At 43.4% G+C, this 144,179-nt stretch overlaps 5 protein-coding genes across 5 annotated transcripts in view; 2 read left to right on the forward strand and 3 right to left on the reverse strand.

Moving 5' to 3' along the window:
- Window positions 1-350: 350 nt before the first annotated feature.
- On the reverse strand, window positions 351-15,009 carry LOC120794024 (elongation of very long chain fatty acids protein 6-like). The gene is made up of 4 exons (XM_040134564.1): window positions 14,894-15,009; window positions 7,831-7,962; window positions 3,361-3,512; window positions 351-1,445 (listed from the first exon to the last, which is right to left on the reverse strand). Exons 1-4 carry the CDS (start codon window positions 14,992-14,994, stop codon window positions 1,015-1,017), a joined length of 816 nt encoding a protein of 271 aa, XP_039990498.1. The 5' UTR covers window positions 14,995-15,009; the 3' UTR covers window positions 351-1,014.
- A 28,824-nt stretch (window positions 15,010-43,833) lies between these two features.
- LOC120794021 (PH and SEC7 domain-containing protein 1-like) lies at window positions 43,834-92,414 on the forward strand. Its single transcript, XM_040134560.1, has 14 exons — window positions 43,834-43,931; window positions 44,299-44,766; window positions 50,949-51,143; window positions 53,123-53,203; window positions 54,628-54,740; window positions 55,478-55,536; window positions 56,888-56,977; window positions 75,924-75,967; window positions 82,156-82,349; window positions 83,950-84,020; window positions 85,514-85,671; window positions 87,954-88,098; window positions 89,046-89,189; window positions 89,327-92,414. The coding sequence occupies exons 1-14, from the start codon at window positions 43,834-43,836 to the stop codon at window positions 89,597-89,599; spliced, it is 2,133 nt and encodes a 710-aa protein (XP_039990494.1). The 3' UTR covers window positions 89,600-92,414.
- Window positions 92,415-96,432: 4,018 nt separating this feature from the next.
- On the forward strand, window positions 96,433-115,005 carry LOC120794257 (inhibitor of nuclear factor kappa-B kinase subunit alpha-like). Its single transcript, XM_040135142.1, has 22 exons — window positions 96,433-96,612; window positions 97,317-97,435; window positions 98,473-98,567; window positions 98,821-98,938; window positions 99,841-99,910; window positions 100,007-100,095; window positions 100,183-100,272; window positions 100,592-100,716; window positions 102,578-102,685; window positions 102,975-103,110; window positions 103,943-104,137; window positions 105,154-105,256; window positions 105,554-105,677; window positions 107,407-107,558; window positions 107,690-107,751; window positions 107,864-107,973; window positions 109,322-109,371; window positions 109,523-109,628; window positions 109,825-109,972; window positions 110,991-111,127; window positions 111,657-111,756; window positions 112,667-115,005. Exons 2-22 carry the CDS (start codon window positions 97,331-97,333, stop codon window positions 112,730-112,732), a joined length of 2,289 nt encoding a protein of 762 aa, XP_039991076.1. The 5' UTR covers window positions 96,433-96,612; window positions 97,317-97,330; the 3' UTR covers window positions 112,733-115,005.
- Window positions 115,006-119,849: 4,844 nt separating this feature from the next.
- On the reverse strand, window positions 119,850-140,029 carry adam8b (ADAM metallopeptidase domain 8b). The gene is made up of 24 exons (XM_040135563.1): window positions 139,861-140,029; window positions 138,838-138,993; window positions 137,830-137,936; window positions 137,020-137,093; window positions 136,804-136,879; window positions 135,453-135,529; window positions 134,667-134,871; window positions 132,822-132,887; window positions 132,675-132,737; window positions 132,374-132,543; window positions 132,205-132,286; window positions 131,941-132,083; window positions 131,111-131,297; window positions 130,632-130,721; window positions 129,696-129,894; window positions 127,708-127,810; window positions 127,325-127,490; window positions 127,159-127,239; window positions 126,959-127,043; window positions 124,742-124,862; window positions 124,491-124,650; window positions 124,290-124,337; window positions 123,273-123,323; window positions 119,850-121,100 (listed from the first exon to the last, which is right to left on the reverse strand). The coding sequence occupies exons 2-24, from the start codon at window positions 138,878-138,880 to the stop codon at window positions 120,972-120,974; spliced, it is 2,526 nt and encodes an 841-aa protein (XP_039991497.1). The 5' UTR covers window positions 138,881-138,993; window positions 139,861-140,029; the 3' UTR covers window positions 119,850-120,971.
- A 585-nt stretch (window positions 140,030-140,614) lies between these two features.
- Window positions 140,615-144,179, reverse strand: part of tubgcp2 (tubulin, gamma complex associated protein 2) — a 13,251-nt gene continuing 9,686 nt past the window's right edge. Inside the window, 5 exon segments of the mRNA XM_040136194.1 lie at window positions 140,615-141,065; window positions 143,013-143,176; window positions 143,436-143,552; window positions 143,767-143,910; window positions 144,115-144,179. The exon segment at window positions 144,115-144,179 is cut by the window's right edge and continues 56 nt beyond it. Of these exon segments, the coding sequence (XP_039992128.1) occupies window positions 140,990-141,065; window positions 143,013-143,176; window positions 143,436-143,552; window positions 143,767-143,910; window positions 144,115-144,179 (566 nt within the window). The 3' untranslated portion in view covers window positions 140,615-140,989.

The raw sequence follows: 144,179 nt of genomic DNA on the forward strand, positions 1-144,179 counted from the left end.
GCTGGGGGAAACAGCTGGACTGGCTCTGTGCGAAGAGAAAAAAATACAGCATCTCACTAATTAACATGCTGTATCACTTTTTTTTTTTTTTTTTTTTAAATCTGCCCACCAACAATGATTCCAAGATAAAATGTAAACATGAACTATTTCTTATCTATACTATCAAGCACTACACCCAGAGGTACTGCAAAGACGTAGTTGCCAGATGGATAAAACTGCCATTTGTCAAAAAATAGTTCCAGTACGTAACTCTCCCTAAAATATCAAAATTGTTGTTTTTACATTACAGTAAATGTACGAGTGAAACAAATGAGATCAAAGTCAGCGTTAGAGGTGTTGGTAGGTGTTGGTTTTTTTTTTTTTTGTGCTTTGGACAGAGCCAGGCCAGCTGTTTCCCCCCTGCTTTCAGTCTTTTTGCTAAGCTAGGCTAACCCCCTCCTGAATCCAGACGTAAGACCGACGTGGGCCAACAAGCGTATTTCGCAAAACGTCGAACAAATCCTTCAATACATTTTTAAATTTTTAAGTACTTTTTTCTAGTTCAGAGCTTTTAAGGAGACATCAAGGACTCACTTTTTCATTACAACATACAGACACAAACATTTCTTAACCACCTCTGACAAATATTTGGCCCTCGTAGGGCTGTTTTGTTTTTTTGATACTGGTCAAGAGTGTGAGTTGCCAAGGCAAAAATTTAGTTAGTCAAACACAAACATGGTGCTCCCCGTATGATTCTATAACCATTTTAAATTGTGTACTCACAACTAATCACGAGATCATATTAAACTGTGCTGAGTCCGAACCGGTCTCCTCTTTCCTACTGCTCTAAATCCACGCATGTATCATTGTTTTCAGCTACAGATGCCTACGAAAAGTCAGGCGAGGATGTCATAACGAGAGGAGGACCGAACAACCAATCGAATAGTTGCGACTCACACATTCACGGCCCCTCACTGTCGGTCATTTCCGCTTATGGCACACTTTAACACGACCGCCGAGCAAAGCACAGACATGCTACTCCGCCTTGGATCCTTTGACCCCGGAGGAGCCTCTGAGGTAGGTGTTGTAGAAGAACAAGGCAAACAGGATCAAGTAGCTGAGGTACATGAGGGAGCCCCACTTGATGTTGTCCACGTTGGACGGACAGCGCACCTCGTGCATCCAGTGGTAAACCAGGCCCAGCACGGCCAGCCCCATCGCCATCTGCAGGATCTGGGTGGCCGTGATGACCATGGCGCAGGGGCGGGGAACCCGCAGGCCGGCCGCCCGGGCTGCGTAGTAAGTGTACATTAAAGAGTGAACCACGTAGTTCATGGTCATGAACCAGCCGCCGCCCGCCACCTGGTCCTTGTAGGAGTACCAGGAGTAGAGCAGCACGGTGATGTGGTGGTACCAGTGCAGAAAGATGAGGCGCTGCTTCCGGAGGACGATGAACACCGTGTCACCTGAGAGTACAGTGGAGGAGATGAAGTCATCCACAAATACCACAACTTTGAACCTTAACACTTTTTTTGCGTCCATAGCACAGAGCGTTGAAACTCGCAAAGGACTGAGAACTGTCATCGAACGTCTGGTCAGATTTTCAAACTTGGTTTCCTCTGACCAGATCGCTCTTGATGGAAAGCACAACTTTGTCAACTTTAGACCATTTCATTTGGGCAAAGTGTACAACTGCTTGAGTTTAGACAACATTTAAAATGGAAGAACTTTGGCTTATTTTTTGTTTAACGACAAATAAGGAAGATCGTTTCTATATTTCTCAAAGGAAGATATTGAAAAACTATTGTTTAGACTAGGGATGCGCTGATCTGATAGTCTTTACTGAACGTATTGGGTTCTGGCCGTGATGTGATCGATCAGTTTCTGTGTCGCTGCCATTGTAAAATTTGGTGTTTCTGCCGTCAGTCACATTCATTCAGTCACCGCGAGCTGCCGACAGCAATCCGCGGCCTCATGTTACACCAGATGAAAATGATTCCAATCATTTCCGCTAAGTGAGGTTTAGTGTTTACATTTGGGAAAGATCACTGGTCGGTACCTTTTTATCCAAAATCTAGTATCAGTACTCTGTATCAGCTGCTAACCTGAGTTCAGGTGCCAGGATCTCTATCAGGAAAGAAAAAGCTGAATCGGTCCAGTGCTGAAACTCGTATTGTACCAGCGCTAGTATCACAACATTTGAAACATTACTCAGCCCTTACAAGGACAAGTTTATAGTGCATCAGCAGCATCCATAATCTGACCCTTCTACCTCAACGCAAAGACAGAGTTTAAGGACAATTCTGGTTTCATAACACCTGGGTCTTATATTTGTAGACTTCATTGTCGCGTTTAAACCAACAGAAACGTAGGACAAGCCTATAAAATTAAAAAATGCAAGTTGTCCTAAACCAGAATTATCCTTCCACTCTGATATATATGGATTATTTGCACAGATATATACATTCTGTATCCCGCAGTAAAGCAAATGGCCTGACCAGCAGGAGGACTTCCTGTCTGCAGCTGAGGAAACATTGTCTGTATCCATCATGCGCTAATCGAACTTTCTTGCCACCTCAGCATCTGCCTCCATTTCCCAGAGCAATGGGCTCATTCTGTGGGACAGGGAGCACGGAGAGACCTGATCACCCAGCAGAGACGCGGACGCCATCCTTATCCAGAGAGGCAGCTCTTAAGGTAATTGCTGATAAATTCACCGAAGAGTTGAAATGCTCCGAGGAACACACCTCAAGAGCAACATGATTTGGTCGTTCAAGGTCAATGTTTATGTCCTGCAGCTCCGGTGTAAAAAGCCTGTAAAAAATTCCAGGACATCGCTCCTGCTCCCTCTGTTTCAGGAAATCTGATCTTTTAATGGATTTCAATTTAAATCATTTTGGATAAGGGATTCAAGAGACATTCCTAATTTCTTTACTCTTTCCCTGGAAAGAAGTATAACATTTCATCTTAAACTGTTCCCAGTAATGGCTGATTTGGTGATTTGCAGATCAACATGTCTGTAAACTTTTAGTTTAAAATCAGGTTAAATTTGGTTACATAAAACCACTGTTTCAACAGCACTTAAATGCCTCTATTTCAATGTGTAATTAGGACCTTTTTTCACAGTGCAATGGAGTAATTTAAATTATGTTAAAGCAATAGTTAAATGTAACCTAGGCATCTAAAAAACATTAACTTTTCAATTAAATTCAGCCCAATTTCATCGTAGACATCAGCACGTTTTTTGACTTACAAATCAACCGGTCAGTCTTTTTTCAGGAGGTACTGCAAGTGTGTGTGATGCTGCGTTAATGATGGCATGTGTACACTTACTCAGTGAGCATAAGGGACTGTATCAGGAGAGGTGTCAGGAAGCCTTACCCAGCTCGGGGGCCTTGCTGAGAACAAAGGCATAGGCCCAGAATTTGGTGACGGGGGCGCTGTAGAAACTGGTGTCACACACCGACTGTCTGAAGCCGCTGGTGGTGAGGACGTGCAGCATGTAGAGTCCAGTCCTGAAAGCTCCTATGATACTGCAGAGTGACCACACAACATGCACATACACGTTAGCAAACAGTTGAACCCAAACTCGTGTCTAGTGTTACCTGAGAGACTGTTTTCGAGGGGAAATGACACACTTCTTGTGAAAATACAGGGATCTAGACCATGGGAAAACACTGTGTTTATCATCGTTCACATCAGGCCATGGGAATTTTCAGTTGAATGACCCAAGATCAGCCCTTAAAAAGTCAGTTATGGATAGGGTGTGTTTCCTTCTTATAAATGGTACAATTTTCTTTTTCCAAAATTTTATAACAGCGAAAGCTATTTACATATAATTTAAAAGTCCCAAGAGGTTTATTTGTCGCATGTATTAGAAAGATGTGGAGGGAAAAGACAAGTAGAATTCTCCTGTGGTTGTTGAGTGAGAAGGGAAAAATAAATATAAAAGGATACAAATTCAAGATAAAAAAAAAATTTGAAATGTCCACATGTCACAAGAGCAAATATGCAGTGCAGACAACTTGCTAGAAAAGGGTGAGGATTCACAGAGGACAGAGTTCACCATCCTGATGGACTGAGGAAAGAAGCTTTTTCTGGGTCTCTGTTTTTAATTAATTTGTACTTAAGGCTATCTTATATTAAACAGAAAACATGGAATACTACTACTGGAATCAAATCTTCAAGAATCAAACTGAATCGAATCAAAACGAATCAAATCTGCAAACAAAAATCAATCAAATAGGGACAGAAGTGTCAATATTCAGTCCTTGACAATACCAGTAAAAACTCTGCGTGTGCTTCATCAGCTTCCACTCACCCGACGTTCACCTGTGAAAAATGAAACTAAAAATAAGCCCCCGCTCAACAGTAGCCACCTTTTAACCAGATAGGCTACGGCGCATTTTTATTGAAAAAGTCTCACCTTCCCTCTTATCGTTGCTGTTTAACAGCCGTTTTCAGCCTTGACCATGTTGTACAGTTTACAGATAATACACACTAAGTTGAAGCACACAATTCTATCATTCCTAATGCATCTTAAAACAGTTTTTGTCACCCAATACGCTATTTTCTCGTCGTCCTTGGAAAGTAGTTAATGCACTACAAATCCAGAAGTGCAAGAAACAAAAAAACACACACAAATGGGGAAAACACAGGGACAAAACACAACCAAACCCTTGATTAAGTTTTGTTATTTTTTCAGGTGAGAAAGTTTAGATTTCAAACAAGCCATGAACTTCAGCCTTAGAGTCAGTATTTTTACAACCCATGGCACTGTTTCTCATAAAAACATCGCTAGACCAGACTCCACGTTCATTGTTCCAGCTCCGACTCAGGCTCAACGTTACTCATCCCTGTAATGTCAATAAAACCCTCTGAGGGTCCTGCAAATCCAGTACAGCGCAATCAGACACCGATCCAGAGATTTTCCAGACATCGCTTCTGCAGAAAAACATTAAAGTATGAACAAAATGAGTGGGTGGAGCCTCAAAAGAACGCCTCGCTCTTCCTTTTTCCACTGTCCCCACACAAATCTTTACGAGCTGATTCATGAAGCTGCTGGGTTTCCCCGCTCTGTGAACTCCGCTGTGGGCGATTCTCCTCATCATCCTCCTCATTATGTTTTTCTAATTCACAAGGCTGCGTAAAGATTGTTGTGTCAAAGGAAGAGGCCGATGATATTCTACATTTTTCTTTTTGTCAACAAATCCCGTGATCCCAAAAGACTGGCACTCAACCCCAAGCCCACTGGTTCCTACTTAAGACTTGAATCTTTAGAAACAGCTCACAGATATGTAGTTTTGTTTTTGAAAAAGGATGGCTAACTGCTAAAACAGCTGCTCACTGTAGCTTTTTAGCAATCGTTACTCCACCAGGGGGACAACTCAAACATTTACTAGGGACTATTTTCCGCGGCGGATGAATAAACCTTTAGTGCTATAGGGAATGTCTGCAGCAGCAGGATGGTGTGTGTGGGATTTGGTCAAAATAAACTAAATAAACTTACTCAAAAGAGGGCACGTCATGCCCACTGCTCGGGGATTAAGAGCAGAGCGAGGGCTCAACGCACCGCGGATCCACCGGCGATGGAGCTCAGCGCTCGGGGCAGAGCTCAGGACAGCAGCCCCCCGCTGCAATCTCCACAAACTCCGCTGGCAGCGATGACAAAGACGGCTCCAGGTTTGGTTTTGTGGACTTTGTTTTTTTTGTTCAGAATGAGTAAAGTGCTCAGGACTGTAACTCTTTCAGATACATATAATAGCAGTGGCTTTAAATATGAAAGTGTGGTTTTCATGTGGTAATTGGATTTCACATAAATTACATAATTCTCCAGGTAATCACTATAATCTACAGTCTCTCATTTAATGGCATGGAAATAAAATGTGGCCTTCTAATTCGAAAGGGCTTCAGATAATTCAGTGAAAATGGGGAATTCATGCAACACACCACTGATGATTTTTTTTTCATTATCGATTAATCTCCCGATTATTTTCTCCGTTACCCAATCAACCGTTCAGTCTACGGAGCGTCGGAAAAATAGTCAAAAATGTCGCCACAATTCACCACAGCCCGAGGTGACGTCTTCAAAAGTCTTTTTCTGTCCGACCAACAGTCCAAAACCAAGAGATATTCACTGTACTATCTTGTTTGACAAAGAACAACAAATTGATGCGGCCGCCAGAGGCAAGATGTGTGTTGCGTTCAGCCCCATCACATTTAAGCAACACTAATGCAATATACTGTACACTGAGTCTCGACACAGGATAAAGATCATGTCTAAAGATTATTTTCATTCTGTGAAAGGTTTGGCCTGTCCTTTGAGTACACAGCACGTAGCTTTCAATCCCGTGAGGAATGTGTCGGTGACAGTTGTGTCGTCCGACTGGTTTCGCCATTTTCTGATGTGAACGTACTCGGTGAGCAAATTCCCTCCCAGCACTCGTTCAGCAGCGGTGGCCTCCTGCAGTCTGACTCTGGCTGCTTCTCATTAACTTAAAATGTCTCCATTTTTCGCCCCACTCACGCCTGATCCTTGCATCTTGGTCCCCCGCTACGTCGGACATGAGGAAGGGATGCGAGGAAGAGATGTGAGGAGGGAGGACTCGAGGAAACTCTTCTGACATCTCTTACACCAATCAACTCAGGTGTCGGTCTGCAGGTGTTAAGAGCTTCGTGTGCCTCGGGGCAGGTATTTGCACAGATAATGTGATGTACTGTCAGAAAAATTCGCGCAGCGACGTAGTGATGCCCTAAACACCCAACATGACAAAAGTGAATGTGACATCTCTCCGCATGATTCTCCGTCAATGAACAGTTTCACAATCATCTGCACATTCATTTATGCCTGTTTTATAGTTATAGTGTGAACAGATCCAACCACAATTTGTGACGCTGCAGCTCAGACACTGAGATCACAAAAGAAAAAGGATCACATAACAGGTGTTAAGAGCTTGGGTGTTAAGGATGTACTTACTTTCTTATTATTATTTGCGACTCCATTTATTGATATTCTGTTTGTAAATTCACTATGTAATTAAACAGGTAATAATGACAATGTCTCTTAATTTGTAGAAATTATTTAGTAGCATATGTGTTTGAGGGAAAGCGGAACTTGTGTAAATATCTCAAGTCAAAATATTCTTTCTACCTGACTCAAGGGGATTGAAACCTGATGGAAACAAATATTTAATTAAAATGTTTTTACTGCCGGGAGACAATGGACTCCTCCTCTCTCTGACTGTGAGATTATCCGTGACACAGTAGGGCTGTCAACTAGCATTCTAAATTTGCAGTATATAATCGAATTGTTAAAAACAAAACAAAACAGATGATCGATTGTGAAAATTAATATTCAATTGCTGAATATGAAATCAACTGAAAAGCAAATGAAGGTTGAGCGGAAACCCAGGAATAATTCAACGACAACATTGAGGTGATGATGGCAGAGAGTTCACAACCCGACTCGGCCGCAGAGAGAGTGATCTGCACTACGATCAATCTAAAAAGCCCCCGTTTGGAAATACTTCAGATTTTGGTCAGTGGACGGCAAAAATGTGGAACCTCCAGATAGAGTTGTAGGCAAACTACGTAAGCCCCGGTCAGCCCGGCATTCCGGCACCAGCAACCTGAGGACACGTCTCACAAATATGCACCCAAGTAGTTGTGTCTCTCGTTGTATTGGTTTGCCCTCTTAGGGACATAATGCAGAAAAACAAATATTAGAATGTGTTTGTAGGAAGGAATAACTGAACGTCATTTTTGGCCGATTTTGACAGAACAGCGATAAGGGAAGTGAGACGTTCTTAATGACGGCAGTCCGGGACAGTCCACCCCCCCCCCGTGACTCACCTGAAGACGGCCAGGCTGAGTGACCACAGCACCAACGGGCGCCGCAGGTTCAGCTTGGGCCTCTCCCTCATGAAGTGCTGACCGCCGAACACGAGCGCAGCATACAGGCCACAGAACATGAACGACTTGCTCCTGTGGAGGACAAAACACGATAATGCGCTCATTAGCGACACTGAGTAGAGCAGAGTGGTCGGCATTAGCCGACTGGGAAACTGCCTTCCTGATAGTTAACACAACTCTTCACGCTGAACCACCTTCATACCTTCAAAAAAAAATGTGTACTATGTACAGCCTACAGGGCATGGACAAAATAACTGGAACACTTTGATTCACTCTTACGCAATATCTCCACAACAAACACCTTTATGAGGATTTTAATGCTCGGTGTGCAGGGGCACAGTGATGTTGTTCCAACTGCGGCAAATTTGAGAATTTAGCTGGTGCCACTGTTGTATTAGATTGCATCGCATTTTAAGGTGTTCCTATTGATTTGCTCCGGGGGTGATAGCGTCTGTCTGTTCTGTCATCTAAAGGCATCAGACGTTTTCTTTCGTGAGACTTTCACTTTTATGACATTTTAAATTGAACTGATGCACATAACATACAAAGCAGGAGCAGAAGGGCTGGACAAAGGCTGTCAGTCAGACGTGCGATCACACCGGGGTTTAGGCGCATTCACTCCTAATTATTCCAACAAAAAAGGGAGAATTAATGTAAAGAGAGGATTAAAAAGGGTATATTAGAGTAACAATCCCATTTTATCCAGTATTTTCAGCCTTGTGTCACCTTAGTTGAGGAGTACAGTGTATATAAAAAGGCCAGTGCTAGAGAGGGTTTCTCTTCTTCATGATGTAAATATGCTTTTTAGATAATCCTCAGGGCGGAGAAATGAAACATCAACACGCATATGCAGCATCGTCAACATCGTACATCCCACTTTCTACCAAAGATATGTGGAGACCAAAATATGTGGCCACGATCCACCAGCACTGACCCAAACTCCCTCCAGCAGGACTACGGGGACCCTAAATAATCTAGATTTCTCCTCCAGAGTTTAGGAAAAAAAACATTTCACACAGAAATGATTCCGAGAGGTGATGGAAGTTATGCAGAGGTTTTCAGGCCTGCGAGGCATCAAACATCTTCAGATTTTGGAACCCAACACCTGCCTTGCTAATTAGGAGACGATGGCGTTGCATCTCTGCCCAAATTGTAGAGTGTACGGGGGGTGCTCACACTCCCGCCTTTTCCCGAAGAGGAACATCTGTAGTCAAAACGCGATCAATTACGTCTGCGTGGAATAAAAAAAAGAAGAATTTTGGGGGAAAAAAGCAGTGTGCGGGTTTTTGTTCATCTTTCAGTGTATCTGATTGCTACCCAGCACCTTTAAAGAAGGGAAGGATGTGCTCGTGTGTCTCATAAACTGACTTTTAACACCTGCTACCTCGGGGACATTTCCGTGTTAGATGCTTTACTTGTTTGATTCCACTTATGAAGATCAAATGATAGAGAGAAGAAAAAAATCTTTAATATTATAAGAGCCAATATTTTAGAATCAGTGTTGAATTACCAGCCCTTACATGTTCTTTGAGCTCTATCAGATTAAAAAAAGAGGAAGGAGATGACCTCCCCTGACAAACAGCTCAGCCAAACTCTAGATCACCTCATCAGACCATCAGATCAAAGATGTAGCGCTATTGAGTAAAGACATTTCACAATTAGGGTGAACTCAAAAACAAATATGGCATGATTTAACTGTCTGCTCCGTGTCGCTGTTTCGTCAGGTCAACGCGTGACATGTACGTTTTTTTACTAGAAGTTAAAAAATGTCAGTTTTATAACTCCCTCTCCTTCACTCCTGACACCAGCTTAGACTTGTCCTCGTGTATAATCATAGCAAAGGATTAACGGAGATTAGTTTCTGACGCAGCAGCCATTGAGACTGCTAGGTCTGGGTGATGAGGCAATTTTCACCGGGCTCTGCTCCACCTGGGTTACCAACAACCACCCCTGCCGTTACAGCCGGCAGCATCAAATGACGACAGAACAGGAAAGGTCGCTCCCGAGTTCAAGCAAACACAGCTCAGCTGAATACTAAATGACGGAGAAAAAGGTTATGTTTGCACCATGAAGCCGCTGCTTCAAAAAAAAAAACAAACAAAAACCACTGCCTCCTCCCTGATTTTTTTTAAAATCCTGTCTGGCTTTACACATATAAAGCGTCTGTGAGAGCGTGGCATCTGTGGGGCTGTGCGTGCTTCTGAGGTGGTTTGGGTATAGGCCAGATGACAAATCCAGATTGCCACAATACACATTAGGCTGAGTAGATGCTGCCGCCTGACCCAGTTAATGCTGCAGGGGTTTGTGATAATCATTCCCAGTCCATCCCACAGAGATGCGTGAAACCAAAGCCCTGTTATTTTCATTATCATTTGATCAGTCAGGTATTTCCTCGATTAATCGATTGGTGTACAAGATGTCAGAAAACAAAAACCATGTCTTCATATGAAAACAAAAAGATGTTCAGGAACATAAAATAGAGAAAAGCAGAAAATCATCACATTTGAGAATCTGGAACCTGCATTTTTACTTGATAAATGCCTTGAATGATTAATAACTTATAAAAAATTTTGACAATTAATTGTCTGTCAATCGTTTAATCCGACATCTCCCGCACTGCAGCGGCACTTTTTTTTTCTTTTGTGGCATTACGTCTATAGGGCCACAACTTACAGGTGTTTCCATTTGCGATTAATCTGCCAATTATTCTCTCGATTAATCGATGAATTGTTTCGTCACCAAAATGCCAGTAAAAAGTGAAAACGCCCGTCATAATTTCCCAGAGGCCAAAGTGATATCTTCGAGCGTCTTGTTGTTACAATGCAGTATTCCCCGCGACACCCGAGGCAGGATGTACAGCTCAGTGTTCATTAGTCAGGTTGAGGTGGTTTTGAAACAGTTGAAGCAGGCCCCCCCACCTCACATGAAGGCTGCAGTATACCTTTTATTTTACCAATCTGCATTAAATACAGATTTCTTTGACGATGTCGTAAAATGCTGTGTTTTGCCTGTCAGTCGCATCCAGTTTTAGTTTTTTAGCTTCGCTGTGATGCCGATGTTTACCAGGCAGCATGGCTTAAATTTGGGGGGGGGGGGGAACTGGGATCTGGTCTCAGATCAGTAGTCGGTATCCACAGATACTCTGAGTCGAAGTATCGGTACCAGGCGGGAAAAAGCAGGACTGGTGCATCCCCAATAAAGACCGCCCATGCTACGAAATGTGAAGGTAAAATATCAACCATCGGGGAAATGACACCATTGCCACATTTTTTAACGACTGTGATTTTGACCCTAATGCTGAGAGATTAAATGAATGTTCTCCGGTGTTCAGTAGCGCTCTATACATACAACACATCCGTGAGGCAGATGAGGGAGGAGAGCTACTGTTGCAGGCTAAAGGTGTGTGACTCATTAATACTGGAGCTGAGACGCTGAGACACCGTTCGAATTACACTCCTGAACTGCGTGTGCGTCTGTGTGTGTGTACGCGAGCGTTTGAGGGCAGAGACGGGTGATAGTCAGGGCCTGGTATCATTCCTCATCTGAACGTCCGATCAGAATCATGTTTACTTACAATCTGATCAGAAAGTTCCTGATCTAAATAAAAGATTCTGCCTTTTTTTCCCCTTGTACGGCAGGCTGCATTTAGACAATTTAGACAACAAGGATTGTGTATACAGAGCCGTGACAGTTACTCGTTTGACCCATCAGTCGAACAACAGAAAATTTTATCTCATTAATCAACGGTTTTGACAACTGGCTGATCATTGAAGTCGTCTATAAAGCAAGAATGCCAAACATTCACTGAGTTCCAGCTTCTCAACAACGCGAGGACGTCATCTCGAGCTGCCAGGGCGTGTGATGGGTATTTTCACAGATTAAATGACACTTCATAGACAGGCCCGCTACCAGAGGGACACCTGAGCTTGAGGGGGACAAGCTCCCTGTAGGGAACCCGGGAAATTTGCCTTAGCCTAATTTTTATTCCAACTGTTGCCCAGAAACCAAACGTAACAAAATAGAAATTCATTCAAAACTACAAATAACTGTAGCATTTCGTGTGAAACCCCAAGTGAAAGTGTTGGTCCCTTTTTTTTTTTTTTTTCTTTATAATCGGTTGTTGAAAACCTGCCAGAGGGAGAGGACTCGGCTGTATTAGCTAAGTTTGGGCGTGTTACCTAAGTGATAGCAGATACTTTTAAGGTCATCAGAAAGATTAGTGCTCAGCCTGTGGTGCGTCTAAAAAGACGGACACATCATCGACCCTCCGTTTTACGATACTACATGTCGGATTCTAGTCTAATACTATTATCATTAGCTTTAGTTCAACTTTTCGGTGGGAGCGCAACTCACGATTATTTGCATTCTCAATGAAATAGTTGATTCTTTTCCTGAGTGATTGTATTGTCTATGAAGTGTCAGAAAAATGATGATAATTGTCCATTATGGCTTCCACGCGCCCAATGCGACAAGTTCAGATTGCTGGTTTTATCTGACCAACTGTCCAGAACCCAAAGGTACTAAGTTCACTCTCATGTATGACGAGGAAAAACATCAAATCCTCACATTCGAACCACATTTTTTATTTAAAAATGACTTTAAAAAATAGAAAAAAGCCAAACACCCACTCTTACTATTAAGCTTCCCATTAACCACCACTGCTGTTTACAGACTAAAAGATTCATCAAAAAATAATCCATAGATTAATTGATAATGAAAATAAGTTGCTGCAGCAACCTCATTATCACAGCCCGACGGATTTTGACGGTTTATAACAATATTTTTGTTTTAGAGTTTAAAAAATCCGATGATAGTAAATCGGCCAATATCAATTTTGTTTAAAAAAATTAAATAAACATTTTTCCTTAAATAAGTTGTTTTTTAATTTAAAAACAAAAAACAAAAAACAGTTGGGGGCAACAAATGTACAGGGCAGAGCATTTCAAAGTTTCGACCAGCTAATATCAACCAACATCAGCCTGACTGATGTATCCGTCGGACCCGGGCCACCACTGCTGTCAGTGCCAAACGACTGATCGAAAACAATCCGCCGATTCATCGATAACCACAATAAGCAGGGCTGCGGCTGACGATTATTTTTCATTAATGATCAATCAGCCGATTATTTTCTCGATTTCATCGGTCGGTCCATGAAATGTTAAAAAGTAGTGATGTCAGTGGTTTGATGTGCCAGTTTCGCCTGAACACCAGGCCGACGCCTTAAGATGTTAACTTTACCATCATAAAGTTGTATTACGTCATATATACTTTACCACATATGACAAAGAAGTGATGGTGAAGCAGATCTGGACATTTACTCAATAACCAGCCAAGTCCCCCTGCTATTATTCACCTCTTACCCTCTCAGGTGTCTACTTTTTTTCCATGCTTGTGTGCACAGCATGGAGCTGCCGGATGGACTGGAGGGGGGGAAATGGGCAGCGTTCGGCCGCTGCCGCAACTTTTCCCCGAGCCCTGGGAGTCCACATCTTCACTGCTCACTTGCTTCTGTAGCGGCGACGCCGCCGCATTAAGTTTCAGTCTCGCAGAGCTACATCGGAGTGAGGCTAAAAAAATGTGGTCCTACCAGGTTCCCCTGGCGCAGTTGCACAATGACCCCTCCCTCTCTGCGAGACTTTTTATTGGACAATGAGGAAGGCATTCGCACGAGCTGCAGGGGTGGATCAATTTGAAATGCTTCCATTTGAGGCTTTTTTCCATTCTCATGCTACTTTACTCTTCCACTTCACAGCGATTCACTGGCAAACACTGCACTTTTCAGTCCATCACATGTTTTTAATAAACTTCAGTTGCTAGTTCATTTGCAGGCTCAGATCGATAACACAAAATATAGCCAACAGATAAATGAGGAAGTATTATTGAGGGTTAAGAATTCACAAGCTTCCAAGTAGCATAGAAAGTAGGGCTGCGACCAACAAAAAATAACCACCACGGGTTCGCAGAGCTGAACGTAACATCTTCAAGTGGCTTGTTTTGTTCGAGCCAAAGTCCACGCGAACATATTTAGTCTGTGATGGTACATGACACAGAAAAGCAGGAAACCTGCTCATTTGAGAGGCCGGATGTCGGAGAATGCTTGGCTTTCGCTCGGCATTTTTTTTTTTTTCTCCTTGAAAAGCGACTGAAAACGATCCATCGCTTATCGAAACAGCTGCCAGCTACTCGCCTGTCAATCAACCAATCGATTAATCGGCTCTGACACAAAAGTCCCTGAAATGATCCCCGCCTACCAGCCGCAGCATTGAAGCGATGGACACGTCAATGCATCAATAATCGTGAGCTGATAACACACATTATTCTGAAATGAACTTTTCTGTCCTTTCACTCCCGGTGCTTTAAATAGATTTTGACGCCAATACTTTTGCACCTTTACCCGGGCGAGATTTTCGAGTGCTTGTGACCGACTATTCCCACACTGTGGACCTGTCACTGTCAGTTAAGTAAAAGATCTGCGTGCTTCCCTCAGGACCTCAGGGCGGCGATTCAACACGTTTTGCTCCGTGTGCATTTGTGTGACGGCGTATTTTTTTATGTTTATGGCGTATGTTTATGTTGCCCTGGGATTATTTCAACTGCTGTTGAGGGAGAAGGAGCACGTTCCATCCAAGCCCGCGTCCGGCCCCGAGGCAGCGCGGATGATCGATGTCGCTGCATCCTCAAGGACGTTTGAATTGAAGCGGGTAAAGCTGGATCCTTCGGCCTCCGGAGACGAGTCGGGGTCATTGTAACGAGCTTCGGGACAAGGTGCGATACGCGTTGATGCAGCGAGACGCGACCAGTGTCGAGGAAACGTGAGACACCGGGTCCGCATGTCCAGCAGCTCTCACGGGACCTGAAGTACAGACAGAAGCCCACCACCCACCGCAGTCTGCCGGGGTAGGGCAGGAGGAAGGAGGACCGTGCCGACATTTTCGGGTTTCTTTTTTTTCTTTTTTTCTTTTCTGGCATTACTTGTGTGGGTGAAATTTTCTCCTCAACTCACCAGTTTTCCTGCATCCATTCCAGGGCTCGTCGCTCGTCGAAACGCCGCTCGAAGTCGTACTCCGCCAGCGCGGAGCCGAGCTCGCTCTCGTTCATTTTCATCAGCCTTTTCCTCCGCTGCCAATCCCGGGGCCCTGGGAGTCTCTGGGGGGCGGCGAGAAGTCGAGTCGACCCGCGCCGAACCGGCCAAGTGACAGGGTGCAGTCTGCCCGCCGCTCGTCTCTGGCTGAGAGTGGGTGGATTATCGCCGTTTAGGGTCCGGGAGGGGACGCGGCGGCACCAGACGCACTTCGCCACTGTCACCCGCGTTCGTCAGGGCGTCAAGATGGCGTCGATGAAACAACGGGCTTCCGATTTGGACTTTCAAAATAAAACCTATCGCCCCAGCAACATTGCAGCAGAATTTTGTCTCCATTTCGAGCAATTTCCTATTATTTCATCCTTATTTATAGATTACGAATATATTCAATTGCTCTAAATTTCACATTTAAATTATTAAACATGAGAAATTTAGGTGATTTGAATATTTCACACAAATAAAATGAGCCTTCCCACCCAGTCCTTCATGGCTGTCCATCATGTGAAGGAGTGATTAACAGATGACTCTTCTAGAGGATTTAATATTCAGCCAGTTGTCGTTTGGTTGTTGTTTTTTTTTTTTTTCTGAAGAACAATTACGTCCCAGATTTTTTTTTAAAAACCCACCAAACAACCAATCCAATTATCTTGGAATATGCTGCTAGCGAGGTTAATTTAATGAAGTAATTTATAAAATAAAACCATCAAACACATGCTCAAATGTGAGGATTCTTGCTTATCTCTAATCCATTATGTGGTTTCCGGGTTGATGGTTAAAGACATGACTCTGTTGAAATTTCGTAGATCAAACGACCCATAGTGAGCTCAGTAAATTAATTTATAAATGGAAATGATAGTCATTTCCGGTCCCGCTCGCGCTCTCCCCGCGCGGCTTGACGTAGCCAGAGCACGCTCACGGTCTCGCGCGTGCGGCGCCGGAGGCTGAGGCGGAGAGGGCGGGGCTTGTCTGTGACGCCTTGTCATCCGGCGGGATTGTGACCGCCGGACCCATGGGGGGACCACTGCGACCAGCGGGAGACCAGTCTGAGGCCAGTATGAGGCCAGGGTCTGCGTCCGGGGCGCCGAGAACTGGATTCTACGCCCTAGTTCGTTCATAAAACCTCGTCCGTGTCACATGCTATCGATAGTTTGCTTTATTTCTAGTGTTGGAAAGTAACTAAGTACATTTACTCAAATACTGTACTAAACTACAGTTTTGAGGTACTTGGACTTTATTTTCATTTATATTACTTTATACTTGCACATTTTTACTCCACTACATTTATTTGACAACTCTAGTTACTAGTTACTTTGCAAATTCAGATGAATAAAATCAACTAATAAACTGTGATGTATCATTATAGGCTAAGCTGCCAGGCAGTAGATGAGCTAGTTGCAGCACCAGCTGCAACACTGATAAGCATCAGTGCGTTAATAATTAGAAAATCCAATATTATACTTTATGAAGATTTTAGGAACTAAAAGTAAAGTGAGGATGCTTTTAAAAATGACGGCATGAAGAGTTTTTATCCTTCATAAAAAGTGCAGTAAACAGAAAAACCTAAATCAAACCAGCATTTTCACTGATGAAGCGAGACACCAGCGAAACTGGGATGAAAGCTTTTAAAATATTTTCTGACATTTTATGGACAGCCCCGGTTTAAATCTCTCTAAATTTGATAAAGCATTTATTCCAGAACCATAAGATCCGGGTGTTGCCCTCACACACCTGCTCGACGAGAGGCTCTTTGCCTTTACTGGCCAACCGTGTGTGCGCTCGCGGCGTCTGTACTTGCTCAACAACGGCTGAATCTGCCCACTGATGTCCCGTTGGAACCCGTGCAAAAGGGCAGGTGAGTCACCGACGGTGCACCTGGAGCAGCTATGTGTGCAGTTGTGTAAGACCCCACTTTTACCAAAAGGGCAAAGGTAAGCGGGCCCGCGGTGTTGCAACTGATATCTGTAACTTTGACGAGAATGTGGGATTTTGCACAACGAAAAGCACGGTATCATCCCACATGATAAGGGTCCTAGGGCGGCTCCCGCTCTACCAGTTGATCTTTAAGTCCCGCGTGGAAATGATTTACTGTAAATTGATTTACGGCAGTGTTTGGGACAAGATAGCAACAGCACACTGAGAATGGCGCTTGCAAAGCAGATAAGACCGATTTTTAATGAAAGACGAAATAAGAAACGGTAAACGCGGTGGGTATAATAGTTCAATAGTTTAATTCCTGCGTCTCTGAGTGTGACTGCTTCATGCGACTGAATTGTCTCCTTGTGATACCGTACATGTGTCAAAGAGCTCTCGATCACAGTGGCTCTTCATGAATAGACAAAGCTTAGCCACAATACCCCAAACGGGGGCAGAAACTGGGGGTGCTGGGAGGCCCAGCCGCTCATATTCTGCCCCGGGGCCCCCAGGCAGGTTGATCCAGCCGTGGACACAGTGTCCACATCCGAAATTCTTCTCGTTTGGGAACGATGGTAAATTTTGCTGGTGCAGAGACAAGGAAAAGACTCCACAGTCACAGCTCGGTTCGATCCGCTTATAAAGCAGCTGTGCCAACTGTGAGATGTAATATTTCCAGCAACCTCGTCATCATATCTGTGGGAGTCGGTGATTACCAGAGCAAAAGATTTAACACTAATAAATTCTACTTTTTATTTACAGGTTTGTTCATGAATTCACCTTAACACAGTGAAAACAATGATTGAGTTAGAAATCTCCTGCAGGGTTAAAAAGCAAAGGATGAACACAAAGCATGAAGGAGCTTCTCGGCTTTGAAGTGTCTCTTATTTTACAACTGTAGAGAAAAAGAGCGGGCGTCAAACAACGAACTGGTTTCCAGCCAAACGCAGCGGCCTCCGCACTGATCGAGACGCTTTCGCAGGGAAGACTCGATTACTGGGCTTTCAGTGTCGAAGTGGAGCAGCCGTTCGGGGAGCGGGGGAGCTACTGAGGAGTCCGTGGAGGAGACAGGAACAGCGAAAGGCCGAGAGTCTCTCAGCAGCCCTCCGGACACAGCCGCTGCCCTTTGGTCCACTTCCACCAAAGTGCACAGCGCTCCTCTCTGCCAGCAGGCGGCAGGCTAGAGCAGGGGATTTCTGCTCTATGGGCAGTGCAGCAGCCATTGGGGCCTCGAACCGAAGGAAAACTCTTGTTAAAAAGGTCCTTATACAGTTATTTACGCAGAGTTCTGTCTGTGGAGAGGAGGGGTAAGAATGTGCAGATTGCTGCGTTTCATGTGATCCTGTACCTTGTGGTTTATGGCGTGGACGTGAACATTTTTTTTTGTCACTTCACTGGACCTTTCCAATGGGAAATCCTACACAAAAAAATGCAATCTGCAGTGTGAAACGACATAGTTCACAGCCCACGATTGCAAGAAACAGGAGACGCGAGATGAAAAATCTTACGTTATTACCTATGTGCTGACTCAAACGCAAACACACAAAATATAAAACAACTTTGAGTGATCAGATAACTTTGGGTCTAAACAGCGTCTTATATTGGCACAATAAAAAACAACAACAACGATAATAATAATGATAATAATAATAAATAGCCAGCATTTTCAGGCAAATATGCAGCATACCTTTCTTGTCTCTGACTATAAATAATCAAACAAGATCATTTGATTTATGGTCAAATTTTAGAGAAATATCAGGAGTTGGAGGACGTGGTAGTATATGACATTCAGAATTTAGTTGCTGATAATTGCAGGTACACTTCACATCCACAAATCTAAATGGATTAGCTCTAAACCCTGCTTCGTTATCAAACTCCGGCAGTGTGGCAACTCACTTAAAGACACAGAAAAGCTTCAGTACTTTAGACGAATTTGGTCTCTTGTGAACCTTAAATTTGACTCTAACGTCTAGAATTTCTCGACTTGTGCAAAGTCAGCGCTGTGTTGTACCTCTTTGCTGTACATAAAGACAGGGGGGAGAAAATCACATGACTCAAATGTCAGATTCATATTAGGCTCTTGTAAAGCCGCAGCATGCAGTTATTCCAAGAAAAAAAAAAACTTCATCTGAAAGGTTAATTCTGAATTCTGCAACTTTTTGCTCCGTAGGTGAGGACACGATGGCACGAAACACCCATCTTGAGGCAGCTCCTCTCTGTCTTGACTGCAATGCAGCAAGTGAAATCTAAGATTGTGTGATTTTGCTGGGGAGTCCCTGCTGGCCTGTGTTCCCTACTACGGTAACCTGCTGCCACTGGCCGCTGAGGTCAAGCGGATTTACGCAAACCGCTCTGACAACATTCAAGGCGCATCCTCAGACGCACACTTAGGGTAGGCAGGCTGCTGCACACCTGGCTGTTGACTCGACACGAGCCAGTGTGCCCGTTGTGTAGCCGTTCCGACATGTTTACTCACACACCGTGTGTGACACGATACCGTAGCCAGGTGAGGACTACAACCTGAGAACTACATTATCAAAATGCATCTCTGCGCATGCCTGGAAATGACCACGTTTTACCACGTCTCAATATACTGACAACAGCCCGTATATATCCTATCCTAAGGTCATGGATTTGGTAAAGGGGAAAAATAAACATTAATGGGAGAACGTGACAAATCTCAGGAAGAGCATCAGAGGAGGGATTGACGGAACAACGGAGGATAATCAGATAAGTGTACAGAATGTATTAAAAAAATATATAAAATCCAATTATTTAGATTTGCCTGTAATCTAATAAAAATGGTGAGCAAATGATGTCAAAACCTTTTGCATATAGGGGAACGAGTAATTACATTTGCTGAGGCGAGTTTCTGTTAAATGTAATAACTCAGCATATATTGTAATGACAAATCAAAATCTAAGGCTTCTCTGCTTCAGTGACTCACATTTCAATTGTGTCCCATGTATCGACATGTATTGGGCTGCCATTCAAATGCAAACCCCTTACAGTCACTGCAGATGGTTCCTTTCTGTGCATTTCAAGTGTTTTGTACGCTGAAGTAAAGCCCACCCACCTCAGAGTCCACCTCAGAGACAGGCCAAGGCCAAAATCCAAAAAAGACCAGTTCAGCGCAGACACCGGCGAATGAGTGAGATAAACAGGACGTGGAGAACGGTTTGTCGGAGAATGAAAATGCAATAGGCGTCACACGAGGAAGTAGCGGTAGAATTACAATATGGGTTAACAGCATGACAATATGAAGTGTGATAGGTTGCAGAGTGCAGCGATTCAGAACTCCGTGGATGCAACGGCGGTGGTTCGGCCACGTGTAAAACAACTCCGGGGAGGTATTTCAGCAGAGAAACCCACCTCAAAGTGAGGGTTCACTTGAGGCCAAGACATGGTCTCTGTCAAGCTGAGAGCTGACACGTCTTTACAGCGGCAGTGACCCTCACAGCAGCTACAACCTGTGGGGGTCGTTGCTTGCCCGAATCCTGACAGTCACGGTAGATGCCTGGTACACAATGCTACTGAACCACCACTGTCCCATTTGTAGATACTGTATCTCTAAATTATTCATTCACTCGTCAGCGCAGCAGCGGGACTCCATTTAGAGTAGAACGAGAACCAAAGGGATTACGGCAGGAATCATAAGGAACACAATCTTAATGCATTTGAGCAAACTGACATTAATGCCTCCGGAAGGAAATGAGGTGGGCCGGTTAGACGAGCGGACACCAGCGTCACTGTGGTCTAAAAGGAAACAAATTACATCGGGAAAACACCGTTTCGAGCGCACTTCACATCTGCAGGGCCTCGGACGTCGCCAGCTACAGAAACGATGAAGCTGAGATAAAGGGGTTGGAGGTTTGAAGGCTCTTAGCTAAACTGTGTAACGGGCATATAAGAAAAATCATTTAGAAACTGCAAACAAAACATGCTCTTGCTTCTTCTGCATCTTCGTCCATTCGAACTGACAAGTTGGTTTAATAAATGAATCCGTAGTTAAGCCTGACTAGTTTACCTGGCGTCACTTCTTCTCTCCTCTGTGGTTAGTTTTTAGCCCAAAAATTACACATTTCTATCTCCTTATTGTTTTTTATCTAGTAAAGGAGATGTCTGTTTTGGGTCCTAACTCAGTTTGAATCAAATATGCTGCGACTGTGCAGTGTATTCCCTCAAAGTGGTTCATTTGGCTTCATTAACATTCAGCACAAAGTGACTTGAAGATGAGTTCATTATCCGACATAAAGGACAGCGGGATTGTTGCTCTCGTGAGTACAATGTGAGGAAACTCATGGGCGTCTCAAGGTGTCTCAGCGCCGCTTTAATCATACAGGGGTGTATTCATTTCCCCGTGGAAATTATTGATCTGGTTATTGCCGGGAAACACCTGAACAGATTTGGTGCTTGGTGTTGTGCGTGCCAAAGAAATTCAGAGCGCCCCACCAGCTTCAAACTAAATCTCCGTTGCATCTGGGGCAGGCACTTTAAAAATGTACGGTATGAAAGAAACTGTGGATCTAACACAAAACAGTTTTGTCACAAAAATTCAACTTTACAAGATGAACCCTGTTTACAGGTCATAAATTGTTTAGACTTCCTTTATTGAGGACAAACAGTGTGAAAGCGCCACAGCGTTTTATTAGATTAGATTTCTGGTTATTTAGTCATATCTCCCACCGTGGTGTAACTTTCTTTTTATGGGAGATTTTAAATGTCTAAATTAAAACAGCTTGAGCAAAGAAATAAAGTGAAATACAACGGACATTTTTATGCATGCGTTTACAGTGTCATCATCAAATGAAAGATATATGTTAAAACAATAACTTTAAGCTGTTTTAATGTGAAAGGCTGTCTGTCATGGCTGCCATGGCCGGATAGGGCGCCGCCACTCTGCCTTACCGCCAATGTGCCCCAGTGACCACTCACGGTACTGCACCCAAAAAGAAATCCCATGCGGCCCAAAAGGCCTTTTGCCCCTGAGACCACCATTACAAAACTGTTGACGGGACACCTCCACCTGCAAACAGGGTCAGTTTCTACTCTTTCTAGTCCATCCATTCACCATCCATCCATTTTCTGCCGCTTATCAAAAGCGAGGCAGCCCCTCGACGTCCCCCTCCACAGCATCACTTTCCAGCTCCTCGTGGGGCATCCCGAGGCGTCCCCAGGCCGGATGAGATATGTAATCCCTCCAGCGTGCTCTGGGTCTGCCCCGGGGTCTCCTACCAGCTGGACGTGCCCAGAAGACCTCCAACGGAAGATGCCCGGGAGGCATCCTGGTCAGATGCCTGAACCACCTCAGCTAGCGCCACTTGAGGCGAAGGGCCAGCGGCTGTGCTCCGAGCTCCCTGCGGACGAAACCCTTTTCAGCCGCTTCTTTCCGCGCTCTCTCACTAACCAAAGCTCGCGACCACAACCCCAGGCTGTTTCTATTGTGAACTTTTAATCCTAAAACGAATGACAGCGCTGCGCATGTCCGCTGGACAACACTGAAACGTGTGCAATGGAAAGACTCATGTCACGACGCAGAACAATCCATTCGCTTATTGAAGACAAAAAGCTAAACAATTGTCCTTTTAGCATATGATATGTTTTTTCATTTCATTATGACACAGTAAATGCATACACAAAAAGGAAATACTTATAAAAAGTGTCAAATCTGTATTTCAATTTATTTATATGTTGAAGTTATTTTAATTTTGGCATTTTAAATCCTCCATAAAAGGTTTTAACTTGTGTATTTTCGTCTATTTCTACATTATTGCCTTGTGTTTCTTGTCTCGGCCTTTTATGTCCCGTGTAAAGTACCGCGAATTGCATTGTAGCTGAAAGTTGCCTCACGGATAAACTTGCTCGATGACACAACTCTGAGCAACTCATACCTGCAACCAATAAACCGGCGCCCGTGAAGGAGGCAGGGACTGGGCATGCCCAACCCGGTGGGGAGGGAGAGGAGAGGAGGCTGCATGGGAGGGAGAGAGAGATAGAGAGAGAGAGAGAGAGAGTGGAGGAGTTGAGATGTCTGTGTCGGCTGAGGCGGACTGCGAAAACCCAACGAGGATCTGTCCGTCTCGCCGCATCACGTCTGCGTCCGCCTGATGTGAAACAGACCGTCCCTCTCCCTCCCATACCCTTCACACTCACACACACGCACACACACGCACGCACAGCAGGAGCTGGGGAAGCGGCTAAATGTGGACCGCAGTGGCACCATCGGCGCGTTGCCTGCAGCAGACGGCGATGCAACAGCGTCTCATCGTCTCCGGCACCGGGGAGACAAACGCCGCCGCCGCCGCCGCCGCCGCTGCTCCAGTGACAACATCACATTTTCTGGTGAGTAGAGCCCTTTGCTGCATCCGACGCCTGCGTGCTTGTGAGGGGATGGTGCGTTTTTCCAGCGTGCCGTGCTGCTGCCTCAGATGCGTGCGGCAGGCGCATCACAACTTGATCCACGCACGGCGAGTGCACTGCATCACCGACACGTCCGGCCGGACCCGTAGGACACGGGAGCCGCCGGAGAAAGGTCAAACCCCGCACAAACACCGCTGTCACCGACGCACCTGGTCGCGCCGCTCACAGCCCAAGTTTTGCCCTTGGCAGGAAAAGTTGGCACCGGGGTGTTTTTAATCTGTAAGGTGAGCGTGTACGTGAGAGGATTTTTGATAACTTAGCCTGTGCCAGCGCACAGGAGGCACAGGTGAATGCAGAGGGTTTCCTCACATCCGTAGCATTTGGCCTTTTTTGCTCCGTCTGCATGCAAAATAATGAGATTTACCATTGAACGAAGGCAGAAAATGGAGATGACTTGCCGCAGTTGTTTTCACTTATTTCATCATTTAAATTGGTGTATCAGGCCAAAGCAGTCAACCAAACACACAAACTTTTCTATCCATCCATTCACATCCATCCTGCTGTAGTCATCAGTCGATAAACCGATCAGTTGATCCACAAACACTTGACCTGCAAAAGTTTCTCTAGGCCAAAATTTGCACAAATGTACAGGTCCCGGCTTCTCGAATGGTAATGTTTTCTGGTTATCCTCCTCTTCTGTGATAGTAAACTTAGTGTCTCTGGGTTCTGGACTGTTGCTCCGACACGACGGAACATTTCACAACATTTGAGGTGAGCATTTTTCACAATTTCCCGACAACTTACAGACCAAGCAAACAAGCAATTGATAAAATATTCAGTAGATTGATAAATAATGGAAGTGATCGTCAGTTGCAGCCCCAATGAAGTCAAATCCTTCGCCAAGTTTGGCTGTGTGCTAATAATGCATGCTCCTGAAGATGAATTGCACTGCAGAAGACCTCTCGTCTCCTCTGCAGCTCAGACAGGACAGAGCGGCACGACTGGTTGAAGACCCAGTCAAATGTCCCCCTATATCAGCACGGGAGCACATCCATTCCCCCGCCGCCAAGGGCGGCTGGAAGCATTTTGTCTTCATTTGTTGCAGTTTGTGAATCCCCCATCTGGGGCTCAGTCTAGACTCATGGACCGGTGGGGGTGGAGAAAGACCTCATTCTTCCCACCTTTCCTGGACAGGGAGACAAGCAAAACTCACAGAAGCACACATCTACTCCATCACATTCGAAGGGCTGCTTGTCAGAGCGGTCTCTGCGGAACCAGATGCCCTACAAGTCAACTGCACTCTGTGCTTGTTACACTGCAGATGTAGAACTCCATATTACCTTCATTCTTACATGCTCTGTGGCGATTAAGAATCAATTTCAGGATCTTGGGTAGTTGATCACAAGTTGCTATATATCTTCTGAGTATGACAGGAGTTAAGAATTTAAAGGATAATTATTTATCCTTTAAATAATTATCCTTATTTAAAGGATAATTCCATAAAATGACCAAAACGAAGAAATGCGTTAGCCTCCGGCTGTCAGACTCAAACCCATTGGTTCATACCACAAATAAAGTTTCATTTAAAAAAAAGGCTCAGACATATCCTAAAAAGGCTGGGTGCTATATATATATAGCAAACATCACTCAAACAGGGACTATTTTCAGCTGCGGATTAATACACATTTGTTGCGCAGAGAGTATTAATGGCAGCCAGATGGTGTTCTAGCCTGATATCAACACTTTATCAGATGAGAGTGATAGTCACGTGTAGTGAAGACCCAACAAAGATGAGAATTATCGCCTGAATCTGCAGCTCCGCTCATCTATACGGATCTTTAGATGGAGTCCCAGCCCATTCTTTATCTGTCCGGACCGCAGCTTAACTGTTTCGGTGCATTCTCTCCGCAGGCAGAGAAAAAGGCCACTAAGGCCAGACAGACGCAGTCAGAGAGCAGCCGGTGAAGATGTTGGAGCTTTTAGCAGCTAAAGAGCCGGATGTTTCCCTCAGGAGCTGGTGGAGACCAAAAACAGAGCTAAAAGCAGAGGGAATACTGGAATCTGTCAGGTGGACACAAGCACGACCCCAAATGAATGATAATGTTCCTGATAAAAGTTCCCCAAGGGCTTTATTATCACAATCTACCGGTTAAAAGCTTATTAAAAACAGCAAAAGCCACTGAAACAATCATGAAGTAAGTATTTTATAAACAGGCAGCTGTTGGCTTACCAACTACCTTATAAAAGATGTGCTTCTATGGGTCTAGTTTTGTACTGGACTGAATTTAATAGTTTGAAAACAGCAAAAAAAAACTGAAGGCGCTGCTGAACTGAAGACAGTGTGAATCAGGTTCAATGTTTTTTTTTTATAGTTTTTGGACAACAGTGGAGCATCTGTGGCACAGAGGAATAAGATAATAAGACATCAGGCTCTGGATACACACACAACACTTGTTAGCAGGAGACATTCGTCGATGGTTTTGGACGTTCGTTGACGGCAAGAAAAACACAGAACATCAGCAGCCTTATCCTTTAGCTAGAGGATAAAAGCTTGTGTTGTAGGAAGCAGGACACAGGCGCCTTGATGGCCTGCGTGAGAGCTGCAGTAACAAAGTGGTTAGCGGTAACAATGTTTGGGTCTCTGTCAGTTCTCATTGGAAGATTGAGATGATCAGCGCTCTCTCTATTCTCATGTTACTAACGCTGCTAAGAAAAACAGCATTAGTGACCAGAATGGTCTTGAATTGCCGTGGGGTTTTTTTTTCTCCATCCCACGTCTGTTTATTTCTTCCTACACTCTCCCACTCTTTGCTCTCTCTCTCTCTCTCTCTCTCACTAGCCCATGGTCACAGCCTCTGTCTTCTTTTTTTTTTTAAATCATTTTCTCTCAGTTTTTGATGCCTCGTCTTGTTTCAAACAACCACCGGATTTTGCGTGTTTAAAGTCGCCGTAGCTGTAATGAAGATCTGTATGCGGTGTATTTTCGGCTCACGATATCCGGCACTGAAAGCCAAAGAATACGTTTTGGAGGTGTGGTAGTGGGCGTCTTTGGGAGGGGGCCTTTTAGCATTTGGATAGGAGTGAGCTTGTGTGATGGTAGCGAGCATTAGCATTTTACAATCATGCTGTGTTTCCTTGCAGTGAGTGGTCGCCTGCTGTCAGCTGCTCCAATCTGTGAGGCTTTTTCTGCACGTTGGCTGCAGTGCAAATGGAGCGCTTTGCAGTGGCCCGGGTCCTGTGTGATTAATGAAACGCAAATCTGTTGTACAGGCACTTTCTCCTTGTTACATGCTGAAATTCCTTCTCCTTCCACCCAGCAACGGTGCGGTACGAGCGTGGGGATGCAGGGCTCGATCCCCCGGCCGTTTGGTAACATTTCAGTGCCAGTAATTGATTTTCCCCGATGCTTGATAGCCCTCAGTGCCCCGCCAAAGTGTCCAGCGGCAGGTGGTACTGCAGTTTATCTGATTTCAAGGGCTTTAATTGAGGAGTAGAGTTCCATAAATCACATGCTCCGTAATGGACTTATAAATATTTTGACTGTCTTGATTTGGTTGAGAAAAAAAATCTCCTGCTTTAAAAGGAAGAACTACGGTATTTTTCAACCTAATAAATCATGGGATAACCCAAAAAATTGCACTTAGTTTTCTTACATCTCATTAGAGGAGAATGACATAACCACACTGTATTTTTTCTGATGTTTGCTACTACTTCATGCTACTATAATTCAGTTTGTGAGTCCGTTAAAAGTCGGGCTGCAGCCAAGAAAAACGTCACAAAAAGTACCCATCGCAGTTTGGCAGAGCACAAGGTGACGTCATTAAATGTCCTGTTTTTTTGGAACCAGTGCATTTTTTTGGCCATTTTTTTCTTTGATAAACCACTTCGAAATTGTCGTTGATTCATTTTCTGTCTGTTGACTAATCAATGAATCAACTAATCATTTTATCACTAATCAAAAGACAGCCGGGGGTGAATGACTGAAAAGAGGAGATCCAGTCTTCAGCCTCCTCTTGTCAAGGAGTTTATTTTTAAAACCCCATCGATCAATGAGTGCCATTGTTTGTCTGTGTAGGACTCTCAAGTTCATCCGCAAAGAACGCTCAACATAATCTTTTAATTTGATTGCCCCTAACGTTATTTGTCTGAAATAGAACAGCAGTCAGGATGAGAGAGTTGCTCTTTTCACACGGGCCACTGAAAGCCTCCCCGCTTTCTGAAACTCTCGTCCGCATCTGCCTCGGGAGTGCTGACACTGCTAGAAGGCAAAAGCTGGCTTGGCGGCGCTTGATGCGGTCCGCAGTCTGCAGACGGGCTGGTGCTGACGGCCGCGTGTCACTTTCACCTGCTTCCCCGGCAGGCACGTACGCGCACGGAGGGGAAGGCCGCCAAACTGTTGACTGTGGTGTGCCCTGGCGAGCCAGACGGTGACTTTGAGGAGCAGATTTTGAATTTTCTCAGGAGAAAATACAAAACGGTGATGAATCCCCTGTCAGAGGTACGTCAAAGTCGGACATCTCCAAACTCTTCAAGGTATTAACATGAGTAAATATAAGCCGCTTTGGCTGATTCGTTTTCTGTCCTCTTAGAGGACCGGATTAGCTGAAACCGTTACCCAGCCAGACGGGATCCTTGTGTTCAACACCGGAGGATGCCGGATGTTTCAGCCGCGGCGCTACATAGATAAATGAGCTGCCTGGAGACCGACTCAAGGATGAACTGATTAGGTCAAAGGTCAAGGTCACTCTGACCTCACGTCCGTCCCATGCTCGTGAACGCGATATCTCAGTTTCTTCAGATTGGGCACGAGCGCTCACCTGGACTCAAGGACGAACTGATGTCGAAGGTCAAAGGTCAAGGTCAATGTGTACTCACTTTTTGGCCATAACTCGAGAATTCATACGCTAATTGTGACAAAACACATTTAATACCTTTTATTAAATTCCTCCCCGACATGTTTTCAGGTTGTCTGTACGTCCGTCCTTCAGACCTTCAATAACTCAGGGATTAGCAGTAGTTTCATATGTTTGAAGCTGTTTGGGTACCGGCGTCTTGGCGTTTAGTCAGAATGTCTGCTCATATGGAGAGAAAATGAGAGTGAAAAACTTGTTTGTTTGTTTTTGTTGGGTCTATTTTTTGTTCTTCCGAGGCTTCCGTTCTTCTCTTTAATATTTCAGCCGAGTGAGAGCGAGCGTTTACCTGCTTCTCCCCCCTCTGATGTGTTCAGGTTCTATGAGAGGGTTTTGATAAATCATTGCCGGATCTCACGCTTCTCGCTCAATTTTTCTTTATATCCCTGAAAAAACTTTTTTTTTGTTTTTCAACTGGACATCTGTCATAAAGAGTCGTTGTCTAATCCATCTGCTCCGGCAGCATCAAGGGGAACCATCCTGATGTTAATACGGGCTGTTGAATTATTTAAAAACCGGCGCAAAATAACATGGACTAAAACAAACACTGACATGGCTGTGTGTACCAAAGAGAGATGTTACACTACATGACCAAAAGTATGTGGACACCCGAACACTGAACTTACACTACACTTTTCTTCTTCGTTCCACTTCTACTTTACGCCATTTCGGAGGGAAATATGGTACTTTTTACTTCACTATGCGTCTTTTGTAGCCATAGTTCCGAGTTACTCTACAGATTAAGTTACATATTCGCTGCGTCTAACTTCTAAAATATGATGATTTAGTGCTTTTCTTTGTCACACATGATAGTAAACTGGATATCTTTCAATTTTGGACTGTTCCTCAAACAAAACAAAGGCAGCTGTATAAACCAGTGACAGGTAATATAGTAGAACACAGCTGTAATAATATAAAATATATCTTGATAAAGAAAAAGAAGCTGTAATTGTTGGAAAATACTGTACATTAATAAACATTTAAAATGTCCTTAAAACTGCTTACATTATAGTGTGATATTAACCTTATATTAAATGTTTAAATGTTGCTAATAAATGCAGAAAAGATTGGGACTTAAAGTAAAGTGTTAGCAATTTATGATGCGAAATTTATGTTTTCACGTGATATCTGATTTTTTTAAAAATCAGAAACATTCATATCCTTATGTCAGATGAATTCATCAGATGTGAAATTCCTGAAAACCACGTTTATCTGTGAATGAGTCATGTCAAATCGCCTGGACATGTGATAAATTCACATGTGCTTTTTTTGGTAGGGCCAATTACGATCTGTATTTTTATAGTTAGTATTTTCGATGTTTGTTTCTGATGTACTGACCAGCTGGGGTTCTTCACGTCCCCGTCTTTTTATTAACACCTGAGCTGTTTGGGAGGAGGGGTTCGCACGTGCTCGAGATCAGACCACCGTCGTCCAGTTTTCAGCCTCTCACATCTGCCACTTTTATTTTGAACGGCATCCCACAGGGAGAGGGGGTCCAGATTGTACCGCTGCCTTTAAACACTTCACGCCCCCCCTCTCCCCTCCCAGTCTTGCACTTTCCCGCCTTACAGCACCTCCCATGCCCATACTAAATTCTCCACACTGACTCAGCATGTATGTGAGAGGCAGAGCGGAGGGAAGGGGGCAGGGCTAGGTGATGGGAGTTTGCTAATTGGCCGAGCGCGAGCGTTGCTGCCGGGGAGGGAGACCGGCTGCGCTGGTCGGACAGGTCTGCACTGACTGCTGTGCTGGAGAGGAGGAGGGAGGGAAGGAGTTGAAGATGAGAGGGAAGGAAGACGGAATAACAGAAAGGATGAGACAAGATAAACCATGTGGGAGGTGTAGATCCTGTATGGATGAAGCGGCTGTGAGAGGAGGAGAGGGAGGTGAGTCTGGGATTGAGAGGGGAGGAAAGATTTTGTGATTTTGTGTGTGTGTGTCTATAGTACAAATGTAGCTGTTAGTGTCTCTGGTTTCTGCTGACAGCTCGGGGTCGGTCACGATAAAGATCCACGGAGGGAGCTGACAGCTTTGCACGACGATACGAACCATCCAGATGCGCGCGTCTTGTTGTGCGACTTATGGGCAGACGACTCAAAACACACAAGAAAAGTGGGACTCCGCGGTGTATCGTGTGCGTTTGTGTGGACGGGTGGGATTGTGAGTGTGAAGGCATGAATGAGGGAACATGTGCGAGGCTGTGTGAAACGTGGGGCTGCATATTTTTGTGTAATCAGTCTGTGCGGGCATGTCAATGCATGCAGTGCCACCCCTGTTTAAGTTGCGTCCGTGGAGATCAACAATCTCATTTATCCCATTGCCGAGCCGCTGTGTACTCGGGCCTGCTGATAATTATTATTGTTATTGAATTTCAACAAAATTAAACATAGTGAGAGTAGGATCTTATTAGTGCTGAAACAATTCATCAGTTAGTCGTCGTTTTTCAAGCACAAAGAGTGAAATGTCAAATATTTCAGCTTCTCCACTGCTTTTCTTTTTCATGCATCATTGTAAACTGAGCATCTTTGGGTTTTGGATTTCTGGTCGATCAAAACGAGATATTTGAAGACGCCACATTAGGCTCTGCGAACTTGTGATTCTGCATTTTTTGACAATTTTTGGAATCTTCACGGACAAAATGATTAATCTGAACATTAATCTGCAGACGAATTTATAGTGAAATTATCTTATCGTTTTATCATTCTACAAATATCTGCGTTCGAAATCAATGATTGTGAGCAAACTGTAATGCAAAACCAACACATTGTGTGTGTGAATTTACGATATCATGATATATATTGATATTGTTTGATTTCAACCACATCGCCCACTGTACCCCCTTCATCTTGTCGGACAAGTCTGAAATCGGTGGCCAAGTTTCCATTTCTGGTTTAGTGTTAATTTTAACCGGATGTCCAGAAAATCGACAAGAGACAATTGATGTGCGTTTCCTTCCGCCACTGTTATGAAAATATTTAGAGTCGTTTCATTGAAATAAACAGCTGGTGCCTCTAATACCCGAGTCAGGTGCCATTAAACCGGTGCAGAAGAAGAGGGCGCAACAAGATGATACTTAAGTCACTTTTCTATCGCACACTGTCACATTTTGTCTTTCAACTTTTTTTCAAATTTCCACCAAGGTCCTGAAAATGCGCATAATCGCTGGTGGATGGAAGCGCACCAAGTGAATATAGCACGAATAAACAAAAGAATTAACCCGATGTAACGGTGATAAGGTCGTTAGACACAGACCGTCACAGCGCGTGCTTAATGGTTTATTATGTGAAATAAATGGATGTAAGGTCAGTGCACCATTGCACCTTCAACATCCCGATGTCTGTGAAAGTCCTACGGTGTGCTGGCATCCCAGGGGTGGAGCAGCGGGTGGGTATAGGTTCAAGAAAAGGTCTGTCAGCATTTTTCACGGGGGGTGTGCGCTGCCCTTTCCTATGAATGTGAGTCCCTAGAAGAAGGTTTAGCCCTTTATGTGTTTGAATGTGATATCGTGGCGACTGGCACGTGGTCTTCCAATCCACCCCACACAGAGCCGACACGACCGACTCATCGGTCAGTCGACAGAAATCGATTCATCAGAATATCTGACAGTGGGATAATCACGGAAGTCATTCATCGAGCAGAGAAGCCGGACATCTTCTGGTGGAGGATTGGCTGGACAAAACAAGCAACTTGGGGACTACAGACAACGCCATCCACATCAGGGTGCGTTAATGTTCTGCAGGCCTCCTGCAGCAGGTGCACAGCTGCGTTTGGTGCACTGAGGGGAAGGGACAATGCTTAGAAATTGTTAATAAATCCAAAAATAATTAACCAGAGATAAACCATAGTTTGTCAATAGCTATCGGTTTGTAGCCCTATGACATCCACCTCTCTGAAAACCCCTGCACCAAGCTAAGACGGCGAACACGGTCAACGTTCTGGCGTTGGCACGAGGCTCAAAGCAACGCTGCGCCCAAGTGCAGCCTCACAGAGCCGCTCGCACGGCTGTAGGCTCGTCGTCTTGCTTTTGCCTCGACGGTTCTGCAAGGTTGGCTCGAAACAGTGAGCTGTAAAACCGTACGACAGACCCGAAAGGCTCCGTGGGAACCCGGAGAAATTCAATTCTTTACCCTCAGCAAGGTAAAGAAGAATGTGTTTTTACGTGTCGTTCTTCCCTCAGTGAGTCACGGTAGTGAGTAGAGGAGGTGTACAGGCAGCAAGGTCACGGACAGTGCGGTGCCGACTCTTCTCTCCACGAATGAGCCTCTCCGCTTCTTTCTTCTCTCCCTCGCACACACACGTTTTGTGCCTCCACATGATTCAGACGACTCGTCCCTTTTGTCTGAATGTGTCTTTGAAGGCAGCGTCAGAAGGGAAGGGAGGGAAAAGCTGCGGAGCCAGACATCCCGTATCAAACGCAAACAAAGTCATATTTCTAACACAGCTCTGACACTTGTCTCTTTAATGGCAGTTCATCCTCTTTAGTCGCCGGTTGATTAATCGTGCTTCAGTACGGCGACGAGTGGAAGTTTGAGCGGTGTATTTTGAGCGTGACAGCGAGTCCTCTGCCGTTTCTCGGGAATTTGCATGAGTAGGCAGCTGTGCCAAATACAGTGTGATGTAACCTAATATTGCATGTAGAGAAGTCCGTAGCGGTTTCGATCAGTGCGGGTGGAGGACTGGCGGTTTGAATGGTTGGTGTTGCGCTGCGAATGTCTCTGAATCTCCCTCGTCCACCATCGACCGAACACAAGCCCTCTTAATCTCCCCAGGCTGTGTTACTACCTGAACTCCACAACCTCTCATGTTGCTGAATTAGCATAGTTGCTAGTGCATAGCGCCAGCACATAGCAAGCTGAGGGCTAATATTAGCACGACCCCCCCCTTCCTCATCCAACCACCCACACCCCATAGTATCCCGCTACTGCACATGCTGGCTGGGGTTTAATTACCTGTGTGATTTGACTCGTAAATGCCCCGGCCCAGGCACCAGTGGGGTTTATACATATGGGTGCGCCGTGTGTGCCTGTGTGTGCCTGTGTGTGCGTGTGTGTGTGTTCTGCTGTTAGCGCTGTAACCCAGAAGGACGACAACAGGATGAGTCATCAATACTGAGATCTGGTTTATCGAGGTATGATTAAAGGTGCTCCCCGAGCCTTTTACAGGCCGTGCTTGAGTTACACCTCTGCCATCAGGCCTGTCGCTTTTTTTTTTCTTTCTGTCCAAGGTTTATTTATTGAGTACATATGGAACGGTACAAATAGACACCTTGCGCTAGTTATAGTTTTCCCATTAACCCGACCCCAAGCACCGAGCTGACAAAAGACGCGCGCAATCACATCATCATCATCGATGACGGTGACCGAAATGATTGCACATGAAAGCTGCAAACAAGAAAAAATACACAGTATGTACAACACAAAATATTTTTTTAAAAATGTAAAGGAATATTCACTAGAAATAAATGATAGAACAAATTAAAATAAGAAAACAGTCTCAAAAAAAAGGATAGAAAAGGGCCAGATTCTCTACAAAACATATTCACTGGCTTTTGAGTGGAATAACAACATTTCTTCAAGCTTGGAACGGAGCATAACGTGCCAGAGGGAATGGGAGGGAGGGGCAGAACAGTAAGGAGGTGAAGGCTGGTTTCGGGCAAAATCAATAGCAGTGGCGGGAATGCCGAATACGCCATTCAGAGGGTGAGGCTGGATGGGAGATTTTAAGTCTAGAAGACCGATTTTCCATCAGTTGGGGAAGGGTATGACCAGGACCTGACCATAAAGTTAGACCGGATTTACAAATACATCTCCCTCCTCACATAAGTGCTGCATCTTAAAATCACATCCAAAATCAGGGGTCTCCTGCTGTCACGCCAGTAGTGATCTTCACAATACGAGGTGTTTCTCGAAAAAAGCTCTGAATTTATTTTAAAATCCAACATTACATTCTTAAGGCCACGTGTGCCACCACACGTAGTATTAACATCCAAATGCGCTTCAGTATCATGAGTGTTAGGACTGAATCGTTATTACTGAGCCACATCTTCATGTTGTGGCTGGTCGAGGTTGAGATCATTTTACAGGTCACTTTATTTTCTGTCGGGGTAGTTTAATCCACTGCAAAATGGTCATAGGTTTCGGGAGTAGAGTCTTAATCTGGAAAGTCACCAGTAACTATATCTGTCGAATCACTGAAGCAGAGTGAAAATAAGTATAACGTAGCGTGGAACTACTCAAATTAAGTATAAGCACTTCAGGGCCTGACTTGATGTACTTAGTCACGTTCCACCACTGTTGCATTCATCTAAACAGGAGCCTCTACTGTAAACAAACGCTGTAGTGCGCTGATGGAGCCGAGAGGCGTTTCCTTGCTGATTGATGTACAAGTTTGGCAAGTTCACGTGATTGAAGCGTTTTACTGCAAGTCAGGCAGAGCGTGGCAGGTGGCGAGTTTGTAATGGTTTTGCATCTGTTGTAACTGCCAGCGCGGCGGCGGCGGCGGTCCCGGCGGAACCGGTGCCAAGTTGGACGACTGTCAGAAAAAGCGGGCCCTGGAGGGTAGCGCTGCAGCACCCGGGGTTTGAGATTTGACTGGAGCAGAGGCAGTGTCTTCAGTATTACATCTGAAGTTCAACCTCTCCCCTTTTTGTTTCTTCTTACGCAGCTTTAGGGTTAGAAAACAATCACTCTATTCCAGTATCATATATATTCACTGTTCCCTTTTTCAGTTATGTTTACAGTGAGAGAAATATTCAAACTCAAACCTCCAGGTTTTTTTTTTTGGCTGCATCCAAGGGAGCGTGGGGGCACAATGTGTATATCTATATATATATATATATATATTCATACACTCAAACTTATACCGTATATATGTATTTCCTGCATTTCTGTACCTTTAAGCCGCCTAGCAAATAACAAATGAGGATAAAACTGGTTATTGTGCTTTTCATGATTCATTAGTATCATAGCAAAAAATGATGTATAAACCTCTGCATTGTTTGTGCACCAATCCTAAATCATTTTTAGTCTCCTTCATAAATATCTGATACTTGTTGATAGGTAATGTTGTGTTTGCTTCTTTAAAGAGCACTGCGCTTTACTTAGCCTCTTTTTAGGAGCACATTAACCATAAATAAACACGACTCAAAAAAACGAAGTGGGCAGAGCATTTGCTTCCGAGTGATGTCTGCGTCTGTTCTTTTTAGGATTTTGCGCACAGCCGCACCTGCCTTTCCCAATAAGTTAGGGCTGCCCGCATGTCGCCTGAGAGGCAAAACTCCGGGCGACGAAAAGCCCACCGCTCGGCACTCACAGCTGCTCCTCGAGCTGATGGCGCTGGGCGACACGGATGAGTATCAGCATTTTTATCATCTCTCTTCCCTCGCTCCTGTGGACGATAGTAGCAGGAGAAACAAGGTTCGGAGAGACTTGAGCAAACAAGTCAAGCTGAAACTATTAAAGTGAGGGGGACAAATTTAGGGTTTTCCATCCTTTAAGTGGGAAAATTTGTTTCTTTTATAATTCAGCTGGACTGACCCTTTAAACAGTCTCTCTGGCTGCAGAAGAAGAGGGCTGTGTTAGCCCTGCGGTCGCGTTACTGCCTCTAACAGGAGCCTTCCTGTAACTCTACACTCCCATCACTCTGGCCGACTGCCAGCCCAGCTCCCTCCTTCACCTACGTGACTCCCTCATCCTCCTTTTGCTTTCTCTCCCTCTAGCTGCCACTTATCTGCGCTGCTCTTCCTCCTCCACCTCTCTTGAGCCCTCGCGCTCCCATCGCCATCTGTCTCATGTGATGAATTAACGGATAAGAGGGGGCACAAATGAAGTTCAGGCTCATTGGCTCTTTCCAGAATCGATAGTGTCTCACACACTTCCTCTCTTGGTGGCGACAAAGATGACAGATCTAATCTAATAATAATCCCTGTGGATCTATCCCTCGACCAGCTCTGTCACATATGTGATGCGGCCAAGGCCGATGTCCACACTAAGTCCGGTAAATCCGAATGTGAGAATGTGGCACGTGGCACGTGGCTTGGTTAAACCGTAAAGCTCTCCGTCCGCACTAAAAAAGAAAAATCTCCTATTCGTCCTCCTCTTTAAGTTGGAGACATCGCAACTGTGCATCGCAGCCAACATCTGGCCAGGAGCAGGACAGGCAGTCTAGTTACTCTCAGCTGATCGGTCCTGCGTTCTAGCCCCTCCCGTTGTCCGTGATCACCTCTACCGTGTTTCAATTCAGCTGAAACCAAGATTTAGTTCGTCTCTTTTACATATTTTTCTGTTTCTGTTGTCAGACAATGAAATAGGGCTTATAGATGCTACTTGTTATCCTGGCTTACAGTATTCCCTGTGCCGCTGGAGCGGGACGTTGACCAAATCACGACTTTATGATCGCAGGTCAGCTGACAAAGGAAACATGAATACCGATTAAGGACGGCCGCTTTCCCGCGTGATCTCATTTACTGAAATTTGAAATCCCGTGGAGTGTGAGAGGAGACACAAAGTGGTTGGTTTTCCTTGCCCACACTAAAATACGAGGACAGTTTTTTCGGATCTTTACGCTTTTAGAAAAGCTCCGTTTTGAGAAAAATGACGTCTCAGTGTGGACGGGGAAATGAAAAAGGATCATTTTCGAATGTAGCCACCTTAGGCCGCGTCCAGACAGAGAAAATGGACGAGGAAAACAGGGCAGGTCGGAGCAGGATAGAAAACGTACATGCACAACACAACACACAGCTACGGCTTCATGAGAGGCCAGAGACCGGCCACTACTCTGTATCTCTGTGTGTGAACGCAGCGTTACACATGTAGGTGACTCTTTACCACCACGATAACTTTCCAGAGTTGTTCAGGCCTTCCGCATAATATTATAAACCGCCGTCCAGAGTTTTGGCATCCGGTTCGCCCCTTCAAACTCATGGATCTGTCGCTCAAGCAAAAATTGCCACTTAGTGTACGGCACTTTTTGTCTGTCGGTGCTGAGACAAAAGACAAAAAAATAATCCAATCTAGCCCCGTGGCTTCAGTCCTCGACTAGCTCTGTCAGCTTTACGACGCAGCCAAGGAGCCACGTCGTCTTCCTCACACTTTTAAAGACAATGGGACCCCACAGAGCCGCCGACAACTGGGCAGAGGCCCTTTTTTTGTGAATGGCGTAGCTGTGGGAGCAGCGGCTCTGAGGTGTGAAAATGACGTGAAGTGAGTGGGAAAAAGGGAGAGGCAGTGAAAGTTTGCTAAGTAGAGACAGAGAAATACAAAAAATAATTTTTAACTGCATTTTAAATTTCGCTAATGCTCTTATCCACAGTGAATAGAAGAGGCTTAAGGTGGCCATTAGTGGATGTCAGGGTCAAAACTGTAGCAAACAGCCTAACAAATGGAGCTGCCGTGACTCCATGCAGAGGCGCTGGGCAAAATAATTAAGAGCCAAATGGAGAATTTGCTGAAAAGACTGGTGGGACTGAGTTCAGTCTCTTTGAAGTGAGGGCAGAATCATCAGTCGGGGTCAAGGAGGGAAAGTTGATCTCCCTGCCTGCCAACTCTCTCACAAGTTCTCTTTGTTCTGTCAGCTTCAATTTTCGACACACACGTTCTCTCCCACTGCTACCATAAGGCAACTCCAATCTGTCGCTGCTGGCAGCAGTCTGGAGTTCACCATCCTTTCAACACAAGAGCCTCGTTGTCTGCGGCGTCATTGAGGTGGAAAGTTGCTCTTCGCGAACGCTAAACAGAACGGCGACAGTTGGAAAGAATTCAGCTCGACGCGGAGAAAAAAAAAAGAGGCTCTAGCGCAGGATTTAAACGCAGAATAACAAAGACGTGTCTGTGATAAGAGCTGGGCGTGTGGTGGCCTAGAGCACTGTGGGTGTCCCGGATCCGATGTCTGACTTTTGAGTGAACTTGGGGCATTGACGGACGTGGGATGAGAGAGACGGGCGAGAAACTAAATAAGCCGTTACTCATTTGAATATGTTTCGGTATCACTGCTGCTTCAATGTCACAGCTGTTCCTGAAATAAAATCGGCTCGGGCTAAACTGATTTTTCGTGACTCATTTGAGCTTGCTTATTTCTCTCACAATCAGAAACCCGGCCCCTTTAATAGAGTCGTTACTGGCTGAGTCCTGAGCGTTGAATTGGTTCATTCAGAATTTAGATGCGGCGCCGTCACCGGGTCTCATCGGTGGTGAGTCAGAGGGCAGAGGAGGATGTGAGGGACAATTTCCCTCTCCGACACCACGAATCAGCCACACACCTCACTACGGCGAAAACGTACATCCCAGAGAAGATGATCTGTGCAGGAGATTAAAGGCACATCAGCTGTATCTACTGAGCGTGATGTGCTGTAAATATTTCATGAGTGCTCCAGACAGGTTGTAGGATGACCTGCGCACCATTTAAAATGTTGACCGAGGGTTCAGTTCAGTCAAGAACGTTAATATTTGAGTTTTTAACAACTTATGTCAACATGTTGCGTGTTCTAGGCGGGTAGTGTGGCTCTGCTCGCGTGCTGCTCTGAACCGAATCTGAGTGAGCGCGCGGATTAATAAAAAACCCCAGAAAACCAAACCTCCCGTTAACGCTGGAGCCGGCTGGGGACGGTGATGGAGTTTAACCTGAGAGCGGCGGGCAGCCCGGGAGCGTTGAAGAGCAGGGGCGAGCGCTGGCGCAATTGGGATGAATAGGCGCCAGCCTGCTCATATGAACTGTTTAGGTGCATGAGATGGGCTGTGGGATGCAGGCGCGAATGATTGGCGAACCATTTATGTCGCAGGCTCGATGCCCACAACACAACCCTGTCTACTAGAAATTACGTTTATGTACAACTAACGTTTTGAGGGACTCGCAATTGCATCCGAATTACTACCATTATTATTCTTTTCTATTAACGTAATGAGGATGTGTCATCAATCAACGTATTTGGCAAGTTGCACATCTGTTGATAATGAATGTATCTGTAATATGAGTGAAATAGAATTTGTTTTCCCGCGAAAATTTCAATATCCAGTGCAATATCCACCCAGTGACTTAGCATCATTAAGCTTGTTTTAGGTTCTGTTTGGACTCCGAAAGCTCTCGGTTAAGGTTAGGAGGAGACTTTGGTCTGGTTGCACATGGTCGTCGACACGAAAAATGACAGAAACAGTTGTGTAACGAACAAAAAAAGAGAGCTCTGCACGGCTGGCCGCAGCATGAAGTGGTTGTGAATGCCGGACTGTTGTTTTGGGAAAGTTACAGCAATGGTCGGACACAGCGCCCCCATCCGAAATCAGAAAGGTTGGAGGGCTGTTTTCCAGAGCTATTCAACAAGCATCCAACAAGCAGTTCAAGCAGAGTATACTGGCGCCTTTATCTTCAAATGTCAGTGTGGTTTCAGCAGTGTCTACAGACAAATGGGAACAATTAAGTCTGTTACAAGTATTAATAGAAACTGGTCGCACCTCCAACAAAGTCTCATCACAAATACTGGAAAATCCTTTGTGTATCTCGTGTCGTCTCAGAATAGAAAAGGTAACAACTCCTCCTCTCTTTCATTTACAGGTATGAGGAATAAAGAGCAGTTGGAGGTGTCCCACGGGCATGTTTGTCCTCTGGCCGTTCCACCTGTTTGTCTCTGCTCTGCACTCAGACACTCCGGGAGAGAGAAGAAAGACCATCTAAAAATAAACTGACATGCACCACCAGCAGAAACACAAAAACCAAACCGACAAATAAAAAAAGAAGAGGACAAAGAAGAATCTCCCCTTGTTTTTGTCTCTTTTACTCTGTGTCTCTCTCCCTGCTCCGTTTCTGTTTCTCTGTCCTCATTGCGGGCCCGGCGGAGGTCATGTCCCAGTCTGGAAAAGTCCTTCATCTGTACGTGGAAGTGAGGTCTGCCCCAGATCAGAATGGAGGGAAAGGGGCGTTTGGAGAAAATGAAGAAGGGAGTGCTTCGGTTCAGGACAGTCCTGCGGAGCTCCTGTCTCAGCTAGCGACCCAGACAACCTGCCAGACGGTCACCAAGTCCTCCACGGCTCATCGTCTGGTTAAGGACTGCACACACAGCCAGTCTCCATCTCGAAACACCGTTAGCTTTCAGCTCCAGCAAGCCAGCAGCTCACCGAGAGTCAGCAAACGTTGGAGTTTACCCTGTGATGGAGTTTCTGCCGTCCACGCTTCGCCCGCGCCCTCTTGTGGAAGGGTCCCCATCCCTCACACACCTCCCAACTGTCGGAGGTTAAACGAGGAGGAAGTCGGCAACGGGAAGCGGTCGGTGGTCACCTTCAGTTACGTTGAGAAGTCCAATGTGAAGAAGGTGGGCAGTCCACGCAGCGCTGTGTGCGAGAGAGGGACCAGAGAGGAAAGATCCACCCCCTCCCACTTTCGAAAACGGCTCAGCGACCCAGTTTGGTTTGGGAGTCCCGCTTCATCGTGCAGCTCTAGTCCCAAGCTGACTTTCCGGTCACCAGGAAGTCACCAGCAGACATTCTCTCCAAGCCTTTGCCAACCACCCTTGGACCCCGTCGGCAGGGCAGCTACCGTGAGGGCTGTGGAGGAGTTCGGCTCCCCTTTACTGAGGATTAAACTGGCCCATGCACTCGAGAACGCCTCATTCTCTCGCTGCAGCCAACAACCACGCTGTCAGTCCTGGGCTGGGTCTCCTGTTCAGCGTCAAAACATCAGCGTAAACCCCAAAGACCACGTCCCAGATAGGAGCCAGGCTATTTGTGGGCTGCCTCGGAGCCCAGCGTCAGACCAGCTATCCTCCCAGTCCAGGCAGTCTTCTCTCTTGAGGCCAGGGTCCTGCGTGAAGACCCAGAGCCCTCTTCACTGGTCAGGAGAGGAGAGAGCTGTGGCGGGAAGCCCAGCCACCAAAAGGCACATTCACAGGGCCTGTAACCGGAGCGCTTCACCGCAGGGAGCGAAACTCCAACTTGGCAATAATGTAGTCGAGGGCTTGAACCAGTTAAGCGATAGTAAATCCTCCTCTCCAGCTCACAGCCCCGAAGTGGCCCGTAGGCTAGCAGAGGAGGCTACCAAAGTATCTTCTATTTTCACAGAGGCAAGAAGGTCCTCATTGCACAATGCTTTAGGCGAGCTTGCGAGCAGCTCAAACTCTGGATTTCACAATTCGCCTCCCAATGCACAACAGTCTAAGCAAACGCTTAAGATGAACATCCCTTTAAATGACCAACACACGCCAGCAACTGACAACACAGACTCTCACCAGCCTGAAAACTCTATCCTGCAGTCTCACTCGCATGAAACAAGCTCCCATACTAATAATGAGACTCAGCAGGAGGTCTGCATTCAGAAATCCCAGCATCAGAGCTCAACTTTACCCGTAGCTCAGAGTTCACCCGCCCTTCCTTCACGTGTCCTCCGTCCCTCACATCCTCCCACTGAGTTCAGCTCTCCCGTGAGGGATCCCAGGCTATTCCAAGCTGAGGTCCGAGCACCGGATACCCCCACCCTGCATCGCCGTCAGCCCCCGCAGTACACTGGAGGCTCCTGGTCCTCGAGCCTGGACAGGAGAGGAGACCTGAGTTGTTTTGAGAAAGGGGATTGCACTGAGTTTGCTCGCAGGCTCTTTATCAATCAAAGTGTTGAGGAGGCACCGGTCAGCTGGACTTCCAGGCAGCAGTGGGGGAATTATGTGGGGAACAGCCCAAGGCCAGGCCCTGAGCCTGGATTTGGGTCCAACAATGACCAGCCTCCTGACTGTCAATCCAGCCAACGTTGCAGGTCGCTCAGCCCCACAGCCCAGCAGAAACGGGCTGAGCAGAGGAGGAGAGAGATCCTGCTTCTGGGACCAGTGGTGCTGGACTCCCCAGAGGAGGACGAGGGTTGTGATGAAGAAGCAGAGGGCAACGACGCAGAGGGATACAGGGCAGGGCAGCAGCCTCACCTGCTGAGGATTGAGGAGCCTCCAGAGGCAGAGCAGAACGGAGCGATGGGAGGGCCGTCCTCGCGGAGCTCCAGTGGGGTGACGGGCAGCCTGGGGGACAGGGACTGTTTGTCTCCAGAGTCCAGCCAGTCCAGTCACCAGAGCAATGAGACTGGGGTTGCCACGTCAGGAATACAGGTGAGTACTGGGTGAACCCACAAAGGAACAAAATACACTTTTTGTTTTAAAACTTTCAGTTGCCTAATTCATTAAGTCAAACTCCTCGGTTGATTCTGTCAAAATATTTTCAGAGTTAATGTTGATTTTAAATGAAATTGAGATTTACCCAAACCCAAACCCACTAGTTATTAAATTGAAAGTTAACAAATAGCAGTTAGCGTAGCCAACTGCCTCTTGGCTCGAGCTCCATACTCAACACAAAGACACGAGAGTGGTATCAATTTCTTCTGTCTCTCTGCCAGAAAGTGAAAAACGTGTTTCCCAAAATACCCTAAATGTTTCCCTAAATGCTGCACTGCAGAGCTAGCCTCTGTTTTGTGTCTGTGTGTGTCTTTCAGACGGACAGTTGTGCAGTGCCCGTGCCCTCGCTCCACTGTCAGAGGATCGCACGTGCCAAGTGGGAGTTTTTGTTCGGGACCCCTGCTGAGGAGGCTGCTAGCAGGGGGGAGAAAAGTGAGAGCATGTCCACCTCAATTTCCTCCACTTACTGCACGTCAGCTTCAGTGTTATACCAGAGTGGAGGTACCACTCTGGTATAACACCACTTCATGGGATGTAAAGGTGATGGAGAAGCCACTCGGCAAACAATGATGCTCTTCAGTGTTGTTTAGGTCGACGTATTCAGATAAAATATCTCGTTCTGTGCCCCTGATCGGGCTGGGTATTGTTTGAAATCTTTCAATACTAGCACAGATACCCAAGTTTCCGTACAGATACCAAAACAGTACTTTTTCAGTACTTTACTTTGAGGAATACAAATGTTTTTCTCATGTTACAATATTACATATAACACACAAACAGCTGAACAAGAACTATGTCTAAATAAAATACTATATATATATATATATATATATATTTTTTTTTTTTTTTTTTTTTCCGGTAGTGGTTGGTTTTTGATACTCGGTACTATGAAAACATTTTTTTTTCAGTACCAAAGTATTAGTGTCCAATACCCACCCCTGGCCTTTAAATCTAATTGAGGATGCTGGACGTCCTCTTAGAGGAAGAAAATGATCCAAGTATGTTTTCTACAGTTAGAACAGGGAACGACCAAATATAACGTTGGAAATATTAATCACATATCTCAAAATTACTGCGCTTATACTTCAGTTTCTTCATCTGCAGATTCTCTGGAAAACTCCACAGCTCCTCCAAGTGGTAACTCCAGTGAGTCTCCCACCCCGACTCCCCCTAACTCCCTGCCTCTGCTCTCTGCCAGTCACGAGGTGCAGCATGTAGAGGTAGAGCTGTTGACCCCTCCCCCGGCCGTTACCGGGACATCACCCAAAACCGGCATCATTCGCCGGACGCTGAAGTACTCAGAAACCGACCTGGACGCCGTCCCGCTTCGCTGCTACCGCGAGACAGACATAGACGAGGTGCTGGCGGCTGAGCAGGATGACGCCGACTCTGCGTTCGGGAGCAACCGCAGCGTGCAGGGCATCTCAGGGACAGGCACTAGCCCTCTGGTGGGCCTGGCTTATGTGAGGACGGAGGGGCAGGAGGAGGGAGAGAGAGGAGGGGGAAGGAGGGAGGAGGAAGAGGAAGATGAGGAGGAAGAGGAAGAGGAAGAGATGGTGAGCTGGGCCAGCGTGCGGATGCAAGGAGACAACAGGAAGCAGCAGTATGCAGCTCAGGAGGAGCCAGGGGTGTTTGGACACCTGCTGAAGAGGTGAACACAAGCATCTGAAACACATACACGCCGTCATACACCAGCCTGTAAACACACACCCAAGTGCTACAGCGTTCTGGTGAAGCAGGATTTTTTTCCCTGACCTATTTTTAGATCTGAAATTGGATCTCACCCATAACCTATTTTTCAAGTAGCACGTAAACAGGAATTGGCTACTGGAATTTTTGCATTAATTACACACAACTCTAACGCACATACAATAACAACTCAGCATAAACTGCCTCATTAAAAATACAGTTGGAGTTCCTTCTTCTAGATGTTTTCTTGCTTAGCACACATTTCATCTTTTCTTAATAAACACAGCTGTGTTGTTGCAGTGTTACTAAAAACCTCCCTCTCTGTCCAGACCAATGGAAACATTTTTTGACAACCACCACCCAGCCCTGAAATCCCCCATCTTGGTCTCTGGTCCTCGCTGTGGCGCAGAGGACACCTTCAGTCGCCACTTTGAGAGCATCATGGAGTCTCACAGAGCCAAAGGGACATCGTACAACAGCCTGGACAGCGAGGAGCTGCTGACCTCCAGCACCCAAACGGTCCTGACCTTTGACCTGCCCACACTAACCCCTGCCATCCACGGGCTTGTCTGCCATAGCGCCAGGCAGATCGTCCAGCTCAGCTTTGCCCCGCTGGCGCACGATGAGAGGCCCAGTCTTTCCGATTCTATCTTTACCGTGACTGGGGACTCGGATGCCACCAGAGCCCCGTCCAGCGAGAGGCTGAGCAGCGGTTCAGACGACACGCCACCCAGAGGGCAAGAGTGTGCGCAGCTGGGGAGCAGCTGGTACAGCAACCCGTCTTTCTCTTTACCAAGGTGAGTTAGCACGTCGAGTAGTCCCGATAGTAAATAGTAATGTGCCTGAACAGTACTACTACCCGCGTGAACTCGTGTTTCGGTCCATCTGGCAAACGTAAGTCCAATGTTCACTCTCCTTTTAGCTCTGTTTTGGTCTCCACCATCTCCTGGGGGAAAAATCTGGCTTTTCAGCTGCTTAATGTGCATTTTGTTCACCAGCTAGTCCCCAACGTTGTCTTTCTGCCATTTGGCGCTGGGGACGTAGCGCACAGTGGATTTTCTGATGGAAACGATGCCGATCTGAGCTGTGTGACCGAACCAGAACAGTAGAGTTGCAGGCTGTAAAACCAAAACAATGAGCTGACACTTGTTTAAAGCTGCATAGAGCCGAGAGGAACTGCAGAGCGATGCCTTTCACTTTACATGTGGTCAACTGATCCACTGTTAAAGTAAAAATTATTAAAACAAAGACAAGAATCGAGCTCATGGCACAAGCTGTTTGATAATACACCGGATGCAATATAAGTTTGACTTCTGGTTTATTAAAAAAAAAAGAAAAGATAAATATACCCTTAAAAACACCTTTTAGAGGCCAAATGACCCGTGTTGACATACACCATATAGCCAGAAGTATGTGGAGAGGTTGTGCTTTTGGTCTTTGGCTGTTTTTTATGTTTTTTGCCCCTCAATTCCAACAAAGAGAAATCTAAATACTACATCAGACGATGATATTTTAGATAATAACATGTTCCCAACTATGTGGCAGCAGTTTGTGTTTGGTCCTTTTCTGTCTCACCATGACACCGTCCCAACGCCCAAAGCCAGGTGCATAAAGAAATAGTTTTCCCAGTCTTCTGCGGAAGAACTTGACTGGTCTGCACAGAGCCCTGACCTCAACCCCATCCAACACCTTCGGGATGAACTGGAACTGGTTTGGGAAATCAGGCTCATATAGAAATGTTGTGTCAACCTGTTCACACAACATTTCCATTGTAAGCAGTTACAGGAGTTACAGAGTTCTGATGTTAATTCAGTACTATGCAGTTTTGTTTGCCTCCTTGCTGAGGTCAGAAACCTGTTAATGGGGCGCTGTCATTTTCCAGACGAATGAGTGTCTCTGTCTGTGACCTTCTCCTTGTGCAGAGCAGTGCTGCAGTGCTGTGCCGGAGCAGTAGAGTGAAGGTCGCTAGAAGGCTGCCTGCGGTCCCTCTGCTGTCTGCCAGGCAGGATGTGGCTGTGTTTTCGTGTTTAATATGTGTTGTGTGTGTGTATGTGTGTGCGTGCGTGTGTGTGCGTGTGTGTGTGTCTGTGTGTGTGTGTGTGTGTGTGTGTGTGTGTGTGTGCGCGTGTGTGTATCCATCTGTGCATATTTCCGTGTCAGTTATGTGTTTTAGTGTGTGCATGCACGTGCATCGGGTTGGTGTTTTGGGGTGGGTGTAAATGTAAAATTAATGGTTACTGAGCATGGGTTTTTGTAGGTATGTGTGTGTGTGTGTGTGTGTGTGTGTGTGTGTGTGTGTGTGTGTGTGTGTGTGTGTGTGTGTGTGTGTGTGTGTGTGTGTGAGAGTGAAGTGTATGCATGTGAAACAGAGGCAGATGGCTGCTGCAACAATGAGGGATTCACCTTGACTGCTGGACGCCCAAAGACTTCATTCTGACTCTCCAAAGACTCCTACCTGCAACTCCGGATTATAGATAGATAGATAGATTGATGGATGAATGGATATATAGATAGATTGATAGTTTGATGGATAGATGATGGATGGATGGATGGATGGATGGATGGATAGATTGATTGATTGATTGATGGATTGATTGATTGGATGGATGGATAGATAGATAGATAGATAGATAGATAGATAGATAGATAGATATATAGATAGATAGATAGATTGATTGATTGATTTATTTATTGATTGATTGATTGATTGATGGATTGATTGATTGATGGATGGATGGATAGATAGATAGATAGATAGATGATAGATAGATAGATTGATTGATAGATTGATATATATATAGATGGATAGATATTTTGCAGAAATGTGCGACAACGGTCCGTCTATGTCTGTTACAGTGCTTATGTGGCACCCTGAGCCAGACTGGTTTTGTGAATGTGACCCTAACTTACTGTGACAGCACTGCAGAGGTAGAGTGACTGCACTGGGTCACCTTGTTGTTTAGACCACTAGATGGCAGAGGAGGACAACAATAATGCTGCCAAGTGCTTTTTGAATCTAATGCAGGTGGGTGGCTGAGCAGCAGGAACAGAGGTATGTTTGTAATGTGTGTGTGTGTGTGTGTGTGTGTGTGTGTGTGTGTGTGTGTGTGTGTGTGTGTGTGTGTGTGTGTGTGTGTGTGTGTGTGTGTGTGTGAGTGTGAGTGAGTGTGAGTGTGTGTATCCCAGGAAGGAATCCAGTCTCAAATGTCTGCTGATTCACCCAGAAATACTCTCTGAAAGCTTAAAACCCAAGCAGCTTCATTGTGCTCTCGTGGTTTCTTTGTTTTTCAATGTATATAAACATCTTCTCCTCTTTTTCTCAACCTCACGATAAAACTCTCCGTACGAGAACCGCATCGCGCTGAACTCGTGAAGGTTAATGTTTGCTTAGCGCCGAGCTTATCTGACTTTTATGAGCAGCCCTGGAGCTGTGGCATCCAGGGGCGAGACGACAAGAAAAATATTTCTGAGGGCCTGTCCATACTTTGATAAAAGTTGGAATTTCACTCCCCTGCCCCTTCCTCCTCCTCCTCCTCCTCCTCCTCCTCCTCTTCCCTCCTTCACCTCACCCTTTTCAGATGGTCTGTACCATCAGACAGTGGCTCATTGTGCAGGGCTGCCCAGTGGACTGAGAGGGGGTTCAGTTATGCGGGGATACCATAAAAGCAGAGGCCGACTCTGGGAATTCTCTCAGGACCTCTCGGCATTGTGCTGGCGCTAGATGTGACAATGCTAACAGGTGGCGGGAGCCTAAAGCGTGTGAGTGCCGGCTTAATCTTCTGATTACGAATACACTCCCGCAGGCCCTGGTGAAGCGTATACTGTAAACAGACTCCACAATGGCCTCGGACGTTGACAAAAGGCCACCTATTCTCTCCCCTGGGCAGTTATGGTTGTTGAGGAAACACTTTAGAAGCGCATGCCCAGTGGATTTCGAGTTTTAAACCCTGACACCTCGTATCTTTGTTTTCTCTGAAGGTGTGCTAAAAGCTCACACCAGAAACAAAGGTGGACTCGAATTTGTACAACACCCAGAGGATGAGCGTACCGAGCTTGTGTAACTGGAGACGCGCGGGGAGAGATAGAGAGGAATGAATGGAGGGTGGAGAGGCAACGGAGGGGGATTTTTAGGGAACAGACAAGCCGAGTTTCATGCCATGGTTCGAATCCAAGGTCAGCAGGGGACATTGAGAGTTTACACAGTGGAACAGGGAGGGAGAAAGAGAGGGAGGGAGGAGTGAAAAGAACGAACAGAAACAACAGCAAACACACTCAGAGGGAAAAAGCTAGAGAAGGAGAGGCATTGCAGGAAAAACAGCTCTTGTACTCTCTGGGAGGGAGGCATGCTGTGGGGCTCAAATGACAGCAAACACGGAGGGGGAGTGCGAAAGTAAAGAGGAAAGAAAAGGGGGACCCATGAAGTCTCAGTCAGACTTGAAACCGAGCAGAGGAATGTAAAAGTCCGCGGGCCTCCTGGGAGCGACCACAGGTGTTCCTCCGCCTCAGCTCCCGCTCTCTGGAATCACAGACGATGCGTTCAGGTTACGAGGCCCGGAGGAGAGGAGGGGGGAGCCGGGTGAGCAGTCTGAGGCGAGGCGGCGGTCAGGGGACGGCGACGAGGACGCCCTCTGTCTTCTGCTGTCATGGATCGTCTGTAGTTGGAGAGGAGAGGTACTTGACGAGCAGGCGGTCTTGCCACAGGTAGGTCTCTTTCCAGGAACCTGTCCAGCCTCTCTGTCATGGATCACAGAGGGTTTGACCAGAAAGAAAATTCAAATGACCTTGTTAAGTGTGATGAGTATATTCGCTTCGCTTTTACAGTAGCATCGATAGATGCAGAGCAGATCTCGTTTTTTTACCGACTCCCCCGGTACCACTCCTGAACCCAAAAACCTCCGGAAACGTTGTCGACTTTTGTGTTTGCTCTGCACTCATTCGGAGCTATGCTCGTGGCACAGCTCGGTGCACCCGCACACAGTTTTTCAGGTACACGACAGGTAGGCTGTCCCAAGCCGCTTGGAGAACCTGCCTCGGTTCCTCTGTGGATTCAGTCTGTCTCGGTGTCCCCTGTCCCTTCGTGTGATCCCAGACTGACTCCATGATGTTGAGATCAGGGCTCTGTGGGGGCCGGACCACCTGTTGCAGGACTCCTTGTTCCTCTTGTCTCTGAAGACAGTTCTTTATGACTCTGGCTGTGTGTTTGCACATTTCGAGAATCGAAACTTCTAAGGTGCCCAAAACTTGTGCACAGTTCTGTATATACAGCATGTACACATACATTCCCGCGTACAATAGGTAACATGTCCGGTACATACACAGGCCTTACACACGCAACCTCACATGCATATGTTTGCCAGATTAAAAAGCTATTATAAGAAAGCCTTACAATTAAAGTGAGTTTTCCAAGTGCAACTTAAAAGAAAATACTGATTTTGCAGGTCGGGGACTCTCGGCTGTGCCTTTCCATGCTAGCAAACAAAGCTGTGTCTCCTTTTACCCTGTGAAATATCGTGACATCTACCTGATGGATTGGCACAAGCGTTGTGCAGACATTCCTGGTTCCCAGATGATAAACCCAAATAACTTTGGTAATCCTCGGACTTGGCGTCGAGCGCCGCCGACAGGTCAGAATTTGTGTTTACGGCTCATTAGAAAATGTCAGCGGGCTAACATACCAAACTAAAACACTGAGCATGGTGAACATTATAGCTGTTTAGCATCAGCGTATCGAGGCACCGCTGTTCCTCAGTACAGCCTCGCAGAGCCGCTAGCGGGGCTACGGACTCTTAGTTTTGTTCCTCTGCGCACTCCGTGAAACCAAAGACAACCATCGAACCCTTGTAGCTTGTGTTATTAATTACTCTTTGCTCTGGCGTAGTTTTTTCCTGACCCATATGCAGCGTAAAGATGTGTGAATGTGGGAAGCAAAAGCCTTGGGACTGTGGGTTTTCACGGCTTGTTCCTCACGCTGAGAAATGTCAGTGAGAGCTCGGCTCGTCGAGGAAGTGCTGCTGTTTCTTGCTTTTCAGAATACAGCTCTCAGCTGCCGGACTCCCACTGTTTGCTGGCGTGACTCGAATGGTCAGACAGCTCGCGACGGCAGCGAGGAAACGCCGGCGTCGTGTCGACTTCTAAGTGAATGAACTCGGAGACCTCGTTTCTGTCCTCCGTATTCTAGCAGAAGCCAGGAAAGTAGTTCTCTTTTAGCTGAGTGTGACGTAAGACGCTTGAGTTAAAACGGCAGAATAATTCAGATGTAATAAGTCGTGCGCTTCTGAACCGGTTAAGGCTTTTGAAGGGGCTTTTTTAGGAAGTGGCAACGAGAAAGGTGGCAAAAAACACAGATTTTGAATGCAGTTCTTAAAGTGCATGATCGTGCCAAATGTCTTTAAATATGAGATGATTGTTGTGAACATGAGCTTTGTTTACTACTGGAATTTTGCACTCATTCATTACTGTTCTTTCTACGTTTCTCGGTAATCTCCCACCGCGAGCCATCTCTCCTCCCATATGTCTTTTAATCCTCTTCCGTCGTCCCTCTCCACCGATTCATCATGCATGGTTTTTGGACTTATTTCATTTAACAGACATTTATGTTTCTTTTAAGCTACTTTCATCTCCCCCCTATTTGTTTCACTATACTTGTCGTAAAACAGGAAGTACAGCTGGAAACTTTGATTTAAGATCGTCGCTGCATAAATCAGATATTTGTGTTATTAAAGTGCTGAAATACCGGAGTTTCTACTTTTGTTATTATATCACTATCGTTCTTTGTTCCTCTTTTTCTACCTCTTTCTCTTGCCTTTTCCATTATTTACCAAGCTCTGTGAATTGTACTTCAAACTTCTCTCTTTGTCCCACTTTCCGTTCCTGGATTTCTGCAACGTTATGTGCTTCATTTCCCATTTCTTCCCCCCGTCCTTTCCACGTCCTTTTCTGCCTGACTTTAATCACTCATTCTTTCTGCCCACCCTCTCAGCAGGGAGAAGCTGCGTCTGGCGACAGACTCGGAGCTGGACCAGGACCTCAGCGACAGGCTGGGTCTGGGCAGCAGCGACACCCTAACCAACGGCAGCCACCGTGCCGACGTGGCAGCCGCCAGACGCCTCGCCAAACGTCTCTTCAACTTGGACGGCTTCAGGAAGTCTGACGTAGCACGCCACCTCAGCAAGAAGTGAGCTACTAGAGTGGCGCCGTGTTGTGGGAAAGCTTTTAGTGCCTGAAAATGTCCAAAGTGAGGTCGTCAGAGGTGTGCTTGTTGTGCAGTGCTCAAGCATGTAATATTATTATTCTGCTGCTTTTTCTCATCGCTACCATCCCAGACACTCGAGTAACCACCGACCAACAACCGGGTACAGGCTTTCTGCATCACTCACCTAGTTAAATATAAGATTTCAAACATTTCTTACACCGCTTAGAATGACATTTAATACCTGTTTCCTGGTCGTAGCAGCCAAATTACGACATTAGTTAGGATTATTTACCAAGTGCATGGATTCATTAACATTTGTATCAAGCTCTTGCCAGTACTTCCCAGTAGGATATAACAATAATTGCCAATATTATCTTGAAACACGACCTGGATAAGCAGCAGAAAATGAATGGATGGATCCATTTACATATTTTGCGTGAGGTCAGAAGTCTGGAACAGGTTTTTGCTGACATGACAGCGGAAAACATTTTATGCCTAATGTTACAGCCTATGGCAGGCTAGAACAATAGTCAAGGTGTCTGTAAACTAAATGTTAACCTCTTACCAGACACCCCCATTTTTGTGCACACACCCGAGAATATTCTAGCCAAAAAGTTTACTGTTCTTCAGCCCTTTAGATCACAGTCATAACCCTGGTCTCCTTTCAAAGGTAGCTCTTTAAACTTTACAGTTCGGCACAGACCAAAACACACCTAGAGTAGCGCTGCCAAGGCCAAAGAGTGCCAGGGACGGCACGGTGAATCTTAAAAGGTTACGGCTTTTTAACATCGTGAAATCCTGAAATCAATGTCTTTTAAGGCTTTTCAAGACCTGCAGATTCCCTGCAGGCAATCACCTTGAACAGACTAGCCCCGCATGGCTGTTAGGCTAGCGGGGCCTGCTGCAAAGATACCAGCAACCGCCCTGGCAGCGTCTTAGCACCCGCCCAGCTACCGCACAGGAGACGCGCGTGATCTGCCACACGCCCAGTTGTTGGCAGCGTCCCAACAGGTAGCAAAAACATTTTCACAATGCTCATGTGTACGCAACAGGCTAGCAACAGCAGAATGCTTTGGCAGGTACCAAGCAGCAAACACACTGAATTATTTGTGGTTAAATGGGTGTGTGGGGGAAAAAAACTGATTATCTATTAATGAATAAACTGACTTGGAAAAAGAGAAACTGAAAGATGTAAATGACAATAATATAATGATAAACGATAAAAACTAATGTAAAAACATAAACCAAAATACCATTGTGCAAACGATGCAACCGTACATTCAGGAGTCAATTATACCAATACATGCTGCTTTACTGCTGCTATCACAAATACCATCAAAATGTGACATTATTAATAGTATTACCAATAGTACTCCTGGTGCTGTTGCAACCAATGAGAAGCTCTGTAGCCCTCCTCTAAACCAACATGTCCAGTACTCAGAAACTGCACCGTGACCGCTGCTGTGCATGTTATCTGCTGCGTCTTGTCCTTATCTAATGAATGCTAACCAGCCAGAGTCAGGGCACATGCGGTTTCCTTTTCGTTTACCGTGCGTCACTTCACATTCTGCCTACAAAGTCATGTGTTTTTTATTGGATCTGCAGTCTTCCAGTGCTGCGCTGCTCGATCAGCCCAGCAGTCAGTCAGCTGCCTGCTCGTGCTGATGAGAAAGAATTTGGGATTAAAGAGTTTCCTCACTTTCTGACAGATGCACCCTGGGAATCTCCTCCTTTTTTCTTTTCTTTTCTTTCTTTTTTTTTTTTTCTTTCTGGCCCCGGGTCACACTAAGTGACTGACAGCCCAAACTGAGGCCTTTCACTGAACTGAGAAAGCTGGCATTTGAACGTTTGATTGACATTTTGTGCTTATATGGTCTGCTGGAGCTTCTTCCTATGTTATTTTTCTATTGTTCCTATATTTCACCTTACATTATATTCGATATCTGTCCGTCTGTCTACAGTAATGACTTCAGCCGTATGGTAGCGGAGGAGTATCTGAGTTTCTTCAACTTCACGGGCCTCGCTCTTGACCAGGCACTGCGGTGAGAACGCACAGTACAATACATTCAAAGTGTCACAGGGGAACTTTTAAACACATATAATTACGATTCACAGACAAACAAAACATAAAACATTCCCTGCCAGCTTGTTTATCACTCAGCACAATGTTAAATAATTGCACGTTAGCCTAATAACCACATATCAGTTGGGAGTTGTTGTGTTTTCCAAAAAACCAATATATTCTTATGATTAAAAAAGGACGTTTTTAACTTATGACCCTGGTCAAACTGTTTGTTTGTTGTTGTTTTTTTGTCACCTCACATGATTTTCCACACAGAGGTTCCTGTGTCTGTGTTGCGGTGGCTGTGATTTGCACTCAGTCAGCTGAAAAGCTGCACTTTGGATACCTCAGTACCAACTCAGTCAGTAGATGCTCTCCACTGTTAAATGCTGCTCTCTAGAGGGCAGCTGTCGCCCTGCAAGCAGAGCGACAGTTGGCACAGAGTCTAAGATGCTGCAGGCACCCAGAGTAGTCAGGTCTAAACTGTCATTCCCGTTGTTCATTCAGATATTAGTTCAACTGAGCTCGCATCCTACATCCTACACACTTTCTACTCACTGTCACATTTACACGGTTTAGCGAAACGTGGTCATTTGCTGAGTTTGTGGGATCTGCTTTTTCTCTCAGAAAATGTCAGTAACAGTAAAGGAAGAAATGCTGAGATCCTTTACTTAAGTAAAGGCAGTAAAGCAGTAAGACTACGATGTAAAAATGCTCCATTAGAAGGAAAAGTCCTGTATTCAAAAATGTATTTAAGTAAAAGTAAAAGTACAGGTGTAATATCAGCAAAATGTAAAAAAACAAATCTAAACGTAGTCATTATGCAGACTCCTGTCACATCGTTACATTACAACCTTACATTCTGTGTATTATACATATATATTTATGTATATTTATATCTTGTCGTGTAGCTTATTCTGTAAAAATGCATCATATTTTATAAGTAGCAAGTACAGCTGTGAAAGTACAATATCCCCCTCTGATATGAAGAGGATTAGATGTATAAAGTAGCGTAAAATGAAGACACTTAGGTAAAGTACAAGTACCTCAACATCGTACTTAGGCACAGCACTTGAATAAATGTACTTAGTTACTTTCCGTTTCTGGGAACCAGTTCCATTTGATTGCATAAAAATGATAATGAGCAAATTTTTATTTGTCACATAATGTAATCAAATATAAAAAACTTTTATTCAAATTTCCTGGTCAAATGCAGATCATACACAGTAATGTAACACAACATACTGCTTAAGATGAAATAAATCCCTCTCTCTTCTGAAGAGTTATGTTTTTAACGCCATTTTTCCCAGTGGAGCCTGATGCTACTGCGTTTGAGAACAGGTCGTCTTTAATCTGTAAGTATGCGGTCGATTTTCTGACTGGCCCTGGTGTTTGTGGCTGCAGGACTTTCCTCAGGCAGTTCGCCCTGATGGGGGAGACTCAGGAGAGGGAGAGGGTGCTGTCACACTTTTCCAGGCGTTACTTGGGCTGCAACCCAAAAGTCATGCCATCAGAGGGTGAGTACTGCGGAGAAGTGCTCTCGCTACCGGCAGAGGAGGAATAACAAAATCCCTTCCTGAATATTTAATGAGTCTAGCCGTCCTTAAGTACTGAGCTTTGATTCAATGTAATTCCAACGTTGAAAGAGAAGGCAGCGGGCATCTTACATAACATATTATATGTTAAGTGGTGGACGCTGTTCGAGGACAGGGACTTGTACACATGAAACATTAAACAATGCGCGTTCAATTTAAAATGTCCATCGGGCTGCAGTTTCGAGCAGCGATGGGAGAAATACTCAGGTCTTAGCCAAAAGTATCGATAGCACGGCGTGGAAAATATGCCCTTACACGCAGAAGCCATGCTCAAAAGTTCGATGTGAAGTAAACAGGAGCAGTCATCATATTTTAATGATGTTGTTTGAAAGTTATAACACAGCAGTGCTCAGGCCAGTCAAAGGTGCTGATTCGCCTCCGTGATCGTCTCGGAGGCCACAGTTTTTTTGTGGCGCTGCTGAGAGGTATTTCTGATACCTTCGTCCGACCTAATTTATACCCATGAGGGCAGGCCAAATAGCAGAAACACCTCTCCGCACCGCATAATGCCACACAGACCCACAGGACTGCTGTACTGGACCGCACTAGTGGTAGCTCGCTGTAAGTAATGAAGTGGCTGACGACAAAGCTAGTTTTACATTTGAAGTGAGGATGTCTCATTTTGCAGAGGGAGCTAACACGCTGTTTTCATCCCGTAGATGCAGTTCACACTCTCACCTGTGCCCTCATGCTGCTGAACACTGATCTGCATGGTCAAGTGAGTAGTGTGAGTGTGTCCGTTCACGTGTACAATCCACGTGTGGAAATGAGAGAATCCGCTGTGCACTGAGTGCGCAGGTGACGCGGGCGTTGCAGGCGAAGCTTGCCCGCTCAGACCCAAGACCCACGAAGGGAAAGCAGAGTTGAGAGAGCTGCCTTCCCCTCAAGGGCCCCTTTTGATCAGCTCTGGAGCTTGGGCGATGTAGGACTCGGCCTGAACGCCAGCAGCTGATCGGGGTCTGCAGGTCTGCCCGCTGAGCTTCTTTCGCCGTCATTAATCTGTTACCTTCACAGTCAGAGCCTCGCTTTGCACATCTGGGTCACTGGCGGCTCGTCCCAGTGATTGGTGCGGCTCTGTGGATGAATGATTAATTAAAGTGACTGCGGAGGTGACTGGGTGGCGGATCAGCTTTTTTAGGGAAGAGCAAATCAGGAAGGTTTCAACAGATTTGACCTTCGCTGTGGCTGTGATCGTCACAATGAGAGAAGGGACCGATTGACACAGGCTGCGACTTTTTAACCAGGATTGGGGTCAATTATCTTGTGTTTCATCCATTAACGATTTTCTAAAATGAAACGAAAGTTGTGAAAAACGGGCATCATAATATCCCCGATCCCAATATGACGCCTTCAAATTGCTTGATTTCTCCAACCAACAGTATGAAGTGCAATTTAAAAATGATGTAAAAAACAAAGGAAAAGCAGCAAGTCTTCATATTCCAGGAGCTGGAACGTGCAAACGTCATAAATGTCTTAAGTTATTACTTTATTATCAAATGTTCAGCATGCTAATTGATTGATGGACTAATTGGACGGGGTATTAATTCAAGTGCCAATACGATACCTGAAATTCAGTATGGATATCAAACAGGTACTTTGTTCTATACCTCACTGTGACAACATGTCTTTAAACAAACTTTCTTTTCTTAATTTAACTAAAGAGGCCAAAGTTCTGAAATTTTAAATCTAATGTTTAAAATGTCTAAACACAAGCAGCAGTACAAGAATTTTGCTTGAATAAAATTGGCCTAAAATTTCGGTTTATCAGATCAAAGATACAGCAAACAAGATTACGAATGTGACCGAGCATTCAGCGCCAGCTCTCAGCGCTCTGCTAGTTTATCTCTTCTGATTTGACCTCCAGATTGCTGCCATTTAAATCTATTCCAGTCAGTGTTGTGGTCACATTTTTGAACATGTTAACTCATAATGGAGTGTGTGTGAAAAAGAGAGAGACCGTGATCAGGGAGCACATCAGGGGGGATGTGCGTGTTGAATATAGCGCATGAGGAATGTGTGAGTGTTAGCGTCGAATTAAAGTACATTGACATATATTTCTATGTTTCCAGAACATTGGCAAGAGGATGTCGTGCACACAGTTCATTGGCAACCTGGAAGGACTGAATGACGGCCAAGATTTTCCCAAGGATCAGCTTAAAGTAAGCTGCTCTCAAGTCTAAAATAGCACACACACACACACACACACATGCGCGCGCACGTGCGTGCCCATGCTGTCATCCCAAATGAGAGCGAGCAGACTGTGTGTGCCAGCATTGTATTGTCCCTCAGATCTGTGCGACCGAGCCCGGCTGTCTGGCCTGCGCTCGCTGCCAGCTGGCATCCGCCTCCTCTCCAGAGGCCTCCGATCAGAGGCCTGCCAGGGCCCGCCACTTCCTGCTACACTGCGGCTGCGGCGCGGGCTGGAAGACTAATTGTTATGTGATCTGGAGACGAGAGGAATGAGACGCAGCGGCCGCTTCGGGGTAACCGCGCGTGCTTTAGACAGCATTAGATTAGGCTATTAGCTTAACCCAGTTGAGTTTGGTCGCAATAGATCGCGACCCATCAGGCGGGGTTCAGACAGAGGCCCCAGGCCACATGATGTGGCGAAATAACCCAATCAGTGTGGGCTGCCTGTCCATTGGTGCGCCTAATGATGATGCCGTTGATTAGTTTTGTCTGCAGAGTGGTCCGTCAACATGCCACAGGGTCCCGGAGTGCGAGTCAACAAGCTGTAATGGGGTATTTATAATGCATGAGGGAGAGAGAGACAGAGAGACAGAGAGAGAGGGAGAGAGAGAAAGAGGCCAGGTCCTTCTGACGAAATGACAGGAATGAAGTCTGAAATGAAAAGCTGCGTCTGTTATTGAGGGCAGGCGGAATCCATGCTGCAGCCTTGTGACCGCGAGCAACGCGAGGCAGAGAGAAAAAGAAACAGAGTCTGCTAGACGTGCATTAGCTGTGTTATTAATGCTTGTAGAGATCCAGGAACAGTCTTACGCTCTGGCTCTTTTATTCTCTTTCTCTCTCAGCGAGACTCTCCTCTTTCTCACCCCCGAGCCACACTCTCTTTTCTCTCGTTCCCTCAGTCTCTCATTCTCTAAATATTCTGCCTGCGCACTCTCATTTGCTCCTCATCTTTGCTCTGTTTAGCTCCGCTGCGGTTTAATCTCTGTCTCTAGACCGTGTCTCGCTGCACTCCTTCACCTCCACCCAGTTCTGCGCTGTTTCTCTTCTTGCCCTCGCCCTCCTGGTCTGCCATCTCGGCTCTCGTCCTCTCCCTTCCCTTCTTTTCTTCTCGCCTGGATTGTGTTGCGCAGCTATTAGTAACTCAGCCGCTCCAATCCATTCCGTTTGTCTGTAAAGTCGAAGGGAGCGTCAGCGTCAGTTGGGTCTACAGACAGAGACTGAAGATATCGTGCTCTGTTGAACAAACACGGTATCTTCAACCCTCACACATGCACCTCTGCGGTAAAACAGCCGTCACTCGACGTTATTACACTTTGTTCAAATGACACTCCTGCACAGCAGACGTTAGTGGTGTTTTTTTTAGCAGACCAATTGCTCGGCAGGTACCATGACGTTCTTTGAGGACATGGAGCTGCAACAGTTGCGCGTTTCCATTTTTCGCTTCGTCAGTGTTTGTTGATTACGACGGACGAAATCTCCAGCGACGAGTGCAGCCGCCATCTTGAGTCGCCCCCGCGACGTGAACGCTCGCGTCTCCTAAACGTGGGGACCTTTCCAAATCGTTACCTTCCCTCCCACAAGGCATCCCGGGTCGAGTTGCGCCCTGGGTCATGCGGGCACCAGATTTCGACGAGGATGAAGAATGCAACGATTGTGAATTTTAAAGAAACCGCCTGTCGTGAGGCCGACAGTGTTATATGAGAGCAACACGCACCGACGGCATCGTATTTTTCACATCAACAGCAGTTTTACTCCCTTCGCTCCCTGGATCGGCCCACACTTCTTTCACTCCTCTGTCCAGACCGGTCACACGTTAGCAAGCCGGTTGTGTCAGTTAATGAGAGGAAATATTGAACAGCTTTATTTAACTACTGGCCCCCTACAGAAGAACTCGTTTTTGTGATGCAACCCAGTTTAATTTGGAGAAGCGCAAATCTCCTCCTGCTAAACACTTAGGTTATAACTAGGCCAAGTTTGAATTAACAAACAGCTGGTGCGACTGGCTCCACTGCCCTTTCCTTTCCATCTCTTTCTATTCTTGTTATTTCCTCTCCTCCCCTTTTCTCGGTTATCGCTCCATCACATTTCTTGTATTCCTCATTTCCTCCGCTCATTTCCCTGGTTTGGCATTTCCCCTGTCGTGCCTGGTGTCTGTGTTTGTATGTGCTGTAAGTACATTACACAGCCAGAGAAATCCCTCTCTCTGTCTCATTTTCACCCTGGTGCTCATTTTGCACATGTAATGTATATCTCACACATTGTCTCAGCCTCGGGACTTTTTTCCTCTATCACCGTTTAAGCCAGAGCATCACAGCGACCACTGTGCTTCTATTTACATCTTTCCTTTCATTTCTCTACCATCCTTCTCTTCCCTTCCTTATCTCTAGGTTTAAAGTGGTTTATTTTCATCTGAGTACAGCATCTAGAAAGTTATTAGTTATTAAATGATTAATACAACGCTTTTTACAAACTCAGTACAAATTGTTAACAAAATATGGTGTTTTTCAAGACATTTTCCTCAGTCATTTTATAAAATGACTACACCGAGCATAATTATTGACATTTAATGATGCATTCCAGGCAGTCACTAAGGTTTGACTTATACATTTTGGAGACACCGGCTGCCTCCATCATGTAGGACCGTACAATGTGATTATTTTAGATACGTGTTGACGCTTCACTCTTGAGGGGCGGGAAACACTGGAGCGGTGCTGAACTACTGAGGCCTGTGGCTAAAACAGAAATCGGCTGCCTGGTGGACTGGGAAAATAATGAGAGGGGTTTTGCAGCCCCGTGACATCTCTTTCCACCTCTCTCCCTCAGGTAGACTCCCCTCCCTCTTTCATCGTTCAATCATAAGTTCCTTTCTTTCTGTATTTTCTTTTCTCTGTCTTGTTTTCTAGCTTTTTTTTTTGCTTCATTCATCTTCCTCAATAGCTCTCTCTATTGTCACTGATTCTTCTTGACTCCCAGTTATTCCTTCTCAACTCTCCCTCTCTCTCCCTTTCTCACCAGCTCATCCTCTGTTGATTAAACTCTATGATATGTTTCCCATTACCGCCACAATAGAGGAGCAGAAAGGAGCAATCTCCTGAACTGAGTTTGTGAAGCTTTGCCTTCACCGCCCTGTCTTACAACACCGTCCAGCACACCGCAGTCATACCAGGAAGGACTTTTTACTTCAGACTTTTTTATTGCATTTCCTTCTTTTATATTGGCTGGAAAAAATGAGGCAATAAAGAGGGAGATTATGTGTGAAAAAGGTGCTTGACCAGATATAAAATCAGGGTATGCCAGTTAAATGGCACAGTAAACATCAGATTTGAAATGAATTTCCAGAAAATCGGCAAGAGAAAATGTTATTTGATGAATGTCCCATGTGCTCCTCTATTCAGTATGTGAATATGGGGAGTTGGTGCATCGAGATAAACAGTTGGTGGTGGTGATTCTCCATTGTGCATAAAAACGGGTGGATGGACATTGACTTGGAATGACTATTTGGGTGTCACGTGACACAGCTAGCAATTGCTTTATCCATTCTGGACTCTCTGGTTCTTTCTGTTCCCTCAAAGGTCAGCACCGTCGGACGGTTTGCGATTGGTCAAAGGTTCAACAAAGTTGAAACAGCCCCAAAAAATTTACTTTGCCTTTGTGAGTGAATCCACTGTTTGCAATCAGTCCATTGAATTAGTTGATTTCAACCTGAAACTTTGGCCTTTTAGGGGCAGCGTAAACAAGCTTTGAACACAACACTATAACCTTTTAAGTTTATGTGTTGAACTTTTAGTGGTTTACTGTTTACACATCGAGGCGATACGAAGCAACATCCGCATTCATTTTGAGTTGTGTCTCTGGCCACACAACAAATCTAAGTCCAGTATCTCCTCTTCTTTTAGCTCTGTCTTTGGTCTCCACCAGCTCCTGAGGGAAATGTCTGGCTCTTTAGTTGCTAAATGCTCCACTATGTTCACCAGCTAGTGGCTAAATTTGTCTGACTGCTGTTTGGCACTGGGCAGGTAGTAAATGATGCAGTGAGAGCAGTGAGAATGAACTAAAACTGTAAAGTTGTGAGCCCAGTGTGAGCCGAAAAAATTAAAACACTGCAAAGTTTGGTGAAAACTATCAGTGTTTTCACCTTTCACATTTCACATCTGATCCATTGTCACTATAAAAATGTCGATTATAGTTACTTTAAAGATGCTGCTGTGACAGAACCTTTAGGCTGCAGTGCAGCAATTTGTTTTGGTTTGTTTTTCACATATTTCACCTCAGAATCATGTTCTTTGATTAATTTCAGTGTGTTTGAATAGCACTGTAAAGGTAAAGTCAAATGGAAGGGAGTATCTATATGGCTGTTGAGAAGCTTTGAATAACTGTCTATCTAGCCTGGAGTTTTTATTTTTTTGTCTCTATTGTCCTTTTTTTTTTTTTTTGCTTTTTGTTGAGGGCCTGAGCAGAGCTGCATTAATTCATGTACTAGTTTCCAGGCCATATGTGACGTGATAGAAAGTTTATTGCAGCAGAGTTTTACAATAATTTAAATTATGAATTAAATGTTCTTAAAATATGAACATGGAAACTTGAATATTACCATACGATTAAACTGATTTGACGGGTGTACACGTCAGCACATCCCATCTGGAACAGGACAGGAGGTTATGCAGCGTGTACATGCAGCACAGCGCACGTGTCCATTCGGGGAACTGAAGCTTGTTTGTCTCAATCTAGGCAATTAACTATCATAATGTACTCCAGAGGCTATTTCCTCCCCCAGCTGCCCACACCAGACTATCAGTCCGCAGAGATGTGACAGACTGACAGGCTGCTCAACTCGAGCTCACAGGCCAGTCAACAGCTGGTTTCTTATACACCGGATCTTACGTTCGAAAGTTTTGGTCGTTGTTTGTGTCTGTAAGTATAACACTGTACGAAGCACGTTACTCGCTGAAATCTGGGAGCAGTGCGTTGAAAGGACAGGAAAATCAGTGTCCGCTTGCTGGAGAAAGTGGCCTGTGACCCGGTTACTTACGTGCATGTAAACGCACTGATGTAGGTTGCAAACACACCTCCTGCTAGGCCGAACTTATTCGGTAGCAAAAACAAAGCGGAACTGTCAAATGATTACCCAAACTTTCTACTGTAAATATCCATCGCAGTTTACAGACTAACCTCTATTTCAGCGTTGACCCACCGGACTTGCCGCAGCTGTTGACGCTGGCGATTATTGTCACAATTAATCAGTTACTTGGCCAGTTACTTCTCAACAACTGTAACCTCTACAGCTCTAATTTAGGCAACCAGGATAAACTGCTGGTGTGTTTCCAACCTGTCTGTCTGATGTGTTTCTCGCCCCGTCGGACTTCGTGGTAGCGACGTTGTCACATTCCCAGATCTGAGCGATGAATTGAGTTAGTAAAATGTTTTTCGTAACCAATAGAAATGATGGGACAAACTACAAAAATAAGAGCCAGATTGTGATGAAGTGATATTAGCCTTTAACAGCACTCTGATATAGTTGTGTTTTATGAAGATGTTAAAGGAATAGTTTGGCATTTTGGGAAGTACCCTTTTTCACTTTCTGGCACTTTGATAAGAATTTCGATACCACACACTCTCATATGAAGCTACAGCCAGGAGATGGTTAGCTTAGCTTAGCACAAGGACTTGAAACAGGGAGAAATATCAAGCATGGCTTTTTCTGAAGGTAACAAAATCAACCCTACCTGCACCTCTCAACTTGACTGATTGACACGTTACATCCCGTTTGTTAAACCGCTGCAAAAACCTCTGGTTCAAACCTCCCCTTAAAACTGTGGATTATACAAACAACACATAATGTGTTAAATTAGAAATCTTTAGAGGTGCTGGGAGGCAGCTTTTGTTGCCCCCCCCCTCCCGTTTCCAGCCCTTCTGCTAAGCTAAGATAACCAACTGCTTGATGTAGCCTTATACTTAACCAACAGATATGAGAGTAGTATTGATCTAAATGTCCAGCAGAAAGCAAATAAGCATATTTTCCACCAATGTCGATCTATTCCTTTAAGAATTTGACCCCTTTACTAATGTATGAGGTTGATTTGTGAGTGCAATTTGTTCACTGTTATAATTAATCTAGTTATTTATCTGCTCATTTCTGCCAAAGACTCAGCAGGTTATATCAGCTGTTTTTGCCGTACTTCAGTATTTAGACTAAATGTGTCCATAACTGAGGATTGGCTCACTGTCTGGGTGTTTACCACAGAGAGAAACGGTTAAGACTTGTGGTCCCAGGGCCACAGTTTTTAGACATCTAAGCCTTCGTAACCGCTTCATGTTCCTTTGCCCCTCTAAACTGTATCAGCTTGCATGAGTCTGAAGCTCTGGCTGCCGGCCCAAGCTGGCGCTTTAGAGGAAACTTTCCTCCTTTATTGTGAGGCTCAGAGACACATACTCTCTCTCTCCCTCTCTCTCTCTCTCCTCGGCACTGTTCAGGGCTTAAAGCTTGAAGCGGGAGCTAATGATGCACTGAAGTAGGTTACCAGCCTGTATTAGAGCAGGAGAACAAATTCTGCTGAAATTAAAATGTTGTACAGCTAAGTCAGCCGCCGAACCGCGCTCCTCAAACAGTAATTAGGTGCGCTGATGTTATCGATTGCGTAGCTGCATCGATGGCAAGTGAAAAGACGGATGGCTTATTTGTTTTTGTAAATGAGGGGAATGAAATCCTTCTTGCATGTGTCCCCGCAGCCCAGCTGTGAATGCGTCTGAAATCTGCACGGGAGCTTTAGTGCCAGTGCTCGACATCCTCGCCAGACTGGGCCAGACAAGCAGGTCACGTCTTGTTTTTTCATTTTTGCAGCATCGAGGTCAAGACTCTCAAACTTACTTTCAATCACTTACTCTCAATCACTTTAGGGCCGTGGGACAGGTTGTCCTCTCCGAGTGGCGGCGGGTTGCTTGACGCTCAGCAGAAAAATACATTTCAAACAAAAGCTATTTACACTTTAAAGCAGCTTGCGTAATTCATGGAGAACGACAGCTTTCTGCTCGCACATCAGACAGGAACCAGTCATAATTAAACATCATGAAAAACTCACAAGTTGTCCACTATTTCAAAATTGTCTGTGCTCCAGGCCGACCATTCTTTTACATGTATGAAGGCACATTTTAGTTATTGGTAAATCAGTCACAGTTATGTCAATAAGTATGTCAACAATCTACGTAAAACTTTTCTCAAAAGTGCAGATAAATTCGTAAAACGTGATATATTCGTGCTTTTCTTTTAATATCTTGTAAATCTCTAAACATCAACCAAACAAAGTTTTTTTAGGAGTTAATATGAGTATTGCTGGCTTTATACTGGCATTTTGGAAATTGCACATCTCTTCCATATCAACGAATCTCAAAAAAACAAAAAAAACAATGAATGTGTCCTACTAAGAAGTATTGTCTGTGTATCCGAAGCCTGATGTATCTTATTCCTCGGAGCCACAGATGCTCCATTTTTGTCCCAAAACTATTAAAAAGACATCAGCGAGCCTCACTGTTGCACTGGGTGACATGTTCCTTCATCACCATGAACACACACACACACACACTGTAGTTTATTTTGACTGAGTCCCACATACACTGGTCTGATACTCACTGGAGCACAAAACGTGTACTCATCCGCCGAGGAAAATAGTCCCCAACAAATGCACTACAGTTTGGGTCACGCTTGCTAAAAACGACGGTGCGCAGCTGTTTTAGAAAATCGTTCAGCCTTCTCTAAAAAAAAGAGAAAAGAATATCAGAATTACATGTTCAGAAGGAACCAATTGGCTGAATACCACAGAAACTATCGAGAGACAAAACGAACGTATTGTTTGTTTTGGGGTTTTCTTAGATTTGTTGACAATGGCAAAAATTGAATATCGCCAGCCGTATCATTAAAATGTGAAATGAAAAGCAAATTTTAATGCCTCTGTTTTGCAGCCTTGCTCAAAAAAGACTACCTACCAAACTAAAAGACAAAAAAAATTGCATGGGACGTGTAAAATTAAATTCAAAACATGTGGAGAGAATGAATCTGTCCACTGGTTTGAGACCCCTGATTTAAATGCTCAGTGCCGTGGTGTTTTTGCATTTCACTGCTGAGAAATCAACTGTAAGTAAAACAGTGCAGCTGCCTTTTTCTAGTCAGTAAACAAAAACCCAAAGGTTCTGCACGGAAGCAGGGGCAGTTGAAAAACACGAATGGCGTCAGCACGTTTGTTCAGAGTGATCCAGATTGGTTTTGTGTTTTCATTTCACTGATATTTCAGTCTCACGGGCGTTTGTCCAGCTAGAAAACCTCCCTAATAAATCAAGAAAAATAAGATCAATAAGGGATAAGATGAAGTTTTCCATCCGGATATATCCTCTAAGATAATTACATTTTCTTTATTGAAACAAATGCGCAGCACCTGCTGTTTTGCTGTACAGCAAAAACAGACAGTGATTGAGACAGAAATCTCACCTGTTTGCTCTGAAAATGAAAAACAAGAAATGTAGTGCTACCGGACGGGGTGGGGCAGAGAAAGCCAGCTGCTAAGGCCGGCACAGACATGTGGCCGTGGATACACTCCCCGTCTCCCTGAGCTGTCCGGACTCTTCATGAGGGACCGAGGCAGAGATTTAGACAGGATGTGAAATATTGAGTGGGAAGGAGGGAGGGAGGGAGGGAGGGAGGGCGAGACTGACAGATGGGAAAACCGATAGAGGACATAACAAAAATGACAGATTTATTTAGCTTCTTACAGTCGTTTGGTTTCTTTTTCGGTGAGCGGGTGTTTCCCTGTTCTTTGTTCAGGGTTAAGTTCCTTGTCCACAGGCACCTTGATGGTTTTCTTGGGCTTCGAGCTTCAAGCCGCAAAGACCAAAAGCTCGCTGATGTTCCTTTCTTTTCCCCCCCGATACAGTCGCACACGCTGGGGAGGGACACCGCTCACATCATGTCCATCCTGATGGTGCATGTCGAGAGACAGACGCAGGTCATGAGGGAAGACCTGTTTCTTTTTTCTCTTTTTCTTTTTGCCGTGCGTTTAACAGCAGAAAGAGCAGTCACATTTCTCTTGATTTGTTCATTCAGTTAACACTCTTGTTAATTTGCCCGCGATCCCTTTGCTATTTTAACTATTCTAAGCATCCATAAATATCTGCATGATGTTCAGTGGCTTCTCTGGGTAAAGGCCTCTGTCTTTTTGCAAGTATCTCTTATTTCTGATTAGTTTTGGTTTCTTTGGTTTTCATTTGTATGGGATAGCACAATATTATGCGCACAAGATATTAGCAAGCGACCTGCGTAGCAGTACGGCAGTAGCATTTTCAGATTAATTGTTTGTGACATTGTACGTGACAGTGTTTTTCACCCAGGACAGTTATAGGGTGGATGGATTAGGACAAGGTCATCCTCAAAGTCTTCAGATCACTTTCAGTTAAACTTTAAGACCATAGACAGAATCCCTGGTTGAAATTTTACCAGCATGTCCTCATAACTTTGATAGACATTTAGGATTCGGTTCGTTTTGATTGTAGATCTCATAACAATCAGGCCAGTCAATGCCCATGGTCTACCATCGATACAGTCATTAAATCTCCATTTTTTTTCCTTCACTTCGTCCCTGTTGCTCACTCTCAAGGCAATAATTCAATGCGACCAATTTCTCTTGGGGAAACACCTCATTCGTTTGTCTTGTAAGCAAAGGTTTTTGTCAGACGCTCAATTCTCTCTGCCGCCTCCCTTTTCTTTCCTGCCTTCCCTTGGCCTCATTATGGTTTGGGCTTTTGTTTATTTTTCTGGTTAGCTGTAATCAGCGAGAGGAATTTGAAGATGTGGCTCCGTGTCAGTTTTAGCTGTGCCTCTTGATATGGCACACACACTGTTCTTTCTTGGAGTTAATGCGGAGGTTATGTCTGGTTGCTCATAAATTTTGACTTGAGGTGAGGATAATGCAGAGTACAAACGCCAAAAAAAATCTGTGATGGGGTAATTTGCGTAGGCATGTTGCTGATTGTGAGGCTTTTTAGAATGCATTATATCACAAACCCACTAATCATCAGAGGCACTTGAGTAAACTAAAATGAAAAGTGTAAATATTGTTGAATAACTACGCTTGTTTGTGGAACATTTAAAGGAATAAGGAATCTACATTTCAGGAATTTTACACTTCTTTGCTTTCTTTCAAAGAGTGAGAGGAGATGATAATATCTAGTTCTTGTCTGTACATTAAAGCGGCTATGATCAATATTTTCGAAAGCAACAGCGCGGCCAGCCCTATAAGCGCGCATGTGTGTCACTGACTAACTGACTGAGTGTTGAAGTTAAGCCATTGGTCGGTCAGCTGAGTTTCGGAGTTTCCCCATTGGCCGTTGCCCTTCCTTTCCTGGTACAAACAGTTTTCTAATTTGTTTTCAGGGGGGCGTTTACAGGCAGTGTTGTCGACTTAGCGCCTTTGTTGCTAGATTTACCGACTTTTCAGACACCTATAGTGACTTTTCTTCAGGTCAGTCACTGTTCAGTCGCTATTTCATTGTTTGTTCCGTTTTCTGACAACAAAAACAGAAAAACGCAAATGAGAAATGCTTTATCCTGTATTAAATCACTGTATATGTGAACACAGAGAGTAGGGGAGAAGCAAACAGATAAAGGGCTGAAGCCGGCTGACACTAGGTAGAATGCTAATGCGACGCAATGACGGCATGATTATGCTAATTATCATATTACATCGTCTAGAGACATTTAACGACAATTCGAGCCGACTTTAGCTGAGACCAGCTGGTGAACATAGTGGATTATTTAGGTGGACATAAATATGACTCCAAATGAATGATCATGTTGTTCTGTCTCTGCTGGATGTATAAGTAGGTCGCTGTTTGCTAACAAGGTCACCATATCAACCTAAATGGTGACGATATCGATATCAGTGTTGTGTTTGCGGCTTAATTTCTATGTCCCCAAGTGGCCAAAAAAACAGTTAATGCGGGTTTAAGTATAAAGTTCGAGTCAGGACATGTTTAGCCTAGCTCACCGTAAAGACTGGAGGTAGAGGGACACGGCTAATTCTGTCTAATATTCAAAAACACACCTACCAGTTAGGGCTGCATCTAATGATTAATTTCATTCATTTATTTAATTCATCAGTTATTCTGCAGAATACTTTTTCAATTAATCACTTCATCTATGAAAAAAAAAGACACAAACTTTTTCAGAGCCTAACGTGTACATTGTGCATAATGTTCACAGTACAGGCCGTGGAGGAGATCAAGGAAGACCTCTAAAGTTCAACAATTAACAGGTTGCCAGATACAGTGAGCACCAGTATTGGTTCCAAACCCGGAACCCTCACTCCACTGAACTGGTGTTCACTCAGAAAGAGCTAAAGCATGTAACTCGGTCTAAAATCACAAACGTTTGTGCATTTCAGTTAGTGTACAAAGTACAACAGGTTAATTAGTGATCCTAAGAGGAGTCGCTAGATGTATTCTGACATTCTGGACAGAGCCAGGCTGCCTGTTTCCCCCTCTCCTCCAGTCTTCATGCTAAGCTAAGATAACCGTCTACTGTCTCCAGCTCCATACTTAACACACAGTCCGGAGATTGATATGGATCTTCTAGTCTCAGACTTTTCAAAGGACAGCAAATAAGCCTTCCGCCCAAAATGTCACACTATTCCTTTCATTCACATGCGCAGGCTCCGTCGTATACAAATGTTCAGACTGTCCCTGTGCTGCCAATTCTTCGCATGTTTCCTCCTCCTCTCACCTTACCAGTCTCTCCCACAAGATCATCACTGAATACTAATTGCCACCGCGAGTGTATTAGAAAAAAAAGTGTGCATAACCTTGCCTGCATTTTTGTGCGTGCGTTTGCACGGAAGAGGCAGTTGTGGAGACTGTGATTTGCTGGTGATGACTGAGAGAAGGAGGGAGAAGGAGGGAGGGAGGGAGGGAGGGGAGGGAGGTACGCACTGACGAAGCGAGAGAGAGGGAGGCAGCGAGAGGGAGAGGACTGTCCCTATCAGCTTCTTTTTCGCTCTGCGATTCAGGCAGCCAGCCCTCCTGTCCTCTCCTCTTCCTCCTCCTCCTCCTCCTCCTCCTCCTCCTCCTCCTCCGCAGCAGCAGGGAGAAGGGAAGAAAGAGGGAAAAGATTGGACGAAAAAAGATTGCAACAGATAAATAGACACACAACAATAAGGAAGATATGAAAGACATCAGCTGCAGGAGGGCAGCGTTTTTCCCCTCACACACCCACAGCTGCCGAATGTGCAACGGGAAGAGACTACAACCAGTGCAAAGAGAGTCTTGAGAGAAAATACTGACTGGGCGAAGTGCATCACGCAGGAGGGGAAAAGGAGTGGACGATGACAGTGGACCTCCACACATGGACAGGGAGCAGGAGGAAGAAGTGAGAATCTGTCAGTCAGCGCTGTGACTGTAAAACTGATGGTATCCATTTTACGGTGGGAGCAACAGGAACGTTCGTTCTTCTTCCTGCTAAATCTCAGCTCTTCTACACCTGCCTCTTTTTCGTCGTCTTTTCTCCTCTTTCATTTATTTCGTTTGTACCTGGGCTTGTGACGAATTCGAGGGTGCTCTTGGAATCCCTGCTCTGAAGTCCGAGGGCGGCTGTACCTCCCTCCCACACCCTGTACCTCCCTCTATTGTGTGTGTGTTTTTTTACTGTGTGTTTGTGTTCATGTCGGCATAGAGAGCCTATTGTATGCCCGAGTGTGTGTGTGTGTGTGTCTGTTTTACCTCTTCATTTCCGCATTTTGCGCCCATCTGTTTCATGCTGGCTGTTCGTTCACACCTCTGCCAGTTTTCCATACCATCTGTGAGAGTGTCAGCTTGGGTCCCTCTGCGTGTGCGTGTGTGTTTGTGTGTGTGCGCGAGCGAGTGCATGTTTAAGGATCCATCTTTGTAGTGTCTTGTCACTGGCTTTTGCTAAAAGGCGGCAGCTGGACAGGTGTCCCCTTTGGGTAACTTGGCAGAGGTCTGCGGTCCTGGTGTGCTTACCCACCTCTAAAAGGTCTCCTGGAGAAATTACAGTTTAAGGTATCGGTTTAACTTCAATAGACAAGCCAAGAAAAGTGCTGGATTTATTGCACCATTGTGACCAATTCTCCCCTGCAGAAGAAAGTCTGGCCTTATCCTAGGGAGCAAAGGAGTCGTTTCTGTACATGTATAATACATGGCTGTCTTATCAATAATTCAGCATCAGGTGGACATCCTGGTGTTGCCTGGTGAGCGCTGACCGAGCCACTCGGGAGCAGCGCTGTTGGGGTTCGGCTCCCGCCGACGGCACAGTCCACCGGTGCCTCTGACTGACCGGACGATGTGTTGCCTCCCTCCGCTGGTCGCCGACCGCTTTCGGTAACAGCTGAATTGACTTCCAGCTGTCTGCTGTCACACCAGCCTCCCCCAGCGTTTACTGGACAGCATCCAGATCGGACGCACCTCATTTCACGCTTTTTATCCCTCTGAAGGAACTTTCTCTGCTGGACTTAAAAGTGCAGCCTGCGTCATCTGGGCAGATTCTGAGCGTCTTGAAGCCCAGCTCCTTTCTGACCATGATTGGTGTTAACAGCCTGCACTCGGCGGGGCGCCTACGCTCGCGCTCTCTTTGCACTGTGCGCTACGGGAGGGACTTCCGGATGATGGACCCGTTCCGCTACCCCAGAACCCCACGCTCACGTTCGCTCAAACCTCTGGTGTTTCCAGACCTGCTGGGCAAGGCTCAGGACGGACAGAACCACCCACAGGCCAGAAAGAGGAGGAAGGTACTGAAAACTGTCAACTATTTCCTGTTACTCTTACTTTCATGAATCACTGAGACACAACATGTATTATCAGCTTGTTAGTTGATCTGCATCTTCATAACTCATCTCCAAAAAACAGGAGTGAATGATTTCTCCTACTTAATTTCATAGCAGTATGACACATGTCATAACAAATCATATTTACCCAGCATAACACTGGATGATAGCTCATTGTAATTCACAGCCACTAGGCCAAATTTGTCAGATGGTCTGCTAGGTTTTTTTTTTGTTTTCTTCCCTGTCGAAACCTCATCTATTTAACTTCTAACGCACAACGAAACACTATTGTATGTATTTATTGCTCGACTCGCCACCGCAGCAGTTTGTGTACGCTCACGTATGGATTGCAGGGCATGCGATGAAGGAGACGGGCTGACTGCCAGCTCAGTACGGCGTATTGTGTGAAGCCACCACTCAAGGCTAATGGCTCTCACTTGCTGAGATTTGGTGACGTTGATGAAGCAAGTAGGTGAAGGTGACGAACATCCATCCTCGTCTCAATGAGCCTCCAGACTGAACGAGTCTGACTTATGCTCTGATTTATAATCCACCTCCATCTACCTCCCTTGCCTCCCTTTTTAGTCTTCTATCATTAAATCCACAGAGCCCCTCTGCTGTTGATACTGTGTGTTCCCTCGGGATTGAGTGATTCTTTCTTTCTTTCTTTTTTTTTTTTAGTACAAATAAAAGATATTCTTCAGGACTAACTCTCCGCTGGCAGACCAACTCAGCCGTGACACAGTTTCACTTGCACTGAATCAGTGCTGTGTTGGCCTAGGCAGAGATATAGACACACTGCACACCGTGCTCACGCACCGATCAACGCTCGGGACAGAAAACAGTAACGTGCACCGACATTAAATCTGTAATTACGAGAGACGAGCTGAAACGATGAGGCAATTAAACAATCAACACAAAATTAGCAGCTATTTTGATAATGGATTATTTTGCAAGCACAATTACTGTAGTTCTGTCTTCTAAATTTGCTGCTTCCGTGTGTCTCGTGACAGTAAACTGAGTATCTTTGGTTTCCGGCTGTTGGGTGGACTTAACAAGAAGTTTGACAGCATCCCACTGAGACATTTAATACTGTTTCTGCTATCGACTAATCTGTGAATGGAGAAATTATTCGTCAGATTAGTCGATAATAAGATGCAGCCCTGCTACTGCCTGTGTATGCGTTGGCTGCGTCTCCTATAACTATAAGAGTCACACAGCCTTGATTTTTACCATTTTTGTTGCAGTGTGAAAGCTTAGGATCAAAGCTACGAGTTTTGTTCTTCAAAAATAATCTTACAAAACGAAGCTGCAGAAGTGAGACAAAAAACAAACAAAAAAATGAATAATTAAATCAAAGCAAAAATAAAGATCATAGTTGTCCAGTCTCCTGTGGAAGGTGCGTCCTCCTTGAGACAATGTCCAGCTATAATTTTCTTGTAACATTTAATTAGTTTTGAAGGTCTGCGGTCTTCAGGGATGAACTCCCTGTACCGCAGTCGTAGGGTTCGTTTTTAAGGGTTATCTCAAAAACATTATTAATAAGAAGCAAGACTTCAGTCCAGACGATCATCTCCTTGGGACTTGACCAAAAATCATGCTAGTAGTTTGCAGATTGTTCTCCACATTTCCTCCCTCGGGCTCCCGTTAGCTCTGGGTTTATTTTTGCCGTTCTGTTTGGGGTTAAAAATATCTGTTCACAATGTTTCGTTGGTATTCTGGCATGCATTAGAAGGGACACGGACGTTCTAATATATTTCTTTCCGTGATTTGTCATCATTACACTTTCTCCGAGCTCAGACTTTTAATTTGCTCAGCAGGGCCTCGTGATTTTTCTAAGTTTTGTTTTACTTTCTGATCGTTTTAAAAACTCAGCAGTCTTCTTCGTTTGTACCCGATGAACTTCTGTAGGAAGAATCTGTGTTGCTGTTGTTGCGGATCCGTAGCATATACTGTTACATCCTACAGATTCACCGTTAATATTTGATGTTGACCACTTTGAAACTGGCTGGTTCTGGCACCCCGGGAAGCTCAGCTGTACATCTGTCTGTGGTGATTATTAAAATTAATGAGCACGTTTAGTTTGAAGCGTAGCTTGAATGCTAAGATTTCACAGTAGGACGTATGGAAACCAGAACTAAACTGTAACGGTCCAGGCTGGGTAGTCATTAATATTCATGGCGCTCTGGAAGTGTTTCTGATTAGGCCCGGTTTCAAAGAAGACGCTGGAAATGAACCTGATTGGGCACAGGAATCAAGCCCTATTAGAAATCCCAATTTCATTTGACTAAAAGTCACAGTGCAACACCATGATACTCGTAGTAGGTTTGAAGTCTAAAACAGCAGAAGTCAAGTGAAGAGCATTAGGAGCAGCTCTTTAATCAAAGGAATGTCATGGAAAGTGATTGATTTTAGCTGAGCGTGTGATTTCTGCCCCCACAGAGAAGGCATGGTAGTGGTCTACCAGGAATTCAGAGGTGAATGAGGTGTAGATGAACTGCCTGTGAGTGTCCTCTCCATCACCTCAGCTGTCACAGCTGTCTATCAGCAGCATCCACTGCCTCGACCCGTGAAACGGTGTTTCTATGTCACATTCAGCTGGCACAGGCCGATGTCACTGAATGAGAAGTTTCTAAAGCTCGTGGCTGTCGCTACAGATTTTGCGGAAGTTAAAACCAAATGTGTCATGTCTGTAAAGAGATGCTGCCTCATTGAGTTGTCTTCGATTCTCCCTGTTGTGTTGTTCTGAAAGTAGAAACACTGTCCCAAAAAATGATTTAAAGAAACAAACAAACTGGTGCATAGAAGTGAAAGGGAGTCCAGTCAAAAACAGGCTGAAATGGATTTGGACGTGAAAAAACATAAAAACAAAATCGTAACCAAATTAAAGTTTGAAGAAATGAGCCTAATCACACATGCAGATACACTCACCGAGCACTTTATTAGGAACACCATCCTAATACTGGACAGTCATGCTGCCGGTCTCCCGTTCTACTGGATTCAGATCCGGTGACTGGGGGGGCACTGAAGTTCACTGATCTCACTGTCGGGATCTTGAACCCAGTTTGAGACGACTTTTGCTTTGCGACACGGTGCATTATCCTGCTGGAAGTAGCCACTAGAAGATGGTAAACTGTGGCCATAAAGGGAGGCACATGGTCAGGGACAATACTCAGACAGGCTGTGGCCTTCGAACCATGACTGGTTGGTATTAAGGGGCCCAAAGTGTGCCAAGAAAACATTCCCCACACCGTTACACCACCACCACCAACCAGCCTGGACTGTTGACACAAGGCAGGTTGGGTCCAAGGGTTCACGCTGCGGATGCCAAATCCTGACCCTACCATATGTGTGCCTCAGCAGAAATCCAGATTCATCAGACCCATGTTTTTCCAGTCTTCAACTACCCACTTGAGGTGAGCCAGTGCCCACTGCAGACTCAGGTTTCTGTTCTTGGCTGACAGGAGTGGAACCCGACGTGTTCTTCTGCAGTTGTCGCCCATCTGCCTCAAGGTTGGACGTGTCGTGAATCCTGGGCTGCTTTTTCTTCTCACCACAGTTTGGTTTTACTAGTTGCCGTGGCCTCTCTGTCAGCTCCAACCAGTCTGGACATTCTCCTCCGACCTCTTTCATCCACATGAACTGCTGCTCACTGGATGTTTTTTGGGGGGGGTTTGGCACCGGTCTGAGTAAAAACAGTTTCAGAAACACTCAGACCAGCCTGACGTTTGATGTGAACATTAACTGAAGCTCCTGACCTGTATCTGCAGGATCTTATAAACGGAACTGCTGCCACATGATTGGTTGATTGGATAATTGCTTTAATAAGCAGGTGTAGAGGGGTTCCTAATAAAGCGCTCGGTGAGTGTACATCCGACACTAACCAAAAAACAAAACAACTTTTCAAAAAAAAAAACCTAAAACATACCGTATCATATATATTACTATTGTGATTTAAAATGATAAACACTGTGATAGAGGATTTTATCAGTGTCATCCACTCCCAGGCTTCTTCTGCTTTACTTCAGTAGTTCCAGGAAAATACTCCACATTTATCCACACATTTATGTGACAGCTATACTTGCTGGGCTATAATCACTTGCAGATTCATATGTTGTTCACAAAGTATAATCATCTCATATGATATGATATAAAATGTCAGATTTAACGAGCGGTACGTACGTAATGAGCTCCAATCTGCGTAATGAGTACTTCACTTTTGGTAAAAGTAAGTGCCTTTTGGTGTTAATATGTAATTTTACTTAAATCTAATTATGAATCCTTCACTCGTAAGTGAGTTTTTTTTTCTTTTCTTTTTTTTTACCAAGTAGTAACGCTACTTTTCACTTCCATCACTGATCCTGGTTCAACTAATCACTGTCTTCGTAGTTAATTCTTTTGATTACTCATTCAATCGTTTTTTCAAATAATTGAACTAATCACTTAGTGTATAAAATGTCTGAAATGTCTCAGTTTCTCAGAGCCCGTCTTCAGATACTCAAATTAAATGATTGATTAAGGTTGTTGGCAATAATAATAACAATAATCTGTAAATTGACTAATTGATGAATCGACTAACCATTGCAGCAGACAGACGAAGGTTTAAAGCCAACTTAGCTGTCCTTGTCATGTTTTGTTTTTTACTGTTTCTTTTATTTTGTACGGTGTTCATGGTCCCAAGCCGTAACTGAATGTCGCTCTGTGCGGGTCGACGCGCTTGCGTCAAGGTCTAAACGATTTTTGGGCTGATTGACTCGCTCATCTATCCATCGACAGGCCGGGTGTTTGGCGGATAAGGGCTTTGTGACTGATGTAGTGGCGGCTGACTGATTGGATGATCGATGGATTGCTGGGCAAAGAAAATGAGTTAAGCCCGGGCAAAGGGCAGCTCGAGCAACGTGAAAAGGGAAGACATTTTTCTGAGTGCGATTTATCGAATTAACACAACCTGCCTACCGTGCAGCTTTCACGGAAAAACACAATACACCTGTAATATATGATCTAATCGCCAACTGAACGCGGCTGAACATTTTGTCTGAGAACACGTTCGTCTGAGATTGCGATTTCTTAAAATTTTGTTTTGTCTTGTTTTCCTCTGCAGGCTCTCTACAACTCAATCAAGAATCAGAAGCTGCAATGGACACTGTGAGTAACTTACCACCGACCTAATGTTGATATTATTCACCTTAAACAAGGTTTTGTTTTCATTTTATCCTCCTTTCTCTCCTAACCGTGTCTGTGACGATCCCGAAGACACTTGAATGAATGCTTGCTCCTCACGCACACGTTGTCCTGAAGGGCAGGAAACAATAAGGGATATTGATTAACTTGTTAGCATCCTCCATTAATGACGCGAGTGTTGTCTGGCATGTGAAGGAAACATTAGTGTGTCAAGGGTTGCTATTCTGGATCACAGTTTCAGATTGCCACAGAGATGCCAATTAAGTCACCGGTTTTCCAAGCTTTGTTGCCATGGTTACGGCACCATGGCTACGACTCCATAGCTACCGCAGGGCTCTCTCCTCCCTGTGCTCTCTCAGCAGCAAACACTCACACACATATACGCTCGCAGATAGATGTACTGTACGTATTAATATACATTGATATGCATGTGTGCATGTTGGGTTCTGTACGTGTGAGCGTGAAAAGCAAGAAAAAAGAGAGAGAGAGAGACAATGATGGAGAGAGGGAGAGAGAGAGAGAGGCAGCTCGATTTAAATGGCTCTTTACCTGCATCCTGTCCAAAGGTGTGACCACAGCCTCCCACTATCTTTCCAAAAATAGCAGCAGCAGCAGCAGCAGCAGCAGCAGCAGCAGCAGCTCCCGAAGCAGCTGAACAAAAGTGGTCAGAGGAGCGGCTCGAGGAGGAGATCCGCAGAGAGGCAGGCAATCCAGTTCAAACATCTCCACTGACATATAGACAGCTATTTAAACACCGCCGCCGCCGCACAGGAGGCCGCGCGGGGACAGAAAAGATGTCATATTTAGACACGTAAACAGCACCGAGCAAAGGAGAATCCACTGCCAAACAAAAAGACTTACAGATTACGGGATTCAGCCAACTGCAGTCGGTTTTTCCTGGTTTTGGCAGAGAGTTGCACAAGTTCATTCTCAATGTTTCAGCTGGAATAGAGTAAGTTCTGTCTGTGCTGGAGTTCAGGTTCGAAAAGCAGAGCACAGGGTCACTTTTGCCACCACTTTCACACCCTACTTGTTTAGCTGATGCATATTTCGTCGCACAGAGGACATCTCTTCACCCGCAGACTCATTGACTGAGTTCACGACCCAGGGACTAAGACCCAGGGACTAAGACCCTGTGACGCATAAAGCTCACGTCTGCTCCGACTCTGAGGGAACAAAACGCGAAAAAACGCGACAACGGGCGTTATTTCACACCCCCGCGGCGAAAAGACGCGCTCGTGGCCCCTCTCGGCGGCGCGGCTGGAGGCACCCGCGTGTTCTTCACCTGCGCACACGTGCAGCGCAGACACATTATACGGTACGCACGCGCTTCCTCATTCAGGTGGAGAGCAGAAGGTGAGGTGGGGGGCGGGCACAGTGCACTGACCGACAGAGACAGATGCAACAAGTCGGAGATCCGGGAGGATACAGATCTGTGGACGGAGGACAGGTGGAGCAGGGGGAGAATGTGGAAGCTTGGGGAACGAGGCGCGCCGTGCATGAAGCGCAGGCCCCGTCTGCTCGATTATTCCTGTGAATTCCGCTGATCCCTTTTCTCTTCCTCCGTCGATGCCGCTAATCATCCCGCCTTACTGTCGGCGGCTGACGCCACCTCTCACCTGCGGCACCGTCCACTTGCGCCGCGGGACGGCAACCAGCAGGGCTGGGTATCGAACCCAAACACGTCACACGTTACACTGAGTGTTGAAATCTGTCAATAACTGAAAGCTGGAATCGATTCCTACTAACACTGACTTATTTTTCGATCAGACAGTTCCAGATTTCAATCGAGATTTTCCCGACGGCAAAGTTCTTGTACGGCTGCTTGTGTTTAGGCGTCATTCTTACATTTGAGAACTTTGGTTTCTTTTGTGAAGCGAAAGAAGATGAGTTTTGTAGATAAACATGTTTATTTACAGTACGAACTAGTAAACTTTTAACTTATACATTTATATTTGTATTTCTCAAAGTAAACTGTAGGAAAAAAACATGATCAATTTGATATCTGTACCAAAAATCAGATATGGTATTTGTACTTAAATCCAAAAATTAAACACTAGATATGCACATATTAGATTTATATTAGTCTCTTCAAAAATACTCTTGTGGACTCTTGGATGATATAAAGGTTAAAAAAAGAGATGAAATAAAAGTGCAGCCTCCGTGAACGAGGAAAAGCCTTGTCATGTATAAGAGTATGTGTTTGGATGAAGTCCTGTCCTCTTTCACTCGACTGTGTTTGGAGTGTTTTTTGCCATTTGGTGCAGTGACTCAGTGGCACAGGTGAAACAGAGCAAATCTGTTTCCATTGGCTCCTGATGCAGCGACATCAGGACACAGAGAAAACCCAGCGTGCGGCAGCACTTTTATCAACTGGCCGACCGCTCAGCCTGTCCTTTCCTCTCTCTTTTCTCTTCTTTCTTTTCTTCTCTTTTCCTCTCCTCTCCCTTTTTCCTTTAATTTGTTTTATTTTCTTGTCTTTCATCTCCTCTTCGTCTCCTCTTTCCTCTTTCCTTTCTTTTCTTCTCTTTTCCTCTCCTCTCCCTTTTTCCTTTAATTTGTTTTATTTTCTTGTCTTTCATCTCCTCTTCGTCTCCTCTTTCCTCTTTCCTCTCTTTTCCTTTCTTTTCTTTTCCTCTCCTCTCCCCTTTTTTCCTTTAATTTGTTTTATTTTCTTGTCCTTCATCTCCTCTCCTTTCTTTTCCTCTCTTTTCTTCTCCTCTTCGTCTCCTCTTACCTCTTTTTCTTTCTTTTCTTTTCCTCTCCCCTTTTTTCCTTGAATTTGTTTTCTTTTCCTGTCTTTCATCTCCTCTCCTTTCCTTTCCTCTCTTTTCTTATCTTTCTTTTCTTTGCTTTTCCTCTCCTCTCCTCTTCATCTCCTCTTTCCTCTCTTTTCTTCTCCTCTTCCTCTCCTCTTTCCTCTCTTTTCTTGTCCTCTCTTTTCTTCTCCTCTTCCTCTTCCTCTCCTCTTTCCTCTCTTTTCTTTTCCTCTCCTCTTCCTCTCCTCTTTCCTCTCTTTTCTTGTCCTCTCTTTTCTTCTCCTCTTCCTCTCCTCTTTCCTCTCTTTTCTTCTCCTCTTCCTCTTCCTCTTCCTCTCTTTTCTTGTCCTCTCTTTTCCTCTCCTCTTTCCTCTCTTTTCTTGTCCTCTCTTTTCTTCTCCTCCTCCCCTTCCTCTTTCCTCTCTTTTCTTGTCCTCTCTTTTCTTCTCCTCTTCCTCTTTCCTCTCTTTTCTCCTCTCCCCTCCTCTCTCCTCTCTCTCATATTACTGTTGACAACGTTCTGCCATCTGAGAAGGATGAGCTTTGTCTTTTTTTCTGCTCCCTCTCTTTCTCTCCTCCCTCCACCCCCCCACTCTCCAGCTCCTTTCCACTTTGTCTCTGTGTAGAAAGGGATTCATGCAGGCCAGCAGTTACCAGGCAACAGGCTGCGTGCTCATTGGCTCGGTCTCTGCCTCTCTGTTTCTCCCCGGCTCCTGCATGGGGTTAACTGCCGTTATGTACTGCCGGTTACTCATAGCACCGTCTCGGAGGGGGGTTCGGCATCCATCCATTTTTCTATTTTCAGCCCCAACTTTTGCATGGGTGCTGCCTGGTGAGGTAACAAGTGGAATCGCGGCGTTACCTCACCGGTCAGCCGCGGAGACGCTTGCTGTGGTAGCCTGAAGCCTCTATCATCTGCTAATGTCACAAATCCCTTTAAAAACACTAAAAGAAGCAACGCAAACAAAGTGCAATGTAAGGGATTATTCAGAAGAGAGCGGGATCGTCACTGCTGTAGCAATGTGTATCGTAAATATTGTCCATCGTTCAAATACAATGCAAATCCATATTGTCCGACGCTTAAATTATACGTATTATATTGTAAACTATATAATAATAGTAATTTATTTGTGCAGACTACTCAGAAACAGAGGTCTACAAGAATTTTAACACACATTTATAAGCAACAAACAAAACTGGATGAGTATTAATTTACAAAACAGTAGTAAAATGGAAATGAGATGAATAGCATGGAAAAAAGTAAATGGCGCTAAATGGTAATAAAACGGTAATAAAATAAATATTAACCATTAAAATCAGAAAAATTAGGTAGTAGACATGAATATAAGATAAATACATGATTGGATGAGGTAAGAAATACAGAGTACAATGAAAAACTTGCCATCCCCTAAACAAAAACAGAAGTGTATTGTTCACTTCTTGCATAGAGAGACAAGTATAATGAGACTTTTCCGGGAAATACACACACACACACACACACACACACACACACACACACACACACACACACACACACACACAAATCACATGAGAGTAGTTAGCAAGAAATAAGGCTGCGGTGACAGAGAGCCAGAACTCAGCAGCTCATCAGAATCCTCATTTACAAAGATGGTTCCAAAAGGCCTGATTCCAGTGATCCAGGACCACCTGGCTCAAAAGCCTCAGTCCACCAGACACGACTCTTCTTCTGAAGACTCGGTTTGATAAAGAACGGAGTCTGGTCAATTTCATTCAATTCTGGGACCTGTCAGTGTTTCAGTTTTAAAACATTCGGTGACCTGGATTTACAACGGTACACTTGTCCCCCTCTCCCTCGCTTTCTTTTATAAGCTCAGATTCCATGTAAAGGAGGATTTCTGTAGCTTTAGCCATCATCTCTGTCGGTGGTGGTAACCCCGTGTTCATCCCATGCGGGGGCATTGTTGGGCGGTGGTGGGGCAACAGCCGCTTTCGGACAGGACGCAGGACCGGAGAATTTGACACAACGCGGACAAGTTGTAAACCGGCCAATAGCTGGCCCTGAAAAACGTCAAAGCTAAATAGAAACAGAATAAATACATATCCAAAGAATTAAGACAGAAATTAAAAATACATATCCATGTATAATATATGTATGTATATGTGTATATATATATATAATAAAATAACTGAAGTCGTGCTGTTTGCTGCAGCACAGGCTAAGAGCTCAGACTCACTCATTATGCTTTTTATAGTCATAACATCAGCGTGTATGAAAATCCTGCTCTTTCCTCTGAATATATCAGACGCCAGATGTCCGCCAGATGAGCTACATCAATGCAGAGCTCGTGTAGGAGGTGACTGCCGTGTAGTCAATCCAGGATTTAATCAGTGGTATTGATCAGCCACACGGGATGATGATACGCCCGCTTCATTTTTTTTTTCTTCCTGATGCAAGCGTAACGGCGCGAAACCCGCTTTCCGTCCCAAGCCATCGGCCCGGCTCCCGCATCAGCCGTCACAGAGTCAGGAACTGAAACTCTGAAATCAGTCAGTAAACAGAGTTCGCTAGGCAGGCTTAAACACAGCGACAGTGTGAGGCGCTTTACCTCAAAGCGGGCGTTCAAGACGGGTTTTAACGCTATTCCTGCGAGCTCAGTACAAACTCGGTCTTTCGGATGTGTAAGGACTTCCCATCCATGTTGGCTTCTAAGTCAAGAGTCGTACTGTCTGTTGTATTACCCTGGTATGGTGGTATGTTGTCCTAGTGGCTGCTAATTTCAGATTTAAAATGTCCATTAGGAAAATAGAATCAGGGGTCTTCCACCCTCTTCCTCTCTCGATAAGTCTGTAAAGCTTTATTTTTTCTTGTTGCAATGAAAAGTATCGCGTCTCACCTGCACGAGGCTTCTTGTGACTATCAACAGGAGGGAGAGTAGCAGTGATGTGTCTGCAATCTCTGAGCGGAGCTGCCCCCCCAGGGTAAAGACACCCCTGTTTTTTCCCCATCAAAGCAGGAACAAGATAGATGGTGTCACTCTTTTGCTGCGGTGCTTTTTGATCAAGGAGAGCGGACTGCTTCTCAGGAGAACAGGAGCAGAGCGCGGAGAGAGGAAAACACACCGTTAAAGCTTTGAAGACAGCGCCATTCACTCAGGTGTCCCCCTGACACAGGATGCAGCGGACGGAGACATTACTCATGTGTACTGTACGAAATGACAGTTTCCCGATAAGTGTGTGAAGTCTCTGGACCTCTTGTCCTGCGCTGCTCCTCGTGTAACGAGCACAGAGTGAGAGGGACGTGGACAGGATGAATGATGATGTGTTTATTCGCGTTGCTAATGAGACATGACACATGAGCGTTGATCCCCATGGAGGCTGTTTTTTATTTATTTGATCATTTTGTCTCCATAGCGACGAGGAAGAGCTGCGGAAGTCGTTTTCGGAGCTCGGGGACAGCCTGTGCGAGTCCAACACCTCCAGGTCCATGAAGAGGGTGGGCAGCAGTGGGAAGCCCCTGTCCGACGAGACGCAGTCCTCGGGGACGCTGCTCTACAAGAACGGATTCCTGGTTCGCAAGGTCCACGCCGACTCGGACGGCAAGAGAAGTAGGGCTCAGTGACCGTGAGCTCTTTTAATGATGTGAACAAACAGAGAGGCAGACGGGTGCACGTACCGTCCTGAATTTAGGCCAGGTGCAGGACAACAGATTCAATGAGGGGAGAACATCTTTCCAACTTGAGTTTCAAGGTTGATTCTTGAGCTCGGAAAAAGCAGTTGATGGAAAAAAAATCTCACCTTAAGGGCGACTTAGTAGCTGCTTTGGAACTAAAGTTCGCCCTATTGATTTTACTTCACCCAAAATGCCGTTGCCCAGTGCTGTAGCACACCCCCCCCCCGGTATGTCATGCCACGTCGGAGAAAAATTAAATCTCGCATTCCTCAGGTGGACACAAACACGACTCCAGAGGAATGATCCTGTTTCTCTGTAGCAGCTGGATGTGGAAATAAGCAAGTGTTTGCCTCCACGTGGCCAAAAAAAATCAGCTATTGTCAGGATTTAAAGTTTTCTACCAAATTTAGTGCAGTTTTCAACAAATGGTTGGACGTCTTTTCACCTGCAACTCACCGAGAGCACACTGACTGCTCTGCGGCGTTGCTGCACCAACGACGAAAGCTCAACTCTAGACAAAAACAAAAGGCAAAATCCACAAGCCCCATGCTCCGTGAAACGCTTTTGATTTTAATTCATCTCCGTTAAATCCCCATCTTTGCATTCTGACCGTTCGACCAACCGGGCACCGCCTTTCCAAAGTCCCGTGTCATAACCAATTTTACACCAGTCTGTTCAGGCTTAATCATTGCCACATTCACATCGAATGCTCTTCACTGTCAGTGGGGAAAACGTCCTCTCCAACTTTCATCCTACATAAATCAGCTGGTGGATTGGTCTCTGCTTAATAAAAAGAGACGTAACAGCCAGTCAAACACACATTTGTGTTCCTCAAACGGTCACGAAATACCAAATGTTATCACATGTTATATACGTGCTGATATTACTGAGGTTCATACGACGGTTTCCATATATTTTGAACAGTGTATCATAGGCGGACAGTGCCGAAGTTATGTTCACATTTGCTACTATTCTCTCTTCGGGTGCTAGAATAGAGGTGCATGTATTTTTAAGATAGAAGTTCAGGAAGAACGTTGCTCTAATAAGGTGTAGAGCCGCAAACAAGCTTTTGACCGGGTGATGGCATGTTAGTGAAACGTGGTATTAATAGATATAGAACATCAAGTCGATGCAAGACCAGCGCGAGGTGTAACTTTGGGATAATTATACTGTGCCGTGCTTCAAGTAAACCCCCAGGTAACGTTCTCCCTGTCCCCTGGACTTCTTCCTGGCCATGAAATTTGGAATATGCTGAAACTGCCACGATACGGCCGGGATGTAAATTATAGTAGATGTTTTACAGAAGCATAGTACGGTACTCTGCTCTGTGTATTTTATGTGTCTCTTCTTTTCCTTCAGTCTTTATTTTACTAATTCACGTCTTTCCTATAGTTTTTTTATTCACGATTTGGGAAGAGAAGAATTGCGCGCCCCTATGAATCAGTGTCCACTACCGTCACGTTTTTTTTGCATGACATTGTACACGTGTGTATAACTGCAGGCTTAATGTAATCGTGTCTTTCTCCAACTCACAGCACCAAGAGGGAAAAGAGGGTGGAAGACCTTCTATGTCATCCTGAAAGGGCTAATTCTCTATCTGCAAAAAGTAAGATGTTCACAATATTATTACAGAGTGTAGATATACATGTATATATATATATATAATTATATACTTGTGCCAGTAAAAAAAGGCTATGTGAGAAGCAATTTGCAGCAGATACTACTTGATATTCTTTATTCAACCTTTTACATAACAGGTGACAGCGTCTCCACAAACACTGTTTTACTTTCATACCAGCAGCAAATTTGCAACAGAAGGTGAATCTTTATCCCCACAGTGGATGTCTCTTTACAAACCAAACAAATAATTTCTTCACTATCATGTTACCTGCCCACACATGATCCCATATAAGGCTTTCTTTTAATGAAATATCAGGAACTTAAAAAAAAGCGCTTTATTTTGGTGCCTGTTTCCGGTTCACGTGTCTGAAAAGTGTTGTGACAGAATGTCCTCAGCCGGTCAGGCCCTGGCACTGAGCAGAGGAGCCACAACGCCGTGGGGGGGCCCTGGGCCTGGCTTCGGTTCTGGGTGGCAACCTCTGCCAACGTAACACGCCGCCGTTGCTCCGCCTTCCTCCTGAGCGGAGAGAAAAACATGCCGTCTGCTCGAGAATGAGCCTGCAGTCACACCGTCGCTTTATCAAGCCGCAGGGCTTTTTAGGTGCAGAACAAAACGTGTGTCAAAGTATCAAACTGTCAAGTACTGAAAAGTTGACTCTCCGTGTTGTTCAGTTGATCTTCGATCAGACAGCTTCGAAATTCAGTCGAGGTTTTTCCAGGTTCGGAGCGTATTTAGTTAAAGGCCCTGGAAAGAACCAGGAAATAAAAGGTTTCCTGGAAAGAAACAAGTAGTTTGGTATCAATTACAGGAAAGACAATACAATAAAGCGTTTGTATTCCCCAAAGTAAGGTGTCAAAATAGGATGATTTTGTTGTTGTTAGCCCTAAACATGCCATGAATTATCAAAGAATTATAAAAAATTTTTATAGCAGGAAGACTTTTCTAGCTTTTTGCTGACATTATTTTTTGTTATGATTTTTTCTTCTGGTGTCAAACGAGCAGTGTCACCGTATAATGAACGTAGATTTCAGTTCGTCCAAATTCTCTTCTCCAGTCACGGAAATTCACGAAAAATTTCTTTCACGGAGGCCACCTTGTTTGTATTTGATATGCGTACACTGTATTTGTCAGTGAGGTATCAAAAAAAAGGTGTCTTTGGTGTCGGCACTGGAGCTCAGGCGTTAGCACTTCAACCAAAACCCGGCCCCAGTTTTCTCCCGTCCGGGGACGGGATCGGCTTTAATCCCCGCTGCGGGATGAAAACAGAGCTCCCTGTTAATTCAGTGTTTTGATTGTACGCGAGCAGCTGATATGATTTTAGTGCACAGAAAGAACATATAGTGTTGGTCGCCGTGCTAATGTTTGTGAGTAAGCCTTTACCCTCTCCCCACGTCTCACATGAGAATAACAAGAAGACGTTTTAAGACCCCTCTGTGTTAATCCTAGCATTCATTTCTTATGTATAATTGTCCTGCCAGGGGGAATACAGGCCTGATAAGCAGCTATCTGACGAGGACCTGAAGAACGCCGTGTCCATCCACCACTCTCTGGCCATGAGAGCTTCGGACTACAGCAAGCGGCCCAACGTGTTTTACCTGCGGACGGCCGACTGGAGGGTGTATCTCTTCCAGGCACCGTGAGTCCCCAGTCTGCCCATTTGAATGCCCCTCGCCGAGCCGAAATAATGCGTGGAGAATAACAGACCGGGCACGATCACGCACTGTACCGTCCTGTAATTATCCACACCTACGGTGTAAAGCGCGTGTGCATGGACAGCTGCGCAGCATCTGCGCCAGACCTTAAAATTCCAACCAGGTTCGGCGGGGGGAAAACAAAAAGCACGAAAAAATGAGATCCCACCCAGCAGAGGTGAACCCGTGTCTTACCTTGACTTTCACAAGTTAACTGCCTGAGCCATGTTTCTTTTTCTGACCCCTGCCCAAGCTACAGTATGTGGTCAAAAGTATGTGGACAACCCCCCGTTCAGTCCATTTACATGCACTTCAGTCATCAGGCTACTGTGAATCTGGATGTACACTAAGCATATCAGTAATCCGATTTATTCCCGACCCCTGACCTTATTTTGGAGACAGACGGAACGGCGCTTTTTGCCCACAGCGCGAATGTGTCTGAATTTCACAAGAGGTCAAACGTTAAGTGGCGGAAAGTGACTCGTTGACACTTGTAGAGGTCACTGTGTGTCAGCCTCCATTTTAGCCTGACTTGAATCATGAGTAACTAGCTCTCCTTTCGTCCACACTCTTTGCTGTTACCTGGCCTGTCTGCAGTCTCCTAAAAAGGCGATTAGAGACGCAGAAATCGGCGTCCTCTAGTTGGGGAAACCAGGTTTCTTCTTCTTTTTTATAGCATAGAAAAATCTCAATGGGAGGGTGTTTTCTACATTCGTTGTATTCTAAAATCATGTTTTTTGATGCTGACATGAAGGTGTGTGATCTGGAAGAGCAGTAAAGTCATTACTCCACGCCGGCTGACGGAACACTCGGCTTTATCTGGCAGATGTGAGCCTGCGACGAGAGGCTGCTGAACTGAACTCACTGTCAGGAGCCGCGCTCCAGTGGCTGAGAGTCGCTGATCTGACCTCAGATCCACGAACAATAATTACGCACAGGCGCACAGCACGGCACGTGAAAGCCACTCGTGAGCTATGATAAATTAAAAAAAATCAACCCTCCGCGTTGTCCCGGTTCATCCTGTTTCAGGTAATATTGACGGCAGGTAAACTCAGGCGCACAAACAGTGCTGCACTCATACATTTAAAATTACCGATGATAAGACATTTTAATTTGAATTTCCTATATTATTTGTTGTAGCATTAGAAATGCAAATGCCTATTTGTCAGTTTTTGGACACCCCCTCAAATTCTAAAATGTGTTGTTCTGGGGGAGCTAAGCCCCTCCTGGCTCCCTGTAACCTGAACACTGGTCCCCGTGCACAAAAGCCCGGCCTGCACCGAGCCCTGAACCTAACCCCATCCAGCACCTCCGGGAGGAACTGGACCACCGACCGTGACCCAGACCTTATCACCCAGCAGGAGTGTCGGACCTCACTAACGCTCTTGAACGGGATAAAATCTCCCCAGCCGGGTCCAACATCTGGTAGACAGCCTGAAAGCAGAGGAGCGGGGGATGTTATAGCAGCGGATTAATGCCCAGTGTTTTGGAACGACACGTTCAACAATCACGGGCGTAACGCTGCGATGTCCACATACTTTGGCCACCTAGCGTAGCCTCTGCGGTTGTCTTATCACAGCTGAGCATCCAGCCTCAGCTAACAACATGTGGAGCCAGCTGTGCACATGTGCCCGTGGTGCGCAGGACGCACGCTGAGAGCACACGGATCAGTGACACATACACACGTCGGACAGGACGCATACTGAGGTGAAGGTGTGTGTGTGTGTGTGTGTGTTCGCAGCATCCAGGAAGTGGCACATGAGTGGCCACATGTTTCAGCCCCCAGGAGGACAGGCTCTGTGCTCCAGTTGCAGCTTGCATTTGTCCCAGATACCGTACCCCTCTCTGAGTCTCTCTCCTCTTTCTTCCTCTCTCCTCTTAGTCTCTGTATCGCGCTTTTCTCTCTCTCCGTTTCTCCCCCGGGATTTAAGCAACGCTGTCTGATTCCATCTGATATTTCTCATGGGCCCCTAATGGGTCTGGTAGTGTAAAAAAGGCCCTTTTCTCTCCTGCATTAATTGGCTCCAAAATAATTTCTTTGTCAACAGCAAGGCTGCATTTTCTGATAATTATCCCTTTGATGTTGTAAGCCGGCCATGTGCTGATGCAAGCACGCAGCACTGCGGAGGGGAAGTGATAAGTGTGTTCGTACCTGCTGTGTGTGTTTTGGAGTTGAAGATCTGTTTTCTAATTACTTTTGCGTCTTTGCTGTGTCTGCCTGTCACAGGAACGCGGAGCAGATGCAGTCTTGGATCACACGGATCAACACAGTGGCCGCCATATTCTCAGCTCCTCCTTTCCCAGCAGCCATCGGCTCTCAGAAGAAGTTCAGCCGGCCGCTGCTGCCGGGGACGACGTCAAAACTGCCTGAGGTATCGCTACGTTAACAGCTATTTCAACGCTGGGTCACAGAGGGGACTAAATCCGGTCAGAGTCGAGTCCGGGACCCTGTGAAACTCATTAAAGCCAATGGAAATCTTTCAAAAATAAAAATAATTATCTGTACCGCACAGCTCTTTCCAATTAGCGTTGACACGTAAGTGTTCATAACATAATGGCAGATTAATTAGAAACTCAATTAAAATTTCATGAATAAACACCCCACTTAACACTAATGTAATATATTACTAGCAACCACCAGTGGGTATCAATGCAGCCACTTCATTCCTCATGTCAAACTGTTGTGAAACGTGATTGGAAATGCAGTCGGAATTTCTGACACAAATATTGGATTATTGGATTATTACTCCATGACGACCCAGAGATCAATACTGTATGTATTTACGAAGGCTCGGTGTTGCAGGTTATGGGCTCAAACGCACGACTCAGACGGGCGAGTTAAATCAAAACAGCCTACACTGTGTCATTGTCATCGCATGTTTGTGAGATGACGATGTGACCCCAGTAACAGTAGCCAACTTATAATGGCTGATTAATGTTTGCCATGCCTGAAAATCATTAAATCAAATTTCTCATGGAGCCTGCTTGCGTGCGGTAAGATTTTCTGACATTGGTCAGTCTGGTTAAGGCAGTTTGGTCGGCTGCTGTGGCCGCAGCTCCTCAGGGCCGGAGTCAGTGCGGACTGAGGGGAATAAACGATTCACCGGTGTTTACGTTTGACGTGGATTCCTAGAACGGGGCTGGTTTTTATGCTGGGGAGCTGATTAGAGGATTGGGAACAGGTTTCGCAGGTGGGTGTGCGAGTCCGTCGTGCAATGGGGTAAAATAAGCCCAACACAGAAAAAATGCATTATGCAGGCAGGTTGTTACCGTTTCCCTCATCTCCGTTATGATGTCAGTGTTGACCTTGTGCTTACAGGAGGAGCAGGTCAGATCCCATGAAGCTCGATTCAGAGCTATCTCCACTGAGCTGGCTGAGCTGCGCTCTTATCCCCCTGACCGCAAGGTCAAAGGGCGCGAGCTGGAAGAGTACCGCCAGCGAGACGAGTATCTGGAGTTTGAGGTGAGATGGACTCAGATCAAGAAAGACATGGGAAGGGCGGTCAAGCCTTAAGGCATTATTACGGCACTGCAGCTGTCTCAATTCAATGCTGAATTTCTGAATGTCTGTCTCTCTCTTACACACTCACACCCTCGTAGAAAACACGGTACGGGACTTACGTCATGCTGCTGCGGGCTAAGATCCAGAGCGGTGAGGAGGACCTGTCTTTGTTTGAGTCCCAGCTCCTGGAGGACAACGGGCTGCAGAGGGCTCACTCCAGCCCCACGCTGCAGGACATCAGCCAGGCCAGCCAGGCCAGCCAGGCCAGCAGCACCAGGGACGGGGGCAACAGCAGCAAGGCCAGCGGCTGCAGCAGCAAAGCTCGAACCGAAGGCCAGAGACACAGCTACCGACAGGCCGTCAAGAAGTGAGACAGGGCGGGGGCGCCGGGAGCGGCACGGCGTTGCACTGCCAGCGGCAGGCCGTCTCCCTGCATAGGTTTTTATTTGAGATCCAGGAGGGTTTGGAGCTCTGCTTGAAGGGGGAGCAGGAGTGAGGCTCTACCCCACGCCCTCCCCCAACCATGTCGCCCTACCCGGCACCCCAATCTTCTCATCTACCAGAGGAGGTGCAGATCCTGTGACTGGCAGAGTGGCTGGGAAACACCAGCGAGGATGTTGGTGCAGGAGGCGGGAGGAAGAGCTGGGAGGTCACAGATCTGCAGGGACGAGGTGTCTTTGAGAACGTTCGCTGGGTGCGGCAGCAGACTGTACTGTGCACTGAGATAAAGGGGGTGCTTACAGATGGAACCGAGCACCACACAGGGACCTACATCCAGCATCCTTTCCTTTTCTCCCCTTTTGTTCTTTCGAGGCACCTCCCCGACCACGCTCTCCCCCCTTTTTTCTCGACCTTTCACTCCGTTTTGGGACCAAACATGTTTACACATTTGAAAACATCGCATCTTGGACGGCCGATGATTTGGTTTCAGTTGAACTGTTACCGCCACTCAGATTTGAGTGCCGCAATAGTTACTGGACCTGTCAGTCATCACCAGGTCTTACGGAGCCGTTACGTTCCAGCTCCTTCTTTTCTCCACATCACCACGGTGTGTTCACATTCCACACGGGAGCCGGACATTTCAGCTTTTGGCTCCCGTGCGTATTTTTTCGCTGAAGGCGGTATCAAGTTGAATCTATTGACAGTGCACAACACGTACTGAAGAAGTGTTGAGGGTGCAGCTGCGGTGCGCAGCCCGGTGAGACGGCGCGGCTCGCCGCAGCTCGTCTCTCCTCTCTTCTCTAGTCGCTGACGGCCGGTTTGAGGCAACGGCATCAGTAGAAGTTCACCGTACTCCCGACATGCAGCAACAGAGCTGCATCTCATCAGGAGGTCTTTTTTTTTGCTCTACTTGAACAGGCATCTCTTTCCGAGTTGCTTTTGCTTGTGTCCCGTGATGTGCTTCTGTTCTCTTTCTACTTCTTGGCCGAATGTTGTTTTGTCCGGTGATTCGCATGCCTGCATCCAGCACAGCTACTTTTAGGCCTTTTACTACTTTGAGGGCAAAACTGAGAGCAGCACAGTTGTTCTTTAGGCTCGTTTAGTCCTTCTCCTCATGCCGGTGCCATATTCCAACGTGTGTAATCTTTGTCCGTACTTATAGCCTCTCATTTATAAACCCTATTTTAACACTCACCAGGCAGACCCTGAATGTTCTTGTTTTTTCAATATTTTTACAGTATTTTACAGTCGTTTGTCGATGTCGAACCTACTCCTCCTGTGTATGTCAAGTGTATGATGAAATATGATATTGAAAATGTAAAAGGAAATATGTTATCCATACTCTTTGTAAACATCCAGGATATGTTGTATATAACGCACCACCTGCTGTACGCTTATATTGTAGGATATATGACAGTATATTTACAATATATTCAACACACTATTGTGAAGATGCATTATGTGAACACAAAGTGGACATCTTGTTTTGTTTTCTGTTTTTTTCTTACATTGCGGTAATTATTCATCTCAATATGAGTATTATAGTAAAGCCTATGTACCTATCAAAGATAAGTAAGTGATCAAGGGTTGTTTGAGATGCATGAAAAAGGTGAGGTATGTAAAAAAAAAAAAAAAGAAGGGCTGTGATAACGAAAGGAGGCGGCGGGCGGACTGGTCTAAATACCGAACCGCATAATGTTGGGAGCGCATGATTTTGGTAGCCAGATACACCTCGCAGCATTAATTTGACGTTTAGCCATTTTCTACTCAGGCTTTTAAGACCACACCTTGAGCAGCTGGTGTGCCGGCGTCCAACCAGCAGGGAGAGCTGTCAACATTCAGTTACGTTCCTTCAGCCATAATCACACCCGCTGCACCCGCAGTGAATATGCATGACAACACCCGCTCACCTGAGGATGGGGACGGGTGTCGCAGGGCTTAAATTAGACAGGACCTGTTTGTACAACTATAGATGTCAAGTCTGTGTGTGTGTGTGTGTGTGTGTGTGTCTGTCTTTGCAGTGAGGTTTGTGAGCGTGGGCGGCGTGCTCATGCTGTGGCTGCGCTGGAGGTTCAGAGGTTGAACTTCCAAGCCAGTTCAACAGCGGAGTGAGGTGATCGAATATTCGGGCGTAATCAGAGCATGTTCCCGTCTGTAGTTTTTAGAGCTGAAGCTGTTGTCGATGAATCAATCAGTTGATCGACAGATAATTAATCTGCAAGTATTTTGATTATCAATTAATCGTTTAAGTCATTTGTAAAGCAAAGAAATGCCAAATATTCCCCAGTTCTGGCTTCTTATTTATGAGGATCTGCTTCTGTCCTCGTCTGATGTAATAGAAAAAATGAGTATCTTTGCATTTTAGAGTGTTTGTCAAAGACAGTTAGGGACGCAACTAATGATTATTTTCCTTATTGATTAATCTGCCAATTATTTTCTGATCAACCGTTTTGTCTATAAAAAGTCAGGAAAAGAGTCCGACAGGACTTATGCAAATATCTTGTTTTGTCCAAACAAAATATTCAGTTTATAATCGTACAAGACTAAGGAAACCAGCAAATAATCACATTTAAAAAAAAAAAAAAAAAACTGACCCAAATGATCAATTGATTTCCAAAACAGCTGCTGATTAATTTTTTTGTCAATCGAATAATCAGTTCGAAGACACTTGTGATTTCTGGTCAACGCTGTTTTCTGACATTTGGTTGACTGATCGATTAATCCATAGTGAAAATAATCATTAGTTGCGGCTCTGCTGCGGTCTGTTTTCATCCATTTCACATTTCATTCTCCGATTTTCTTTTTTTTTTTTCTGCACTTTTCCTTTCACCTCTGTCGTATCAATTCTCAGTCTGGTGGTTTAAAAAAAAAAAAGTTTATGTGTATGTTGTTGCCACAGCTGATATTCTGTACCTTCTGCCAGTTAGGTACCTTGACATTACGGCTGTGTATTTATTAATAGTGTTTGAATCTGCTGTTCGTAATGTGGCCAAACTGTCGAAGAGGGTCCAGACTCCCGTTGAGTGCCGTTCGTGGTCTGCTAAGGGGCAGGATGAAGAGTTTTGATTCAGAAGGTCCATAAAGATGAAAGTACTTTATCCTGAAAATGTCTGTTTATTCCTCACTTCGGTAGCTGTCACCTACATTACTTTTTGGCTAAAAATAAGCTTTTTGTATAGATTATAATCATTTGATTTCCACAACGCAGACATTTTGCACGTAGCGCTTCCCCAGCTGCACCATTCATAACAGGCAACCACAGCGTACACGCATCATTTGGCACAAATTTACACATTTTACAAAAATAATATCGCGCAAAATCCATCAGTAGGTGTTCTGGAGCTTTCGATTGTAACACACAATCTTCCCCGGCACATAGAGTTTGCCCGGTTTCCACGAAAATGTGATTTTTCAAATTTCCCTCTTTCTTTTTTTTTCCCGAGCACTTTTTTTGTTTTCATCAATTGCTGGTTCCACGGTCGAGAGGGGACTTTGGATGAAACAATTAGTCGATCAGAAGGAAAACCCTTTGCAACTAGTTTGAAAATCGATTCATCTTCGCAGTCATTTTTCAAACTAAAATGCCAAATATTTGCTGGTTGTAGCTTCACACATGTGTTGCTTTACTTTGATATATACGAGAGTAGAAGAAATCTCTCTGGATTTTGGAGGCAAAACGAGTGATTTAAATATGTCAGCTGACCTTCGGCTGTTGGAAATTCCTTTTTTTTTTTACTATTTTTGACTATAGGATTAATCAAGAAAATACCCAGTAGATTTTTCAATAATTTAAAAATATCCCAAAGATGGTTCTTGGGACTTTAAAGATTGATACTGTGTCATTCAACTGAAAATCCAGATTAACCTTTTAAAATACGGCGTCCTGGCAGCGCTACTCTAGGTGTGTTCTGGTCTGGACTCAATCTTCACACAACCTTGACCAATTACACGTCGTTTGAAAGCTCTGCGTCTCCTGTTTCTATCCGTGCAAAGCATTTTAGGATCCTCATATCACTGCAACAGCTTGTTGACCCAGAATCGGCTCAGACTTGCGGCCGTGGTGTTTTCCCGCACAAAAGGTCCCGCTACGGGCCAAGGCAAAAAGCCTCGTGCCTCTGTAACTGCGGTTCAGTATCTTCTCTACTCCTTCTGACTGCAACGTTTAAAGAGTCACCCTTTCAAAGGAGCCCAGGGTTATGACTGTAATCAAAAGGGTTGAAGAACAGTAACCTTTTTCATTTTCGGGCTTGTGCACAAAATGGGGGATGACTGTTGAGGGGTCGATGGGAAATTTTTTTTTCTTTTTCTTTTTTTTTTAACACGAGTAACTGGAGACTGCACTGAAATAAGATCCAATCCAAAAAGAGAATACAAACTAACTACTACCTGCAGCTAGTGCAATGATTTTATCCTGCTGTGTATCATATATACTCTAGGCAAAGGCTCTCTACAGTCCATTCAGTATGGATGGATGTGGTATAAAAGGAAGGCAGTCCTTCAGGGCCTCCACCTTGGCAAAGTCTCCAAGGTCCCCTCCCCTCTCCTCCCCTTCCCTTCCCTCCCCAAACCTTCTCTCTCCCCACGTGTTGTCACCGCTCACTTTGCATCAAAGAGCAGCCGCAGGACCTCCGTGGCACTGGTCAGCCTGGAAACGGCTGGTTCCCCCGGCGACGGCTCCGCGATGCTCAAAGTGAAAGTCACCCCGTCGTGCTGCACCCACAGCGGTGCAGCGCACCTCCGCTCACGCCGCAGTGCAGGCCTGCAGCATTTCTCTCATCGAGCACTTGTACCGCTTCCATCAAAGCCTCATTTCTGAATGTGACGTGTAAATAAAGCATGAGATATTATGGCCTGCTTTCATTTATATTATGGTTAGAGTATTAAATGAAGGGTTAATATTTAAGGTAGGTCTACAATTTTTTTTCTCCTGTCCTTGAGCTCATGGTTGCTGTTTTTTCTTTTTTCTTTTCCATGTTATTTTTATGAATGTGAATGAAGGAAGTGGCTGTTTTCAATGCTGTTGTATGCCGTTGTGTTTTAGAGAATCGAGCCAGCTCATACAAATCTTTTTTCCATGTAATGGTCTCATCTGATCCATCTCAGTGTTTTTTAGACTGGTGCAGGTAAGGCAATGTTCGTTTTAGGCTATACATACAGTGAGCTACGTGTGTCACGGCCTTGTCAAAACTCACCAAGGAAGTGTTGTTTGTGAGCTTCTCATTTCGGGAGGCGTAGAAGATAAAAATAAAAGTGTTTTGAAAGGTTTACTGTGTCCGTGTGAAGTGTATCTAAAGAACATTTACTCGGGTGCCTAATTCCGAGGTATTGAAGTATTTCTGCAGTATACTTCTACTCCATTACGTTTCAAAGGCATATATTGTACTTTTTTCACCATTAAAATGATTTCACAGACGTATACTTTGCAGATAAGACTTTAAAAACCTGTAATGAACATTTAAATATTGCTGTTATATATTAAGCTTCCCAGAAGTCTATAAAATAGTTCTAATTAGCTCCAGCTACAACATTGAAATACTACTAACACATTGTTGTTCTATAGTAATGATTCAATAATGTGATATACAATAAGACAGGGGCCATTTCCACTGCATAATGAATATTTTACTTTTGATTCCTAAACTACACCGGAGTGATAATACTGATGTACTTCTGCTCAAGTAAAATTAACAATGCAGGACTTTTACTCGTAGTGGGGCATTTTTATATTGTGGTGTTGTTAGTTTTACACATGAGGAGGCCCCAAAAAAGATATTTTTGTATTTTGTGACATAAAATAGTAGCTTGTGTGCACATTATGTGGATTTTGCACTGACAGGACAACAAAATTAGCAGTGGAATTGAAGCGTTTCTTTTTCAAGCATCGTTGCAAACTGGACATCTTTGGATTTTGGACACAACAACAAGGCATACCATGCTTTGTTACTGTGGTTGGACAGGTAACACTGTTGCAGTGTTTCTGCAGTGTTCACCAAATTAAATTTCATACTTTTTTTTAATAGCACATACAAAGGAATTTTATACCCTTTTCATGGTCGTACTGGTCAAAGAATTAGGGAAAACCGCTGGGAACATTACGGGCCAACAATTATCTATTAAGAACATGATTTTATTAACATATATGTCATATTTTTGTCAGTACTTCCAAGGTGTATAAGTCTATAACTCCTGGTAATGTAATGAATGAGTTTACATGGGGACCGGGACCCAGATAATTGGCAGAAAGTTGATGGATGAATTAATTAATAAGTCATTTAAGTTTTTGCTAAAATCAACGCTTTCATTTATATAAGAAGAAGAAGCTTTTCTTTGTCAAACATGATTGTAAACTGAATACATTTGAACTTTGAACTGTTGACTATTTTTCACTATCTTCTGCTATTTTAAAGACAAAGTGATTAATCAGTTGGTTAAGAAAATAATTGGCAGCTTAATTGATCGTGGAAATAATTGTAATTCGCAGTGCTACTCTAAAACTGTGAAGATTAGAGCATTAGGAGATTAATTTAATCTGCATTTTATTTTATCATGTGTCTGCTTTGTTTATTTTAAATTGCCTGAAAAAAAAAGATGTGTATTTGTGTTTTGATACCAAATAATCACTTGTATTAATCACAAGATATCGAAATCGGCAGTGGAGGTGAGGCCTTTCTCCGTCATCACGGTTAACGGTGCGGTATTTACCGTTTCACCTCGCCGTCCTGGCGGTCGTCGGGAGCGGTTTTTTTTTAGCGTTGGTTGAACAGCGGGAGTTGCGCTTTGCTGAACGCAGCCTCGGGCCGTTTCGAAGAAGCACAGCCGGGGTTTCTGGTGACATCACGTAGGAAAGTACACAGTCTCACGGCGCAACACTGACCCCGAAAACAACAAGACGCGGTCTCATTTCCACCGACAACGGCTCATGACACCGTCGTAGGAGCCCCAGGTAAGGTCTCGAAACGCGGTTGAACGGCCGCCCGTCTCAGAAAACGTCCACCGACATGTCACTCTGCCGCCCGTCGCAGCCTTCGTTTCCTAACGCTGGAAAAGCTAGTGAACGGGTTTAGGCTATTTCCTGGGCCGCTGACGACTGGCTAAACAGTAGCGGCTCGGCAGCTAGCCAGCGGAGCCAATATTCAAAAATGGTTTGCCTTGTGCGTCTGTTTCCACACCGGGCACCTCTTCGTTAAAGGTGTCGTGCGGTAGAATAGGCAGCCTGGTTGTGCCGCATCGGCACAAAACGTCAGTTGGACAGCGTTATTGTGCTAACATCGAAAGTAAGCTGACATTAGCCTGGCAGCTGTTCCAGGATGTAGTCTTGGCCCTGTTGCTTGAGAGCTTTATTTAGTTAGAAGACATTTAAAAGGCGCGACCAGTTAATCACCACAAATGTCTGGAAAATAAATGCGAAACAAGTAAAGCTCTGTTGGTTTTTTTGTTGCAGTCAAAATGTCAAATGTCCAAAATCCAAAGATACTCAGTTTACTATCACGTATGACAAAGTAAAGCATCAAATCCTCCAATTTGAGAAGTTAAGAACAGCAAATATTTGGCATCTCTTGCTTAAAACATGACAACAAATATGATTCAATTATCAGTAGTTCATTGTCCGTCCCGTCAGCTAATCGATCAATTGACTAATCGTTGCAGGTCTTACTACAGCAATGGAGAAACCTCCCTTCAGACAGAACCAGAACTGCGGAGACTGGGAGCTGAAAGAGAGGCTGGGCATGGGCAGCTTTGCCCATGTTTACCTCTACCAACATCATGTGAGTGTTGACCCATAGCACCCCTGACACTGCGGGTATGTGCCACTCAGCTACATATAAAAAGGACGAAGGGAACACCTTGGAAATAACCAGTATAATAACTGCATCACAACTTACCTACACGCTTATCCCACTGTTGTTAATATAGTGTTATTTATGTGTTCTGACATTGCACAAGAAGAAATACAGTTGTATGCAAAGTTTTTATGCAAATTTTGTTGTTTTTTTTTTTGTTGTCGTTTTTTTTTTTTAAGTGAAAAGATGTAAATACAATCCCTGCAGCAAACAGACATAATAACGAGCCTTTCTTCAAATGTTAATGCACTGGCAGTTTTATTTCATGAACTTAAATGATAGGAACAGTAATGGCGATTTGTGCAAAAGTTCAACGACCCCCCCCCCCGCGCCATCTTTCCACGGGGGTGGAAATATTCTTTGGGGTAGTGTGAGAGCCAGTCACACAGGAAACATTGTGCCGATAAGAGAAGAATTGATTCCACTGAATATCAGTAGATTCTGGAGGCAAATGTTCTGCAGTCAGTCAAGAAAGTGAAAGTGAAAAGTGTCCGGCCTCTACAGCAGGACAATGATCCGGAGTAGACCTCAAAATCCAACATGAACTCCTTCAAGAAACATGAGGTAAAGCTTTCGAACAGCCCCCCCACAGTCCCCTGACCTGAACACCACTGAAAATCTGTGGGTAGATCTTAAAGGTGCTGTATGTGCAGGACAGACTAAAAATATCTCAGAACCTCAAGTGATCTACAGGAAGAGTGGGTGATAAATATTCAATCAAGAATAGAAAGACTCTTAGCTGCTACAAAAAGTGTTTACAAGCTGTGAGATCTGCCGGGGGGGGGGTTACTGAGTACTGACTAAGTACGGTGCCCAAACCTTTCAGTTTTTTAAGTCCATGAAATAAAAAAAAAAGTAATACATCTGTATAGTAATTTTCCAAAATTAAACACAAACTGCTATTTCTGGGTAAATTTTGATGTACTTATAGAGTATTGGAATTTGTGTTGTCCATTTTGTAGGAAACAAACGAAAAACTAGCTGTGAAAATGTGCCGCCTAGAGCTCACGCCAAGGAACAAGGACAGATGGAGCAGAGAAATCCAAATCATGAAAAAGTTTGTGCACATTCTATTTTCTTTGTGTGGGGACCTGTGTATCTACAAAGCACTTTGATTTAAGGACATTATACAGTGAAATCCCGATATCATAATGATAAAACACACAGTTGCACAGTTGTTCTTTACCTAAAGGAAACTGCAGACATTCAGTTAGATGAAATATGAAATCTGAGCCATTGTGCAGGCATTGCAGCAGTGAATTATTAAAACGTAATGTGGTTCTGACTCCTCCTCCTCCTCTCTCACTCAGATTAAATCACTTAAATGTTGTGACAGCCCGAGACGTCCCAGAGGAGATGAAGCACATAGCCTTAAATGATCTTCCACTGCTGGCCATGGAGTACTGCTCCAGGGGAGACCTGAGGAAGGTGAGGGATTAGGTGGGAGGGAGGCTGCCGTAGAGGACATTCTCAATAAGCCAGCTACATTTGAAAATTCTATTTACATGTGAAAACAACATGTGTCCACGGTAGTGTTTTCAGGTCATATTCATAGAGGTGTCTTTCCACACTAAAACACCTGAACAATGGCAAAACTGCTAGATCTCTTTGTGTTTGTCCTTATCAATCAGCAGTCAATAAAGCTGCCATATCAAGTAAGGAGTGTGATAGACTAGTCTGATTTCTCTGCTGAGTCTCAGCTGGTTAAACCTCTGTTTTCCCTCTTTTCTATTTGACTACATAAAAATAAATATAATAATAAACATTCTGTTGTTGACAACTGAACAAGCAAGACGTTGTGATTTGATCTCAGGTCATAATTGGTGCCTTTTACCGAGGCACTCCTGCACCGTTGCACTGTCATTAAAATCACTGACAGTCCACATAAATACACCTTAATGACAATACCTGAGTGATATTTAACATAAGTGATCACAGAGGGGGCTTTTGTTATTGTTTTCCAAAAGCTCAGTCTTCCCGTTCCAACTAAAATGTGAGACCGGTCTTTTTAAAATGTATAGTCTCCAAAGACCGTTTTAAAAAAGCTTTAAGTTTTAAGGTGTCAAATATGCTGGCTTAGTGTGGACGGAGGGGCCGGAAGGGAATTAAAAAGATATGTCTTAGCTGGCTTCGTCTGAACATACTCTTGAGTTAACATTTGTCTTAAACGCTCATCTCACTGTGCGAAGAGTAAATTTGTAGATCTTCATTTCAGAGATTAGTAGTGTGGCTTGTCAGTCCATCTCATGTCGGGACGTTTGTGTCTTCACTCTGTCATCTAATGTAGATTTACCGCAGGTGTGACAGAATTGCACTTGTCTTGGTCACAGGTGCTGAGCAAACCTGACAACTGCTGCGGTTTGAAAGAGAGTGAAGTGCTTTCATTACTCAACGATGTTGGTATGTCCAGTGTTATTTTTCTGTGTGCACCTTGTTCATTCATGTGTGTCTTGTTAGAGCCTTATCATTTAGTTAAACCACTGATTCCTGCTCTAGGATCTGGTATCCAGTATCTGCACGAAAACAAGATCATACACAGAGATCTTAAACCTGAAAACATAGTGCTGCAAGATATCAATGGAAAGGTAAACTGCTGCGTTTTGGTTTTCTACTTGCTCTGTTTGACTGTACATCTTGAAGAAATTATCTCAGATTTACTTACTTCCCTACAGCTGGTTCACAAAATCATCGATTTGGGCTATGCGAAAGACCTGGACCAGGGTAGTCTGTGTACCTCCTTTGTCGGCACGCTGCAGTACCTGGTAAGTACTTAAGCAAACAAGTAACTATTTCTTCATCCACCTAGCACCTGTACCTAGCTCTATGTAATCTATGTCTTATTATGATTATGAACTAAAATCCTTTTAATCTTCTTCCTGCCTTCAGAAATGATGAAATGTAGAAACTCTAATGCACCTTCTGCCTCTTCAACTGAAACGCATGTATAGGATAAACACATCACAGTAATGATATTATCACTTGCCGTAAATTGATGAATAGGGAAAAACGTCAAAGTGGAAAACATTGTTGTCAATGTCAACCAAATGCATCAGATTGATACGCACCACTTTTTCTCTGCAGGCACCTGAGCTGTTCGAGAATAAGCCTTACACTGTTACTGTGGACTACTGGAGCTTTGGCACGATGATATTTGAATGCAGTTGTGGTTTTCGTCCTTTCTTGCACAACCTGCAACCTGTGCAGTGGTACGTTGACTTGATAAGCAAAACATTATGATGTAAATTTTGTGCAGGAATGATTTATTTTAGCAGTTAGTTGGTCGTGCTGGTGATCCGAAAACAACAGGAAGTTAGTTATTATATTATCAACGCAGTCACCTGCAGCGACACAGCTCATGGAGGAAGCTTAGCTCCTTTAAAACCCTTAGTGCCGGATTCCCGCGATTTATGTCAATAATCGTATTCTTTTCAGATTCATTGCGAATAAATGACCATAAATTGGCTTAGAAATCGTAGGGAAAAGATGCCCCTTGTAACTTCAGAACTTGCCTGAGAATCATCACGTTTTTCAAGTTTTCTTCGGTAGCAAAGTCATCCAGTGATAGTCATCTGTACATACATGGGTACTTTGCACACAAGAACCGCTAATGATTAACTTTCCATTTTAAGTGATGCCAATTTGCCAAAATGTAAACAAATATAGGCTAAAAAACAGGGTTTAAGTTGCAGCCCACGGCTATTTATCACTGATTCCATGGTAACATTATATGCCCTGTTTAGTTCCCTCAAAACCCCCAAATTAAGGGAACTGTAGTTCCAGAACTTAGACTATGATTAGTCCCCAAAACAAAGTAAGACAAAGAATAACGGTAAGATTGTCAAAACCATTAATGTTCCTTTTTTTAACGTTGCAATATCAACACATGTACAATATTTTTTTGGCATTACTGTGTCTTAAAGTGTCCTATGTTAGGGTCACCAAGCACACCAAATATTAACAAATCTTTCTTTGTTTACATGAGATGAAAAAAGTTCAGTTTGCAGTCAGACCACTGTAGTTAATGCCGCCACCACATGCTGCCGCCAACACATGCATGATACACTAGGGGAAAAGGAAACCCCCTAGTGATGGTAAAAGCAGATTTACAAACTTAGGTACATAAAAAACTGCAGTAGCATTTGTTATTTTAAAAAGGAAAAAAAAGAATCTAAAACCATGCCCAATTCCACAGTCCCCAATCGAAGGAAGTGCCTCATTCGCAGAAGCAAACTAACAATAAGATCACAAGGTTAACAGGAATTAGCAACATAACAGCAAGATCAAAAGGCTAAGTTAAAAGAATACCAAGAGGCACGGAGGTGGACTGTTCAGATCAAATCATAGCCGCCCCATTGTCTCTTCTGGGCGATGGTCCAGTCAACGGAAGAGATCCCCAAAGTTGAGCGAACGAATCGTGTAGGATAATGGACAAGGATTGCAACAACATATAAAATAAAATGGTGCAGGAAGCAGGTATGATAACTACAGGTAATAGAAGTAAAAAGGGCTGTGTTTACATGGAATTTTTTTGCTATGAGCGCTGGATATCTTACTGTATCTACAAGTGTTCAGTGTCAGAGTTGAAAACAGCATTTCCCATGACTAACAATTCCATTTTGAAGTATAACCAAGTTAAAATTTTTAATGTTTAATTTTTCCATGACACTTATCTATGCTTTTATGCTTCGTGTAGAAAATATTTCATGTCTTACAGTGGAATCATTTTTGATATGTAAACCTCTCCATCATCATCCTGTATAGGGCTGCAGCTAATGACTAGTTTCATTATCTTTTAATCTGTCGTTAATCGTTTAGTTTACGAGTCAAATAATTGTGAAGACATGGCTCTCACAACTTTAGAGAGCTGAAGACGATGTCTTCAGACGTCTTGTTCTGTTTGATGAGCAGTCCAAATGCCCCAAAATATTAAATTTACAATATTGTAAGACATAAAGCGGCCAGGTCTCACAATTGATAAGCTGGAATCGGAGAGGGTTTTTCTCTTGATCGATTAATCAATTAATCGACTAATCGTTTCAGCTCTAATCCTTTCTCTTTCCTCCGCAGGGCTAGCAAAGTGCGGAACAAAGGTCCCAAAGACATTATGGCTGTAGAAGAACTGAATGGAGAAGTCAGATTCTCCACACACCTCCCCTACCCCAACAATCTCAGCAGGTTGGAACTCTTAACTGCTAAAATCGCTTTTAATGAAAACTAATGAAAATTGGCAGATGTTTCATACGTATTATCACTTCAAACAGTAATTATGATGGTTGATTTGTTTCTTTCTCTCTGAGGACAAATTCTGTTGTTTACTGGCCACGTTACCTCGTGCCTTTAGAGCTAGGAGCTCTTAACTTGTGTTGGAGTAAGTGAAATAGAAAGCTCAAAAGACCTGAGCATCTGGACAGTGTATGGTGCTAACGTCTCTCCTTGAACACGTATTTAAATTGTTGTTTTACAGGACACTGTCGGAGCCGATGGAGGCGCTGCTTCAGCTAATGTTAAAGTGGGATCCTGTCCAGAGAGGAGGCAAAGTGAACCCTGACACCAAGAAACCCCTTTGCTTTGAAGTACTGGAGCAGATACTGAGTATGAAGGTGAGTTACTTTCAGTTTTATCAAGATACAGCACTTTTTTCAGGGCTTCTGAACCAGCTGTATCTGGGTCAGCAGTTAGCATTTACATATTCCTCTTGAAACTGTTAGCTGTTGTTTATAATACTATGAAAATGCTGATGGTTACTCTGTCACCACAAAGGCTGGGTATTATTTGAAAATTTGCTATCCTATTACCGATAGGATAACGGAGTTTTGGTATCAATATCAAAACAGTTTTCCTTCTTCTTTCTGACTGGAAGGTCTGGGATTATCTCAAGAGACCTGAGTGTTTGATAGTGGTTTCTGGTCATTTTCTTGAGCACTGAAAATTCTGTCTATGTGGCTGGGAGTATGTTTAATTTGTCATTGTGTACATGTTCATTGGCGTGTATGTAGGTAGGTATGAACATGGAAGCCGAGATGTGGGGTTTTGATTTGTTGATTTGTGAAAATTATGATATACAACATGTTTGTACATTCAATAGAGGTGATGTTGCATGTTGGCAGTAGGCACTGAAACGTTTGGCATCTGTTGAAAGCTGACACTACATGTATCTGTCTTAAAGGGGAAATGCACTGATTTTCCACATCAAAGTGTGTTTACAGGTGTTGAGGAGTGCTACTGCATATGTGGATAAAAGTTGTATGAAGCCTTTTGTGGTTACAGATGGAGCTGTGTGAAGTCTTGTTCATATTCTCAAGTAATGCCACTTCAGGGTCAGTGTTGGCTGGGTTTGAAGACTACAAGTTTTAAAAATGGGGGGAAAAAAAAGTCTGGGGGTATGAGCTTACCAGTACCTATACCGACAGCTTTTCTCTTCTGTATCTTCAGGTTGTCCACATCCTGAACATGACCACAGCTCAGGTCCACTCTTTCCAGCTGACTCCAGACGAGAGTCTCCACAGTCTGCAGAAGCGCATTGAGGCCGAGACCAAGATCGAAGTGGTGAACCAGGAGCTGCTGCAGGAGACAGGCGTGTCACTGGACCCCAGAAAGCCGGCTGCACAGTGTGTCCTAGATGGCGTGGTAAGTTGATAATGACCACTGTAATTTAATTTTAAACCCTTTAGATTAAATCGTATTAAATTCAACTGTGTCATTGAAAACAGGAAGTACCAGTACAACTAAATGCAATTTAGCGAATAACCAGATTGTGCAAACAGTAGAAACATGTGCAGAGAGAGAGAGAGAGAGAGGGAGATATACAGTGTGCACAGAACCCAATAAATTGTATGTATAGTAGAATGGGCGAGAGAGAGATATAGATAGATATAAAAACAGTAAGTAGTTATGTAATATGTACAGTGTAAGAGGCTATGTACAGTTGAACATTCTGAGTTAAATTTATTTGGTTAATAAATTAAATATAGATAAGAGGGAGATGCCTGGCCTCGCACTGTACGCGCTCCACCATCTTGGATTGAATTTTTTTTTTTTTATTCAATGTTAAATGCTCGGTTTACAGATCAAGCTAATGTACACAAAAGAAAAAAAAACTTCAGTGAGGTTATATTTCACCTGGCACAGATCCCAGCCTGCCCACAATTTCAAACACACTCTTGCACCTTGCAGCTTCGAGTGAAACTCGATGAACTGTTTCAGTTGAAACCTTCATCCGGTGCTGTGTGTCCTGGTGGTCTAGGAGTTTGAAACACAGGCCATGTATTATCACTGTCCCCAGTTGGAGTCACGAGCGTGACCTTTGTTGCATTCTGACATCCCTGTTCTCACCTCCCTCATGTCCTGTCAGCTCTCTGTCTCCAACTCTAATAGAGGCAAAAAAGGCAAAAAAAAAAACAACCTTTCTCCTCGTATGTTCTTGTTGACCATTGGAACATTCACAGAGACAGGAAAAGGTTTGCAAAAGACTTGTCTCAGTGCTGAAAAACTGAAATGATGGAGAAGAAGCTGCATCTGCAGGTATTATGATTGATACCTCGCTCACTGTTTGTGCATTGAGGGACTTTGAATGACCCGGTTATGATCTACAGGAAATGTGTTAACAGTCTATATAAGTAATGATTTCTTCCTCTTCTGTGCAGAGAGGGTGGGATAGCTACATCGTCTACCTGTTTGACAAGAGCATCACCAAGTACTCTGGTCCCCTCAGCGCCAGACAGCTGCCTGACAAAGTCAACACTATCGGTGAGATTATTTCAAGTTATTCCTGCTGCTAGTGAGGCAGTTTTGTGAAAGGAAGCAAACAGTTAAATGTACCTTGATGCATTAAATTTGAATATATGTGACAGATCACAGATTTTTCCATCACACCTCTTCCTGTCTGTTAGGCAGGTATAAAATCTACCCTATAGCAGAGGATATTTTTACCGTGATGAATTCCATCCCTAGTGACAACTTAATCCACTAAATGTTGCCAGTGTCCTCCGCATTGTTTTAATACCATGTAGTACAATTGCAATGGATCTTGTTTAAACTTTGCAGTCCAAGAGGCCAAGACCCAGCTGCCCCTGGTTGCGTTGAAGAAGGTTTGGGGTGAAGCAGTGAGCTACATCTGTGGTTTGAAGGAGGACTACAGCAGACTTTTCCAAGGACAGAGGGCTGCTATGTGAGTCACATAACCCACTTCCGCAATCATTTATTTATTTTATTCCTGATTGATTGATTGCTTGATTTAAACCACAAGAATCATGAGCTATATTCTTACCCACCTGCAGGGTTTCAGATGTAAAATCAGCATGTTTGTGTTTTTCAAAACAAAAATATCTGTTCTACTGCCATTTAGAAATGTTACAGGTGTAAACAAACCTTCAACAGCATCAAAATACTTAAATAACTTAGATGTTGTTGTTGTCAAATGTTGGTACATTTATTAAACAGAACTGTCAATTAATGTTGGAAGGATAACAAAGTATCTTGTGTTTAGATTTTTAGATTGATTGTGCCTTTTACGTGCATCTCAACTTGACCTTTTAACCAGACCAAGCCCACTGAAACTTCTTAATAAATATTATCATCCTGCTTTTAAACCATCAAAGGTTAGTGACTCTGTATTGAGGAAGTGGGTTATTTTGGCAGCCAAACCAGGGAGAAAAAAAAAACACAGGAACTGCAGTGGTCACAACAACAGGACTATTGAAGACATTTTCTGTGCAGAATTGACTGAGAAATGACCTTGTTAAAGTTTGTTTACTTCATGTGTTCTGGAGGATAGACACATTCATCTATTCATCCATCATATAGTCATCCTATCTGGACAGAAATAAGGTAACAGGCAGTTCTTTATGCAGTAAGATATGTAAGATACGCAGGTTCACTGAGTCAAGATCATGTCTTTTATAACACTGAGTGTCTTTCTTCCACAATACTGTCAGGGTATCATTAGGTCTTTAAAGCTCGTAGGAAACACTGCATGTAGTTAAAACAAAAAGGCTTTAGAAGGTAAAAAGCCTTCAAGTTTATATTTAGCAAAAGTCTTAAATATTTTGTAAGTTATAAAGTTTTTTTGTTTACATCTGATTGCAGGGTGTTGGGACGGTAGACATTATACTATAAACTAAAAGTGGGATTGTTTCCACAGTGAATTGTTTGTGCAGGAGGTTGGTCAGTCTCCTTTTTTTTTTTTTTGTGGAGTCAGGACCATCATCTGTATTAAACACTGTCACTACTGCTGCTAAAGTAGCAAGGAAGGTCATCATCTCATAGTGTGCAAGTGACAATCTGAGCAAAAACTTCAGTGATCTTAAATTAATCATTTTCAGTTGGTTAGTTCATCTGTGCATTTTCTTCTGGTTGGCCGTGGCATCTTAACAGAATTAATTATACCATTAGGAATTATTATTATTATACCACTGGGAAGTGCTGAAAAATAAGACTATATTGTCTCTACTGATTTTAAATTGTACTTTGATACTTTGGTCTGATTGCGAAACACGTATTAAACTGCATTATATGTGGTATTTAAGTTAAATAAATACGTTTTGATTTAACTTGCAGAAACGCTACTAAACAATTCCCGTACAACTGATTACAACGTTCCAAACGTTTGTTTGAATAATGGGAGAAATAATTAACTAATCAGCTGTATATCAATCACAGTAGACCCCTTTTTATTCAACATAACTCCAACTGTAGTCCATGCAAGGTACATGAAGAAAGCTTTATGGTTTGATTTGGTTTGGTTTGGTTTTTTTTTGAATGGCCATTTTTCCCTCACACTGTGGTCTCACGCTGTCTCTGTTGTGGATGGTGCAGACTGCCATGTGTCTGGTACACACGTAGTTTCTCCTCCTTCCAAAGCCTTCTTACTCTCAAGTGTCTCCTCCTTCCTCCTCCAGGTTGAGCCTCCTGCGCTACAACACCAACCTGACTAGGTGTAAGAACAGCATGTTTGGCTTCTCTCAGCAGCTGAAAGCCAAGCTGGACTTCTTCAAGAGCAGCATCCAGTACGACCTGGAAAAATACAGCGATCAGATGCACTATGGCATATGTGAGTGTTTTACTGGCAGCCGTTGGTTTCGAGTCTTAACTTGTAATGGAGAACATTTACATACGGGAGTGTTTTTATAGCACTGAACAAGATGCTGTTTGTTTTGATGAGTTATCTGTGTTCGCCCAAAGCCTCTGAAAAGATGCTGAAAGCCTGGCAGGAGAACGAGGAAAGAGCTGCTGCTTTTGCACAGGTAACGCATGTTTACAAAACAAAATATGGAAAACATTAAAAAGGCCTGTGATGTTTACCAGTGCAAATCCTAATTGTGACAGTCCTTGTTTGATTCCTGTTTGGTCCTGCAGGTGGCAGAGGTGAGCCATTTGGATGATGAGATCATGGCTCTGCACTCTGAGATAGTGGAACTTCAGAGGAGCCCGTACGCCCGACGCCAAGGAGACAAGATGGAGCAGCTGTGAGTGTTAATGGAGTCTGACCCAGGAGATGACGTACTGGGTTTATACACTACAATATGTCATCTATATAGTTATCAACAGTAATCTTTATCCCAGGTTTTGTTGTAAAAACATGCTGTACATACAGCTAGGTCCATAAGTATTTGGACAGTGACAATTTTCGTAACTTTGCCTCCATGATGGCGCTGAAACAAATCAAGATCTGATTGAAGTGTAGACTTTCAGCTTTAATTCAAGGTGTTAAACAAAAATAGTCCATTAATTACTACAGGATTTAAAGCCATTTTTATTCATACAGGTGAAAGCAGACACAAATAAACAGTGTATAGCTCCTATAAAATGAGTTTAACGGATTATATTAGTGTTAATATTGTATTTTTAATTTTGATCTAATTGCCAGCAGCTCTGCATTTGCAGCCATTTTGCCATCAGTTTGTTGTCTGTCTGTTGTTTTCACCAAGTGGGAGATATCGTGGTTGTCAGAAATACCCGATGCCTCCGATTTTAAATAGCATATTGGGGGCTGATGTCAAAATTTTTTCCACTCGGCTGCTCGTAACAATGGCTTAAATTATATAGCATGAACAAGGCATTAACTGTCAATTAAAACATACGCCACAGATAATCTATGTCGGGACTCCCCTTAACCCCTCAGTCTATGCTGCTTTGGTCACGAGTGTCTGATTATAAGCATCTGTTCGTAAGGCCTTATAATGTGAAAGAACTTTGTATAAAATACCCAGAAATATTTAAATCTAATGTAGAGATTGCTATGAAATTTCAAAGCAGCCACATTCTTGTTTGAAGACGAACTTTTTGGTTTTGGAGGGGAGTTTTTTTTTTTTTTTGTTTTTGTTTTTTTGGAAGTTGGGTAAAAATCTGAAATCGTGTTAATGGCACATGCCCTGTGCCCTCAGGAAAAGTTTACACAAGTCACTGTGCTATCGTGTACTTTTTCTTTTGTAAAAAGAAAATCTTATTTGACATCCACTGCATTGAGGTATCTTCATGTGGGCTTTGAGCAGCCATCCACTCACCACCTGCCACTGTTAGATTGGATTTAAAGGGTTTTTTGTTTAAAAACAAACAATCCCTCCTCTGTGCTGCTGTAAAAGCTCTGGCTGGTGTCACTTCCATGGGGCACACAAACAAGACAGGCTCCAGTCCAAAGGCATTTTAAACATGCTGCATCAGACAATAATCTGCTGTTTAAAAGACCTCAAAATAAACAGCTGTTAGCTCTTATTTGCCACGAGTTGTCCTGATATGTGTTGTTAGGGGCCACTGACAGGGCTTTATAATTCCGTCTTGTAAATGTTAAGATCAGACAAATTCATTCTATTGCAGAGAAGAAAAAGCGATCAACCTCTATAAGCAACTGAAGATGAAGTGCAAAAGTAAGAAACATTTTAATCCAATTTATTGGAGTTCAAAATGTTATGTTACAGTAATACTACATGTAATGGCTTGTTTTTCCTCCAAAAAGAAAAAAAACACATCAAATTGTGAAATGTGTGTTAAGTGGTTTATCTGACGCATATCTCTCAGTACCTGAGCCAGATGTGAGCAGCGACAGCTCTGAGATGGTGAAGGCCATCATTCAGACTGTCCAGAACCAAGACAAGGTCCTCAAAGATCTGTACACCCACCTCAGGTAAGATCAGTGCCCTCGAGACATTCAGTTTTTCACTTGACTGGGAATATTAGACCTGTGGGTTTTTGAGAATGACCCTTTTAAATTCCCTTTACACATGTGATTTCCCCGACTACTCCAGTCATTTGGTACCTCAAAGAACCAAAATGATAATACTTCGTTTTAAGGTCCGTCCTGTCTTGTCTCTTCCCAACAGTAAGATCCTGATAAGCAAACAGAAGATCATTGACTTGTTTCCACGAATTGAGAAAACCCTGGAGAGCATCAAGGATGCTGATAACACAGTGATGCAGATGCAGATAAAGAGACAGAGAGAGTTCTGGCACTTACTGAAGATTGCTTGTGTAAGTTATTCTGCACTGTTTATCAGCCAGGGATTTTTTTGTGTGTGTTTTTACCGAGAAATATAATATGGCATATGATGCAAAAAGGGGGAAAGTTTAGGTGTATCAAATCCCATCAAATCTCATCCTATCACATTTCTTAGTGAACGTGCACTGATGAACCAAAACCTTACACCAGCATGGGCACTGATGCTCTTGCCCAGTGGTCTGGCCATAACGATGTGGCCTTTGTCAGAGTCGCTCAGGTCTTTACACCTGCCCGTTTCTCCGACATCAAACGTGTTTACTGCGAGAATTGACGGTTCACTTACCGTCTAATACAGTTAGGTCCATAACTATTCGGACAGTAGTAGACGATGGACTTGAAACGGATCCGTCAAGATGTGATTGAATTGTCGACTTTCAGCTTTAATTCAAGGCGTTCAACAAGAATATCACATCAACTGTTTAGGAATTACATTTTATACATAGTCTCTCATTTTCAGAGGCTCAAAAGTAATTGGACAGACCAACATAATTATAAATATAAGGATTATTTTAAATACTTGGATGAAAATCAGTGACTGCCTGAGGTCTGGAACCAATGGTCATTGCCACATGCTGAGTTTCCTCCCTTGAGAAGCTTTGCCAGGCCGTCACTGCAGCCCCCTTCACAGGAAAGAGGAAATCCTCACAATTGAGCAGCTTAAACTTGGCAGTGTTTGACATTTTTCCCCTGAAAAATGATTACTCAGTTATCAAAATAGTTGCTGATTATTTTTCTGTAGTAAAAGAATTGACTAATCATTTCAGTTCCTCATCGTCCGTCTCATCTTTCTCATGAGCGTATAAGTCAGTCCTGCGAGTCAGCGATTGCCCCCCCCAGCTCGGGTACCGGCTCTTCTGTCACCTCCCTTGGACTTTAACATAGAATGCAGGAAGAGGAAGGTGCGCTGCCTGCATCCCTTTTGCACGAGGAAGACGGCGTGTTTATTATTGCTGCGTGTATCAGTATGATCTCTTTCTCTCCCTCCTTCAGGCTCAAAACTCGTCACGTAGCTCGATAGCAGCCAGTCCCGAGTCATCCAACCTGCTGCAGGTTTCTCAGTGGTCACAGTCAGCACAGCCTGTCAGCTCCCCACATCCTCTAACCTCCCTACCCGGGCCAAATGACAGGTACCTGACCGGATTGATTGATTGGTTGTGACGATTGACTCCTACAGAGAAAGTATTCACTGGCCCGATTTTTACACATGTTAACTATGACAATGTATAACACAGAAATCCAACATCATAACTTTATATAAATGACAGAGAAACACAAAAAGAAAATGTCCCATTTTAAAAATGGATAAAGTTAAATGTTTTATAACAACAGCTCCTGGCTGTACCATTTATGTGTCAGTTATTTTGTGTTGTACTATATTTTTACTTACTTTGGTGCAAACTGATCAAAATTTTCTTTTTTTCTTTTTTTTATGTCTGTAAAACATGAAAAAAGCCACAGGGGTTGTCTTATGATTATCGTTATCTGTTGTTTGTTTATTGTATATCAGTTGGGAATGGCACCAGATGTAAACTGTGGTTTTCTAGGTCAGTGAATTTCCTCCCCCAAGGCATTCTCCTGTAGTAGGTGAAATACTAAATCTATTGTAGATACGATGGATGTGATTAAATCGTCTCTCTGTATGCGGGTGGCTTTCAGTGATGCTGCCCCGCGCCTGCTGCAGGAGAACCAGAAGTACCTCAGTCAGCTGACCAGCCTGATGCAGGAGGCTGCTGATGAACAGGCCAAGAGCATAGTGGTGAGTCCACTGGTTTTAATCTGGGGGGGTTGATATCATAGAACGCAGCCTTATAAAACTCTAATTATGAATTGTACGTTCGGATCCTTGTTAGAAAACACAGAACAGTGTTGTCAGTGTTCTCAGTGTAGTTCTAATGACATCGGATGATGGTGTTTACATCATGTTGTCAATCCTGAACTCTCTATTTATTCTTCTTAAAATAGTTTTAACGTAAAAAGTAACCAGACCACAGCAAAGAAAGAGACAAGAACACAAGGTCAAAGCAGGAATTAAGTTAAGGGCGACCAGATTGGGTCTGGTTTATCATTTAGACTACCTACTACCAGTGGTGAAATTGAGGGGATGCAAGCTTATGGTCACTGCAAACTCCTTTTTGCATTTTTTCTTTGAGATAATTGAGTGTACAACCTTCCAAAATCTTTGGAAATTGTCCCAGGAACAAATGAATTGCGTCTGTGGGCTTTACAGTCAAATCAGAGACATTGAAACATTTTCTTCACATGAACACATGGATGTTTATCTCTGTCCGACAACACCGCAATATCTACACTGTACACAACAGGAGCGTTCAGCGTCCACTGTGCAGTGTATTAATTACATAGGAAGATTTATTAAATTAAATACAGGTCATTATTATCATCACACAGTTAAGAAGAAGCCTTTTGAAGAGCTTTTTCTAAAGACTGAACTGACAAATTACATCTTCCAAGATCGAGTTGCTTGATGAAAAAGTCATTATTTTTCAAAAATCCTATGAAAAGGGGAAAAAACACAAACCTAACCTGGTTTTTGGAAATACTGTACTTCATTCTGGGGTAGCTGCTGCTTTTCACTTCTTATTAAAATACTCCTCTTTAACTCTGGTTTGTCATCTCCACTCTTAACATCATGGTTTTCCTCTTTCAAGGACCAAGACTGGAGCTGGACGAAATACGAAACTTTAACAACAAAATTAAAAAAGCGAAATGCGTAAGACCTGTTGCGTCCTCCGTCCCTGCTTGTGCTCCGAGTAACACTAAGGACTGTAAGCTGTATCACAGCGGAATGGCACCAAACATTGTACAGTTGTACATGGACTTGGGATATTCTCTTTAAAAAACAAAACAAAAACAAAAGGGTTCTCTTGATCTTCTTTTTAAAAAATAAGACCGGGTTCACACATGCTCAGTGGTGTCTGCCCACTCCCATCGTCTCACCTGGAGGAAAGTTTGATCAATGAATATTCTTGTTTTTGTATGAGAAAACAGACGAAGCCGTGTCTCTCCACTCCTTTTCCTTTTGCTGCACAATATTTATCATAACTCATTATAACTGATGATATTCATTTTAACTGTTATTGCAAACATGAGCAAAACTGTAGCACCACATTTGAGGGTTTGAGGTGGATTTGTGACACGGGAGGATGGTCGACAAACGCGGGAACTAGTTCAGCCCACCGACACACAAGGAAAAGGCAGGAATTGGTCGGGGGTGTGGCGGGGGGTTGAGGAGGAAATTACAATCACGCAAACAGCACTTTGATACTCCCACGTATCCTCTCTGCAAAGAGACGAAACGTTCCAGGCTGCCAAGACTGTCGCAGGGTTTAAAGTCATGACAAGACAGAAACTGTTGTCACTCAAAATCAATTTGTAATATTTTACTATAATCATTATGGGGTTTAAATTCTATGTACATGTTGTTTTGATTTACACTTTTTTTTTCTTTTTTTTTTTTTTAAATAAAGTGTTATACATCATAGGCAGTGTTTTGTCATGATATGTGTGACAGATGTGGCTGGCCATTATATTTATACAATGTCTATACTGTACATCTGTCCTTTTAAAAATCAGTTTTATGTCTCATTTATGTGCACATACTATTTCTTCGGATGGTAAATGCTGTGTTTGTGTCATATAAAGCTGAAACAGTTAATCAGTAGTCAGGTTTAGGGGATGAGTCAATTAATTGACTGGTCCAGTGAAAGAAAAACGATCAACTGATTTGACAATCAGTCAATTGTTTATGGTTTTGGACATATGGACGCATACAGAAAGCTATTTGAAGACATCCCCTTGGGCTCTGGGAAATTATTGATAAGGATTTTCCACTTGTTTTTTTTTTTTTTTTTTTTTTTCGGTCATATATGATGGTAAACTGAATACTTTTGGTTTTTAGACTACTGCTTGGAAGACACGAGCAGTTTTAGAGGAAAATATGTCAGCACATCCTCCAGCAGTATGCAGCTGAATTAAGTGCTTCTCCGTTTGTGGACTGCAAACTTCCAGGGGGAAGAGGGACTGGAACACAGTGATTTTATTTGCAGCCTTTTAATAACACAAACAGATCAACATTTACACACGTTTAGCCACATAAAACAATTTTACTTGTCATTGGATAATTGGGTTCAAATCTATTGTCAATTTTGACTCTTGTTGTTTCGAAAACGTTGTATTGTTTGCATTGTGAAACGCTGCAAATCAATCAGCCTGCGCCAGCCCCTTGTTTTCCCTTGGAGCACTTTTTATGCAGAGAAATGACCATAGGCATATTTCAGGAGGGAAATGTATCTATTAATCTGCTGACAAATATTAATAGATAATGAACAAAACTGCAGCCCTAAATGCCATGTGGGAGTTGTTTCCGACTTGTGAATAAAGTTTGCATCAATATTCAAGACATGATTATTCCAGGACGCTCAGGTTTTCAGAAAAGCTCCGGTACATCCGATTGGTGCCTAAAGCCCCTGAAAACTTGGCGACAAAATCTTACGTATTTCTCCATAACGTTAAATATTCATGACTACATTATCACCAAAGTTCTTTAATCTGCTTCATGAGGATTGTTTGGGTGTAGTTTGATCAGATTTGATTGACAGCAACCAAACATCCCACCAACTGTCAAATCCTGATTGGAGCAGAGGAGTCCATGGCATCACCTTTTTCTAATTTAGCCCCGTCCGCTTGAAACCAGTGAAAAGACCGAAGACAGAAACAGAAATCACTCATGTGAAATACCCAATAGTGTGTTGATGTAGGCTCCTGTTACTTATTGTAAAAATCTGATAGAAGAAAATAAGTTTTCAGTGCTTTTAAAAACAACTCCCATCGTTCAAGGTAGTTAAACCCAAATTTGTTGATGGTGCACAGTATTTACCCTCACATGACCATCTCTGCTGTCACACGGGAGTTGTACATGTGGGGGCACTCACGTGCTGTAAAAAGTACTACAACAAACAAATATTTTCCTTATTATTATTATTATTATTATTATTATTATTATTATTTCCTGGTTTGTTTGTTTTTTTCAATCACTTAATCGTTTTGTCAAAAAATAGTGAAAAATGCTTATTATAATATTCCAGAGCCCAAGACGACGTATTCTAATTGCTTGTTTTATCCAATAAACAGTCCAGAATCCAAAGATATTCATCTTACAATGATATAAAAAGTCAAAAGCAGCGATTTCTCACGTTTGAGAAGCTGGGACCAGAGGATGTTTGAAATTCTTGCTTGAAAAGTTACTGAAGTGATCGATCGATCATATATATCCAGAAATTTTCTGTCAGTCAGGTAGGCCAGAGCTGCAGTGATTAGTTGATTGGTTGATCTATTAATCATCAAAGTAGCCTTTTAATACAAAATCAGCAAACATTCAATGGTTCCAGCTCCTCAAATGTGAGAAATTGCTTCTTGTCCTTATTTTACATTGTAGTGAATTGAATATTTGTGTTGGACGGACAAAACAAGCGTTGACTGGCTTGTTAGACCGATTGTTAGTTGGAGCCCCGGACAAATCAATGAAATGACTAATCCTCTCATCTTTAGTTTAGTAAACACGAGACTCTTTCCTCTCTACCATCCATCCCATATGATGTGAACACAGCATTTTTCACGGAGGTGTGAGAGCCTGGTTTCCATAAAACACTGTAGCACAGTCGGCATCTTCAACCATTGATCTACAGTGAAATGAAGCGGAATGAATGGATCTGAGATGCTCGCAGGAAACCAGGATAGTAAACGATTGAATGTACTGCAGTTATGCTGACAGGTATTAACTGCCCGGTCACGTGGTTACTTGGGCCAGAGAGAAATTAACCTTCAGAATTGTATTTATGAAGTTGAAGTGCAATGGAGAAAAATATTTTTTGTATTTAAGTAACTCGATTGTTGGTTTTCTTTCCATTTGAGTATTCGTTTCCATCTGATGGTTAAAGCTTGTCTCTGAATGTTTAATTTTTAGAAATATCATTGTATAAAGTTCAAATGTTTGCCTGGTAATAAAATAAAAAGACTTGGGCATGACTCTGCTTTCAGCTCACTGTGTATTTTTTGACCCCAGCATTTAATGTCTGACCCGCTGTTGTCAGACATCAGATGTTCAGTTCAGTCTTTACTGTTGGTATTTAGCTTGAAAATAAACCACTTGGAAAATAAACCACTTATTCCCTTACATTTTTCTAGTCCTGATCCGATCTGCCGTCGTGAGTCTTGTAAATTACCTATTTGTCCTCCAGTTGTGCCTCTTGAAGTCTCAAGATGTGTCTGTTTTCCCGTTAAGATTTCGTCAGTGATTGTCAGTCATTGGTCCTTTGTCAATGGCTCTGCTGTTCCCCCAGTTCCTTATAATCGCTTTTTACTTGTTACCAACAGTATTTTAACCAAAATGGTCTCTTCCCATTACACTTTCTTCAGAGTAATTACAGAGGTAAAGTACCCGACAACTCATGCCTGTCTTACAACGCAATGCCTGTTGTAGCACATTACATACGATTTCCTAGAACGGCCGCAGACTCTTAATAGTTGTTGACCTTCAGGGCACCATACCATGGCATATGACCAAAGGTTAAAAGAGACTCAGTAAACAATCTGCGGAACAGTGTAGCTTTTCCGAGAGCTACATGTTATGTCATTCACCACTCCAGTCTTCCTTTCTATAGGATGTATCGGCAGACATCTTAAAGTCTTAATGGTTTAATGGTTTGTGGCAACTGCTGACTCCTCACTTGACCCCCATGACGCCTTGAAATCCGTCTAGATAAAGCAACAGAAAACCTACAAAAGGAAGTCCTGCTGTGATGCTTCTGGTCGTCCCTGTTGGCGTCTGACCCTCGTCACTGGCCTTGATGTGGATATGAGTTACACGCAGTTCAACCGAAGAGTCATTGGAAGAGGGCAAAGTATTCCAGTATTCCTGGCTGAAAAAGTTGTTTAAAACTTTGAGGAAACAAAAACCAAAGCATAACCTTGTGTCACAGAAATCTATATATTTTTTCTCTTTTATCCCTTCAATTTTCTGATGATCCCTTCAGATTTAGCTTGAGACCCCGTGGGAGGTCCTGGACCCCAGGTTGGGATCCACCGCAGTTGAGGATGGTCGCTGGTGATCCGCTACCCGGGTTTAACAAGATAGGACCAGCTTGCCTGTGGCTGAAATGAAAAGCCCACGAATAAAACTGTTTCGTCACTTTTTCACAGGACGTCGTAACAAAGGAGGTTAATGGAACAGCTGTGATTACACACCTGCTGTCACCTCTGCAATATTTCAAGTCAGTTTTGTTTGCACATTGTGGCCATTGGAGGACACTTTTAGAAAAGTACAGCTGCACTTTGTGCTGCTATGAGAAAGGAGGAGCTGGAAACAATCGAGATAAATTGACTCAACTTTTTAACTGGGGTTACTCAGCCTTCACACTGAGTGATTAATAGTGAGTCACTAAAATGGGTAGATTATTTCTAGCACTTCTTCCTTCCTTCTCATGATCTGTTTTCTGGTTCAGCCGAGGACTCACTTTCAGCCCGGCTGGTCTGTTTGACCAAACGGTTCAGGAAATGATTTGTCAAGAGTGCTACAAAGCATGAAAAGTCATTTCTGGTTGCTTGTGAAGAGGTTCAGATAACTGTCTCAACCTTTGGCCCCAGCGGTCGACACATTCAAAACTGATAAGCCGCCATCAGTGATATTCTGCCGTATTGACATCTAAAATTTATAATGCAGTCACAGCCAGAAACCTCAAAAAAATGGATCATAAACCGCCAAGATAAGATGAAACTCAACATGAAAAGACCACAGTAAGACCTATCCTGGTTTTACTCAGGTATGTGTTGATGGAAAGTCTTGCGGGTTTCTTGTGGATTATTCCAAAACCGGAATGTAAATCAGAACAAACACTGCCAGCTGCACGTTTTGAGTAAACGCCCTGATCCCTTTTTGAAGGAGGATTTTGCCATCACATATCATCTCCTGCAGAATGTGCTCAGTAAACCGCAGATCTGAGCGGGCGACACGCAGAGACAAAGCATTGCTGTAAAACAAGCTACACTCATTGTAAACTGTGTTGTTTTATGAGCTGCTCGGCTTGTGAATCATAGTGAATCAGAGGAGCTCATGATGAGAAACAAACCCCCTGCTCTGGCCTACATTCCTTAATTCCAACCCCCCTGTCTGAGCGCTTAGTTACCCCAGTGCTTAAAATCTGATTTTTTTTGTTTTTTTGGTTTTATCCTTTTATAGTTATTTATACATCTGACATCGAATATTTGTGGGGGTGTGATGAAGGATTTATGAGCTGGTTTGTTCTTCATTAGTCCTCACGAGAGGTCTGCTGCAGTTTGCTGTGAGGAAAATCTTACTGCTACAGCACACACAGACATTTCTGACAATGTCTCTGTGCACAAATCCAGGTCCACAAAGAAACGATTCTCCCAAAATATAAGCCCAACGTTCACTCTCATTTGAGCCGTTTTTGGTTTCCACCAACTTCTGGGGGAAACATCTGGCTCTTTGGCTGCTAAGTGCTTCACTATGTTCAGCTGCTGGTCTCTCTATCTGTGTCTGTCTGCTGATCTGTTTGTGGCCGAGCAGGTAGTGGACGGCGGAGTCTTTAGAGCCTCTTCTCTGCAAACAGCCGCCTGCTGCAGCTGGAAAACGAGGTTGATGATGGAGTGAACCAGAACAGTAGAGTTTGCGGGTTGTAGAACCGAAACAGTGAGCTGAAAGAAGATAAAATGCTCTCCAGAGCTGAGGGGAACTGCCGTGAATCGGCTTCATCACCACAGGCCACATCTTGTACATTCAACGTAGTCACATTGGCACATTGTAAAAAAAAAAAAATTAATCAGGGCAACTGTGACCAAGATGTGTACTGAGCGGGACATTTTACATTTGAACGAGGCGGGGCTGATTCCGTAAACACTCCCTTGTTCACTCATTCACTACCCGTATATAAGAGACACTATGTTTTACTGAATAGTGAGCAGTAGACTGAGATTTTGGACATTTTATCGTAATTTTGCGCCATCACTGACGGTGTAGAGTCGCAGGGTAAGTCTACATCTGTAAAATGCGAAGCACTGGGTTGTCCCATTGTGGAATTTTGGAAGTCGCTATGCAGTATAGTGGATACATTTACACGCTCAAATAAAATGGTAGACTGTGTATACAGTGCTCTATATTGTAAATAGGGTGAATGCAGTGATTTTGGACGCAAGTTTAAGAGTCTACAGCCTCGCTAGTGGCTCTGAGAGACTACCTGGGCACAGCAGTGCTTTGAGCCAAATGCTAACGTTAACAATGCTAACATGCAGATGTTTGGCAGGTATATTTATCATGTTCACCTTTCCACTCTAGCATGTCATCGTGCTAACATGGGCTGATTAGCACTGAACACAAAGCACAGACCTGACAGTGGTGCTAGACGAAAAGTCGTGGGATCACCGAAGTCCTAACGACTCCTTTTCTGAGACTGATGTGTGCGTACTGAGGTAATACCTCCCAGCCAACTCATCAATCAGGCTCTTATTGCCAATTCACTTATAAAGTTCTTCATTGTTTCCCACAAGTACATTGAGCCTGCGTCAAACTGGAAACAAAACAAAGCCCATTAGCCTTTTGTGTCCCACTGTTTAAGAAGCGTAAGCAGGAAGCTCACACGATGGGAGAGTCTGAGCATGCCTGCAGAGCTCTGACTCACTGCTGCTTCTCAGCCCTCTTCTTCAGCAACACAGATTAACTGTGAACTGATGTAGACAGTTTGCTGGGAAAAACAACAGAAGACTGCTCAGTGGCTTAATAAAAAAAAAAAACCAACAGCACAGAGACACCAGACTTCATAGTGAAAAATGTACGTTTTAATCATTATGCAATTCACACAATGAACATAATGAAAAATACAGCCGACAAGAATTTCTCATGTTTTGCTTCACACTGATAAATTGTGAAATCCGCTGATGCAACATGATCTTCTCATCATGTGTTTGTACTAAAGTGCACTTTGTTGCAACAAAAGGCCTTTGGTAAGTTTTTACATTCAATCACTTGTATGTGACAGGTTTAAAAAGTACAATTTTGATCATACCAACTAATATTTTGTATTTTAAGATCAATCATGACATAATTTAACATACAAGTTATAAACCCCATGACTGTTGCCCTAGAAAAATATCAGTGCAGTAAAAAAAAAAGAACGCACACAAAAAAAAGGAAGTAATTGCTCCTCGAGGCTCTGTCATCCCCCTACTTGAGACTGAAAACAAAGGAGCATGTAAATGTTTCAAGCTGAACCACAGCAACACACAGGTCATCTGAACTGTGGAGGCCTCCCATACTGTGTGTACCATTCATAGGTTTTCAAGTACAGTGCAAAGAGATACAAAATTAGCCTTAAAGAAGGCGCAGACTGGCTTTGGACACAGTTTAGGGACTGTGTGAAAATTAAGTGGTTGGGGAGGGCCTCAGCCTTATTAAAATTTTCAATGGACCCTACCCCTTGGCTAAGGGGGGAGGGGAAAAAAAAAAAGCAACACCCTCCCCTCTAAGATCTCATAACATATCACATGTTGAATATACAACTTGTTAAATCATAGAAACTTTAACCTGAAATAACAGGTTTTTCAGAGTCATGGCGTCGGGTCTGGGCTAGTATCTGTTCAGTAACTCAATACAATCTCCCACCAATAATTCTCACACAGTTCCTTTTGCAAAAACATTAGATAAATATTTAAAAAGTAAATTTTCAATGCTCACACTTAAAAAAGTGCAAAGAGACATTCTCAGTCAGTGAAGCCTCGGTCACGCACGACATCTTTAAAGGCTTTCAGGAGTTCGTTTTTCCAAACTCTTTGGCCTCCGTGACTCATCCCTCTGATCCCAATGAGGATCGCTCTCTTTCTGTATGTACAACCACAGGCTGATGTCGTCTGCTTTGGTTAAACTTGATACCTTTAATGAGAATTTCATGTGAGTCTGTGGACTTGTGGCTTCGCTGGGGGTAGAGGAGGAGTACAGGACTGGATTCTGGCTGCTGGAGGAGGACTGGGCTTGATGGGAGGTACAGGAGGAGGATTTGGTTTGGCTGCCTTATACTGCGAAGGAAACACAATGACATTTTAGACAGATTTATTGTGGCGGTTTGGAGAGAGTGTTTTTAATATTTTATTTTGCTGGAACTGGTCCCAAAAAACAGTATTGGTGCAACCCATGACAGAAAATGGGACTGCAACTTTAAGATAAGACCGTAATGATCCCCAGAGGCGACACTCACATGTTACAGCAGCACATGAAGAGGCAGGAAAAACAAAGAGCTATCTAAGATGAAGAAATAAATAGACCAAAATAGCCCTTAGGGTATGTTTCAAGACCAGCAAAAGGTTTCACCTTGACAAGCATGTAAGAATAGTGAAATGGATAGTATGTGATGCCAAGTTTGAGTCCTCTGGTCTCTGGTGCAGACATTAGGCACATAAAGGTGTAACAGCTTACTGCACTGCACCTAGTGATAATGGCTTAGTGTTTCAAACACCTCTCGAATACATACAACCTTGAAAAGAGAGATTTCCTCATATCTCCAGATCGGAGGCTACTAAAGTAAGGAAATTAAACAAATGGAGGTTATTCATTGATGCATATAAGATTAAAAATGACGAACCTCTCGAATCATGAAACAAACATAAACTCCAAAAACAACACTATTGTCTACAATTAGGTACATAACTATTTGGAAAGTTTTGTAATTTTGCCTATGTACACAACCACTATGGATTTGAAACGAATCCATCAAGATGTGATTGAAGTGTCGACTTTCAGCTTTAATTCAAGGGGTTCAACAAAAATATCACATGAACTGTTTATGAATTACAGCCATTTTTATACATAGTCCCTCATTTTCAGAGGCTCAATTATGTGGAAAAACCCATATAATCATGAATCGAATGATTATATTCGATACTTGGATGAAAATCCTTTGCAGTCAATGATTGTTTGAAGTCTGGAACCAATAGCCATCACCAAATGCTGAGTTTCCTCCCTTGAGAAGCTTTGCCAGGCCTTTACTGCAGCCCCCTTCAGTTCCTGCTTGTTGGATGGTCTTTCTGCCCCCAGTTTTGTCTTCAGGAAGTGAAAAGCCTGCTCAGTTGGGTTGGGGTCAGGTGACTGACTTGGCCATTCAGGAATATTCCATTTCTTTGCCTTGAGAAGCTCTTGGGTTGCTTTTACAGTACCTTTTTGGTCATTATCCATCCGTACTGTGAAGCACCGTCTTGCGAGTTGTGCACCATTTGGCTGAATCTGAGCAGATAGTATAGAACTATACACTTCATATTCATCCAGCTACTTCTACCAGCAGTCACTTCATCAATAAACACCAGTGACCCAGTTCCATTAGCAGCCATGTATGCCCGTGCCATAACACTGCCTCCACCACGTATGACAGATAATTTGGTTGATGAGCTGTCCTTTCCTTCTCCATATTCTTCTCTTATCTTCATTCTGGTAGTTCCTCATTCAAGTTAATCTTGGTTTCATGTGTCCAAAGTCTAATCTGGCTTTTCTGTTCTTGAGTGTTAACAGTGGTTTGAACCTTGTGGTAAACCCTCTGTATTTACAGTCATGATGGCGTCTCTTGATTGTGGACTTTGACAATGATCTGCCTACCTCCTTGAGTGTTCTTGACCCGGCTAGATGTTGTGAAGGATTTTTCTTCACCAAGGAAAGAATTCTTTGATCATCTACTTTAGTTGTCTTCTGTGGTCTTCCAGGCCATTGGGTGGATTCCTTCTTTTTAAGAATGTACCAGATTGTTGATATGGCCGCTCCTAAAGTTTCTGCCATCTGTTCGTTTTGTTTTTTTGGTCAAATGGTGGCCTCCTTAAATTTGCATCGACACACCTCTTTAGACCGCGTATTTAGGGTTCCCATGAACAAATTCAGCACAACTCCAGACCTTTTGATCTGTTAAATTTGTCATTAAATAATGGAGAACAGGCCACACCTGTCAATGAAACTGGTCAGTTGTCAACTGTCCAATTACTTTTGGGCCTGTGATGATGAGGGACTATATATAAAATGCTATTCTTACATAGTTGATGTGATGTTTTTGTTAAACCTCTTGAATTAAAGCTGAAAGTCGACACATCAATCACAATACTCACAATCATCATTACGTAGGGACCTAACTTTATATAATCAACAACATCGTCTGTTGTTGTACTGTACTAAACATTTATAGACTAGTGAGAGCAGTTGTGGGCATGACTCACCTGTGGTTTATTCAGAGGTGGTAAAGGTTTAGCTGGAGGTTGAGGTTTTGTCTGTAGTAAACAAGAAGAGGAAGAAGCCCCTGAGACATTTGTGTTTCGCTTTAAACACACTAGCACATGCATTTACCCAGGGTCGTATTCAGAGTCAACCTAATTGCCAGACAGATTGATATGCATGGGTTACCTTTTTTCCAAACTCCCGTTGTGTTTACCTGCACCTTCAGTGCTTCAGCATTTCTATAGTAACATTTTATATGTGTGATCCATGACAGTCACAAATACACTTTCTTTTAAGTTTCTAGCCCCTCTTTCTCTGTTTTAAATAGGGAAATAGGTGAGCATCCAAATCTCACTGAGTATCACCGACATGTTATTCGTGGAAGTCGATCTTAACACATTACAGGCTACTAATAGATATTAATTTGCATCTTGGCATCCTGTAATTTAATGAGTGTGCTTCACACACATGGAGTTAGAGGATAAGCCTGGTAAGTCTCTTCTGTATCCTTTTTGTCTATAAATCCCATGAAAAGACCAAAACCAAAAAGGAATTGATCCCACCAAAAAGTATTGTTTGTAAAGCCGATATACCTTATTCCTCCGTGCCAGACCTCCAGATTGCCAAATGTTTCAATATGCTGCTGAAAACAGTCCCTAACAAATACACTCTTTCCTCCTGATTGAGTAACGTTTGCTAATATGCATGATGTTGTAGGATGTTGTAGTGAGCCTTTTTTAAAAATGAAACCATGTCTGTGGCGTGTTTTAAAAGAAACGGAGTGCCACATTGGTGGTCGTGTTCTTCTCATGGGATTTGCTGACAGAAAGAAAAACAAAGTAACACCATACTTGCACATCACAGGTCTGAGAACACTTGACTTTCTCTGTGTATTAGTGAATGTGAATTTTGAACTGAAGCAGCCGACTAGTTGCCAACTCTGATCGCGATCCTCAGTTTGCATTATGCATTACACCACACCGCAATATTTATTTATTGAATTTATTTTTCAAGCTTACCGGCTCAGTTTGTGAGGTAGACGACACTGAAGACCCTTTCTTCGATGGCTGGAAACAAAAGGCACTTTGTAGCTATTACAGTAGTCTGCACTCACATCGTAAATACAGTACTTCTCGGTAACTTTCCCGGACACGGTTAACTGATTGATGTCTGACATGAATTTCCACGACTAGTTTATTTTGTATCACTGCTGTCTGTACCTGTGGAGCGGGTCTGCTGGGAGTCACAGTAACAATCAGAGGAGCACAGGCTTGTGTTGCTGTCGATTCCATGAAAGTGGGCTGACTGATCTGAGGTCTTTCTTTGATACTCGGTTCCCGGAACATGGGGTTCAACCTGCCCGGAGCTGAGTGCACTTTCCTGTGAACACAAAATTCATTCAGCTGGGAAGTGAAAGACTGAAACAGAGCTGGACATGAAACACGAGAGTGAATCCAAGTTACAAAACTACCTTTTGGCGGTGTAGTTGTCCATGTTGTCCTTTTTGCAGCACATCAGCCCTGCAATCACTACAGTGATCACCAGGAGGATGGAGAGAGCTGCACACACACCAGCTATTATCCCAGTCTGACCTGCAGGCATAGATGGGGAGATGACGCTGTTAAGGCTGCAATTTGCAATATACACTAACTCTGTTGTTATAATCCTTATGCATGATTTATGTCATACTGTATAATGTACGTTGCTTTTAGATTAATCTTTATGTGGAAAAAAGACATGTATTACACTGTGTGCCTAATTTATAAGCAAGTTGTTTTTTGTTTTTTGCTTTTTGAGCCACTCTAAAGCTGCGGGGGTTCTGGGGATGGATACGCCAGCCGCTCAGTCCGCCCTTTTGGTCCAGTGTAGTGTGAAGTGTCTCAAAAAGTGGATATTATGCTGTGAATTTTAGTTCAGAAGTTCATGTTCCTTAGAGGATGGATCATAATAACATTGGTGATCCCCTGAGTTTTCCTTTAGCGCCACCACTGGGTCTAAATTTCAGTATGTCCAGTTTAGTTCACGGCTACGTACCTGTAAAACTCATGACTTTCCCACTGTGCAGTGTTTAAAGCTAATTAGCAAATGTTTGCATGCTAACACGCTAAACAAAGATGTTAAAGCTTATACCTTGCTAAACTTCAGCATGTTAGCCTTGTCACTGTGAGCATGTTCGCATGCTGACATTAGCATTTAGCTCAGAGCATTGTTGTTCCTCAGTGCAGCCTCACAGATCTGCTAGCATGGCTGTGAACTCTTGTTTTAGTACAAGCAGCTAGTACATGAAAACAGGAGTTTACTAGTATTTAGTCCTCACAGAAAAAACAGCTAAAGACTCATAAAATGAGGAAACAGGCCCGTAACTACCGTAGCTTATTGCTGCCACCACAACCAAAAAATATTTGCTCCGTTTCTCAAAAAAGGAAATTGCTCCTACCAGTTTACCATGTTACAACAACAAGACCCTTGTTTTACTGAGATATGCTAAGTTTTTGTAATACTGAGCATTTGTGATATAACAAGTAGAGCTGCAACAGTGAATTGATCAATCAGTCAATCGACAGAAAATTAATCGGCAATTATTCTGATACTTGATTAATCTTTTAAGCCATTTTTTTCAGACTAAATGCAATAGACACTCTGGTTGCGGCTTCTCCAGTGTGAGTATTTTCTGCTTTTATCGGTTTTATGTATCATTGCAAACTGAATATCTTTAGGTTCTGGACTGTTGGTCAGAGACAGACAAGACAATTGATGAAGCCAGCAAAGACTAGGAAACTGAGATCAGGGTTTTTCACCATTTTCTACAATTTTTTAGATTAATTGAGAAAATGATGCAGATTAATCGATAATGAAAATAAGTCATTTGTTGTTATGACGAGAAAAATTTCTAGTTAAACTGGACCGATTTGGTGTGCACTAATAACGTAAAAAAAATGTTATAAAGTAAAAACAATAAAATTATTATGATAAAAAAGTTGTTTTTTTTGGTGGCAGCAATAAAACAAGGAGCAGGCCAAAATTGCACAATGCTTCAGCAAAGACTGACCTCTGCAAAAACACAAGAATGAAAAAAAGTGATGGCAGTTCCACTTACTTAACAGTCGTATGCCTATAACTGAAAACACAAGTTTCATTATTTCTTTCTTCTGCTCTGGTGAAGGATACTTGCAGAGGAATTTCACAGTTTTGGCCTGCTCATTGTTTAACTGCATCTTTATTCCCCTTTTGTTTGGGTTTTTAGCTTGTTCAATATGAGGACTAAATCACTTGGAAACTCCCTTTTCAAATTTTGAGGGAAAATACATTTTTCTATTGTAGTAATTGTGCCAAAAAGTATCACATTTTAAGCCATTGTTTAATAATCTGATGCACAGTGTAGTCTATCTAAACTAGAAACAACACAAAGATGATTTAAGGGTTATTAACGGAGGTAAAGCTGAAGATATATGAGAAACAAAGGATTAGGTCAATGCCGGGAGAAATAGGAGACTCATAATGAATCATTCATGTTTTTTAACTTACTGGAAGAGTGATTCAACGAGAGGGTTTGACTTTTTTTTTTCTTCCCCCCTGTAACGCTCACTGATAGGTACAGACCAATACAACAGTTTGTATTAAGCAGCCAAACCTGCTCATAAAGTTGGATTTACTGTCATAACATCAAATCCGGCAAATTGTTCTGTACCTTGAGGTAAATCTGCATACTGGATGTCACAGTGAGGAGGAGCCCAGCTGGGATTACAATGGCACTCATTCTTATGATTACACACCTAAAAGAAAAAATGCAATAAATTTAATTTAGACATGAGTCGAGCACTTGGACTTGCACTTTGGTCCAGAACAGGCAAATGGAAAACAGCTACAAGTGATTTCAAATTCCCTCACCCCGTTATTGTTGCATTTCTTTGCACAGTCTTCCTTTTTCCCATAAACTGATATATCCACACATCTGTTGTCAAGGCAAACCTGTGCACAAATGGGTGATTATGAGCAACACATCCAACACAACTGGAAAACTTTATGAAATGTGTCTCCCTGCTAAAAGTTTTACCTTATTTGGTCCACATTTGGTTCCTTTAGGCACCAGGTCAATGTTTCTGGTCTTATCGTCATCCACGGCTAGTTTGCATTCTATGCCATACACAGTGTAGGCTGCTCTTTTACCTGTGATGGACTCACCCCCTCCTCCACAAAACATAGATCCACACTTAAAATTCCTATGCAAAAAAAAAAAAAAGAGAGAAATCAACAAATTGATCAAGCGCTTGTTGAGAATTAATAACATCGCACAAATATAAAAACTAGTGTTTTATGATAGCGTTTGCTACTTTTCAGTACCGGCACAGGTTCCCTTCAGGGGCATTTCATGATCAACGCTGTATAGAAACCGAGCAAGGCCTTCAGCAGGACGTTCAGTTTGAGGATGGTACTTACTGTGCAGTGCAGGGGAGGTAGCCGAATTTGCTCCGCCCACAGTTAGCACCTTCCTCGCCACGTTTGTTCAGGTCAAAACATATATCTGGTCCAACTATGGCCCCTGAGGAAAGAAGATATTCATAGTTACTAGTATGGAAGCCAATTTATGCCGGGAGAGGAAAACAATGCATGAAAAGTTGGGGATGACAAAAGTAAAAATACTCAAGGTGGGTCAAAATTATGAAATACCAAGTTATTTTAAACTTTTACATCAAAATTTAATTATCACAGAATTTAATATAAAGTTTTTTGGGTTTCAATAGTTTTTAGCTGCACAAAACAAGTTTTTTTTTTTTTTTTTTTAAATGAGTGATCCAATGGTTTGTGGGGTTTCTCTAGAGGCCAATGTCTGCCAGGGTAAGAAAATCAAGATGAAGAATCAGGAACGATTTAAAAAAAATAACCAAAAAAAAACAACCCCTGAAGGTTAAAAAACCACAAGGTTATTCATTCAAGTGTGACCAGGAACCTTTGCTATTTATAATTACTCATCTCATCCCCTCATTTCCTGTCATCTCTCAACGGTGGACGGGGTAGTAAAAGGCATACAGTGCCTCGAAAAATACATTTTAAAAATACGGTCAAAATTCTGAGTTTATAAGTCAATATTCTGGGATACTTTTGACTTATGAAGTCAGTTATACACATTTATCTCAAAATTTTGCTTGAGTAGGTCAAAATAATAACGCTGATTTAAAAGGTTGCGATTTTGACCCACTATCTAAGCATTTGTTTTATCATCCCTTACTTTTCATCTTTTTGTTTTTGTTTCTTTTCCTGGCATCAGTGGGCGTCTATATGACCTCGCTGGCACCACCGGTGGGTCAGTCTTTACGAATGCTGCTGGGCTGTGCCAGCAAACGTTGTTCAAACCCAAAGAACTTTATCTTTAAATTTAAAGCTGCAAATATTAGTCAATAAACAAAAAATTCATCAGCAACTATTTTGATAATCGACTAATCATTTCATTCATTTTTCAAGCAAAACTGACAAATATTCTTTGGTTACAGCTTTTCAAATGTGAGGATTTACTGTTTTTCTTTGTCATATGTGGCAGGTTATTATAAATCTTTATGTTTTGGATTGTTATGAATTGCCATTTTTGTATTTTATAGTCATCAACTAATCCATTATTTGAGAAAATAATCTGCACATCGATAGATAATCACAGTAATCGTTACTTGCAGCCCTACTTTAATGCTAGTGGAGATCCCCCAAGACAACAAATAAACTGAGCTGAATTTTTAGGGGAAATGTGTATAAATGGCGAACAAGACATGTAGAATATTTCTATTTGATTGACTGGTGATCTTGAGGTTTGCTGAGCTGATACAGAATATATAGGATACTGTCAGACAGAGAGCAGTAGGATGATTTTCATAACCAAAGGGCTACCATAGGGGAAACTAGAGACCATCTTGTGATGGGATCCCACCAGCTTCGACACCCATCAACGTGTTGACATTCAGACCCATGAGTACTCAGTAGTCATTACTACATTACATGAGTACTCAGTTTTCACACCCATCTTTGAGCTCGGCCTTCATTTTGAAATCGACTACACATCTGTAAAGTTTCGTGATTGCATCTTGCACAATAGTGACGCTATCGCAGAGAAAAAACCTGTCCATGGTCCAGACCAGACATATGAACACCTGCCAAAGTACTCAAAACCGCCTCAGTGATAGTTCCTGCGTCAGTAGGTGTCTCTAGGACTACATTTTCTCCATGATGACAAACAGACTCACAAGGCGAAAACAATACCAGCCATGCTGTAACTGCTGGTAATGAAGCTAGAAAAGTGGATTTGAAGAGATTCGGGCACAAGAGACCGTTTGTTACATGATGTTGGGCATAAAAGGAAAACACTGGTGTAAACAGTGCCGCTGTTTCTATTTTATTTTTTTACTTGCATGACCGTGCTGACAGCAGTGTGTTGAGTGTACCTTGTCCGAACAGCCTCCAGCAGTGCTGCTCATGTGTGGGACATTGGCCGTTGTAGCAGTAGCCCTGTTCCTTGTCGTAGCAGGGTTTGCCGTTCATCTCGAAGCTGTCCTCGGGACAAGCCTCCGACACGCCGGTGCAGTATTCAGGGAGGTCACACTCACTGGCTGACTTCCTGCATGCACTTCCAGCAGGTTTGAACTGTGGGTTAAAGTACATTTCGGGTGATGTAGTAAGAACAAACAAGGGTTCGCCGAAGTAGATGTTGGTTAAACAGTGAGTATGATTAGTTGCATGACTTCCACCACTTTTTCCATTTGAGGAAGGATGTTGTGAGTTACAGTTCATAGAAACAGCAGGACATCAACCTCTGTTTCCTGTTATTAGTGAGCTCCTGTTGTTTCAATGAGGTTTTAAGAGTAACCTTCTCCTGTCGCTATTTTTAACAGTTATTAGAGGCAGAGTATGTCTGTATAATTGAGCTTTCTCCAGCCTACAATTTGGTCTGACTGAAATAGTCTAGAAATAAAAAAAGCAACTATTGGATGGATCGCCATGATAACTGGTTCAGATATCCCTGGTCCCCAGTGGGTGAATCCTGAAGACTTTGGTGATGCCCTGGCTTTTCCTCTAGTGCAACCAGCAAGTCAAAGTTTTCACTTATCCTGTGAAATATCTCAACATTTACATGGACTGTCACGAATCCCTTTCTTCCACAGACATTCGCGGTTCCCAGAGGATTTAGCTGAAAGCACCACTTTGTCTCAAAGGGCATCTGGCATAACTGTAGATTCCTATTCTTGTTAAATCATGGGTTAGGGACGTCTGTTGGAAATGTACATAGCAAACATGCTTTTACTCTGTTTTGGCTGACAAATTATAAGAAACCCACTTTAACAGCTACATTAAAGGCAGCTGAGTCATGAGAGCTAAAGTACCTGACAGTTGTCACAGCACTGTCCATGAGCACACTGGGATCCTTCAGTCAGGCGACAAGTTGAAGCATCACAACAAGGGTTCTTACATTCCTAGAAGACAAAAACAAAACTTTTTCAGTTGAGTCATATTTGTGTATCAAAGTTACACCTTGAAGAGGAACTGCAGTGATGAAATTCAAGATTGAAATCTCCCTCACAAGCAGCATCTTTGCCAACAAATTTCCTGAGATAAGACGTGAGCGCAGAGGAAAACTATTTTCACTCTTTGAGGCCGAACTCCAGCTTAGCATGCCTTACATCACCACTACCCTCCCTTTTATGAGCTGTAACCTCACACACAGGAAACCACACCAGTCAGCTACAACAGAAAGCCCACAAGGTATCTTACTTCACCAAAGGATATATTTAAACTTTCCAAGACCATAAAAAATGAGTAATATGATACAACCAACTACATTAGCCTCTACTAAGCGTTTTACCCCGACAGTGCCACAGTCACACTCCTCTCCAGGGTCCAGCAAGGCGTTGCCACAGCGTGGCCCTATGGCGATGGTCTTAACGTGGCTGGGTTTACCCAAGCAGCCGGGCTGAGCTCGCTCCATGAATTCAGCGAGCTGCTCCACACTGCAGCTGCTGAAAAACTCCGGGAACGCTTGAGTTCCTGACCTGAAGATGAGCAAAGAGATTCAACGATGAAAATTTAATTTAAGATAGAGCCTAAACAGTATATACACGTTATGGCCAAAAGTATGTGGGGGTACCTGAGCATTCTACCCTTATGTGATTGTGTGCACCTTATTTCCAAAGCCATGGGCATTAATCCGCTACTCTAAGAGCCTCTAAAACCTCTTCTGATTTCAGTCTTTTCCCCCAGATGTTGAACCTGGTTTAAGGGATTTGCTCCCATTCAGCCACTAGAGCATTAGTGAGGTCTGGCACTGATGCTGGGTGAAAAAACCTGGCTCGCAGTTGAGGTCAGGGCCTGTGAATCCCAGGCAAGTCCTTCCACACCTAACTAGGAAAACCATTTCTATATGGAGCTGCCTTTGTGCACGGGAACACTGTCTTGTTGAAAGAGGAAAGGGACACTAACACTAACTGCTGCCAAAAAGTTGGAAGAACACTGTCTAAAATATCATCACATGTTGTTGCAAGATTTCCTTTCATTGGAACAAAGGGGGGGGGTTGCCACATTTCAACATGCAACACAAAAAATCAACAAAACATTATTGTTATCTAACAAAAAGTAAATGCACTTTGTAAGTAACAGTGAGGTAGATCAGAATAGGTTTTTCAGTAACATCCTCACCTGAGCTTTTCTGCCATTACGCAGTTCCCGCTGCTGTAGGATGAACCACACACACAGCCAGCAGCATCATGGGACAAGCCAAAGTTATGTCCCATCTCATGAGCAATGGTGGAGGCGAGGCCTATCGGGTTATCATGGTGATCCTGGAAGAGAAATGCAGAACTGTTTCTTTAAATTCTGCAGAATATATCAACAAATGCCAATACACGCCCTTCATCTCCAGCTGTTAAAGGATTAGTGTAAATTAAAAGTTGTGAAACATACCTGATTGACTCCACCTGAGTTTTCGCTACACATGGCAAACTTATTTGCTAATCCGACTGTATCTTTGTCGAAATCTTTGCCACTGTTGAAGACAAAAATCTAACATCAGGTCAAGCTGGCAGCATTACTGTGTTTAACATCTGCACAGATTTCTAAGACTTATCCTCACGTCACAAACTGGGCATTGTCATGCTTCGTCCTCTGCAAAAGATCAGCCTGGCGCCACACCAGGAAATTGTCCAGGGTCGTCTCTGAATTAATGTCAACGTCGATTTTGTCTCCGTATGTCCAAGTCTCCAGACCCACCAGCATGACGCGAATGTTCAGAGGTCGATACAGCTGCAGAGAGAGGATCAGACGTTTTTCGGGGATGAATGGGCTGGGAGCTTTCAGCTAAGAACGCCGATGGTACACTGCCAGACAAACAGCTTAAAAAACATGAGCTTGAACTGAAAAGAAAAGAAAATTACCCTGTCAACGTGATTCACAACTCCAAGAATACGGGATTTAGTCTCACTTCCATATCGTTTATACTGGAGGAAGAGCGAAGACAAACATCATCAGATTTATGTAGCGATGGAATGTAAGCAGTAAAAGGATTCAAATTAGATATTTACCTCAGTATTGTCAACCACCACAAAGAGCTCGACAAACCTCTCTGGACCTGTGATGGGTTTAGTTTTCTAAAAGGACACAGAGAAATGAAAACTTCATATTAATATTCATATCTTAATCAGTGTCAACGTAAAAAAAGCATTAAAAAAAATGACTGTCTGTGACTTCCTACAGGCTCATGCGATACCGTTATTACCTCACCATTTCATTCCTTGTTTTTATGACTCACTTATCTCTTTGGAAATTTATTGAATTAGCCTATTCCATAACCCTTTAAAAAAAACCTTGTATAAATTTTGCTCTACCACATGGAAAATTAACCCACATTTTAACAAAGGCAAAAATAAAATAAAAAGAGGGACAATAAAATTAAGAATAGGAAGACTTGGGTAGTCATATGTATATAAAATAAATATATTATTAAGTGTATATATAAATAATAGAAAATTTTCAAATACTGTATTGCTTAAACACATTTTTTTTCAGACTGACATACGTGTACACGTACATACTGTATGTACACTATATGGCCATAAGTATGTGGACACCTGTAGGGCCGTTTTTCATGGTTGGGGATGTTGTCTTGCATGAATGTCTGCTTCAGGCTAATCCGGCAAATTAAATGTACATACATAGTTATTCAAGGTACTTGATGCAAACATTATATAAAAAGACAATATTACCACAAAACAGTGCAGATTATTGATTGCAACACTGTCCACCAATACTAAGGGGATGAATATATATCGTCATATTTCCAAACGCTACAGTAGCTCCTTAGTTCCAGATAAGCGAAATCTTAACGCCCCAGAACACAAGGTCATTTACAACAGTGTTCTTCCAACTTTGTGGGAACAGTTTGCTGAAGACCCTTCACCGTCTTCAAGACGGCAATAACCGCATGCACAAAGCTCCTTAAAGAAATGGTTTTCCCAGTTCGGTGTGGAGGAACTTGACTGACCTGCACAGAACCCTGACCTCAACGCCAACTGTGAACCAGACCTTATCACCCAACATAGGTGTTGGACCTCACTATAGCTCTTGTGTCTGAGAATAAGATGTTCAACAACCATATACGGGTGTCATGTTCAGGTGTCCACATACTTTTGGCCATGTAGCATTCACACGGTCACACCAATATGCTGCTTTAACTGATACATTCATAAAAACACCTTTTACATTAAACATGCAAATAATATAAGCATTATTCAGCAAGTGTGAATCACCTGATCATCAGGCATTTCAAGCCCTTTGTGTGGAATTTAGTCTTTACATTCAGTGTGACCCACCCACTTAAACACATGAAGCAGCTATAATCAATATTCTAATATTAATAATGTGTGAAATGTGAGAGGGTCGCTCGTGGTGATGAACCTACACAGAATTATCGGCTGAATCTGCAGCTGCTCTCGGCTTTTCAGAGCTTTATAGCGAGTGTCGGTTCATTGTTTAGCTGTCTGGCTCCACTGTTTTGGTTCACTCTTGGCTGCAGCAGCAGCAGCAGGTGTTTTCAGAGAAAAAGCACAAAAAAAGCCACCGTCTGCTACCTGCTCAGCAGCAAACAGCCGACAGACACAGTCGGAGACCAGTTGGTGAACATAGTGGAGCATTTAGCAGATAAAGAGAGTGAATAATGGACTTGCATTCATCAGATGGGCACAAACGTGACACATGAATGCTAATGTTGCTCTGTGGCTGCTAGACAACAATATGCTAACAGGTTTGCCATATCAACTTAAAAGGTGACGATTAACAATGTTGTGTTCACTCAAAAAATCAGTTATTGCAGGTTTAGACTTTCATTATCCCCGAGCTAAACAAGATAAAACCATACCCACGTCACCTACCCATGATCTGGACCTGAAGAGCCCAGCGAGCTGAGAGCCCTGGCCCTGGTCGTGGTCGTACAGCATGGTGGTGTTAGACGAAGAACCACAGCCGGGGCTGCCGCTGATCTTCAGATGCTCCCGTCGGTAAACTGCATGGTCACCGTCCTCGGCCTGTCCCAGAGGCTCGATCAGGTAAACCTGCTGCCGGGCTCTCACAAAGCCACTGCAAATACAGAGAATAAGAACCCTTTATTTTCAGAGGTAAAACAGCAAAAGTGTGATTCAATACACAAATGGAAGTGGTTTGGACTACTAGTGTGTTCTGTACAAATTTCCTTTCAACCACGGAGGCAATTCCGATTGTTGTACATAAAAGAAATGCATTAGAAAATTTAAAAAAATAATATAATAATAAACCGGAAAAATAAATAAAAAATAGAATGAAAATAAAAGACGAGAGATCTAGTTATAGTGCAGATACAGTGCTGTAATAGGATAGGCCTCAATAACAACGCCTGAAATTCAATAAAGGAATGAAAGTGTAGTAGCAAGACTAAACAATCAAAGGCACAACAGAGAGAACAACAGAGTTTTTAATTTAAAAGCGGATAGCTACAGAAATCATCAGTTAAAGGCCGCATTCACACGTGCAGCCTTCAAAAACACTTGAAGAACTGACCGACTACTAGATATCATGAAGCAACACATTTCACAAGTATTTTAAAACAATTTCACTGGAGATAATGCAAGTGGCAAATTACAAGCAAGAAGTTTGAAGCTGTGCAAATATCCTGATTTTCTTACCTAATGCCCGAACAAATCCCCACACTGACCAGAGAGTCCGTCATGCCTTCAATGTGACCGTGATAATAGCAGTGCTCCTGGACAGAAATGCATTCATGAGGTTAAAGGCATCAGTGTCAACGTGAGGCCACACTCTTAATGTGTACTCACAAAGCGTTTCTTTCCTTTTGTTTTTAATGTGCATAAAATCATCACAGATTATGAATGTCAGATTTTTATCATGTTTGGTTCACTTACAGGCCATACCGTTAAGGTTTTATTAAAAAGCAAATATACATATTCTTATATAAATGTAGCATTTATTTTTGTGCAGCTTCCATATAGTTGTGATAATGTCCAACGTGTCAAATGTTAATGTCTTAGTAGGAAAAATCAAGTATTAGGTACAAACAAAGAGGATCTCATATGCGCTGAAACTGAAGATGGATTATGGACACGAAGGTACAATATAATTTTTACAAGGTGGGATCAAATGTTTTTTTTCATGAATATCTGGAATCTCAGTGAATCAAAATACATTAATTTTCACAAGAAACAATGACATAATCCTTTGAGTCAAAAGAAATCACCATATCTGTCTCGAATTTGTGGAATATTTAAAATGCCTGAATAAAAACAACTCCAGCAAAGAAATTGTGAAATATAATACATATTGTTATGCGTCTTTCCTTTAATGTAAGCTTCAACTGTGTCATTATTAAATGGAATCCATTTGTTAAAAACTTTTCTGATCCAGCCTAAAAAAAAAAAAAATCAAATTCATGCCTTTTAAAACAATATTTGTTCAGTTAACTTTTCATCGACTACTATTACACTGAACTATATTACAGAGGGATTCTTGTCCTCCCCCTGTACATTGCATAATTATCAGGCGTATCTGTTATTTCAGCTGTAAAAAAATAATTAGTTCAGTTCATCAGTTAAAATGCAAATGTCGTTTCTTCAGGACCAGAGTATGAAACCATCAAAAAGTCAGACAAAACCGAACTGCATCAAGACAAAAACATAAAACATCTAAAGTGTATGATGATATCAAATCCTGAGTGCAACAAAAACTCTAAGTACGTTCACATTAAGTGCAAATAGTGGAATAAAAGATACAACACAAGCATATATTCGTACATATAAACATACTTACATATCTCCTGATTATTTTTTCAATGAATCAATTCATTTTCTTGAATGAAAAAATCTCAGAAAATAAAGAAAAACACCTGATTTCCTAACTATCAACAATCACTTTCAACTACTCTATTAAAAGTTCATCTTTTCACCAAAACAGAATGGCTAGTGGGGCAATTTGTCTTTATTTAATTCTTCTGGGTAGGTTAAAGTCTAGTAAAATGTTTACCTCATTTGGTGACGTTGTCACGCGTTTCCCATCTTCTGAATAGTGTGTTTCAGTGTAGCCTCTCCCAATGAGATTGCTTTAAAGTACAGGTGATAAGAGAAGATTTTCTTTTTTCATATTTTTAAACATTACAAAACGTATTTGTTAAGTGGATCTTAAATGCTAATTGAAAAAAAAAAAAAAAAAGATTTTCTATGAAAAAAACAGTGTGTTTACCTGTTTTTTTCCAGGTAAATAGTGTGGTTCCTCCCTTCAATGGCCAACTCATACTGCACCGCATCAGGATAAAGCTGCAGAAAAATTGTCCATCAGTCACACGACAACCACCGATGGGTCTAACAACTTGCAGCAGTGGAACACGTACTCGCATCCTTTACTTAGATAAAAGCGCTGCAATTCAAGTGTTTACTGAGGCACAAGTACTGTTGGGTAGTTTCATCGACTACACTGCATGAAACTTGATAAGATGATCACGCCTTTTAGATGCAAAATCTTAAAACTGCAAAGTAACTAGTAGAGCTAGACCGATGAATGGGCCGATATTAGCTTATTGCAGATATACTGGTGTTGGTGTGTATGTCGGATAATAAGTAACACGAAATGTCACAACAGAAATGCAAAGGATATGTTTGAAGTGGTTTAGGAATATCGTCACCATTGCATAGTTTGTCCAGCAAGTGGCATTTTTTGTGTTTAAACTTTTAAAAGAGAGGCTATCAGCCAATATATCATTATCAGCTTTTTTAAAAAACTCTTTAATATCGATATATCTTCAAAATCAACAGTAACTAATCACTGTCAGATATTTCTCTCTGAAATGTAGAGGAGTATAAATATGAAGTGGAGTGAAATGCAGACACTCAAGGAAAATATCTCCTATCATTGCTCTTCAGAGTAAATACCCTTCGTTACTTTCCAACACTGCCAATTTAAACAATAAATGTAGCATTTTATGAGGAGTCTTTGTCGGGTTTCCAGAGAATTAATGGACCGGCGCTGAACGCTGTGCGGGTGAGGTGTGGTCACCTGGTTGTCCCTCAGGCTCCTCTTCTGCCTCTCCTGCAGTCTCCGAGGTCTGACCACCTCGTACCGCTCCACATGAGACAGCTTTCCCGAGCTCTGCACGAAACAAACTACACGCAACAGGGCAACGCCGTTATTCGCACTTACACCACGTGTACCTTCGTACAATGTGGAGACAGTCTGAATCACAGGGTTTCTGCAGGGCTCACCAAGTTCAATTTTAATACCACACAGAATGCAATTTAATACCTACCTCACAATCATACCGGCTAAAGTAAGACATAAGTTAAAAACCAGTAGCATTGACAAGGTCTGGCGTTATTCACCAAGTGCACACATTTTTTTAAAATATTTATATCACATTATTGTCAGTGCTTTCCAAAAACACTTTCTTATAATATCATGAATCAATCATTGAACATGCCCTGGATGAGCAGCATGAACTGGCCGGATGGAATAACCAATTAAAAAATTACGTATTGATTTAAGGTCCACATATGAATTTTAAACTTGCAAGTCCAGAGGCTCTGGAACAGCAGCACTGGGGATTTTACGGCCAGGTTTTTGCTGAGATTCCACTGTAAGGACATTTTATAACTAACGTTACTGACTTTAATAACTTTGAGGGTTTTTTTGAGTAAATACTGAAATTAATGCTTTTTTTAAAAAGAGACTTTTAAAGACCTGCAAGAACTGGGCTTCATGCTGCATTACTACCGTCGGCACTCCCTGATAAATTACTCTTTTTGGCGAGAGGACTTAAAAACACTTTTCGTGCAGTTGCACACCAAATATAAGCCTTTAGATACAATCTATACCGTTACAATGGGTGGACAGAACGTTATTAACAGTTTTCCGCAGATTTTCTGTCAAACATCCTTAACTTCTTCTTTTTTTTTCTCTCTCCTGCTGATGTGATCTGTCACGGCAGCTTGTTGCGCTCCGTCAGGAAAATCTCGGGTAAAAAAAAACAAATGTTCCATCACAATACTCCGATTAAATGTAACATACCCCACGTCAGCCACAGCCACAGCCACAGCATGTTGTCTCCCATCACGATGTGCCCCGCTCGGCCACCGCCGCTCCTCTGCCGTCACTGCACGGTGAATCATCGATGCCAGCTCGGCCGTTGGAGCCCCGCCTCCGGTTAACGCTTCTTATCGCCGCCTCCCACATTTAGCGGCGGGGGAAGAGAAAAAACAAAAAAAAAAAGGAAGAAAGAAACGTCGAGTCAGCTGCGATTAAAAATAATAATAATAATAATAATAATAATGATTTAAAAAGAAAAAACCTAAAACCACACTTCCGGTAGAATGAAATATTTCAAAATCAAATCTCTATTCTGCTCTGATCGTCAACGTTTCGGGTCATGGAGGTAAATGGTTTCTATATAACATAATTAACAGGCGACGTTTCAAAACCCAGACGGTATTTTTATAACCACTTACTGGTCTGGAGACTATTTCCAGAATCCCCAAAGACTTTTTCTACACATTTGTTTTTATTGATTTATTTTATAAATGATTGAATGATAAACCCTGTTTTTTCCAGTTGCGCCAGCGTTGCCAGGTCCGCGGGTTTCCCGACATTCAGATCATAAAAATATATCTAAAGCCAAAATATGCTGCTGGATACCAGATTAAAGATAATAATAATAATAATAATGATAATAATAATAATAATAATAACGGTTTTCTCTGTGACCTAATCACAGCTCGTGCAGAGCGCTGCGGCTAGCATCAGTTCAGTTCAACCTACGTTTGTGGCTCCATTTCTTAAAAAAGGACAGCAAGTCCAAATTTACTGCATGCTTGACATGTAATAATAGATAGATAAATAAATAGATAATCTTTGTGTTATAAAAAGACAAATAAAAATGTCTAAAAACAAAATAAATGCTTTCAACAGACTAGCTTATCAAGCGCAGCCATAACTCGTGCTTTAGCGAACGTTGCAAAGACTCAAAGGCGGGCGCCGCTTTTTCGTCTGTGACGATACACATAAAACACTGTACAGTAGAAAACACAGACCTACCTGTAACGACAAGGAGTTAGGGGGGAAAAAAATGGTTGGTTGTCAATATTTCTATTTAAAACACGGTCTACACGGTCAGCGTGAGGCTGGTCAAAACGTGGCCGCGTCTGTTTCTTGGAACCGCTGGCCGTGGGGTTGAGACGTTCTTCGTTTCAACCGTTTACTTAAAACCTCACAGTTTCAAGAAAGACCAAATAAAAAACTATAACAACACGATAAACACATTCAAAGGACTAGTATAAACGGGCGCACACGTGAACTCTGGTTTCAGCTACAAATAAGCAAGAGCTGGAGCTGTTTGTAAAGTCTAACGGTCCATTTGAAACATTCTACAATCGAAATAAAGTTACTTTGAATTGAATTAGCGTATTATGAAAAACACTTTTTATGAAGTAGTATATTGCATTTTGACAAAAGTTTTACGCTCTTATTTTTAAAATCCTTCTCAATACATTTCCGGTATGACTCTGGTTACGTTAACTTGACGCTGATTTCCTGGCAATCTCCAATAATTCACAATCTTCTACTGGGAAATGACCACAACACTTAAGCGCACCATTAAATGATAAAGTTGTCACCTTGAACATTGGAAAGGCCTCATTTAGCTCAAATGGTTAAAAAAAAAAAATAATAATAAATATGAACATATTGTGTTGCTTCTCGGAAGCAGGGTTGTTTCTTCAAGCGGGGACCTGGAGGAACGTGGCACCAGTCAAATACAGTGCCTAGTTAAGGCAGAGGTCAAGAGCCAGAATTCATTCAGTAAAGTCTCGTTTTAATGAAGCGCAATACAAACATACATTTTCACTGTACAGGTACAATAAGTTACCCATAAGGAGTGTCATATGACTTACATGTTCAGAGCAGAATAAACATATAAGTTACAGAGGTCTTCAAATTTACACCCGAAGCATTGAAATGATGCTGCAAACATGACGACTTTTAACTCTACATCTCATTAAGTACATAATATGTAATATAAACACTTAAGTATCAGCTCTCTGAATCAACAGCCCGAAGGGCCTGTATGGTAATTATCTGGGCGGCTGGCGTGGGACCGATGGACAGGCATGAGGAAAGGACGTCTTCACTGCGGGGTGATCGTTCACACACCCAATGGCATAACATGCTACGCTGCTGCTTTCTGACTCCGCTCTATGGCCATCCGCTCCAGGCGCTCAGTGTAGAATCCATTGAAATCCAGCCTGTGGAATAACAAGAGCGGAGTCACCAAATTATCGGACTAATTTACAAAGATATTACGATTTTTTTTTTTTTTTAACCCAAACTGGTGTCTTTATTGGACAAAAAACAACTGCTCCAGAGAAAACTCCACAGTTACTGTAGAGCATATTTGTTAATGCGACCAAAAAATGTAAATGCTTGCACTGTAAAACAGGTCATAAAACATGGACATTGTGGGTGTTTTGCCATCAGCTATGATTGAAAATATTAAGCCCTTTACAGCTCATTTGTGATTCAAGTATGTTACATTAGCCAGTATCATCTTTTTTATCACCTTTCCTGTCCGTATCATAACCTTTAAAGCGGCATTAATTGATTTTTTTTTTTTTTTTTTTGGGCCATGTGGGGGCAGCCAAACAAGCTGAAAACACAATATCTGACGTATTATCACCTTATACAGTTTTTATGGTAAACTCAATGGCAAACAGTTGCCTAGCATACATGAAGTGTGTCCAGCTGATCAATGCGAGTCCAGTTTTCACTCTCGTTTTATCTCTGCTTTTGGCCTCCACCACCTCCCGAGAAAAACATCTGGCTTTTTTCATCTGGCTGCTCAGTGCTCTGCTAGCAGCTGGAAAACGAGGTTAATGAGAATGGGGTGGAGTGGGCTAAACCCATATAATAAGCTAAGAGAGGCCAAAAAAGCTGGGTGATGTTTCTCGTCAGTACGGGAGACCCCTTTCATATTGAACACACGTGATCCCTTCTTAGTGCGAAAAGTGTTTGTAAGTGCGGCTCTAAAGGCTTGCATGTGGGCGAACTGTATGGTTGAATGCATTGTTGAGTCTTCCAGGTGGCCACTGGTCTCTTTTTGTTACATTACCCTGTGAAAATCACCCGAGAGGAACCCAACACACTCAGGTCATTTTATCATCACCTACTAAGAGAGTGTAGACTTTCAAGATGCACTCCAAGCAATCAGATGCGATGCCTACTGTAATGGTTTACTTACATCAACTCGGACCAGCCTGTGTTATGTTTATACGAAAATGAATGGAAAAAATCAATGCATGGAAGGTAGGAATTAACCAATGAAAACACTGGTTTGCTTTGGAACATGGCTGTGGTTAGGGAGTGACTCCCAGTGGAGTCTTTTTTCGGCCCCGATTCCAATCCGAGTCCTTTAATATTAGGATTCTGCCGATAAAGAGTCCGATCCGATGCTTATATTTACCTAAATGTTGATTATATATGTAACTGACACATTGAAATATGAGGTGTAGCCACTTAATCTGACACGCCTTAGTTTTCACGAGCTACTTGATCCACATGCTGAAAGTCCCGGTTTAAGTAGATGAGCTTAAATTACTGATGTGACGCGATCAGCTAGAGAGAAGACGCACCACCATGTTGGCAGCTGTTAAAAACTACAGACACTCTCCGTCCATTCCTATTGTACAGTGGTGTTACAGACGGGAGGGTCTTGCCTCACAATAGATCTTTTGCTGAGTACAGACACTGGCTATTTCATTTTAATGTTGCCCTGCTATAAAGTTACTAAGGGAGCGAACGTAAATCAGCGACGACTGATGTGATCTGCCGCCGCCAACGTTTCATTTGAACCAGCCAAAGCCACAGGCTAAAAAATGGGTGTGTGGTATAGTGCTCTTTGCTAATGATAATCAGCGACAGAACGCAGGGAATCCGTGTATTTTGCTAACCCTCGGTATCTGACCTTTAGTCACTCATGCGCCGGTGCACCCAAGTGGTTTTTCACATTCACAATTTTCACAATACACTAGAGCACCGTAAAGAAAGGATCAGGTTTTTGAAAGCGAATCATTAAGAATATGCCCAGATCAGCCCCGATACCGATCTTTAGGATCTGCTTGAGCCATGTCTAGTTGTAGTAACGTAAACATGCAAAAAAAAAACCAAAACACCTTTCTGTGGTCCTACGGTTTTACCTGTAGATGATGCTGATCATGCTGTGTTCGCAGTCGTTGGTGCTGTAGATGCTCAGCTTGTCCAGCAGGTCCAGCAGCAGCATGCTGAAGTTACTGTCAAACTTGCTGATGGTGGCTTCAAAGCCCGCGTCTGACTGGAGGGCGTCCACGTGCTCAGCTAAAAACTGATAAAGTGAAAGAATGAAAACAAATCAGCTATGATGAGACAAGTCAAACCCAAAGCCTGGAGTATTCCTGTGCGCCAGTTATTAAATAGTTGGAATACTTTCTGGTTTTGATGCAATGCTGACCTTTCATAACATGTTCACATTTCTGAAACTCAAAGCAGAGGTCTGAACATTTCCTACAGTACACAGCATACTTGTTCAAATATTAGTTTATGGGGAGGGGGGGGGGTCATGGCAATAGTTGTTTTGGAAATACCTTTGTGGTCAGCCTCTTCTTCTCTGCCTCCTCAGCGTGTTCGCTCTGAGTGGGAGGCCCATCCATAGTCCCCTGCTCCAGAGAGAGGCGTTCCAACCTCATGCTCTGAGTGAACCGCTACAACAGTCAAGTAAAAAAACCAAAAACATCTTAGTACAAGTATTTGGAACCTGCTAGTTTCATTTTCAGGTTTTAAAGTACCTGGATATTACATTTGTGTACAGATCTAGTTAAAAAAATACAGACATCGCAAGTCCAGGGGCAGAAACAGCAGCAGCTGTTTTGGTTGTTTTTCAGAGGACACTTTGTTCTTATCATCACGTTCACAAACCTGCATGCAGTTTGTGAACATGACGCAGACAGACATGAGCTTGGAGAAGATTCTCAGGAGCTCAGGGTTGGTCAGCATGCAGTCCTTCAGGCAGTTGTCCAGGAAGCTGGTGTGGTGGCAAAGCACATCATCAATGTTTGACGCCTGGAGAAGGAGAAAGGGGGTCAGCACAAAAAGGCCGAGATCGCAATTTTTCTGACACCTGTGTGCCTCGTTAACTGTGTTCTGTCAGCGTCCTGTCATCGGACCGTGAAAACCAACTCACGGTAACAGCGGCGACAACGCATCAAAGGTCAGCCCGCAGCGCTTGTAGGATAACAGTCAGTGATCAGGACGGGATTCACTCACTGTTTTCAGGTTGGTCTCCATGATGTGCCAGGTGGGCTCCATCACCTCAAACATCATGTAGTACT

This window comes from Xiphias gladius, chromosome 9 (genome assembly GCF_016859285.1).
Source record: "Xiphias gladius isolate SHS-SW01 ecotype Sanya breed wild chromosome 9, ASM1685928v1, whole genome shotgun sequence".
NCBI lineage: Eukaryota > Metazoa > Chordata > Actinopteri > Istiophoriformes > Xiphiidae > Xiphias > Xiphias gladius.

What these genes read in the sequence shown, in the direction of transcription:
- LOC120794024 (XM_040134564.1), bottom strand. Translation starts at nt 14,994, where the DNA reads ATGAAAATGAACGAGAGCGAGCTCGGCTCCGCGCTGGCGGAGTACGAC. An exon ending in CTCAGCCTGGCCGTCTTCAG is followed by an intron (nt 3,513 to 7,830) that starts GTGAGTCACGGG and finishes GTCACTCTGCAG; the next exon opens with TATCATAGGAGCTTTCAGGA. An exon ending in CAGCAAGGCCCCCGAGCTGG is followed by an intron (nt 1,446 to 3,360) that starts GTAAGGCTTCCT and finishes CTGTACTCTCAG; the next exon opens with GTGACACGGTGTTCATCGTC.
- LOC120794257 (XM_040135142.1), top strand. Translation starts at nt 97,331, where the DNA reads ATGGAGAAACCTCCCTTCAGACAGAACCAGAACTGCGGAGACTGGGAG. An exon ending in TACCCCAACAATCTCAGCAG is followed by an intron (nt 102,686 to 102,974) that starts GTTGGAACTCTT and finishes GTTGTTTTACAG; the next exon opens with GACACTGTCGGAGCCGATGG. An exon ending in ACTTACTGAAGATTGCTTGT is followed by an intron (nt 109,973 to 110,990) that starts GTAAGTTATTCT and finishes TCCCTCCTTCAG; the next exon opens with GCTCAAAACTCGTCACGTAG.
- LOC120794021 (XM_040134560.1), top strand. Translation starts at nt 43,834, where the DNA reads ATGGTGAGCTGGGCCAGCGTGCGGATGCAAGGAGACAACAGGAAGCAG. An exon ending in TTTGGACACCTGCTGAAGAG is followed by an intron (nt 43,932 to 44,298) that starts GTGAACACAAGC and finishes CTCTCTGTCCAG; the next exon opens with ACCAATGGAAACATTTTTTG. An exon ending in GTGTATCTCTTCCAGGCACC is followed by an intron (nt 85,672 to 87,953) that starts GTGAGTCCCCAG and finishes TGCCTGTCACAG; the next exon opens with GAACGCGGAGCAGATGCAGT.
- adam8b (XM_040135563.1), bottom strand. Translation starts at nt 138,880, where the DNA reads ATGGGAGACAACATGCTGTGGCTGTGGCTGTGGCTGACGTGGG. An exon ending in ACTCAGGTGGAGTCAATCAG is followed by an intron (nt 132,084 to 132,204) that starts GTATGTTTCACA and finishes TTTCTCTTCCAG; the next exon opens with GATCACCATGATAACCCGAT. An exon ending in CTGGAGGCTGTTCGGACAAG is followed by an intron (nt 127,811 to 129,695) that starts GTACACTCAACA and finishes TTCTTTCCTCAG; the next exon opens with GGGCCATAGTTGGACCAGAT.